Raw genomic sequence first — 129,345 nt, forward strand, 5'->3', positions numbered from 1 at the left:
TAGACGACTAATCGAGTGTACCTTATATTTATAGAGTATGACAGTTGCGCATCAAATATCAGGAGGTGTGGACGCCCTCTTACCTATGTTAGACCATTGACCTCCTTTTATTTGTAGAAACACATTTGGACTAAAAGTTCAACATGGATGTTTAAGGTTGTCAGATCCCTTATTGTTGTGGAGGAGGGTGGTATCTAAAGGGAGGCATTAGATTCTATATGCTAAGGGATAAAAAGTGGGACTTCAGTGTAAAAGCCGTAACGAGCTTGTCTCTTAATCTACATCTACATTTTGAGACAAAAACCATTCAATGGCTAGATTCCTTGCTGTGTAGAATCCATGTAGATGTAGATTTCATGCAGATATAGATTTCATCAAAAACAAAAAAAACACACTCCTTTTCATCATTTAGTTTTGTTGTGTTTCAATACGTTTGTCTTTAATCTTCGCCTTATTATAGCCATTAAATACAAGGAAAACTAGAGGGGAGCCTCCGCCCCCACTGTTTACGATTTACCCAATAATTTACAACGTTTACCGTATAATTTATCATTATTTTGCACCTTTAAGAGTTATACCTCTGCGAAAACCCACCCCTCCTGTAAAAAAATTCCTTTCAGCAGTCTTAGTTAAATATACTTGTCTTATGTGTCCCGTCACCTGTCTGATGTGCGGGGAGTCTGAAGATTTAGAATATTTTATATATTACTGTGGAGAACTGAAGGTACTTAGAAGGGAAATATTTGGGAGGGGTGTTATGGATAGAAGTTGTTTAGAAAATAAAATAGGAAGTAGTTGCAAAGTGGATATTAGAAATTTGGGAAATTTTGTGAGTCTGGGGATGAGATATAGGGAGAATTTTCTACCTTAGTGTTATTTTCAAAAGTGTTTGAACTTATTATGTTTTATGTGTTTTGTTGTATTTGTAATATCCATGGCCCATGAGGCTTTTGTGAGAAATATATCTACCTATCTATCTAAACAGACAAAGCATCCGCCGTTCAATATTTCTAAATTAACACACTGTATTCGAAGTCCCATTACAGAAACATTACTTTTCTTATCTATATGTCACATACAAATGACATTACTATGCATTTTTGGAAAAACTGTCATTTTGAGGATTTTTAAAGTAATCGTCTATCCTTCTTTTCATTTTAAAATATGAAATTAAAGTTTGGGCAAAGATCTGAGAATCTGATACTGTTGCGAATCCAAGTAAATTGATGTTTTAAGAAAATGATAAGCGGTTTAGACACGCACGCCAATTTTCATTGTTAGAACGTGCAGTTGCATGCCTGGCAAATTCACTGAAATTAATACTGTTGGGTTATCGACAACTTCGTCTTGATTCATCACAGCATCGATGGACTTAACCGTTGTCGCTTCTGAAATTGATGGTTTTGAATGCTAAAATTGATGGCATTCAAATCGTTCTTAGTCGCTGCCTATAGCACGCACACTGAATCATTGATTTTCTTTTTCTTCCACGTAATATTTTGGGAAATTTTTTGAAGCGATTTGTATTTACTTATATTGCGTCGATGTGTCGATTGCTATCTTCCCATTCCCAAAATCCAGCAATCGTTTTCCGAAGCGTTCGACTGATGCATCATTTTGTAGTTGTTTACACATATTGATTTTTAAAGCCGATTTCTTTACATGTCACCAATTAACTGAATATTTCAGATATAAATTAAGCTCAACAGTTGGTATTGCAATATGGCATAAATGGCAGGGTTTGTCAAAAATCACCAGACAATAAAATGAGGGCTCCCCCGAGGGGTGGTTAATTTCTCTCAAATTTTGCAGCGCATGACCAAGCACAGCCAAAACTTTTTTGGGAGCCATTGTTCAATGCCCTATATGATAAATTCACGTTTTGGAGAACCTTAACCACTCCGGGGTGATATTTAATGTTGAGGTCTCATTTTTGGATTATATCTTCCAGGTCCATAACGCCTATTTTAGACCCATACTCTCCTCCAGAATTTAATCGTTAAATTTTTCTGATACATCGGTATCTCCTAAGTAGACACTACTACTACTAACAACTCACCGCAGCATCAAGCTGCCTGAGGCAAACACAGCTACACACGCTCCTCCTTCATCCCAATCTATTCAAAGTCTCCCTTTTTACGCCCTCCCATGAAGTTCCCATTTCCTGTAAATCTTTCTTTACGACATCCTCCCATCCCAGACGAGGACAACCTGCTTTCCGTTTAGCACTAGACGGTTGGTTGAAAAGAACAATCTTCGGCAATCTGTCATTCTTCATCCGCACACCGTGCCCTAGCTATCTCAACCTTTCTTTCATTATCAAACAGTTCGTAGTAACGAACTGTAAGTAAGGAGCGACCCGGCTTAATGGTAACCGAAACTCTAGAAAACGGGTTTTTGATACCAATAGATACATCAAAAGAATCAGATTTCAATGCTGAATTCAAATATATAACTTTCATCAAGTTTAGTCCTACCCATCAAAAGTTAAGCGCCTGAGAAAATTTGGCTGATTTTGGAAAAAAGGGGGAAAGACCCCCTAAGAGTTATAGAATCTTAATGAAAATCACACCATCATATTCAGCGTATCAGAGAACCCTACTGTAGAGGTTTCAAGCTCCTATCTACAAAAATGTGGAATTTTGCATTTTTTGCCAGAAGAAAGATCACGGATGCGTGTTTATTTGTTTTTTTCCAGGGATGATCGTATCGACCCAGTGGTCCTAGAATATCGTGGGAGGACTCATTGGAACGGAAATTAAAACTTCTAGTGCCTTTTTAAGTGACCAAAAAAATGGAGGGCAACTAGGCCCCTTCCCACGCTCATTTTTTCCCAAAGTCACCTGACCAAAATATTGAGATAGCCATTTTGTTCAGCATGGTTGAAAATATGAGAACTATGTCCTTTGGGTTGATTAAACCCTCAAAAGTCCCGGGGGAGTGGCTGAAAGTTATAACCACATGTTATCATTTATCATTTGTGATTTGAAAATAGACATACATGTTCAGGGGGGATTGTGTATGGGCGGAGGGAGGTGGATGGGTCAGTGGTTATTTGGGAGGATCTTTATAAGAAGAACGTTTTAATGTGGGAAGGGACCTTGCTATGAAGGGGGCGTCGGATTATTTAAAAAAAAGATCAGAAATTAAATATTAAAAAAAAAACAAGTTTTCCAACTGAAAATAAGGAGTAACATCAAAACTTAAAACTAACAGAAAATATTACGTGTATGATTGGGTTCAACCCCTATTCAATACCTCGCTCTTTAAGCCAAATATTTTTTAGTACTTTCATAAGAGCTATTTATTCTAAATAACAGCCTTTGTGATTAAGGGGCCATTTTTTAAGAATTGGAACAAAATTCGAACTTCAGCTTAAAGAGCGAGGTATTGACTAGGGGGCGAGCCCCCTAATATACGTATTAAAATAAATGAATATAGAAGTTCGTTACGTAAGTTAATTCGTAAGTTGTATTTATTTATTAGTAATGAAAACGTTCGTAAATAAAATTAAACAAGTTTCGAGAAAGCCATTTAACCAAATAACAGTAAAATTAATATGCAAATTGTGTTTTAATTATTCATGCACGGTGAGCCAAAATCAAAACCTGCATTAATTCAAAAACGTTCAAAAATTAAATAAAAAAAAACTAGTTTTTTTTAACTGAAAGTAAGGAACGACGTTAAGACTTAAAACGAACAGAAATTATTCCGTATATGAAAGGGGCTTTCCCCTCCTCCACGCCGCGCTCTTTACGCTAAAGTTTGACTTTCTCACAAGTCTTATTTTTTTTAAAAAATAAAAAACTTTAGCGTCAAGAGTCAGGCGTTGAGGAGGGGACAGCCCCTTTCATATACGGAATAAGATAAGATAAGTTTTATTCTTCATTAGATACACATACAATATTACAAATGTTATTACTCCCCCAAAGGCTCATTGGCCTGTACAAAGGGAGAAGACATATGAATTGCTTACTCAGAGATGAAAAACAAAAGAAAATTTAAAATGATCACTTACTCACATATGAAGGAGAAGAAAAGAAAATATAAATAAAATAAAAACTATAGAAAAAACAGAATAAATAAACTAAATTAATTAATAAGATTAAATAGACTCAAAAAAAAAAAAAATCTACGCAGCCAAAGAATTTTTAACAATTTTTTTAAACAAACTGAATGAGTGGCAACCTCGAGCTGATTCAGGCAACTTATTCAATACAATATAACACGCCATTAGAGGATTAAAATCTGACCTAATGCAAGGAGTAAATGGAACTTGAACATGATTTGTCATATTGCGAAGATTACAATTATTTTGATCAGAGGTAAAAGATAGCAGAACGCTTAGGGGCTATGAGAGGTCACCATGAAGCTGAGTAAAAGTAAAACATGCACATGAAAGAATGTATAGTACTCCAAGATCATGTAATGGGATAACTAATGAACGATTGGTCTCCTGACTGAGGTTTCTAGCTTTATTGTAAACCTTAGAAAGTGGTTTTAACAGTGAAGGAAAAGTTGACATCCACACAATTGGACAGTAAGAAACGTAAGATTGGATCAAGCAGTGAAAAAGGCTTTTCAAAATCGATCCTGGAAAAGTATGTAAGTATTCTTAGAATACCAAAACTCCTGTATATTTTAATTTTAATAGACTCAATAGAACGTTTGTAAGACTGATTTTTGTAAACAAAAGTGCCCAAAAAACTAACATATTTGTCTTTAGATCTGTAAACTATTTCATTAGTTGGATGACTTTCAGGTGACTGTAGAGAAACCTGAAAAACATACGAACAAATAGAAAAACTGTAGGCCTAATTAGAAAAATTCAGAGTAAGATAATTAGCATCAAGCCGCAAAATCACCCTCTCAAACAAATTTTCCAAATTCAATCGAAAATCGGATTCGCAGTTTTCCTAAGTGCCAAGTGTGCTATCATCAGCAAAACAAACAAGGACATCAGAAGAAGGCGAACTATAGTTGCCACTATGGGCAAGGGAAGGCTTAGGATGACAAAGTCTTCAGCAATTCATAAGTTTCTGCTTTTTTACAACATAATAAAGATCATTTAAACAAATCAAAAATAGCACAGGCCCTAAAACTGATCCCTGGAGGACGCCAAAATTGACTTGTAAGGGTGACCGGAAAAGTGGATCAACAGAAATTAACCTATCCTTCAAATAAGACTGGAACCAAAAAAATACACTTCCCCTTATGCCAAAATGAGACATCTGTGATAGAAGAATTTCATGGGTTAAGGAATCGAAAGCCTTACGAATATCCAAGAATACAGCAGCCGTAATCAATCCCGATTCTAACGCAAAATTAATAAAATTCAAACGAGTCATGCAGGCCAGTTCAATGGAGTGTTTCATTTGGAAACCAGACTGAGAATCGAAAAGAAAATTTTTAGATTTACGAAAAGTATGAAAACGAGCAATTATTGTCTTTTCCAATATATTACTAAGTACTGACAAAACAGGAATTGATCGATAATTGGCTGGATCATTTCTTGGTCCACCTTTATACAAAACAATAATCCGAGCACGCTTGAGAGCATCCGGAAAAACACCACATTCAAATGAAAGATTAACAACTTTTGTTAGAGGCAATTCTATTGAAGGAAGAATAGATTTAACTACCTTAGTAGGGATAGAATCTGGCCCAAATGAAGACGAGTTTTTCAAGCCATTAACAATTTTAGTAATTTCACTTATTGTTACTGGCTCTAGAAACATAGACTTAACACAAGATGGCCCGAGGTAAGATCTAAAGTCCGGCTTAGGCCGAGACAAAGTAACTGTAGAAGTAATATTCTTACCAATATTAGCGAGGAATGACGTGAATGCCTCTTGGATATTAAGCTCACCCTCCACAGCTCCATCACCAATGACCAGACTCATAGGTAAAGAGCTAAATAGAGAACCGGGTTTAAGTACAGAATTTATTACCTTCCAAGTTTAACGAATATCATTGCCACAAGCAGCAAAATTATTTAGATAATACAGAGATTTGGCTTTCCTACACAAGCAATTATATATATTCCGGTAGATCTTGAATTGACAAAGACGAATAGCCCCTGCTGAAAGTGTAGCGCACTCTCATTCTTCCTTCACCAGCTCTTGAGAAGTCCGGATGTCATCCATGGGTTTAAAGGAACAATCCTTTTAGACCTGTGATTAGAAGATGGTACTTTACAAATGCTAAGAATAGCCTCTTTTATGGTCCCATAAAAGGACTCAAATAAACAAGAAACATCCTTATCATTATCAAACAAGCTGCAAGAATTTTCCGCCAATTTAGATCCAAGAAGAGATAACTCTTTCTCGCCTAACCTGATAGAATAGGAATCAAACACTTGAGCCCGGTTACTCTTCCCCTGTTTAAAGGTGAATCCAGAATATATTGGAAAATGATCGGAGATATCACTAACTAAAATTGAGTTTTCCTTGATATTGTCAATCAAAGAAGCTGTAACATTAGTTACTCGTGTGGGGATGGATGTAGATGGTAGAGTTCCAGCGGCAAGCATGGTTGAAAGAAAATCAACTGAAGCTGAAGAGTTTGAATCCATCAAATTTATATTAAAGTCACTCATTATGATTAACTGACACGGACGTTTCAGTATTATGTCAAGTATTTCCTCAAGATTCTGAAGAAACAACGGAACAGCACCACTAGGAGAACGATAAATATTTCCTATGATTAGATCTATACAATTAGATCTAATATCTACAAATTGTGACTTAAAAATACCTTCATAATTTCGAGATAAGCAATGACGAAAGAAATAATGCAAATTGCAAGATATGTAAATCAATAGATAACTTTTAACCGTCTTCCAGAAGTTTATACATTCAATTTCGTAACCATGGATATTCAATAGCATTTCATTGCTAGAATCCAAAAACGTCTCACACAAACCCACAACATCAGGTTGTCCATCCGAAACAATTTGTCTCAAATTATCTATTGACGAGGAGAGACCCTGAATGTTAAGCTGAAGTATCGTCAGAGAATTAATTCCTTTGGTAACCTCCTCCCCCCCCCATTGGGAGGTAAGTACGGGGGTCACCACTTATTGGTGCAAAAATGGCGCAAAAAGGTTGCTATGCCACTTACTCGAGGGGGAGAGCCCCTTGTCGGCCCAAAGGTTAGTGGGATTCCCGCGCTTACTCCAACGGTTCCATGTCTACTAGCGTGATCGAATGGTCCCAGGGGCCACTTTTAAGGCCAAGGGTTACCGGTAATATTTCTAACTATCTCTTTAGACTCGACCTAGGCTGAAAAGTCAAAGATTATATAGTATAAAAAATCTTACTGTAATCAATTCACGCTACAAAAAGGAACTGACTAAAAAAAGAACAAATTTTCCCCAGTCCACTCAGGCAGCCGCGTGTCTGCAACGGGGTGGTGGGATGGTAATAAATTTTTCCTGCCAATCCGAGGGCTTACTAAGTTAAAGGTCAAACATTCCCAACTGCGCACTTAACCTCGTGGTCTATGTAACCAACTACGCAATTAGGAGGACAAAAAATGGCTCCACCAAAATTAAAGGAAAAATAATAATTATTTCTAGGGAAATGAACATAATTAAGGGGCCAAAAGAAAAGAATCTGGGAAGGACATTTATCTGAACAAACTGGGACCAAGGGCTGCAACCCCCCCCCCCCCAATCTGGAACATATTTACTATTACAAATAGGATTTATATTAATCGGATTTTGATTGGCCTGATCCACAGAACTATTTACTATACTAATTACATCAAAAGGATTATTTTCAAGCTCGCAAAGGCGACTCTCATGGCTTAAAATATTCACAAAAGCAGGTTTTATATGGAGTCCATTCAAGTCACCAGAGGAACCAAAAAGAAATCATTACTTAAATTAATTACAAAAGAAAAATCTGTCAAAGGATTACAAACACATAAATAACTAATAGCACAGCAGGTATTATTGGAAGGAACCATTAGCACGGAAGGAGAAACAAAAATGAAAAAAAAATAAACAAATAAAAATAAAGTAAAAAAAATGAAAATTAAGGACCTGAGGAAGGCATTTACAAGTTAAGAAAATACTAACATCGAAAAACGACACAACCAAAGTAATAAAAAGAGAAAAAATACCGAAAAATGCACCCAAAAATAAATAGAAACAAACAATATTTTTGAGAAAAATAATATAAAAAAGTTAAAAAAATAAACAGAGAAGAAAAAATGAACCGAAAACTAGCGATTCTTTTAGCAGAGAAGAAAAAACAAGAAAAGGGAAAATAAACAAGTAATCCTTGAGAAAGTAAAAAAAAAAAAACAGACAGAAAGAAAAAAAATAACTAGATACAGTCAGCGAGAGACCTTATCTTTTTTATTGGAGTCCCGTCACAAGGCTTTGCCAATATTTGACCTCGATCAGACCAAGCATTCCCCTAACCGAATTTGTCTTTCGCCTCATTCAGAATATCTCGTCTCTGCAGGGTTAGAGACTCAACAACAAAAATACCACTAGAGGCTAACTTGGATTTGGCCTTGAACACAACGCTTTTGCTCGAAAACTTCACTATTATCGGAGTGACCCTTGGAGCAGATGGAACCGCCTGAGTTGAATCTGTTGTAGCAGCACTATTCAGTCTAAGTCTATACACGTTCACGACCTCATTTGTACTAATTTCAGGCAAAGACATATTGTAATCAAACAGTTCGTAGTAACGAACTGTAAGTAAGGAGCGACCCGGCTCAATGGTAACCGAAACTCTAGAAAACGGGATTTTGATACCAATAGATACATCAAAATAATCAGATTTTAATGCTGATTTCAAATATATAAGTTTCATCAAGTTTAGTCCTACCTATCAAAAGTTACGCGCCTGAGAAAATTTGGCTGATTTTCGAAAAAAGGGGGAAAGACCCACTAAAAGTTATAAAACCTTAATGAAAATCACACAATCATAATCAGCGTATCAGAGAACCCTACTGCAGAGTTTTCAAGCTCCTATCTACAAAAATGTGGAATTTTGCATTTTTTGCCAGAAGAAAGATCATGGATGCGTGTTTATTTGTTTGTTTGTATTTTTTTTTCCCAGGGGTGATCGTATCGACCCAGTGGTCCTAGAATATCGTGGGAGGGCTCATTCGAACGGAAATTAAAAGTTCTAGAGCTCTTTTTAAGTGACCAAAAAAAAGAGGGCAACTAGGCCCCCTCCCACGCTCATTTTTTCTCAAAATCACCCGATCAAAATTTTGAGATAGCCATTTTGTTCAGAATGGTCGAAAATATGATAAATATGTCTTTTAGGATGACTTAATCCCCCGAGGTCCCCGGGGGGAGGGCTGAAAGTTATGAACTTTACCCAAAGTTAACATACAGTATTGGTTATTGGGAAGTATACAGACGCTTTCAGAGGGGATTTTTCTGGTATTGGGGGGAGTGGGTCGGGGGTTATGTGGGAGGATCTTACCATGAAGGAAGTTTTAATGGGAGAAGAGACATTGCTATGAAAGGGGCGCCGGATTTCCCTGCATCATTTAAATAAAGATCAGAAATTATATATAAAAAAAAACAAGTTTTCCAACTGAAAATAAGGAGTAGCATCAAAACTTAAAACGAACAGACAATATTACGTGTATGATTGGGTTCACCCCCTAGTCAATACTTCGCTCTTTAAGCCAAAGATTTTTTAGTACTTTTATAAGAGCTATTTAATCTAAATAATTCAAACCCCCCTAGTCAATACCTCGCTTTTTAAGCCAAAGATTTTTTAGTACTTTCATAAGAGCTATTTATTCTAAATAATTCAAAATTCAAACTTTAGCTTAAAGAGCGAGGTATTGACTAGGGGGCAAGCCCCCTAATAAACATTTTAAAAATATATGCATATAGAAGTTCGTTACATAAGTTAATTCGTAATTACGTATATTTATTAATAATAAAAACATTCGTAAATAAAATTAAACAAGTTTCGAGAAAGCCATTTAACCAAATAAAAGTAAAATTAATATGCAAATTTTGTTTTAATTATTCTTGTACGGGGAGCAAAAATCAAAACCTGCATTAATTCAAAAACGTTCAAAAATTAAATTAAAAAAAACAAGTTTTTTTAACTGATAGTAAGGAACGACGTTAAAACTTAAAACGAACAGAAATTATTCAGTATATGAAAGGGGTTGTCCCCTCCTCAACGCCTCGCTCTTTACGCTAAAGTTTGACTTTCTCACAGCTCTTATTTTTTTAAACAATAAAAAACTTTAGCGTAAAGAGTGAGGCGTTGAGGAGGGGACAGCCCCTTTCATACACGGAATAATTTCCGTTCGTTTTAAGTTTTAACGTCGTTCCTTACTATCAGTTAAAAAAACTTGTTTTTTTTATTTAATTAATAGTAAGCAACACAGCAGAACAAGTGTCAACACCAGTTTTCTGCCTAACACCGTGAAAAACCAGGCTGTCTAGTAGTGATTCTTGTTCATAACTATCCAACTTATTCTCAAGCCTATTCAGCCTGTCTTCTAAATTTTCAAGTTCATTACTCAGTCCCTTTAGCAACTTTTGGATTCGCTGAAATTTGGGGTTAAATTCAGTAGCGAGAACATCATAAATAGGACTAGCAATAAGCTCAGTCGATTCCTTAAGAGAGTTTGAGCTAGCCAGTTTTTCCGAAACTTTTCGAGTTATACTGTCCATCAGGTCATTTTTGGTTTTATCCAGTTCAGCTGGGGCAGCTAAAAGTTTCTGTTGTATCGGGCTAATACTGCTAGGTAATGTTACTGCTGGGCCATTTGCTTTGCTTTTATCATTACCTCTCAGTGCATATGTTTTTGACAGTCACATCTAAATATCAGGCGTAGTAGCAAGCTCTTCAAAAGCTCTTTTTGAAGCAGGAGCAGACAAATTAACAGTGGTAGGATAATAAACTTGGAGATTTGCATCCACGAGGCGAAATTCATCATGCGATCCACAGCAAAATGCCGTATAAACTGGCTTGCCTCGTGTATCTTTACCAGCTTTGATTATTCTTACTGGGCAGAGAGGATAAACCTTGAACTTCGCAAGAACAAGATCAAACTGTTTAAAAGCCATGATTATCAGTAGCAAGATAAAAAAAAGAAGCAAAAGACTTATCTTTGTGAGGCCAAACAAAATATTCCAAAAAAATATTAAAAAAGTCCAGCGCCAGCCAGCTAATTTATAAACCAAAACAGGTATTCACTCGATTATTACGTCATAACACGGGTGAAATGAAAATAGGTCTTGCCTCGGGAGTATTTTCCACGGAGGCCGGGGGTTAAACACCAGCCACCATTCACAATTGAGTGTTGGATGTAAAAATTATCCAAAATCTAAATGAATATCCTGAATCTAGGTCACTTTAACCCACAGCAAAATGTTACGAAATAACAGTCACTCAAATTTCTCTCAAACTCTAATTTCTGTTCGTTTTAAGTTTTAACGTCGTTCCTTACTTTCAGTTAAAAAAAACTTGTTTTTTTTATTTAATAGCCCTAGAGAGCGGTATCGAACCACATTTTCGTACAGCCTATTGTTTGAAATACGATCAGTCAGCCAGGTACACAGAACAATCCTTAAGCAATTTCTCTGGAATACATCTCGCAAATCTTCATCCACTTTTCGAAGCGCCTATGCTTCAGAGCCATATTTTAGTACTGTCATCACTGTAGCTTCTAATATTCTAATCTTGGTTTGCAGACATATCTTCCTATTCTTCCAAACTATTTTTAATTGAGAAAAAACACCCTGAGCCTTGGCTATTCTACTTTTAACAACTTCACAGCTCCCATCATCTTTACTAATGATACTACCAAGGTAAGTGAAGCTGCCCACTTGACCAATCTTTTCATTACCCAACTTCACCTTCTCATCGTCACTTATTCCTAGCCATAGTGACTTAGTCTTCTGAACATTAATTTTCAAACCTATTCTAGCACCTGAACTCGCAAAATCTCTAAAAGCTCATTCATTTTGCTCACACTTTCCTCTAGGATGCTTAAATCATCAGCATAATCTAAGTCCAGGAGACTTTTTCCTCCCCATTTGATTCCAAGGTCTCCCATTGCCTTCCCTGTGCTCCTTAATACAAAATCCATCAAAATAATCCACATTAAGGGAGTTAGAACACAACCCTGCTTAACTCCTGATTTAATACATAACCAGCTGCTAACCTCATTTCCTACCTTAACCGCAGCAGTGTTATTCTTGGACATAGCACTAACCACTTTAATGTATTTGTCTGGTATACTATACAAGGATAAAACCTTTGCTAAAGCTCTTCTATCAACAGAATCGAATGCTTGTTCATAATGTATAAAACTAAGGACCAAAGGTGTTTGACAACTCAGGCACTTCTCAATTATTAACCTAAGAGTGAAAATTTGGTAGACGCATACCTTTTCTAAAACCGCACTGTTCTTCTCTTAAAACTTTGTCTATGGCATCTCTCAGTCTAAAAACAATCATATTACTAAATAATTTGCTACCTAAAGAGACCAGACTAATGCCTCGATAATTACCACACTCACTTTTATTACCTTTCTCATAAAATGGCTTAATTAAGATTTTCCTAAAATCATTTGGTACTTCCCCTTTTTCAAAAATCATATTCATAATCTTCAGTAACTTATTTCTAACGTCAGAGCCACCATATTTAAGAAACTCATTTACTACCCTATCATCACCTGGGGCCTCGTTATTTCTTGATCCATTTAGTACTGTCGTAAATTCTTCCTCGCAAAACAGATCTTCCTTCACATCCAAGGTATCACAAACTTTTTCATTTTCCTCTATATCTTTACCTGCAACTCTATCTCGGTTTAGCAAATTCTCAAAATGTTCTGCCCATCTCTCTTTAATTCTTTTCTTATTGCTAATTGTGGCCCCGTTCCTATCTTTAACTGGGCCAAGTCCAGATTGACTACTCCCTCTCAATTTATTTACATGCCAGTACAATGTTTTACTATTATGCCGTCGAGCTGCATCTCCCAGATCCTCGGCAATTTTATCCATGGCCTCCAATTCACACCTCCTTAGTTCATATTTTAATGCTTTCTCCACTTTCTTTACATTTCTTTTGTTTTCATATGATCTGTCACTCAGATAAATCTTGTACAAGTAGACACTACAATCTATTAAAAAAAATTTCTCGCTTGAAGGAAAAAAAATCCCAAACATTACATCCCTTCCCCAAACTTCCCTCACCACACATATTCATATTTCTCATGAACCAAGGAACAACAACCAAAAGATTGAAGTCGACAAGCCCCACCAATGCAGAGACCACTCTTGCACATAAATTATTTTGACTGTGGATAACAAAATGAATAATATGTCCATGTTATTTAGAATATTCTGTAGAATATATATTCCTAAATTTACGAGGCTTGATACATTACTGTCCTCTTTTTTTAACTTATTCATTCAGATTTATAGCCTATTTTGGCCAATCACTCCCCCATCAACTCTGTTTTTTTCTGCACATTGATAGAGTACATCTTCGTGGTAGAGAGTGATCTTCTTGGTAGAGAACATTCTCTATCCTGACAAGGGTAAATCCTTAAAATCCCTCTACAAAACATTTCCCATAGACAAAATCGATGTTCCCACGACCTGACAAACATATCCTCAAAAGATTCAAGTTGATCAGCTAAGTCGCTGCGAAATACCTCCCCCTCCCTATCCTTAGCCAAAAGTTATGTCTTGAAGCTGGGCAGCAGTATGCTAAACAGGAGACTTAAGTTCCATAAGCATGTACATGAAGATTCTGATCTGAATGTATTGGAAGCTAATAAAAGGCATAACAATCAGCAGAAGTCCATAGCTCTTTGGGTTACAAGTTACCCTCCATGACAGAGAAAAATCCTGGACCAATAAACTTTTAAGCACCCTGGGCTCTCTAGGTCAACTATCTATAATTTTTGCGGCTTTCAAGGTCAATTATCTATAATTCCTTGATAAAGATATCTTTAGTTATAGGTACCTGTTAGAGATTACAGGCTCACTTTAGTCCTCCAGCCATACTGAAAGTAAATCCTTATGTAACTCTTTTTCGTGTAAGGACGCAATATACCATTATTTTATGTTAAAAAGTTGGTATTCAGGGGTTGCTGGAGGGGCCATTTGCCGAGTTGGCCATTGACCGAATTCTCTTTCATATTTTACAGTCAACCTGACTTGTTTTTTGTCCTAAGTGATTTTCTGTTTCTGATGTGGATAAGAAGAATAAAAGTTGACAGACCCTTAAAATTACCAAAATGCATCCCACAAATAACTTTTGGTAAAAAATACTGATGTATTATACCTCCCCTCAGCCCTTCAAGGATTATTGATTATAGTAAGCAAAAAGCAATACATCTCTTATTTGTTAAGCTGGTACTCTTGCCTTGGACTAAATTACTAGCATCTATACTAAGAGAGTAGAAAATATAAGCTCCAACTTTTTTTTAGCAATGAGAGAACTATCAAAGTTTCAAAAACACATGCGATAGCATTCCTCTAATCCAGTCCCAAAACAGAAAATACATAACAACAAACTCAACCAAAATAAAAAAAAAAACAAATAGCCTATAACAGTAGACGGCAGCACTTTAACACCAGTGGCAGACTCTTTTGGATGTCTAAAAATTTTTATTCTGTATTCTAAGAGAATATGTTGTTGACAGGGCAAGGGAGCCAACATATGCTTGAAGCATTTTCAGTTTTAGTTTAATTTAAATTTGAAACTGGTTTCAGTTATCCCCTGTTTGTAAAGCTTTAGAGCTATTAAATTTAAAAAAAACAGGTTTTTTTTACTGAAAGTAAGGAGCGACATTAAAACTTAAAACGAACAGAAATTATTCCATATATGAAAGGGGCTGTCCCCTCCTCAATACCTCGCTCTTTACGCTAAAGTTTCTTATTGTTTTAAAAAATAAAGTTGTGTGACAGATTCAAACTTTAGCGTAGAGAGGTATTGAGGAGGGGACAGCCCCTTTCATATACGGAATAATTTCTGTTCGTTTTAAATTTTAATGTTGCTCCTTACTTTGAGTGAAAAAAACTAGCTTTTTTATTTAATTTCTGAACTTTTTTGAATTAATGCAGCTTTGATTTTGGCTCACCGTAAATGAAATCGACTAGGGATTTGCCCCCTAGTCGGTACCTTGCTCTTTACACTAAAGTTCGAATTTTGTTCGAATCACAAACCACTGAATCACAAAGGCCGGTTAATTAGAATAGATAGCTCTTTTGAAAGTACTAATAAAAACTTTAGCGAAAAGGGCGAGGTATTGACTAGGGGGAGAACCCCTCATATACATAATAATTTCTGTTCGTTCTTAAGTTTTAATGCTGCGCCTTACTTTCAGTTGAAAAACTTTTTTTTTTATTTAATTTCTGATCGTTTTTTAAATAATGCTGGGAAATCTGGCACCCCCTTCATAGAAATGTCCCTTCCCCCAAGGAAACATACTCCATGGAAGGATCCTCCCCCGTAAGCCCCACCTCTGACACCCCCCCCCTCCAACCATCAGAAAAAATCCCTCCTGAAACATTTTTATACTTCCCATTAACCAATACTATATGTAAACAATGGGCAAAGTTCATAACTTCCAGCCCTTCCCCCGGGAACTGTGGGGAATTAAGTCATCCTCAACAAAATGGCCATCTCAAAACTTTGATTGGGTGACTTTGGGAAAAAAATTAGTGTGGGAGGGGGCCAAGTTGCCCTCTAATTTTTTTGGTCACTTAAAAAGGCAACTAGAACTTTCAATTTCCGTTCAAATGAGCCCTCTTACGATATTCTAGGACTACTGGATCGGTACGATCACCCCTGAAAAAAACAAAAACAAAAAACAAATAAACACACATCCATGATCTTTCTTCTGACAAAAAATACAGAATTCCACATTTTTGCAGATAGGAGCTGGAAACTTCCGCAATAGGGTTTCACTGAATCCCAAGGTGTGATTTTCATTTAAGTTCTATGACTTTTTGGGGGTGTTTCCCCCTTTCTTCGAAAATAAGGCAAATTTTCTCAAGCGCGTAACTTTTGATGGGTAAAACTAAACTTAAAGAAACTTATATATTTGAAATCAGCATAAAAATATGATTCTGTTGATGTATCTATGGGTATCAAATACCCGGTTTTTAGAGTTTCGGTTACTATTGAGCTGGGTCACTCCTTACTTACAGTTTGTTACTACGAACTGTTTGATTCTGCTTGAATAGAGCTTTCCTCTTAAAGCAGAACATGGTTCAAGGACAAAAGCTTGACAGAACAACTTCAAATAGTACCCTCTGACAAAGACAAAGCTCCTCTTCAGCTCACACAAATTAGGCTCTAGCTCAATAGTTCAAGCTCAAGCTCTCGCTCTAGCTCAAGCTCTAGCTCAAGCTCTAGCTCAAGAAAAAGAGAAAATCGTTCTTTTTGGCTCTAGACAAGTATTACACACAGCTTTTTAAGATGTGATACCACATTCATCAATCTGGTCTGAGATTGAAACTTTCTGTAAAAGCTAGCCATTTTCCTACAATAAACTGAAATCACAAACACAGGAAAAAAACAGTACAAAACCAAACTATTAGTCCTACAACAAAATACATGACCTAAGTAACATAAAATTTAGAGGAAATAAGAGACTTACATATTCTCTGACATCTTTGGTTCTGATTGCCTTGTAGGAGGCATATGCTGGATAAAGTGTGCCCAAGGCCAACCTGCAATGAATACGAAATCTGGCTTAACCTTGTTTCAAATTCATCTATTGAGTCTAAAATAAACAAACATATACTGAACTTTGAGTCTATTCATTGATTAAGGTATCAGTGGTGTAGCATGCTTAACTTGCGCCCTGAGCACTGTACCTTTTTAGCCCCCCCCCCCCCCACACACACACATTCAAAAGCCACACAATATTATATGTAAAATATACTCTCAAATTAGCAAATAAAGAAAGTGGCATAACTAAAGAAATAGGCTCAAAATAGGCTTTAAATTTGAGACAAAAATGTAGATCAAGCAGTTCATGGTAATGAACTGTAAGTAAGGAGCAACCCGGCTCAATAGTAACCAACACTCTAAGAAACAAAATTTTGATAAGAATAGATATATCAAAAGAACTGGATTTTTATGCTGATTTCAAATATATAAGTTTCATTAAGTTTAGCCTTACCCATCAAAGGTTACAAGCCTGAGAAGATTTGCCTTATTTTTGAAAAAAGGGGAACACCCCCTAAAAGTCATAGAATCTGAATGAAAATGACACCATCAGATTCAACATATCAGAGAACCCTATTGAAAAGATTTCAAGGTCCTATTTGTAAAAATGTGGAATTTTGCATTTTTTGCCAAAAGAAAGATCACAGATGCATGTTTATTTGTTTTTTTCTCAGGCGTGATTGTATTTACCCAGTGGTCCAAGAATATCGTGAGAGGGTTCATTTGAACATGAATAAAAATTTCTAGTGCCCTTTTTAAGTGACCAAAAAGATTGGAGGGCACCTAGGCCCCCTCCCCATCCCTTTTTTCTCAAGTTTGTCTGATTAAAATTTTGAGATAGCCCTTCTGTTCATCATAGTCGAAAGGCACAATAACCATGCCTTTGGATAGCCAATAACATGACCCCCACAACCCCAGGGGAAAGGTCTTGAAGTTAAAAAAATTGCCCATTGTTTACACATAGTAGGCTATTTGTTATTGGGATGCATGCATACATTTTAGGGTGGGAAGACGAATTTACTGTGGGTTTTTTTTCACAGGGGAACTTTTCATGGGGAGGGAAGTTTCCGGGGGGTGAACTTGTCAAAGGAAATTATACACCAGGGGAATCTGCCAGAATTCCTATACAAAACACCTTTTATTTCTTGCTTTCTCTTTCCCATTTCAATGTTACGTGTGGAGTTGTTAAGGGCCCTGGGTAAATTTTCACTGGGATTGAGTTGTCTAGCGGGTATATCCATGGTGAGAATATTTCTCTGTGGAGGTGGGCCGGATTTCAGTTTATTTCCAAAACATCAGAAATTATATAAAAAAAAGTTTTTTTGCAACTGAAAGTAAGAAGCAACATTAAAACTTAAAACAAGTAGAAATTATTATGTATATGAAGGGGGTTGCCTCCTCCTTAACACCTTGCTCTTTATGCTAAAGTTTTAATTTTGTCCCAATTCTTAAAGAACGCCTTCTAAAACACTATATTCATTTAATTGGAACAATAAGAAGCTTTTTCAGAGTACTAAAAACTTTAGCATAAAAAGCAAGATGTTGAGGATGAGGTAACCCCTTTTACATTTGTAATAATTTCTGTTCGCTTCAAGTTTTAATGTTACTCCTTACTTACAGTTAAAAAAAAACTTTTTTTTTTATTTAATGACAAAACAAGACTGGATTTTAAATGTATGTGCCTATCTAAAATTAGTTCAAAAGATACCTATTATTTATTATGCATTTTTATAACAATAGGCTATATTTTAAGGACACACTGTTTTAAAGCAATAAAAAATAGTAAATATTTAGTATCCCTAAGGAGATATATATATTTAATAATAATATGATTATAAGACATTATTAAAGCTAATTGTTGTGCATACATTTTCCTTGCTTTTAATAGAGCAAATTTATTAATAAAACCATCAAAGTTGATCATTTCAATCTGTTGTCTTCCCACACTTAAAAATACTGTGTCACTTAGGCAATCATGTCCCATCATTTATTTTAGATATGTCAAAATTAATTTTAATTTGATGAATGAATGCTCACAGCTAGCAACTGATACTGAGTAAGACAGGAGCTTTTGGAGTTTTTTCGCCACTCTCAGGTCTGGAAAAACATCTTCTCCATACGAGGAAGTATAAGAAATTCTAATAGAGTTGTAGGTTCAATTTCTTTTCAACTGCGGAGTAATATTTTGCAGTCGCATATTTTGATAAAGAATTCTATTCCATTGAACTCTGTATTATAAAGTGCACCCAAATTTTTACAATTTGTTCCAAGGTTTCTATTAGCACCATTCTTGTTTAAGAAATGTTGAATGTCTAGTAGAAATACAAATTTGAAATTAAAGGCCACTTAATCATGTTTATTTCTTGCTTGACATGATCAAGAACAATTTTCATAATGCAAGAAATTTCTTTTTTTAATGCAGGCTTCACAGCTCTGTCACAAGTGATGACATGCTGTTAGTCCTGTTAATTACCATGCCATAAGGTGTTTACTATACCTTCTTTTGTATGCCTCAAGAGAATGATTTTCTAGGATTACTCCTATTGGGAGATAATTCCATATGGTGATGCAAAATTTCAAGCTAAATTTATCTTCAAGTATTCTTGGCAGGTTGTGCCCTGCACAGGGTAGTCCTGTCAAGCTTTACTTTGGCGAGTTGATTGCAAAGCCTTTCTTCTTTGGAAAAAGTCTTGATACCTCCTCAGATTGGAGGGCAATGCATGTATATGTAGAACACCTACATTGAAACCATTTAAAATAATCCTGGATTGACTGCAGGGGTTTGGCTTCAGAGTTGCTAGAAATTGCTGCACAAACTGCTCAGTTTTGGACACATTGAAGAGGAGCAATGTGGCTAGTTATACACCAGCAAAAAGACAACTTATGTATTCCATGACTGGTCTGATACATGACGGAAATAGTATAAAAATGGACTTGTCAGGGAGGAGACTCTTCTGAGATCTTCATCTTTTGTGATGGAGATCATTGTTGTTGTGTCATCAGCAAAGTGGTGAGGCTTTTCCACAAGGCTATCCCCTAGATTCTGCAGAAAGAACACTATTACCTTAAATTACCTTAAATCGCACAAGCCAGCGATAAGGACAAATCCTGTAGACGTCGGTCAATGATGATGGTGGCTCAGTTCATTGGGCACATCCCAAACTGTGCGCCATGGCTTGCTGCACCAATCTCTGTCAACAGCTGACTTGAAGGCTTCAGTATTAGGGGACATGACTGCATTTTGGCTAAGGGAATTCCATAAGCCAACCACACGGTTGGAGAAAAATTTGTTTCACAGCCTGGTATTAGCGCGCTTCCGGTAGAGCTTTAGGGGGTGCCCTCTTGTTCTTGACGAGCTATCTAACTGGAATAAGTCAGGGGTGATATCGTGGTTGCAGATCAATTTGAATGTCATCTATACATCTCCTCGCTTACGTCGGTATGTGAGAGAAGGTATTTTGAGCCTCTGGAGTCTGGTAGAATATGGCAAATTTTGAAAACCCCTTATGCATGTCGTTGCTCTCTGCTGCACCAATTCCAGACTCGATTGGTCAAGCTTGTTAACTGGCGTGGCAATGGACATCCCAAATTCTAATTTTGGTCGGATCAGGCCCTTTAGGAGCTTAGTAATCACTGCTGGAGATCTACTGCAGAATGTTCTCTTTATTATACCGAGAGTTTGGTTGGCTCTGGCTCCTGCAGACTGCGTGTGTAAGTTGAATTTGAGCTTGTTATCAACCAAGACTCCCAGATCTTTTTTGCAGTGACTGGTTGTAAGTGGCTGTTTAGAACCACAATTGGATTCCATAAAATACTGGCTGAGAGGGTTGTTTGCTCCAAAGTGTATGACCTTGCATTTCTGGATATTAAATTCTAGTCGCCAGGTTTTTGTCCACATTGAGAGTGCATTAAGATCTGTTTGGATGTCTTTGGTACTTTGGGGGTCATAAATTGGACCAATTATTTTGGAATCATCAGCATATAAGCAAATCTTATTCTTTATGATTGAGGATGCATAATTAATATAGATGTTGAATAGAGTTGGGCCCAAAACCGTGCCTTGGGGTACTCCGCTTTCTACATCTGCTGATTCTGAGAAGAAAATTGATCCACCATCCCCAAATACTCTTACCATCTGCTTCCTGTTGGTAAGAAATTGCATCGTCCAATTTATGACTTCATCGTGGAGGCCTATTGCGTGGAGTTTAGAATTTAGCCTCCTATGACATACTTTATCAAATGCTTTCGCTAAGTCTAATAATATCATATCAACTGGGGATCCCGTGTCCATAAGTTCTGTGACATGCTCGTAAGCATCAATGAGGTTAGTATCAACTGATTGACTGGGGCGGAAGCCATGCTGGCTAGGAGATAGTAGCTTGTTCGCATTTAGGTGTTCAATAATGGCTGAATTAACTATGCCTTCAAGAAGTTTTCCCACTCCCGAGGTGAGACTAATTGGTCGATAGTTGCTGGATTCATCTCTGCTGCTTCCTTTATGAACAGGTGTAATGTAAGCTTCCTTCCAGTCTTGTGGAATAGATTTAGTATTTAGGGACTTTTGGAATAGTAGGGTGAGAGGATGTGATAGTACTGCATACGTCTCCTTTAAGAGCTGAGGGGGCACTCCGTCAGGTCCTGTTGATTTATTTGGGTTACTCTTCTTTAGTCGAGTCTCTACATCTACCTTAGTAATATTAATGGGCGGCATACTTTTTTGAATTTCGTACTGCGGGGGATCTGGAAGTGGGGCATTATCTGCAGCTGTGAATACTGAAATAAACTGCTTATTTAATGTATTAGCTATCTCCCTTGGGTCGCAGATTTTAGATCCATCTTGTACAAGTTGAGTGACAGAATGCCTTCCGGGCTTACCCGATGACACATATCTCCAAAATTTCTTAGGGTTAGTTTTTGTTGCAGCTGCCACTGATTCCTCATACTTCTCGGTGATATTTCTGGAGAGACTTCTAGGCTTGTTACGCGCCTGCTTATATTTTGTGTAATAGTCAGCCTAGTTTTGATTCTTTGTGTACAGCTTCCAGTATTTCTTTTTTCTGTTCCTAGCCATTTTTATTTCTTTTGTAATATACGGGAGGGTTATTGGTTTCCTTTTCCATTTTGTAGAAGAGTGATTTTCAATACCCTTCAGTAATATTCTTTTCGTAGTTGTCCATGACTCTTCCACATCTGTATTGTCAATGAAAGACCAATCACATTGAGTCAGTTCCTGACGAATTAGACTGTAATCAGTGTACACGTGTTTTGTAAATTCTAGTCTTTGGGGATACAGTCTAAAACTGCAACTTATGACAATGTGGTAACTAGCTCCAAATGGTGGTAGGGGCTCGATGCTTATTATAGACTCTTGGTCTTTTGCTAGTAGTAGATCAAGTAGCAAAGGGTTCTGACCATTTCTATATCTTGTTAGGACGTTAACTGCCTGGTACAAAGAATGATTAAATAGGCACTCCAGGAATGGTCTTATGGAAGTATTTTAAGAAAAACCGAATCTGTTGACCCATTGAATATTTGGGAGATTGAAATCACCAACAATAATTATGTTTCCTTGTAGCTTCATTTTAATATCAATTGAATTACTCATAGCAAGTAGAGAGGATTCAAGGCTAGGGGAACTGGGGCTTCTATACATGCAACCAATGTAAAATGGCCCACAAGGCAGGAGGACAGATATCCACACTTGTTCAATATATGGTTCATAATCTGAATTAATATCAATGCTTCCTACCTTCAGAGAGCTTCGGATGTACACGGCTATTCCTCTTCCTCCTTCTCTAGATAAGTTGGTGACCAAGGTATAATCGGGTATCTGGATCTGGGTATCTCCAAGAGGAGTGTTGGTCCATTTAGGTTAAATCTCGCAGAAAGCATAAACGTCTGCTTTTTCCGTCGAAACGGCATATTTTATCTCATGGAGCTTTGACGTTAAACAATCTACGTTACTGAAAACAACTTTCAGACCATTGTTCATCCAATGCGTACAACTTTTATTTAGGCTATTATCCAGATCATTACATTCCCCAGACTCTATGCTGCTGTGGTTTAAAACATCACTCATGAAAACAGTCTGCTCGGAAAGAATACAGCTTACTGATCTCGGACTGTAAAAAGATTCACTTGATTCATCAATAGTACTTATTTCAACATTATAAGACACAGGGCTATTTACACTATTATCTATATTTCTTTGAGAATCATCTAGTTCGTGTCCATTGCAGCTGGTGCTGCAGAGGTGGGCACGTTTTTTGGAACAATTCTGTTGCCTCGAATGACTAGGTTTTCTTCACCATTAGCTTGTCGCACATGAAGTACTTCACACAGCTTTGTCCTCTTTATACGGTCGGCTTTTGAAACATCATTTCTAAACTGAATTTGGCCTGTTCCTTTTCTCTCATATGACTTTTGCAGGATCACTTTCTTAATTTTTAATTCATCAACCGAAAAATAATGAGGCTCACCTTATGCAAATTATTTTCGTTCCTGGAGTTATTGGGACTGACGAGGCGGCGAACATTTTTTACAGCTATCCGTTGTAGGCCGTATTCGTTACATAAGAAGTCACGAATGAATGTCTCATCATTGGGTTGCGGCAATACTCTGAATGCTAGAATATTTAATTTGCGTCTTTGTTTGTCTCTATCTTCAGCGATCAATTTTCTCACGTGGCTCTCGAGTTGCTGGTTCATTTCATCTTTAAGAGATTCTACTTGAGATTGGATTAGCTTTTGTAACAGATCAGGATTACTAGCAGCCCCCGGGGCTTCTTCAAGCGAAGTAATACAAGTCTCAACATCCTTGAACTTGGCATCAATGTCTTTCTTGAACTCTTTTTTAAATTTACTAAATGACTGTTTAACTGCATTCTTGATTTTAATATCTAGGTCCTGTACAGCAGTTATTGCAGGTTCAAGTGGTTTAAGGATTTTGTTAACTATTGCTTGTATTTCAGCTGCACTAGCGCCACTATGGGCGTTACCTTTACAAACAGGACACTTCCATTCGCAACCTAATCTCCATGTCATTTTTGTCAGAAGATTATACTCGGTTTGCTAATTTCAAGGCAATTGATGCAAAGCCATTGTTTACAAATGTCGCAGTTCATTGCACTAGATTCTTCATCCAGACTCTCATCACAAGCAGCGCAAATGTCTTTCCCTTTTCTTGGCCTTTCTCGATGCCTTTTTGGTGGCATTCTGCAACTTTGCAACTTTCAGGCACTGATATCAAGGCGACACCAAATAAAACGCAACTCAGGTAACAGGTAATAGAACGCAACTTGGATAACAGAACAACAACTTGGATAGAACACAACCTTGACAATTTTCGAGGTAGACAGAATGTGGGAAGTGCAATACTCAAATCACCTATTCCCAGCAGTTTAAGGATTAAAATCCCGCTGGTACCAATTCGGCCTCTTGTTTGTTTGCTATTGCTCCCTTCTGCACAAATTATCCACCAAAAATACGCAAAAACGGACGAGCCAACGTAATCAATGGTGTTTTTACTATCTAGCGTTTGGCAACTGTGCTTTATTGCTGGCTGCAAATTCGGAAGAAGGAGAAGGACACTGAATTCAGATTGGCCTTATTTACAAACAAACAAACAGCTGTTTATTAGTAGACAAAGGACAAGTCCCTTGGGAATAGAAAATAAAAAATTTCTAACATCTCTTAGATATTTTCTAATATCTCTAGCTCATTTCCTATACATTTTGTGGCATCTTCTTATATGTATTGTTTTATCAATATCCCATTTTTCACAAAGCAACTTTACTTTTTCTATTGCCTCTTCACAGAGCTTGTCTCAAATTTTGGCTAATTCAGTTGCTAATTATTCTAGATCGTGGAAGGCTTCTCTACAATTCATCCTAGGATCTTGTATTCTGAGCAGCATACAATCAATTGTCCTCAAAATTTCATACCAGAAATGAACTAAAGTAAAAATTTACAAAAGAATTGTAGCTTCAATTCTGGTGTCACTTGAAGTGGTAGTGCTATCTGCTAATTTTTCTAAGTTATACTATATTCTCTATCCTATTGACAGGAATGCTAACTGCTTGTATTCTGACACTCCATTGTGTTTCAGATTTACATTTCATACTTCTTGTGAAAGCATTTTTAATGATTCCCATCATAATGTTGAACATGAGAAAAAGAGATAGGCTATATGTTTTCAATTATTCCTAAACATGTCACATTAATTGTGTCTTGTTTAGCAGCAGTAACTCCTACTAAACTCAATGAATGGTTATCACAATTTACAAACAATATGATTTTTCTATCAATATGATGATACTTCATGATTTTTCTGTTATTCTTTGTTGAATGCCAGATGTAGGACCTACCATCATAGCAGCATTCTTGTAACATTGTGATCTGCAGTATGTTAATGAATTTTAATTGGAATGTAATTTGTCTTAAATTATATTTTTGATTGATGCTGCATCTTTAGCATGTATTTCAATAAGACCCCAAGAAGATTCTTTGATGGAAATTTTTTACTGATAAAAGCAACATCAACATACCTAATGAGTGCAGACATTTTTAACAGACTTGGGGCATTTTTTCTTGATGAGAGATATCAGGAGTTGAATCAAACAAAAGTCCATAATATTTATTTCTTTGATATGGTTTATTAGTTGATTTAGAACTGTAGATGCAAGAAAATGAATGAATTCATTTTGAATCTGTGTTGACAAATATGAGACAGTTCTTTGAGTTTTTATGCCAAGTTCAAGATGAATAATCAAACTGATCAATTCAAATCAAACTGAGCTACAAGTCAGATCAAACTGAGCTACAAGTCTAAATAAAGATAATAGATTCCCTACATTCTTACCATCTTAAAGTGCTAGTTTTTCAACACAGCCATGTAGAGGAAGAATTTGCATAATTAAATACTTCATAGAAACTAATATTGTTTTCAATGTATTTTGCCCCTTTTCTTTTTCAGATTGAATTTGTTTGTTTTTTTAAGATACATCAATTCCTGTTCTACTCATTAATCATTATTCTGTTTAGACTTTTCTTGAACATACAAATAGCAAGCCAAACTATGGAATCCTATTTTTTTAATTTTTTTTTTCATAGAAAAGAATATGTCAATAAAAAACAAACAGAAATTAATTTAAAAAACCTCTCCCACAAAACAGGGTTTTGAAAGAAAACCAAAGAACTCCATTAACAAAAAATGAGCAGAAATTAAGTCAAATAATTTTCCAAGCATAAAACCACCACAAATCTCAATAAATAAATAAATAAAACCTGAAACAAATGGAAATTACAATAAGTAACCAAGTCAAACTCAAAACCAGCAGAAATTAACATGAGTAGGGCTAACAATCCCCATGCCTTCTCAAGACCAGAACACAATTTCCACTTTACTAAAAACAAAATACATTTTAATTGTTTTCACTATTTTAACTTAAATAAATAAAAGTTATTCACAGTTTAAGAAATAAATATCAATCTATTGTCATTTGTTTTTTATTTTCTTTTTTTTTAGTAAAGTGTAAATACTTTGTTCTTGAGAAGGCCTAGGGGTTGTCAGCCTTACTCATGTACATTTCTGCTCATTTTAAGTTTGACTTGGTTACTTATTGTAATTTCTGTTTGTTTTGGGTTTCATTTATTTATTGATGGTATTTTGTGTTAGTTTTATGCTTGGAAGATTATTTGACTTCATACCTGCTCATTTTTGTTTGAAAACTTATTTTGTGGAAAGGTTTTTTTTTAGTTAATTCTCTACAAAGGAAACACTATAAAATTCTCAAAACTACTTTAAAACATTCTAAAAGACCTTTATGTTATTTCTAGATTCAGACCATTAATCTACTATTGCCCCCCCCCCCCCCCCCAAAAGAGAAAAAAATAGTTAAATTATATACTCAACAAAATTTCAACAGCACAGCTCTTTTCTTCTTATTAATTTATCAGAAAACAGTAAACAAGTAGGATGAAGAATGGAGTCACACTACTGAAAATTCATCAAGATTATATAATTGAGGCTATCTATTTGTCCACCTTGGTGGGGGTGAGGTAGAGTTTAATGGTTTGCATCTGGAAAAGATATAAGCAAGTATATTAAAGTGTTTTAGAGTGGTTCTCAGAGTTTTGTAGTTTTTCCTTATGGAGAGTAGAACCAATAAACTGATATCTTTACAAATTCTTTTGAACCCTTTACATCAGAAATTATTGGAGTTATAGAACATTTTAATTGTAAAATTAGGCTAAACCTTTAAATATGTGACCAAGATTAGGCTAAATTGATGTCTATTGGTATATTTGGAATTGTGAGTGTTTAGATTATTCAAGTGAATCATATGCATGTTAAAAAGATTTGACATGGTGAAACAATCAACTTTCTAGGTGGTATCACAGAGATAAACTGGTGAAGAGGTGATTTGCTTTCCAACTACTGTACTGGATATCTTAGTCTACCCTATTTTTATTTAATTAAGATGTTTACTTCAAAAGAGCCTCTCTCTCATTCTGTTACCAAGTTTATCACAGGCCAGTGCCCCCTTGAAAGGGGAAGAAAAAAGGTAAATGCTTCAAAAGACCTCCTCAGGGGATAGCTTATGCACTGGAAGCATTCCTGAAAGTTTCATTCAACTGTTTAAGCTGTTTCCAAAACAGTAAAGCTCTATCTAATTTTCTAGTCAAGACCTATTCAGGCTTCTGTAGGTTTAACCTGAGGGGGGGGGATAAATTTGGAGGAGTTTACATTAATGACCAACCAATAAGGTAAACATACCACTTGAAGCCTTTTTTATGCTCTTTCCAAATATAGGCTAATAGTTGATTTACTCAGAAATTCAGTTTTAAGCCTTTTATGGACCCTCAACGCTTATTACCTTTTCTCTTAGTTTCAACAACATAAGCTATAAGTCTAGGATTCCAGCCATACATAAGGAAACATGTTAAGAAAAGAATTCTTACTTCATAATATGCAGAATGATCCAAAAAAACATATTTTTGCAAGGGGAGAATCTTTATCTCCATTTCTTTCCTTTGTTTTCCAGTTTTGTAATAATTTTTTTTAAAGCCATGCTTTTGATAAGCATTTTGTCTGTTCTCAAATTTGTGTTGAGAGATATGATATCCTAAAAAATGTGTTTATAAATGGCATTGATCCTGGCCATTTGTAATAAATGCACAGTTTAATAAATGTTATTGAAATTAGCATAGCATTGCTATTGAAACCACCCCTGAGGTTTCAATAGTGATGCATATAAATTAGTTTTGTAGATTGTGTAGCATTTAACACATTTAGCCAGTTTTTCAAAATTGAAAAAATGTTATTGGGACAAATTATGATTTGTTTTAGAAAAACAAGGAAAGAAGTGAAGATGAAGGTTCTCCCCCTGCAAAATACACTAACTAGGATTATTCTGCATATTATGAAGTAAAAATTGTTTTCTTAACATGTTTCCTTACATATAGCTGGAATCTTAGGCTTATACCATGCATAAAAAGGTTAAATACAAAAATTTTTGCTTTATTATAGCCTAGCCTAGTCTATGCAGAATAATTTTAGTTTGGGTAAATTTTTTGTTATTCATATTATTGACTTATGAATAAATTAAACATACCACTTGATGACTTTTTTTATGCTCTTTCCAAATATAATAATCATTTTTGTCAGAAATGAATTTTAGCAGAGAAAAGCTAAGAGAAGGATTGTATATATCAGAGAAAAGCTAAAAATTTAACCTATACATCAATTATGGTTATTATTATTAAAATTATTTAAGATCAAACACTTGAAATTATTAGTTTATTGACTTGCCAACAAGGACCTCTTTTTAGAAATACCAATTATCCTATTTTGATGCATACATCCTTTTAGTGTTTTAGTATATATTATTATATTTGTAATCAGCATAAAAAAGGCATCAAATGGTGTATTCACTTTAATCCTAACTCAATAATATGATTTGGTATATATTTACAAATTTTTCTTTTCAACTGCTTGTCAGAACAGAGACCACATTTTTAATTTAGGCTATGCTAACAACTTATTGGTGAAAACTTGGTAAAATTCTACTTTAGTTACTTTTACCTATCTTGGAAAGGGGTGAGGTTAGGAAAATGAAACTTTCAGGGATGGGTCTACAGGCAAAGGTATGTCATGGGAAGGTATTTTGAAGTACTTATCTCCTCTCATTCTCCCTCTAGAGGGTCCTGAAATTTTCCTACATGACAGGTCTATACCTAGTCCTTGTGTACCATTGAAATTTTGACAAAACAACATTTTACCTTAATTTTCAATTATCAGTTTCTTTTTCTCTGGCTTTTGTTCTGAAGATGTAATTCCTATTATTTGAGTAGAATTTTAAGACATATGAATGTTAATTTTTAAAATTTAGGAAATGTATTTGAATATCTTTAAAACTCTATAAATCAGGATTGAGCAAAGTTGTGAGGCTGAAAACAATTTTTTTGGACTTCATTTTAAGCAGAAGATCTATTTTTACAAGTTTTCACTTTTATAACACACAGATTTTTAAAGGTCAGGACCATCTAGAGGGAGGGAGTATACCCAGTGGATAATATCTAAAAATTTCTATAATATAGAATGTAAAAATAATATCCAACCATACTTAGTTATTGCCAAAATTATCAAACTAGTTAGCTATCTGAAAAATCCTTTTAAGCAAATAAGGAATTATCCAACTTGGAAAATAATTAAAGTTTAAAAGAAAAATACTTTTACCTTTCTAGCCAAATCTAATAAAGCATTAGGCCAACTTAGTATCTCTAACTAGGTTGATAATACTTTAACTTAATGCTTCTGATATATATCTAACTAGACAGAAAAGTAAATTCTTTATGCAAACTAGTGATAATATCCAACTAGTCAGACAATTTTTCTCTTAGACATAGCATGAACATCTAACTTGGTGGATAACACTTTGTCTTAGCCCTTGTGATATTAATCATACTAGGTAGCTTAGTAACTTCTTGCCTAGTTAAATATATATCAGAAGATCTAAGACTCAGCATTATCTACTTAGTTAGATATTCTTGCTGTGTCTAAGAGAAACAATTTATCTGGCTAATTAGATATTATCTCAAAACTGCATAGCCTAATGGAAATTATTTATCCTCCTAGTTGGATATATATCAGGAGTGTTAAGACTTGGTATTATCCACCTAGTTAGATGTTCATGCTGGGACTAAGAGAAATGAATTATCTGGCTAGTTAGATATTAACTCAAAACTGCTTAGAGAATCTTCTTATCTGCCTAGTTGCATAAATATCAGAAACACTAAGCAACATTGTTATCCAACTAGGTAGATATTCTCTCTGCCCAAGAGAAACAATTTATCTGGCTAGTTGGATATTAACCCAAAACTGCTTAGAGAATCTTCTTATCTGCCTAGTTGGATATATATCAGAAACACCAAGCTAAATTATTATCCAACTATGTAGATATTCTCTCTGCCTAAGAGAAACAATTTATCTGGCTAGTTGGATATTAACCCAAAACTGCTTAGAGAATCTTCTTATCTGCCTAGTTGGATATATATCAGAAACACTAAGCAACATTATTATCTGGCAAGTTGGATATTAACCCAAAACTGCTTAGAGAATTGTCTTATCTGCCTAGTTGGATATATATCAGAAACATTAAGCAACACTTATTATCCAACTAGGTAGATATTCTCTCTGCCTAAGAGAAACAACTTATCTGGCTAGTTGGATATTAACCCGAAACTGCTTAGAGAATCTTCTTATCTGCCTAGTTGGATATATATCAGAAACACTAAGCAACATTATTATCCAACTAGGCAGATATTCCCTCTGCCTAAGAGAAACAATTTATCTGGCTAGTTGGATATTAACCCAAAACTGCTTAGAGAATCTTCTTATCTGCCTAGTTGGATATACATCATAAACACTAAGAAACATTATTATCCAACTAGGTAGATATTCTCTCTGCCTAAGAGAAACAATTTATCTGGCTAGTTGGATATATACCCCAAACTGCTTAGAGAATCTTCTTATCTGCCTAGTCGGATATATATCAGAAATACTAAGCTACATTATTATCCAACTAGTCTAGGTGGATATTCTGTATAGGCCTATTGAATAGACAGTCAAATATTCAGCTAGGTAGGTAAAGGTGTAAGAGTCTTAAAAATGTTATTATCTTTCTAGCATGATATCTTATCTTGATACTAAGTGCAGTTGGATATTATTTTTACATTCTATAGAATGTAATTTTTTTAAGAATATCCATTGGGCACCTTCCCTCTAGAGGGAGAAGAGTGGTGGTAGGTACTTCAAAATACCTTCCTGAGACATACTTTGGTAAAGTTCTATGAAATCATATTATTGAGTTAGGACAAAAGTGAATGCACCATTCAATGCCTTTTTTTATGCTGATTACAAATATAATAAGCATTTCTATTGGAAATGAGTTTCAGCCCCCGCCCCTATATAGGCCAATTCAGGGTTAGGTTAGGTATAGCCTAGGTCAATATATACAAAATCATATTATTGAGTTAGGACTAAAGTGCTATATATGTCAATTAAGTGCTAGGTGAGGTAGAGCCTATATAGGGGGGGGGGCTGAAAATCATTTCCGGCATAAATACTTACTATATTTATTCTAAGGATAAAAAAAAGGCATTGAATAGTGCGTTCACTTTAGTCCTTACACAATAAAATGATTTCGTATATATTGACCATAGCCTATATAGGGTGGGGGGGGCTGAAATTCATTTCTGATGGAAAGGCTTATTATACTCGTAATCAGCATAAAAAAAGGCATCAAATGGTGTATTCACTTAATTCCTAACTCAATAATATGATTTCGTAGAACTTTACCTATACTTTAGCCTGTAGATATATCCCTGAAAGTTTCATTTTCCAAACCAAATTCCTTAACAAGATAGCCAGAAGCAGCTAAAGTAGAATTTTACCAAATTTCAATTTAAAACAACTATTATATTTGGAAAGATTATAAAAAAGGAGATCAAGTGGTAAGTTCACCTTATTAAGTGATGTAATGCAAGCTCCTCCAAATTTACCTAATAGGGTAGCTTATCCTATGGCTAGGCTACGTGACTGCAAAAGAAAATAGTCTAGGCTACTTACACAATGATCCTGGATAGAAGAGCAGCGACCATAATAAATGAACCAGTTCTTTGTTTCTAGGTAGAAATAGTTCATAAGGTTCTTCAATTCTTCTTCTTCTTCTATTTAACAGCAGTTCTATTAACAGAAGTTCTATTTAACTTCTTCAATTATTTCATCCAGAATAAGCTTATTTTTGTTTCTTCCTTAAGGTTCTCTAATGACAGGGTTGCCACCTACATTTAATGCTCGAAGGTTCCTGAAATAAAGTCGCGTCTAAATTCGGACCAGTGTTTGGGGTTTGATGCGTTCAACCAATAGGTCATATGCGATCGTATCATTGGATAATTCTGTGCCTTCTGTAATCACTAGCCTACTTGACTGTCACTTCAGTCAATATTCATTGAACGTAATCACGTATCATATATCTTGCTATTGGTAAGGGGTTATTCACCTGCAGTAAAAGCCTGCGTTGAAAAGCGGGAATCAAAATAATGCAGCTATGCTTTGTCATATACCAAGTAAAGATAAGTATACAACTCAATTACAACAAATAATACAATTTTATATTATAATCTGCCACATACTTCGAGACATAAAAATCTAAACATATTCTTATATCTGGAAGTATGAGATAGGTTATAAATGTAAAATTGTATATTTTATTATAATAGTGTTGTAAATGTTTTCTAATTGCTATATGACAAAGCATAGGCACATTATTTTGATTCCCGTTTTTCTGAATTTTTAGAAAACCGGGAAGGAAAGCTTGTAATGCAAGTAAAGACCGCTATTGCTGTTTCAGTTTCTCTTTTTCGGTTACGGCAAAAAAATACGCCGACAAATGAGCCGACATGCCAAAAACTAGGATGCTAAGATAGGCTATTCATATTTCTGGGAAATTTATCCCAGATAAAGCTCCATTTTTATGTTTGAAAGAGAAGCCATGATTCTTACCAAGCCTTTGTCACAAATTAAATTATGCGAGGACAACTTGAAGGTCAGAAAAATGGACGGAAATCGAAGAACAGAAAGCTGGGAGACATGTGGCAGTATGCATTAGTAGTATAGACTGCTATTTGTCTCCAAAGTTTTCTAGAAAACGCCAAACGTGGACGCGCTTTTAATGATAATCATCATAACCTGCGTTTATCAAATCAATTTGTCTCTTGTTTCCGTAGATACGGAAAAAAGGTGCCAGATCATGTGAAAATTTGTAGTAGCATTTCACGTTAAATAAAGGAGTGACGCTCAGAAACCAAATACACATAATAGAGATGTTCAACTGAGTGAATTTTGATAACCAGTAGATTTGGTGCTTTTACTCTGTGCTGATTTATCTTCAATTTCTTCCATTTTTTTTTTTTTATTAACAAATGGGTGACAAAAAGACAACATACAAATCTCCATATAATGCTAACAAAACAAAACTGCATATAAAACCAACAATACCAAAATAGGTCCCGACGCATATTAGCGTGTTTGGGATGACCCAAAAAAAGGAACACTTCAACTGCTTATGCACTAATACACTTCCTTGTGGAAATAAAACTCTCTGACTCCTCCTCCCCTCCCCAACCCCTACTAAACAATTAATCAACATTCTAAGGATAATAATTTTTTTACAGGGAACTTAAGGGAATCCCACACTCATATTCTATGATTCTTCATGCTTCCTTTCATTTACCGACAATCACCTCAATCAACACACAAAAAAAATTATCTTTTGACATTCACAAGCATATACTCACTCCCAGATCAATCACCTAATCCGTGTCTACAATACTAGTTTAAACAAATACATCGCAAAGAAGCACGAAATTACTCAAGAACCTTCTTACCCTTTACTTCCGCCGGAAGCCTGTTCCATACTTCAGGACCAATATACCTAATAGAAAATTTAGATATGGTAGTAACTAGAACCGGCGTTCCAACTAATTCAAAATTTCTAGTTTCATAACTATGTTCCCTTTCATTATAAAGTTCCGAAAAAACATGCAGGTAATAAATTAGAAAAAAATCTATACATAAACAAATTTATATAAAATTTAAGCAAACCAAAGAATGGTAAAATTTTTAATTGGTAAGATAAGATATTTATTTTAAAAAAATCGCTATCACAAGCCCCAAAGGGCCGAATTCGGACTTTGGAGTCGACAATATAAATGGTTACACTAAAAATGCAAAGAACAACAACAAAATAAATGAAAACCATAATGAACAATCATTTAAAAGTCAATAATTAAAACTGTAAAAAGTCAATTAAAAAATTAAAAAAGATAAAAACTAGTCAAACTAAAACTTAGAGCAAGACATAAATGCATTAAAAACTGGTCAAACTAAACTTAGAGCGAGACATAAATGCATTTAAATTAAAAAGGATACTAAGAAAATGTCAATAATTCAACTACAGTAAATCAATAAAAGAGTTAAAAAAAATAAAAACTGGTCAAAAAAAGGGGGGGCAAGCAAATGAGTGCAAGAACCTGGGCAGTACCATCAGCTAATAAACAAAAAATAGTGAAGGGGGGGGAAGAAGCTATTGAGACAGTTTATTTATTTTTTCTGTAATGAAGGGGATAAAAGTTCTTTCGTATCTGGAAGTAACGCAGCGAATGGGGGACAAAACAGGGATTGGCTCAGAAACAGCTCGAGGTGGCCGTAATCTGGATGGGGAGTGACGTTTGGGGAAAATACTTGCCGTTCGAGGGTTTGTTATGGCATTTTTTTGCAAAACGGAGGCACAACGAAACCCTCCTTTGCTCCAGGGTTTTCAGAATAGCTTTTTTTAGGAGCAGAGAGTATGGCACCTTGCCTTCTTCGAAAATTATTCGCAAGGCCCTTTTTTGAATTGATTTGATTTTTTCCGATTCTTCGCAAGAGATACTAGGGTGCCAAACTGGACAAGCATATTCTAGATGCGGGCGGACAAAAGACGTGTAAATTCGTAAGGAGTGGGAAGGGGGGACGCCTAATTTGTTTAGGAGCTTAAAGAGGGCGATAGACACATTAGCTCTACGGATGATGTCTTTAAAGTGGATATTCCACTTTAAATTTGAAGAAATTGTGACGTCAAGTAGTTTAAATGAGGACACAGAAATTTCAGGAGGGATAGGATTAAGAAAAAAGGGTGAGGATTTGAGAAAACAAATCGGCATAATCACGGACTTAGAGGCGTTTACTGTCCTGTCTAAGTCTAAGGCCTCGTCTCCAATTTCATTGAGGATACTCATGGGGTCACTTATTAAATTTCTGAAGCAAGTTTCAACAACCGTTAGGTCATCAACAAATTTCCATCGGTCAGGAAATTCCTTTGCGAGGCTGTTGATCATTATTGAAAAAAGGAAGGGACCTAGGAGAGTACCTTGGGGTATGTCGTTGTGAACAGGGAGAGGAATTGAATTATGGTTTTGCTATTTGACAACTTGCGATCTATTTGTTAAGAAGGAGGCAACTAATTTCACCAGTAAGAGATCAATATTGAACTCGTTAACAAGTTTCTCAATTAAAACATTGTGGTTAACAAGGTCGAATGCTTTCTGAAGGTCAATGGAAATTAAATTTAGCCAGGAATTAGGCTTTTCAAGGGGTTTCCCGATGCGATAAATAAGAGAAACGAGGTAATGGGAAGTAGAGGTGGATTTTAGGTTCCCAAATTGTTTCAAGTCAGTAAGAGGTAGAACTTTTACCTTTAGCCAATCTGCAAGTAATCCTTCATAAAGCTTGGAAAAAATGCGAGTAACAGTTATTGGCCGAACGCCTTCAAAACTAGGCTTTCAGTTTTTTTTTTCAAAGGGGTTATGAAACCCTGTTTCCAAATTGTAGGAATTTGCCCAGACTCGGTAATTTTGTTAAACAGGAAAGACAAGGCCTTAGACAAGAAATCACCGAAGGCACTAATAAGAGAAAAGGGGTTATCCAAAGGACAAATACTTGTATTTCTTAGTTTTGAATTCTTCTTTCTATCTCAGACGGGGAAACAGTGGATAAAGAAGGGGAAAGGGCTCCTGATGGTAATTGGTCGGACAGTGGTGGAAGGCTCTAGACAATGAAAGCGAGGAATTTATTGAGATCATTGGCAGCAATATCAGGAGACTCGGGTGGATTTAAGTTAAGCTGTTCAAGCCTCCGGCCACATAACCTTTCAACCTCAGAATAATAGTTTTTTGGTTCATTAGTGATCAATACTTCGACCTTATTTTGGTAGCACGATCGTGCCAATTTGCGAATTTCTCTTTTAATTGATTTTCTTAGTTTATTGGCTTCATCTTGTTTACCATTTTTGAAAAGCTTCAATTTGGTTCTAATTAGTGTTTTTATAGTTTGGTTAATAAAGGGTTTATCACAGGAGCATTTTTTAAATTTTTTTTCAGGGAAATAAATTTGATATTTGTCAATTAGCTTTTTGTGGAACATAGTAATTTTCTCATCAAGATTTTTTAAACTATAAACATCGGACCAATCTTCAGTATTCAGCCACATACCAAAAGAAAGAAGACCAGAATTTTGAAGAGGGCGATAACTGCCATGAGTTATTGAGAAAGAATGCTTAAAATTTGAGGAGGGGGATAAAAGAATCAAAAGATGATAACTCCCACCTAATGGAGGCAAAGCTGAGGGAGGGTTGTAAAAATTATACATATTAGTTAAAATAACATCAAGAGAGGTATTTCCCCAAGTCGTTGGTATTTTAACAGTTCGCTTAACTTTAAGTGAGGAGTAAAAAGAATCCATCTTAAGGTCATTTGCATCACCAACTAAACATAGACCAGCATTAGGGTATTTATAAATAACAAAATCAGTACTTGTCTACAATTGTTGGATGAATTTACGTTTTGACTCGATATTTTGATTTGGGAAGTAATAGAAAACAGCTATTGCAATAATATTAAATCGACGAGGAAGAAATTTTGGTCTAATACTTAGCCAGAGGATTTCATCATACTCAGACAGACTAGGAACTCAAATAACCTTTGGGTAAAGGTTACTCTTAGTAAAGAACAAAACACCACCACCTTTTTTTCCAAGTGGGTAGTCTAAAGGACAGAGTTTAATAAACTCCGTATAATTTTTCAGGCGCAGAGACCCTGGGTCATGGGACTGTACTTCCGGAATAGCTATAATGTCGATTAGTTTTGATTTTGAAAGCACCTCGAGGTCTGTAAGCTTTTCAAAATCAAGACTTTCAGCATTCTTAACTAAAAATTTACGAAAAACAAACCAATTGGAGAATCTTGACGGGAATAATTGGTGTGTTTGAGAATTTCCTGGGTGGGGTTTCAATTTAATATTATGATGCTGCGGAGAAGTAGGGTAAGAGAAGGATTTACCTTGGGGATTTGGAGGTGGAAGGAAGGGCGAGGATAGAGACGAAGCATGATGAGGAAGGTGCGACCTGTTTTCAGTTGTCGGGAAGTGCGAACAATTGGGATTTAATACAAGACAACTATTAAATGCAAAAGGTCTCAGACCTGAGTCACACTGTTAGGGTGGGGACGTGGAGTAAAACAATTAGGTCAGAGGCGGGGTTTCGTAGATACAGGGTAAGAAGTAGTTGAATAGGGATGGTTTTTGGTAGGGAGGAAAGGGGAAGATGGGAAGGTAAGAAGGTGCTGGGAAATGGAAGTGGGATGGGAACTTTCTGGGAGGAGGGAGGTTGGATTTGCTTTGGCAAATGACGGATGGAGGCCAAAACCAGTCAACAGCATCTTGGGCACATGGAGCGGGTAGGATATGCAAGGGGGCTTGTGACTGGGAGGGATATGAGTAAGAGGGGATTGTGGGAGGGATTTGGTGCAGTAACGTCTGTGATGATGATTTGACTGGTCGTGAGTAAAATTTCGGGTTGGAGGGGCGTTTCGGATAGAGGATGCCTGGGGCATGTTGCTTTGTAACGGATAGGGAGGTAGGTAATGAGGGGTAATTAATGAGGGAGGAATGGAGTCCGTAATGCTGCCTAAAAAAAGGGGCTTTCCAGGGTTGAATCCTTGACTGGCAACAGCTGGGACTGCCCAAGTTTGTGCACCTTTTTTTTGCTTGCAGCTCGATTTATTTTGTAAAAAGGAAGGGGGGGGGGGCATAAATATGGAGGCTATCACACCCGAAACAACAACCACTTGATGCTAACTTACATAAAGAAACGTGGTCAAAATTACACTTTGTTTTAGTACAGTTGCCAGTGAGGTAAAAACGACATAAGTGCAATAACGAGCACTTCTTTTGGTCGCACTTGTTATATAAAAATCGAGAACAAACTCTTGGACTAGCTTCATTTTGTTTTTTGAAGTTACGGGTAATAGATCCATGATTATAGGGGCACTTTGGACCTAATTTACAATTTCCTTGCTTAAAAAACTTGCAATCTTTATAACACTATTATCAGGAATACTTTTTTCCTGCAGCTTGCTTGGAGCCCGATCATGTCCAAAATGACATTTATCCCCTAATTTGCAAATACCTGCCAAAATTATATTAGCACATTTGCGATTATTTGCAGAGAAGTCCTTATTATTAGTCAGAATCACTTCATTACTTTTAAAACAAATTCGGGCATCTCTGATTGAGTTCTCAAGGACAGGATTATAATTAGGTTGAATAGAGGTGATATTGGGGTCAGGTACAGTATCTGTACTTAGGTTTATGTCACTCGTAGTGGCTAAAGTTGATGAACTTAATCCTCTGCTTCCTTCATTAATATTCATTGAGCTTGGGGACAATGCACTGGTTTGATGATGACAATCTAAGGTGTTATTTACCTCGTTTGTGATGGAATAATTTGTAAATTGACTTCTTGAATCATTTTCATAAACTGACAAAAAATCTTTAATTAGCATTAACACATCCGTTACCTTTTCTTTTAAAATCAAATTTTTTGCAAAATCTGCTTGTGATGAGGGGGATGTCGTGACGCTGTCCGTTTGAACATATTTATCCATGCTGCATTCAGTGGTTTGGCATGATACATGCATTGGACCTTCGGGAAGAACTTCAAGAACTTGGCACTGGGGTGGGTCAAGGACAATTGTAGGACCAACTGAACTAGCCTCCTGGGGCTTGTTTGATTTTTCTGTTGAAACAGAAAGCTGGCTGTGTGGAGGGTCATGATAAGGAGTAGGACTGCTTAGGTCACTTAGGATGCTAAGAATTCTTTTTCTTTCAACTGGGGTACGGGGCGTTCGAGGGAAGCCAGAACGGGGTACAGAAAGACCCGGAGAAGAAGTAAGGTTTATCTTGGATTTAGTGGAGCAGTCAAGGCACATCCATGAGTTACTCCAATTAGTAATGTCTATCCTGGCACACTTTTCGACCCCTGCGTGGAACCAAGAGTCACAATTTGCACATTTGATTGAGTTAGAAGTAACTCGTAGTCTGCATTCTGGACAGTATTGTTTTGTTTTGCCATTTGGACAAAGGTCACATTCACTGTAGCTTTGAACTTAGAGAGGTGTTGACAGGTTGAACTCTAACAAGTAACTCAATTGGTTTCCACTTTGATTTGCCACTATTTAAAACGAAAGGATATTTTTGATGTTTTCATAATTTCGAAAAAAAGAAAAAGAAGCTTATGGTCATTTGTGTAAATACTTTTTTTTAGGAACAATATTTTTTTTGAAGGAAGTTAAATTAGAATATAATTAAAACTAAAAAGTATGATTAATTTATTTCGCTTCATTTGACATGTAGTACATTTTTTTTTTATTTACAAACGGGTTACAATAAATAAATAAACAAACATCACATTTAAAAAACACAATCCAATGCATTACTGCATGCCGGACAAAACCCCAAAAAAAAGAAAAACACTTAAAAAAAATATATAATATTTTCTTTTATTATCTTTTATTTCCTCGGACCCTAATATAACCAAAAAAGGGTCCAACCCAAAAACAAATAAATATCTTCTCTCGTCTCCCTCTCCCACCCCTCCCACAAAAAAGAGGGAACTTGAGAATCATCCACGCAAACAACCCAACACAACTCACAACATTTACAAAAAGAGAGGAGAAAAAAAAAGGAAATAAATCACTCATCCATTCAAAACCCAAACAATCATCTCACCAACAACATTCAACCAATCATTCTCTACACACAACCACTGAAATCTTGCACATTGAGAAAAACAGCTTACTCTGAGGGAATTTCGAAATTCATCCTGATCTGTCTTGTTTTTCACCTCCTCGGGAAGTTTGTTCCAGACAGCCGGGCCATAAAAACGGATAGAAAATGTAGACCTTGTTGTTACAGGGAACGGGGTTCGTATTGAATGGGCATTCCTTGTCTCATACCTGTGTTTTGAGCTTCAGTAAATCCAATCGGGAAACATGCAGGTAGCAGGTTATTAAAACTTTTAAACATGAATAATGCCGTGTAAAACTTAACTAGGCCGAACAGTGGCAGAAACTTGATACCGTCGTATTGCCTTCGAACCGAATCAGAACCTGGCATTCCATATAAAACACGAACAGCTTTATTTTGTAGAACCCTCAGTGGCAGTAGATAAGTAATAAATGTCGCTGACCAAACGCTTACACAATATAACAAATACGGATGAACTAGCGAGAAATACAGCATTCTCAAAATTTTCGGAGGGAAAAAATTCTTCGGTTTCCGCAGCATTCAAGATCCCTGAGGATTTTTGTACACAGTGGTTCAATATGAGGCTTAAACAAAAGGCGCTTGTCAATGTGGATACCAAGGAATTGGAAATAACTATGCCTCGAGAGATATCAACTTTCTAGCTGAATACCATGGATCCAAGGATAATAATTAGCACTTCTTCCATATAGAATAAATTTACTTTTACTATAATTCAAACATAATTTATCTACACTTATCCATCTTTCAATACAACTCATACCTATATTTTAAAGCAGAAATAAATCTGCCTCAGTCACAGCTGCCACTGAATACTGTGTGTCATCACCGAAGCTAGGCAATATCATCTTTGACCGTCTAGCTGCAGGTCCCACATGACTAAATATCCTTTTAAGACACGAATTCAAATCATTAATATAGATTAAAAACAACAAGGGTCCAAGCACAGAACCCTGTGGTACTCCACATCTCACATTCATATAATCAGAATGAACACTCCCAACCCGAACACAGTGTTTCCTTCCACTCAAAAAAGACAAAATCAAACTATGAAAATTACCACGAATACCGGCATGCTCTAATTTTGATAATAATACACTATGGTCAACAGAGTCGAATGCTTTCATAATGTCCAAAAATATAGACGCAACATTGAATTAGAAAGGTTTGAGCTACCAATAACTGACACAGGGAATTATTTATGCCATGTGTACGTTTGTTTTCATTTTCCTGGCCTTTATTTTGCCGTGTAACCCCTTGGTTTGGATAGAATTCAGGTTTGAAGAGGACTCAAGTTACATAGGACGGAGTTAAGGGTAACATTAACAATCTTCATTTAGGCAAAAATACTGGTCAAGGCCCTAAGAACGGACGTAAAACCAGATAAAAAATAAAAATGGAATCCTTGGTGGAGGGTTAAACACGAAGTTTATAGTTCAAAAAGTGGTGTTCAACTACAACATATTACATACACAGCTTATTTCGCTTATTATATCCAAAATTGCTTAAAAGGAAGGGTTTATTTTAAAAATAGGAGACTGAAGAAAAGGGTTTTGGTGCCATCATACCGGAAATCAATTTAAACACTGCATATGCGAGATCTCAAGGACTGTCGGCAATGCTTGTCTAGGGCAAAAGAATCAAGAATAAAACAGAACTGAAGACTCTTGACCGACGACTAATTGTGGGGCAATTGCTTTCCAACTCTATCCATTAGTTTTGGTGAACCTTTTTGCAAAAAAAAAGAATCTTATAAAAACATGGCCATACTTAGAATTACAATTCTGGAGAAAGTCTATTTTGAGACTGTCTCTGATTTAGAAAATACATAGCCAAAAAATAAACTGTTTTTATGAAGGGTTTACATTTTGGCCTGAATTTAAGTAAATCAAACCCTGGTACTTCCTCGTTACTCGTACTACAACTAACAACTCGCTGCAGCCCCAAACCACCTGAGGCCAACATATCTACTCACACTCCTCCTCCATCTAAATCTATTCAAAGCTTACCTCTTTACATCCTCCTAAGAAGTCCCAATTTTTTAAAATCATTTCTACAACCACTTCCTACTCCATTGGGGGAAGAGCTGCTATTCGCTTGACCCTAGACGGTTGGCCGAAAAGAGCCTTTGGCAATCTGTCACTCTTCATCCGCAGAACATGTCCAAGCCATTACAGACCATCTTTCATTGTTCCCCTAGAAAATGGGATGGAACCATATTTCTTTTACAACTTGAAATATGGTTGGTCAGACGAATACCTGAAACGATCCGTAGACAATTCCTCTGGAAAACATCTAAAACATCGTCCTCCTCTTCAGAAGCGTTCGCACATTTATCTTCCTACTCTTCCAAACTTTCTTCAAATGTAAAAAACACCCTGGGTCTTGGTAATTATACTTTTAAAATATTCACTACATCAACCATCTTTGTTAATAATGCTACCCAGGTAAGCGAAGTTATTCTCTTGTTCGATCTTGTTATTACCTAGCATCACTTCATTTATTGCCAGTCTAAGTGACTTGGTTTCCTTAACCGTAATTGTCAAACTTATCTAGTCTAGGAGTTTTACTTTCCCATTTGATTCCTTGATCTCCCACAGCCTTTGCCGCGTTTAATAGGACAAGGTCTATCAAAATAATCCATATGAATGGGGAAAGAAAACGACTCTGCTTAACTCCTGATTCAATACAAAAACAAGTACTAAGCTCATTTCCTGGCTCAGCTGCAGCAGTGTTATTCTGGTACATAGCACTAACCACTTAATTGTATTCATCTGGTATACTATTCAAGGATAAGACCCTTGCTAAATCTCATCTGTCGCAAAGTTTCACATAGCTCTGGATTCTCCTTCAAACTAACCCTTACTCAAATTTCTACAGCAATGTCATCAATATTGAAGCCTTGGCCAAAAAAAGAAACAGGCAAAAAACCACAAAACTTGTTTGGTACTATTCAATATTTTGTCTATTGATATGACATTGTGCCAATAAAAGTATTTTCTTTTTTGAATGTCAAATTTTCAGAGAAATTTGAGATCTGCTCAAACTGACTTATTGCAAAAAGAAATAAAATGAAGACGTCCAAGTCCAAAGGATCCAGTCACATGTTTTTGTTACGACGTTCTTGGGGATTTGTACCCTATGGAAAAATTGCGTAAACTAAATTCTTTTATTGTAAGAAATTTTCAACATTCGAATTTTGCTTTCGTTGGGCCTTTGAACTCAGAACATTTACACTATTCTCTTTAAAACAAACCCAATGCAACAAAAAGTCAAAATTTTTGTACAGTAGCGAAAAATTCTTAGAAATTAATAAATCATTTTTTATTATTTCTTAATTTATTGCTTAAATTATTAAATTATTATGGATTATTTTAACTTAATTATTTTAATTATATTATTTACTTCTCACTATTGAATCACTTTTTATTATATTGATTAATCGATATTTTATTAATTATTCCCCTAGGTCATAATGAGGTTAACATTGTTTTGACAGTACTCTCTCGAAGCCAGAATGAAGAAACAAGCAGCCAGAATGGTCAAAATATAAAGCACCTGATTTGCACTTCAATTCACTCATCATACAGAAATCCAAAATTAAAAGAAATATTTAGTTTTTCACATGTTAATATATTTTTGAAATCAATACCTTTGGAAAAATTATTCCCATGCATCTTTTAAACACCTTGATTCTAATTAAAGCTTAAACCCTTACACAAATTAAAATTTCAGATGCATACTTTCGTTTTGGATATTACGATCTAAGATGGACAATTGACTGGCCCATCATTGGTATCTGGATCAGTCATTAATGCAAAAATTGCATTAACCGGAGGAGGAATATATTTACATAAGAAAATTATATGTTTTTGGGACTAAATGATTTTTCCATGATTTATATTTTTTGTAAAACTAGGATTTGTCTATAAATCCATAAGGTAAAATAAATATGACGTTGATTGTTTTTTTTTATTCTAAGAGCCATACCCGAGTTACCTCGCTTATCAGTTTCTCATAGAAAACATAATCCAATTTGGATTGAACCGAAACTTATAGACATCTTCAGAATCAAATAAGATGCGACAAAATTAAGCAAGCCCATCGACATAGCTTGCTCTTTTTGAGGGGTTGCTCTGTAAATCCAGGTTCTAATAACAAGATGTCGCATAAAACATTTTGTGTTAACATATCTAACATTTCTGTCGAGAAAGAGGAAACATGATTTGTAAATAGAGGAAGAATTCTATTCTATTGAGTATGTAACTTTCTTCATTCCTTTTGAGTTAGAGTAGCTTTTTATTTACAAGACATAAACAATTTTAATAAATGAAAACGCAAATGCCTTATGGCATACTTAAGCGCATTACCTGTTCCAAAGAACAAGCTCTACTTGAACTGAAGTATTATTACTAGTACTATACCAGCAACAAACAGCAGTACTTAGCCACCTGAGGCCCAAATAGTTACGCATGGTCCCCCTCCGACACGATCTACTTAATGCTTTGCTCTTCACCCCTCCCATGATGTTCAATTTTGCCTTTAATCTTTCCTTGTGACCTCTTTCAACCCGTCTGGGGGTCCCCCCCAAAAGGATGGATGCCCAAGAAACACAATTTTTGGCAGTATGCAACCCTTCATCCGTAAAAAGCGCCCTATTCATCTTTACCCTTCTTTTATTATATCCCCAGAAAATGGGTCGAAACACATTTGTCGTACAGCAAATTATTTGATATATGATCGGTCAAATTTGTACCTAAGACCAAGGTCGTACCTGGGCTTTGGTCCCCCCCCCCTCCCCCGAAATGTTTGTCCGACTCACAAAAACGTAACAAAATTAATGTAAAGAAATTTTTAATGCGCTTTTTGTACCCCTCCCCCGAAAAAAAAATCTGGATACGACTCTGCGTAAGACTATCCTTCACCAATTCCTCTGAAAAACAATTAAAAAATCTACCCCAGCCTTTCGAGGCAACTATGTTCCAGAACCATACTTGACCACTGTCAATACTATGGCTTGCAATATTTTAATCTTAGTTTGCAGACTTATTCTTCCAAACAGTTGACTTCCACTCCAACAAAATAATTATTTGGAACAAATTTAGGTTTTATTTCTATCCATAAAAAAAGACTTTAAACATTTTATGTTATATATAACATAACATTATTATAATTCGCATCATTCATTGCTATTTTTTTAACCCTGTTAATGTTTATTGTACCTTTTGTGTTATAATTTATTTTTTTAACCCTGTTAATGTTTATTGTACCTTTTGTGTCATAATTTATTTTTAAGCACTATATTTGTTTTGCATTTTGTAGCAACATGCGGTTTGCTTCACACAGAAAGTACAAATATATCAATGATGTTTTAGACTTTTTTTTTCAACTCCCTCGATTTAATCTTACAATTAATTTCTTATCAAATTATAGACATACCATCTAGAAGAAACAAGAAAATGCCTGTTTATTAATACGCATGGAAACAAACAAAAACTAAACAAAAACAAAAATCCTCAATACTTCTAATTGACATATGAATTCTTTTGAGTAAAACGATCAATTTTTCTTAATTGTATTTCTCATAGCCATTCAAATTGCTAGATAAAATTATATATCTTCTACATCGTTGTTGATAATAACTGGAACAACATTATTATAAGGACCGAATTCAGCTTCTATTTCCACGCCTTGAAAAAGACGGTTAAAGCATTTGCTGTTCGCTGAATTGAAGTGAAGATACGGGTTCTTAGGATCTAAAAGCCGTGAACAGATCCAACAGAACGAAGACGAACACTTCCAACATATCATCTTATTGCAACCATCTGACTTCTGGAGAAAAGGATAATAATTACTGAAACATACTATTTCCTCCGGGTGGTTAGTTTATACATTATTAACCAAACCTGGCTCATTCAGTTCAGTAATTTAATAAAGCTAATTAATTTAACTCATGAAAATAAAATTAATTCTGATTAAATTGCTTAGTTCTGTTCCTTCAAGATGAAAAGCACTTCCACCATATCATCCTACTGCAGCCATCTGACTTGGAGAAAAAAGATAATAATTACTTACACAAATTATTTCCTCCAGGTGTTTATTATAGGCAATATAAATTAAAAATAGCTAATTCAATTCAGTAGTTGAGTTAAATTAATTCCAAAAAAATACTGTGGACATGGTTAGTCATAAATCTTTGAATTATTTTTTTGGGGTCACCAATTTCCTTCAAATGACACACTGAACTGATAGACTATTTGAATAACCCTTACTCCATACATATATATGCTCTATTCTCTATCTATATATCTATGCCTAAGTTTATTTCTTAGTTCTGCCCTAGGATGGATGATAGACCATCTATCAAAAAGTGAAATGAATAATTTTTATACTAAACTGAAAAAGTTATGACAGATTTGCATCTCATAGAGACTATCTGTCTTGGCTTTACCCTATATAGCCAAGGCTCTCAAGTTGATTTTACGTAAAAAATCAACGGACTTGGTCAGGGGGGGGTAGCCGAACTATTTTTTGTAGTGATTTTTGTTCGTTTTAAGCTTGACTTGCATATTCGATTTTAAGTAGAACCTGTTGTGTGTTTGTTTGCTACGATTGTTTATTTGATTTCTGTTCGTTTCGGGTTTCAATTATTCTTTAATAGTAATTTGTGGTCGTTTTAAGATTAAATTATTATAGCCATAAATAATATAGCCACAAATCAGCATCAATAAATAAATGAAACCCAATACGAACAGAAATTACAATAAATAACCAACTCAAACTCAAAACAAGCAGTACATTAGTACATTTATCACAGTAGTTTCGGTATAGTAGAAGTAGTTGCAGTGTTAGTGTTGTATTAGTAATAGCAGCAGTATTAATAGAGGTAGTAGAAAGTGCATATTGCCTTTTGGCCAATTGAACACCGCTTTCATGATGCCCCGGAGATTTCACCTTGAAACGTTAAGTCGTTCAAAAAATATTATTAATATTTTGGTTTGATATTTGGATAAGTATAGTTGATGTGTACTTTTGACACCCTTTTGAGGCTCTTTTCACCTTAATACTCTAAGCCTTACAAGTTGTCGCAATTGAAGTAATAGTTGGAGTACTTTAGTAGCAGTACTAGTAGTAGTATTAATAAAAGTAGCAGTGGCGTTAGTGTTAGTAGTGACATGCATATATTACCGTTTTGTGAATTGATCATTCCCTTTAAGTATTCTCCAAAAGTTTCAACTTAATACCCAAATCAATTCTTGAGCTACGCGCTTTTAACAATCTACATGCGCGTAGTGTGTTTTGATTCAGTTTAAATTCCCCCTCAATATTCTGTAAAATTTTTACTTTCATAGGTGTCACCTTAATTGTACTAGTGTCATAGTAGTAGTGGTAGTAGCAGGAACAGTAGTAGCAGTAATTGTGTATAATTGTTAGTAGTAACAGCAGTAGCACCAATATTAATATCAGTAGTAGCAGGTTCATTTTGCCTTTTGGTTAACTGAACATCCCACTCATGATGCCCCTGAAGTTTAAGCCGTTCCAAAAATATTGCTGATACGCCCGTGTAAGCAATCTGTATACAGATAGTATGTTTTGATTTAGTTCAACGTTCCCCTCAACATTTCCTCAGACATTTATTTCAATATCCTCAGCCTCAGTAGTACTCGCTACAGAAGTAGTAGTTTTAGTGATAGCAGTAATAGTACTTATGGTAGCAGTAGAAGCAGCAGTAGTTGTAGTAGTAGTAGCGTGCGAATATTGCGTTTTTGGTCAATTGATCATCTCCCTTATCATTTCCTGAAAATTCCAAATTAATATACTTAGTCATTCCTGAGTTGCACCCTTTTGACAAACCATATACATAACATGGTCTGATTGAGTTCAACACTCCCCTAAACATTCCTGAAAGACTCATCTTAGTGTCCTTCGTATTTTGGGAAAGTAGAAGTCAAAATGCATAACTTTTCTCGATTAGAGATACTATATGTATCTGTAATGAACAAATTGCATAACTTAGAACCCTTGCCCTGAGGCCTCGGAGGGGGAGGGGGTGACATCCCCAAACACACAATTACTGAGCCTTTCAAAAATGCTGAAATAAATTGATGTCTCAAAACTTTGTTTGAATATTTGTTTTGGGAAATGATGGGAGTGTGGGGGCGGGGGGGTGTTGGGGTGTTGACTGCCCTCAAATCACTTTGACTCTTAAAAGGGACACTATTACTTTCAATTTAAAATCAAATGAGACCCACCTGAATTTAATACAGCCACCCATTCTATAAATACCTTTTGTCCCAGGGCATAACTTAAAGTCCTTGCCCTGGGGCTCTGTAGAGGAGTTGTTTCAACCCTGGAGGAATTTTTCTATGTTCTTTAGACTATTTTAAACAAAAGTGTCATCGCAAAATTTTAATCACATGCGTTTGGTGAAAAGAGGGGTAGTTGGAGAGTGGGGGGCTAGTTGACCGCCATTACTTTTGACTCTTAAAAGGGAACTAAAACTTCTAATTTCAACCAAATGAACCACCTCGAAAGTTTATACAACCATTTCTTCCATAAGAACCTTAAATGCCCCAGGGCTATAACTTATAATCCTCGCCCTCGGGTTCTTGTGGTTTGAATCAACTCCAAAAGCCTCTTTATATGATATTTGGACTATTTTAAATAAAAGATTGTCTCAAAATTTCTATTGGATGCATCTCGGGAAAACAGGACGTGTGTGTGTGTGTGGGGGGAGGGGGGTAGCTACGCTCTGATCACTTAGACTCTTAAAAAGGGCACTAGAACTTCTGATTACCAATCCAATGAGTCACCTCCAAAGCATATACAACCACACTTTCTACAAGAACCTTATATGCCCCTAGGGCATAATTTGCACCCTTGCCCTGAGAGCCGTAGCGGGAGGGTTGTCTTCCTCAAATACATAATTTCTGGATCCTTCAACTACGATGGACAAAATTGCTATCTCCAAATTTTAACTGGAGATGTTAAGGGAAATGATGAGCGTGGAATTTCTCTCAAATCACTTTGACTCTTAAAAAGGGCACAATAACTTCCAATTTCAAATTAAATGAGCCCCATCTGAAGTTTATAAGACCTTCCATTCTATAAAACCCTAATATACCCTCATGGCATAACTCATAACCCTAGCCCCAGGGCACTGGGAGGTTATGTCAACCCTGGAGGCCTTATTATATGTTATTTGGACTATGTTGAACAAACTAGCTATCTCACAATTTCAATCAGATGCATTTGGTGAAAAAAAGATTGTGGGGGGGGGGTTTGAGGTAAAAATGCCCTCCATCACTTTTGACTCTTAAATAGAACCTAGAACATCTAATTTGCAACAAAATGAGCCTCTTTTAAAGTTAAACAACCATCCCCTCTATAAAAACTTTAAATGCCCCCGCGGCGTAACTTACAAACCTCACCCCCAGGCTTTGTTGGTTTGTATCAACCCCAAAAGCCTTGAACTGGGAAAGGTAAAAGGGAAGCCTTGAAAAGGGAACTAGAACTTCCAATTTCAAACAAATGAGCCACTTTTAAAGCTTATACAACCATCCCTTTCACAAGAACCTTAAATACCCCAGGGGCATAGCTTACAACCCCTGCCCTCCGGCTCTGGTGGTTTGTATCAACCTCAAAAGCCTTTTTATATGATATTTGAACTATTTTGAATAAACATAACTGTCTCCAAATTTCTATTGAATATATGACTAAGCATATTCGACCACCCTTTCTATAAAAAGCTTAAACGCCCCTAAGGCGTAGCTTACAACCCTTGCCCTGAAAGCTGTGGGGACAGGGGTGTTGTCCTCAAAGTTATAATTTCAGGACCCTTCAATTACAATGAACAAAATTTCTATTTCCAAATTTTGATTGGATGTCTTTGGGTGAATGATAACCGTGGGGGGGGGGGGGGGGCTGCTTTCAATTAATTTTTTATTCTTAAAAAGGACATTATGACTTCCAATTTCAAATCGAATGAGCCCCATCTAAACTTTATACGACCACCCATTCCATAAAAACCTTATATGCCCCCAGGGCATGACTTAAAAGCCTATCCCCAGGGCACTGAAGGGTTGTGTCAACCCTAGAGGTATTGTTATATGTTCTTTGGAATTATTTTGAGCCAAATTGCTATCTCACCATTTCAATTAGATTCGTTTCGTGAAAATAGGGGAGTCACGGGGGGGGGGGCAAGCTGCCCTCCATCACTTTTGACTCTTAAAAACTAGAACTTCTAGTTTTCAACCAAGTGAGCCTCCTCGAAAGTATATACAACCACCCCTTCCATAAAACCATAAATGCGCCCGGGGCATATTTTACAACCCTTTCCCCCATGCTATAGGGGTTGGTTTCAATCCCAAAAGCCTTGTTATACAATATTTGGACTATTATAAACAACATAGCCGTCTCAAAATTTCTATTAGATACATTTCGGGACAGTACGACGTAGGCGTGTGTGTGGGTTGGGTGGGGGTAACTGCCCTCTGATCAATTTGACTCTTAAAAAAAGGACTGGAGCTTCTTATTACCAATCAGGACAATACGACATATGCGCGAGTGTGGGGTGGGGGGGTAGCTGACCTCTAAACACTTTGACTCTTAAAAAGGGCACTAAGGCTTCTGATTACCAATCGAATGAGCCCCTTCGAAGTATATACGACCACCCTTTCTATAAAAACCTTGTATGCCCCCAAGACACAACTTACAACCCATGCCCTGAGGTCTGTGGGGGGGGGGTCGTCATCCTCAAAGACATAATTTCCAGAACTTTCAAATACATTGAACAAAATGGTCATCTCAAAATTATGATCGGAAGTGTTTGGGGATATGATGGGCGTAGGGGGGGTGGGTGCATTTACCCTCTTATCACTTTTGACCATAAAAAAGGGCACTAGCCCTATCAATTTCTAGTCAAACGAACCCTTTTTGAAGTTTCTACGACAACAGTTTTTATAAAAAAAACCTTATATACCCCAGGGCATAACTTACAACCCCTGTTCTGAGGGCTTTGGGGGGGGGGTCATCCTCAACGACATAATTCCCGGACCTTTCAACTACGTTGAACAAAATGGCCATATAAAAATTTTGATTGGATGTGTTTGAGTAAATTGTGGGCGTGGAAGGTAAGATTATTTCCCCTCCAATCACTTTCGACAATTAAAAAGGGCATTAACCTTTTCCAAACCTATCTCGAAGTTTCTATGACAGCTCATTTGGTACGAAGTGCCCTGGTCAAAGACCAAAAAAAAAATAATACATTGTGCCAACCGTTCTTTACTTAGGCAGTGCTATTGCCCTGCCTATGATGGAGTTCCTCCTAAAGTAGTGCTGATACTAGATCAATTTTACAAACTCTTGTATTAGGGTTAAATTGAAAAGTAATATTAGCAGTTTTAATTTCCGTTCAAGTATAATTTTTAGGCAAGGTAGCGTACTTTCACCTATTATTTTCAACGTTTCTATTGCGTATGCTTTTGATTCAATTAAATCATCTCTTATTTTTGGTCATTTATGTTCTTGATTGTGTATGCAGATGATCTTCTTTTGCTTAGTTGGTCCCGGTTTTCTCTTCAAAATAAAATGATATTTTGATTTTTTTTTTTTTCTTCAAGTTGTGTCTTAGATTTCGGTCACAAAAATGAAAAAAAAAAAAAACGGTCCTAAGCCTTCTAGTGTTATCAATAATAAGGTAAGATCAAAGCTCACGTCCTTCTAAAACTGACTGAGTCTTTACAAAGAGCAGATAGGGTTCTGTCAGGGTTCATGCCCCTACCCCCCCCCCCTTCCTGGATACGGCCTTGCCAGCACGTATGATGAAAACCGTCCGTTCTTGTATGTCTGAAAATTTGGGTAGGATAATTTTTTCTTCCGTCATTTTCCAACGAAAAAATCACAAATTTTGGCTGCAGCGGCTCGTTGTTTTTTATTTTGTAGCTACACATCAAGTTTTTCTATATTCAGCATGGCTACCGAATTTTCGCTATTCTAATCTTTCAGATATTAAGAAAAATAAATGTTAAGCTCTAAAGTCCATTTTACGTCAAGTGTTTTTTTTTTAGAATTTTACAAACATAGGGAAATATCACGGGCCAGTTTATTTGAAACAGTTTTCAAACAAAGAAAAACAGCAATTTCTGTTCGTTGGAGTTTCAACTTCACTCTTTAACTTCATCAGAAAAACTTTTTTTTAATCAATGACAAAACAATACACTATGAAAGATCCCATTTTAATGATGGTCCAAGAAACATGACAAATTTAATCCATCAGAGCTGTCGATTTTATAAGTGGATTTATTAGAAGAATTCTTATATTCTTCATACGCTAGAATTTTTCAAATTTGTAAATTATTGAACAGTAGTTTGTTTCTTATTTTTTTATTACAGTAGTTTTTCCTTTATTTGGGTGGTATATTTTTCATAATCTTTAATATTTTCCATATTGAGATATTGTTTTGGAATTTTTTCTTCTGTTCCATTTTTTTAGATTTATTTTTCCTGTTTTGTGATTAAAGAAATTGTAACAACGTATTATAAGGGTAACTTTGGGTAGTATTTACAATTGTATTTTGTGTTATGTTGTATATGGATTTTATTTTTACTTGATATTCTCCAATTTTGTAGGTCAATACAATGTTTGTGATCTTAAAAATTCAGTCATTTACCTCAATTTTGGCTTTACAATGTGGGCAAGCTTTGCTGAACTCCTCTATCCAATCTTCCGAAAGAACACGCTCAACTAAATTTTGGAGTTGTTTTTTTCCATAGCGCTTCTCCAAATCCAATTTTTCCTCTCCACAAGCATCACGGTACAATTTGAACATGTCTCTTTCTCCAACTAAAAATATCAACAAAATTAGCTTTATAGAGCCAAACATAGGTGCACCAAAACTGCTCTTTCAAAACAATATTTGTATTCTATGTAAACATTTATTATGTTCAATAAACAGCATTTCGAAACACTACTTTTATAAATTTTGAAATGTTTGAGTTTATCAGGACTTGGATTCGTTTTATAGTTTCCACATGTACGCTTTAGGATTTTCATATTTCAGAAGATTATAAATCAACCTTTGTTATAAGTCTATGACATAAAAAATACAGCTCATTTGGCTTCTTATTTGGCAACTGTTAAGCAATTCGAGTATTTTTATCGCCTCACGACCTCGTCTTGCGATTTTATCGTCTACAATCGCAGAGCCTGTGATGGATGATTTCATCTTAGTTTTCCTTATTATAAGTTAAAAATATTTCTATATATTTGGAAACAATATAATATATTTGGAAACAATCCAGATACAGGTTTTACGATTTGCCCCTAGTTATGACCATTACGGGGATAAAATTTTCAGAGCGTATTTTCCGAAGGAGAAGGGTGTTAAATCAACAAAGTTCACTTTCAGGCAAGTATTTTTCTATTTTCCAGGGAGGGAGGACGCTATAGACGTCAACTTCTTAAAACTTTTAAATGATATGTCCCAAAAAAATATTTTTGAAGAAAAATCACTGACCTTTTTTAAAGGCGGTCACAAAATACACTATTTCTGTTTTAAACCAACTTTATTCTCTGTTTCCTAAAGCTCCATTAACGCTGTCACTTAAAAAAAAGAACCAGACATACAAGCTGATGCTGTGATAATAGGCCCAAACACACCTAGCCTAACAGAAATTATGCTGCTATTTCTAAAAACACAATTATCAGGATTCAGATTCATCTTATACTGCTTTAAGAGTCAGCTTTTACGATTTGAATATTTCACGAAGCCCTGAGTCATCCATAAGCATCTAGGAGTGAAATTTTTCGAACATGGATCCAAACTAATTTGAAAATTCTTTTAAAATCACCAAAAAACTTACAAGGAGAAGCAATTATCTGATCATAAAAAAAAGCTACGTAATAAATATTCCCTAAGCAAATAGTTCTTCAACTTTTCCTCTTTGCAATAAACAAAAATCAGTTCCAATATTTTGCTTTCTCTTGTTAATATTAAAAAATGGCTTTATATAGCTAGATATATGTACACACAGATGGTTTATATGATAATATATTTTATAAAGTCAACTGAAAGCAAAAGAAAGAAAATAGAACGATCATAAATTAAAATTTGTGTGTCAACTATAACTTATTCTTTTTTTTTAATTCCTTCAATATCACAAGTTAGCCAATCTTTCAATAGTTTTGAGAATTTTATTGGAATTGTTTTTAGTCGTCTAAACATGACCTTTTTTATATTCCTAAATTTAGATGTTAAACTCTTTAAATTACGGTTTTAAAACTATTTGTTTAGATAAGGTTAGAGACAGCAAGACATTACTTCCTCAATCCTTTAGTCATGAAAAGATCAATCATCATACTCAACAAGGAATAAACAATTTCAAAACGTAAACTGTGTTTCTTTTAGCACGTGAATTCAGAGGACAATACTCCATCCTGACATGGGTCCTGTTTAATTTTGTGCGGCCTTTACTGACATTTTATAAGAATCTGCCAAGCCAAAAAAAGTAACCGAAATTCTTACCCTCCCTCCTTTTTAAAATTCCTGGATATACTCCTGGGTCTATTCTACAATAAAAGTAGAAGCTATAACCCTAATGCTGGTTCACCCCCAATGACTTACCATTCTTGTATTTGCAAGGTTCAACGCCATGAAATGTCATCTGACAATGAACACATGAATTAAACTGACAAGATGGACAGGAGGCCAAGTCAGAGTCTTCTTCCAATGATATTGGATACTGACAAGATTCCCTTGGACAGTAAATAGTGTTTGGAGTGGCTAACGTCGACGATAGAAGCAGCGTGTCATATCTTGTGAACATTTCACGGTCCAACACTCCTCGCACCTTAAAAAAATAGAAAATATTATTTTTTGCGTCTTGTATCTCCAATTTTAAGATTTCTGAGGTTATCTTCAGTTATGTATCTACGATTAGAAGAAACGGTAGGACTCGGCCTGAATTTTTAGCTACTTACTTTCGAATGCTTGAATGTTGATTACTTTTCTTTTCATACGGACTCGAAGAGCATAATTGGGGAGTTTTTTTTTTCTTTCTTATAGATATGAACTGCATTGCAGAATGCCTAACATGTTCACTTTTAGACCAAAGGACCAAAAAACCTCAAGTAACTGGGCCAAAGGAACGAGTCCTGGCTGATCAGAAAAATGATTTTGAATCCATTTTCATGTAAAACAATTTTCCCTGCATCTTTTCTTTGTGTATAAGAGTCCTCACCCATGAGCTCACGGATATAAAAGTTTCAAGCTTTTAAGAAAACCTTGTCAGCCCTTTTTGGACGAACGAGTGTTTATGAGACAAAAAATGTTTTAGCACTCTTATTACTTCCCCCAACTGTTTCGCACTGTTTGCACTGATGCACTGTTTCGATAGTCTTGGCGAATATACAATGTTTTGATTTTCCTCAATGTTTCATCATGAATAGATTTAAAGTTCTACCTAGGCTAATAGTACCAAACTTTTAGACGGATTGGAAACAAACATTCGTTGGTCTCCACACATCAAACACAAAATTTGGAGTGATCTCCCCTACACCCTTCCCCCACCCCGAAACTTCAAAATTTTCGGCTTGATACTCAAAAGTAGTTTTAAAAATTTGTGAATATACCATTTGGAAAACCTGGATACATGGCTTCTTTCAGTTTACCTCTGCTTCCACCAAGTAAAATGTGAGGTACGCTTAGCACACTCCCTGAAATTTTCAGCTCGATCTGCCAAACTAAGATCTAAAATAATTCAGACATGATGTTTTGATAGCCTAAGTACACGTCTCTTCTTTCGGTCTATACTGCTACTCCGCCTGGAATAGGTTTTGGCCCAACAGGGGCTTATAAGACCAAAAATTTGAAAGGACTGGATACGAAACTTTTAGTCCTCCTATCTCCATCAAGATTCGAGGTTCATTTGCCCCCCAACACGCCCTGAAAGTTTCGACTTGATCCCAAAAGCCGTCAACAGGATATGACAGATATGCTGAGTTGATCACCTCGGTACTTAACGAAGTTTATAGATCTCATAGGAGCTTAGTGTTCAAAATATTTAGGCGGATTGGCAAAAATAAAATTATTAGCTGATAAACCTCACTCTTGAGATATTGTAGATACCCCATTTTTGCAACCTGGGTACATTTAGTACATTTCGTTTAATATTATTGCTTCACCACGAATAGATAATAGTTCGACAGGGGGCTTAAAGGGTCAAAAGTTCTAAACAGATTTAAAAGAGAATAAGCTTAGCCCTTTTCTGCCCTCTTCTCGCGTTTAAAATCTATATCCATATGCCCCACAATCTTTAATCCTATTGGAGTTCATAGCACAAAAATATAGAGCTTGATTAAGACAAAACATATTTAGCTTTTCAACTCAACAAAAAATCGATACCTTACCTCTTCTTTCTCCAATACTGCATGAAAGTTTCAATCCCATCCCCCAAGCCGTTTCCGAAATATTAAAATAGTACCTTTTGATTTAGCTCTACTCTCTCCCCCCCAAGTCATAATTATCAGTCATCCACTTTCTGAAGACACTGCTTTCTCATGTCAGTCACCTGCTTTCTGAACAACCCTTTCTGAAAACCCTAACCTGGTATGCCAGCCATTCCTGAGATATTGCAGATACTCGAAACTGATAACCTGACCACACATAGTGTCTTTTGATTTATCTTGAAGCTTAACCATGCATAGCTTATAAGTTCCATAAGAGCTACGATGGAAGATTAGACATGAAACTTTTTAACACTTCCCCAAACATACAATTTGAATCCCTTTTGCCTCACCTTCCTCCTCCCCTTCCCAGATAGTACCTGTGTTTCAGCTCTATCCCCAAGCTGTTCTCGATACACTGCAGATATGATATTTCGGTAACTCAGATGGACAAAGCGTCTTTAGAATTACCTTTATCACCCACCCCTGGTCAAAATTTGTTATTGCACAATCTTGTTCTTCTTTTTTACTTACAAAACGAAACCGTTTGTTAAGCCCTCTATCAGCTTCTTATGACGATCGGTGTGATACACTCACCCCTTCTGAGACAAATGTTTCAGTTTCTACAAACCAGGGTTGGTCTATACTTACCATTCGTTGCCAAAATTGATTTATGGTCTTGGAAACTGTTGAATTGCGAAGAGATCATTAGTATAGACCTGTAGAAAAAGAGAAAACAAACCTCATACACTTATTTCATCAGTACAATTAAACTGGAAATGCCTTTTAAAGGGTTTACTCCACCCCCCCCCCAAAAAAAGTCTAGCCAAAAGCGTTTTTTACCTCCCTATATAACAAATTAGCAGAAAATTATTCTTTGTATGATTATTTAAGTATCCTCCTCCGTTTTACCTTATTTTTCTAATTTGGAAAGTCTTCTGATCCTGCCTGAATCTTGGTATATATTCACCTATCGCCAAAATAAATCAAGTAATTCAAAGTCACTTTTTGCCTATTAACCCTTCAAGCATGTACGCACAAATACAATTGTTAGGAACGATAAAGTGGAATGCCCTTGAGAGAAGAGGTTCCTTCACAAAAATATTTAGTTTCAGTGTTATCCATAGACTATCCTCAATATTCTTAATGGGGACAAATTCCCTTATCTTTACTGATTGGAGTATTGCTTACCTGTGTTGCAGTTGGTTGTGATTCACACTTTTCTTCTGGGCACTTTAAGGATCTAACTTCTCCATCTTGTATCTTCACTTCAAAATATGATTTAATACAACTATTACAATATACATGTAGACAATTAGGAAACTGAAAGCACAACCTTCCTGGTTTATCACTAAAACACACCTTGCATGTGTGATACTTGGCATTGAAGATTCGAATTTTTTCTACTGAATCATAGTCGGTCAATACAACGAGTATATTGTCACTTAAACAAAGTGTATTCACTGCTCTGTGATCGAGAGTTCTTAATGAAGAACAAGCAGTTCCTTCAATTTGAGAATTATGCATATGAGTTAGTGCCACATCAAGACTGAACCCGTCCATGCTCTTCTTAGCTCGAGTGCTCTTTTTTCTTCTACTCCGACTCCGTTGTTTATTTGCTATCCATGTCAGGTCACATGGGGATTGTAAATTTAACACACAGAAAGAATCTTCAGCGAGGAAATTGGCCCAAACAAAGAGAATTTGAAAACCTTGATTTTCACTCCATAGCTGATCCAAGTGGTAGCATAATTTAGATAGCTGGAAAAGAGAAGAACTATCAGTAATTTGAAGATCTTAGTTTAATTTCATAGCCTATCCAAGTGGTAGCATAATTTAGATAGCTGGAAAAGAAAAGAACCATCAGTAATTTGAAGATCTTAGTTTAATTCCATAGCCTATCCAAGTGGTAGCATAATTTAGATAGCTGGAAAAGAGAAGAACTATCAGTAGTTTGAAGATCTTAGCTTAATTTCATAGCCTATCCAAGTGGTAACATAATTTAGATTCTACTGCAACTCGTAATAGCTTTCTGTAGACCAAATTGCTGAAGGCCAACACAACTGCGGCCACTCTTCCTCCACTTCGATCTATTCGAAGCTTCACCACATCTATTCAAACAACATAGCACAATTTAGATAGCTAGAAACGAAAAAGATATATCAGCGGCCTAAAGACCTTGGTTTAATTTTATAGCCCATCGAAATGGTAACACAATTTAGACGCTACTACTACACAAAACTCACTACATACCAAGCTGCTTTAAGGCCGACACAGCTACGGACAGGCTTCCTCCAGCCTGATCTATTCAAAGCTAAACTAAATCTTTTCAAACAACACATTATAATCACCAGTTTAATATAAGAATATTAAACACCAGCAATTTGAGACCTTGCTTATAATAATAGGCAGCGCAATAGCAATGCCTAAGTATTGGAGGGTTATTGTGCGGGGGTCATCACTTTTAAAGGCAAAAATGGCGCAAAGAGTTGCTATGCCACTTACTGGAGGGGGAAGATCCCTCTTTGACCCCAAATTAGTGGGATTTCCGCGGTTACTCCAACGGTTCCGTATACTAACGTGATCGGATGGTCTATGGCCACATTTAAAGCCAAAGTTTACCGATAAGGTTTTCTAACTATCTCTTTAGTTTCGACCTAAGCTGAAAAGTTAAAAGAGTACATAAAAAACCTTACTGTATTCACAACACGTTGTATATAAAAACTGATTTCAAAAAGACTCTTTCTCCCAGCCCGCTCTGCTAGCCGCGTGCTGCGGCAGGGGTTACGAGGGTGGTAAATGAATCTTTCCAGCCAATCCTAGGACTTACTAATTTACTGGCCGACCTCCCTAACTGCGCAATTCTTTACCTCGTGGTCTATTAAGCACGTACGCAGTTAAGAGGACCCAAAATGGCGTCACAAAAATAAAAGGAAAATTAATATTTATTACTCGAGGAAGGAAAATAATTAAGGGGCCAAAAGAAATGAATCTGGGAGGGACATTTATCTGAAAAAACTGGGACCAAGGGTTCCAACACCTCCCTCCTAAGATAAATGGCCCGTATCTCCGGTGGATTGGCTGGATACTCAGACATAAAATATAATTAAAATAAACACTAAATTTTTCTTCATCTTGCTCCGGTCTTCCTGTTTATTTCTTTCTTATAGCTCCTGCCGTGCGAGGGTTTCTGCCTTGCCGAGTAGTGTGGGGTACTATGAAGTTTTCCTCGTTTTTCAGTAGCTTCTCTTCCTCCTCCGTTGGAAATAATTGCAGGATGTCGTCCTCGGGAGTCTCCTGACGGTCAACGAACATGTCGAGGAGAGCCCTATCAGTTAATCTTTCTGGGGGGATGAGGGGGGTTGACATAGGTAGCAGGGGTTTTATTTCCTCGGCCGGATATCGAATATCCGTGGCGGGATAAATAATCTCTGCTCTGCTTGTAGTTGCAGTAGCAGGATACCGAATATCCATAGCGGGGTAATGAATCTTTGGTGCGGCAGCATTAATAATTGCTCCTTTCGAAGGTTGCCTTTGCAAGGCCACTCCAGATGAGGATAGTGATGAGTTGGGATTGCGAGAGTTACGGGGATTGTGGTGGGGTTTTATTGGGGTGCGAATGGATATAGAATGCGGTTGGTAGTGACGATTTGGGGAGGGGTGTAAATAAGGAGTGGTGCTTGAGCGAATGTGTGGGGTGGGCGGACGGGTGTTACGATTTGGAGGGGGAAGAAGAGGGTTGACGTAAGGGCGCGCCTGCTCAGCCTGCGGCCTTCGGGGTATTTGATAGCTGAATATTGGTTGGTCGAGTCCTAATAACGATGGACGGTCAGGCACAGCCCCCCGTCCAGTCTGACGTGTCTTTATTTCTTGTGAATGCGGTGGAGGGTTTTGGGATCTGCTTGTTTCTGCTCTGGCGTGGGTCCCTACCTCTCTTTTCCCTTTGTGATGGGACGGCAGCTGGCATTTTCGAAGGGACTCTTCCTTCCATGCCGAACAGCCACACCCCTCCACCGATTCCTTTAAAATTCGATTGAGGCTTGGAATATGTACGTATTCCTTTATGCGGTGAAACATCTCCTTCACCGCTAGATGATTTCCGCTCCAGTGCAGGTGTTTCTCCAGTTCCACAAGCCTTCCCTCTGGAGGTGTAATTTTCCACGCGACAATGTCGGCTTTAAATATTGTGTACCCTACAATGGGTCCCTCCATTAGTACTCGGTCTGGCATTATTACTGGTTGCTTTTGTTTCATTTCTACCATTGGTATCATTTCTGGTTTCGTCCAATTTTTGAGACATCCAAAGTCCTGTGCCATAAATGCTTCTTTGACCTCCTTCTCCGTCGGCAGACGTTTACCCCAAAATATCGACATCTATTTAATGGAGAAAAAATACAATTATTATCTTTTTCATATATATACATGGTATTAGGTAGGCACAGCCCGCCTAATTTAACTTATATGATCTTTTTTCACAATCGGGACATGCCGTCAGCATTTCCGTTATCTGTCCCCGGTCTTGATTTTATTTCGAAATCATATTCTTGTAAGCATAGGGCCCACCGTGCTAATCGTCGGTTATCTGGCTTCATTATATTCAGCCATTTCAATGGGTTTTGATCCGTTATTATTTTAAATATTCGTCCAAATACATAGTAGTCCCGTTTTTTTACCGCCTAAATTATCGCAAGTGATACTTTTTCAAGTGTTCAATACGCTTAGTCTAATTTTGAGAGTGTTCGGGATATAAATGTGATTTGATGTTTCCAATATACAAAAATTTGGTATAGAAATGCCACTCATCATTCCTCTGAGACGTCAGTTTGTAGCAAAAATGTTAATTAAAAATCAAGATTTTTCAGTATTTTTTCGCCACAAAGAGCATCTTTCAGTGTATCAAATGCTTTTTACTCAATTTTTGACCACTTAACAGGGTCTACGGCCCCCTTCCTTATTGAATCTGTCAAAGTTGTAATAATCGTTGCAAAATTTGGTATGAATTTTTGATAATATCCTGCCAACCCCAAAAATTACCGAACTTTTTTCTTTGTGGTCGGAACTGCTGCGTTTCTAATTTTTTCAGTTTTTTCCCTTAATGGGGCTATTATACCGTTTCCTATTTCGTGTCCCAGGTATTCTGTCTGTGTCTGTACTAACTTACATTTTTCTACATTCAAAGTTAGTTAGGTTAGTTATCTCCTCAGCCTGGTTAATACTTGTTCCATATGGATTAGATGTTCATTGAACGAGTTCGAAAATACTATAATATCATCCAAGTAGGCTCTTGTATATGGTAAGGAGTTTAAAATATAATCTACTAGTCATTGGAATGTTGCTGGTGCCCCTTTTAGTCCGAATGGCATGTATCTAAATTGGTACAACCCAAATGGAGTAATAAAAGCAGTTTTGGGTGAATCATCTGGATCCATTTTTACTTGCCAATATCCCCTTCTCAAGTCTAAAATTGATATAAATTTTGGGGAGCCAACTGACTCTAGAATTTTGGGTACGCGTCTGATTCGGAAATATTATTCAGTTTTCTGTAGTCTACGCAAAATCTAATGGAGCCATCTTTCTTCGGGACTAATACGACTGGTGCTGCAAATTCTGAATTTGATGGTTCTATCACCCACTCGAGCATTCGGCCAATTTCTTTTTTCATTTCTTTCCTTTTTGCTTCCGGTATTCGATATGGGTATTATTTTATTGGTTTCTTGTCTTTTAATAGTATCTTATGTATTACATTTTCTGTTTTTCCGATTTGGTCTGTTAATACGTCTGCAAATTCCGTGAATAACTTATTTAATATGGGATTTCTGAGCCTGGCTCAGATATGTTTCTGCGAAACCCTTTCAATGGCGTTTATATGTGTTTCTGCCGGGTCTATTGTACCTAAAGGGGCACTTTCCTCGTCATGTTCTGAGGTCGAAATCATGAGACAGTGCTGTTGCGGATCCTTGAGGTTTTCTTTTTCAATTTCCTTGTTAAATTTCCTCAGTAAATTCACATGGTAAACTTCTTCCTTTTTCTTGCTCCATCTAAGTCTATCATATAATTTACATCATTCATTTTCTTTTTCACCTTAAACGGTCCCTTCCATCTTACTTCCAGTTTATTATTTCCGTCCGGTAATAAAATGAGGACTTCCTCCCCTTCCTTGAATTCGCGCATTCCGGCGGATTTATCGTACCATGTTTTCGTTTTATCTGCATATTTCCCCTGTGCTTGTTTTTCCATTTCAGGGTATTTATACAGTTTTTCTCGTAGTGATAGAAAGTGGTTTATCACTGTTTCCTCATTTTTCTCCTCATTCTCCCATGATTCTTTTACATTCTGTAACACCCCCCTTGGGTTTGTTCCATATAGTAATTCAAATGGCGAGAAACCTGTAGCTTGGTACGGAGTTTCTCTGTATGCAAAAAGGACATAAGGAAGCATCTTGTCCCATAGGTTTACATCGTCTTTTACAAAACGTCTCAACATGCTGATAAGGGTTCTGTTAAATCTCTCTGTCACTCCATTTGTCTGAGAATGGAATGGAGTAGTTAATACTTGTTTAATACCGAGAATTTCGTATAATTTTCGGATGTATGTCGATAGAACATTTGTCCCTTTATCTTCTAATATGTCTTGCGGGATTCCGTGACGCGAGATATAGTATGCTAATTATTTTGTGATTGTTAGTGATTGGATTGTTCATATTGGGAGATCTTATGTGTAGCTAGTGGACAGATCCTTAATAACTCAACTTACTCTGTGTTCAGTGAGAGACTTTTGTAATGGGCCCGAAATGTTCAGTGTCATTCTCTCTAAAGGTTTGCCAAAAATGAGCATTTTTTTCATTGGAACTTTTTTGATTGTTTTTCTTTATGCAAATAATTGACAGTCTTTGCATCTTTTACAAAAGTTGATAATATGTTTGTTTAATATTTTCCACCAAAAAATCTGCAAGACTCTATCTCTTGTTCTTTGGGATCCCATGTGTCCCCCGTTGGGCTTGAGTGAGCAAAGTTTATGACCGCTTTCCTTAATACCTGTGGTACCAAAAGTGGTAGTTTTTTAGCATTTTTCACAGTATCCATTATTTTGTAAAGTAGATTTCCATCGCTGGAAAACTGTTTAGATTACGGGTTATTGTGGATTATTTACTGCTTGTTTTATTTTTCTGCATTATTTATCATTTGTTTGTAGTTCTGCGAATTTTTCGGAAGTTATTCCGAGTTTTTCGGTTAGTTCCTCATTGGTCTTTTCTGGTTCTTTTTCTATGGTCAATAATTTTTCTTGTTTTTGGTTATATTCCTTTTTATCTGCCCTTTTTTGGCTTTTCGGTTTTCTTAGTTTTGCATTTTTTATGAACATCTCGTCGTTGAATTGAAATGGGTTTTGTATATTTTGATCATCATTTTCATTAGTGGGTGGCCCAGCCTCCCTTTTATTTTTTTTTCTTGACTTCGTGTCATACCTCATTTACTCTTTTTATCATGGAGGTTGCTTTTAGTGTAAGAAAGTTTTCGATATTGCCGAAATATCCCCCTAATAAAACGTCTACTGCAAGAGTAGGTACAACCCCTACTTTTAATTCCTTTTTAACCGTATTTCCCTTTTTATTGGCTAATTCTATTATGACCTTAGCTGTCGTACATTTACGTTATTCTACTTAGTAGCATAGCGATGCCACATTATTTTTGTAATTTATGTCGGTTTTCTTTATCAAGTCTTCCCGTACATAGGTTTGGTCGCTGCAGGAATCAATAGCTATTTCTACTGATTTACCATTTAGTTCGTCACATACTTTGTGTGATTCTGCAACTACGCAAGTTTTCATATTCTCCGGGCTTTTAACCCATGCGGTTCTCTTATACGTTTGAGACTTTTTCCAATTCTCTCGAGATCGATTAGTCCTAGGATTGTCTTGTCTTCTGTTTGCCCCTTCTTCCCTTGTTCTGTAATTATTGTCGTAATTTTTTTTCGCGCTACAGCAATCTGAAGCATAATGTCCTCGTTTATTACAGTTATAACAGGTAACGTCATACTGTTCCTGTTTTTGGCCTTATTTTCTATCTTCTTTATTCGGGTAATTGGTGCTATAGTGGCCACCTAAGTTAGAGTGGTAGCATGTTACTTCTCCGTGTTTTTCCCATATTTGGCTAGCATTATTTTTATTTTCTGTGTACGGGTATTCTTTTCTACCATTTCCTCCAAACCTTGGTTTTTGTGGGAATGACTCCCTTCTAATTTCAGTGTGCCTGTCTGCTAATTCGGACATTTCTTCAATTGTTTGTGGGTTTTTCTCTTTTAAGTACATCCTCATATTTGGATGGGTATTTTCTAAGAATTGTTCCATCGCTGTTTTATTCACTATTCCTGTTATCTTATCTTTTATTTCTTCCGGGTCTTCTAATATTGTATAGTTCTCTATATCTAGCCATTTTAAACACATATCTTTCAATGCGTATCCATGTTCTTTATAAGTTTCGTTGTTTTGCTTTCTTTCTCTTCTAAACCTTGTTTGAAAATGCTCGGGGGAAAATTGAAACTTTTCAAAAATAGCTTTTTTTGGCTTATCAAAATCTCTTGAGTACTTCATTGGTAGCCTAATGATTTATGTGGAAGTTGTGCTTTTTAGTTAAGGAGGGGCTGTATTCTTGTTACCCAATTTTCTCTCGGCAACAAGCTTAATTCCTCCGTTTTTTTCAAATTGTATATGTATAAATGTACAGCTTCATATTCTTTCATTGGTTGCAGGTTTACTGCCTGTATTATCTCTATTATAGACGATTTCTGAGGCTCTTGGTAATTTCTCCCTGCAATCATTTCCATTATGTATTTTCTTTCCTCTCTGTCTGCCTCCTCCTTTCTTTCTCTGGCTATTCTATCTCTTTCTCTTTGTTCTCTATCTTCTTCCTCTTTTCGTATTCTGTCTAATCTTTCCTTCTCTGTGAAATTTAAAAGTTGTTGTGTCATATCTATTTGAGTGCTTTTTCGTGAGCATTTGCTGGAAATTTGAACTTCTACTACTTCTGCCACTTGACCTTCTCCGAATTTCATTGCCTTTATATTCTCTTAATTCGTTGTCTGACTCTTTTCGTTGTATGATATTTTCTTCTCCCCGCAACTCCCCTACTTTTTGCACCTTCTTTGAAGGGTGAGTGTGTTTTCTTATACTCGTTATTTGCTGTAATGATTTTTCCTCATGTATTATCGCCACTGTTTCTTTTGTTTGGGTTTCTCTATCTGAGAGTAATTCTTTCTGCATTTGTTTTAGACTTTTCTTTTCTTCTCTGGTTCGTACCGGGGATCTCTCTATTACTGATTTTGGTTTGAAGATATCCTCTCCACATGTCTCAGAAATGTCTATTTCATCTGTTGAGTGATATATGGTTCTATCTGATAATGTTTTTCTTAGGGTATTTCCAGCGGGAGTCACATACAATTGTGTGTCTGAATCCGATTTTTGTTTTACCGCGGTAGATCTTGTCTGAATTCTTCGTTTGTCCGCCATTATTTCAAGGTTTATTTAACGTCTTTCGTTCAAATGAAAATCCTTTTATCAATGTTTCTTTTTATACTTTCGTGAAAAATGATTTCCTTTTAATTTGTCAATTATCTGTGGGTGGCGCAGTCTCCCTTGTCTCTCAAGTTAATTATTCGCGTGATTTATTGATTATTAAATTTTATTGCCTATTATTATCCGACTAGGCACAGCTCAGATAAAAATTTTCTCTTTACAATTTTTATATATTTACCCACCATAGGTTACTTTCTAGGCCAAATTAACCCGTCTCTTCGAAAGCGCGGAATTCTTTTATTATCAAATTTACTCATAGGACCTTAAATCGCTGCCACCACTTATTGGAGGGTTATTGTGCGGGGGTCACCACTTTTAAAGGCAAAAATGGCGCAAAGAGTTGCTATGCCACTTACTGGAGGGGGAAGATCCCTCTTTGGCCCCAAATTAGTGAGATTTCCGCGATTACTCCAACGGTTCCGTATACTAATGTGATCGGATGGTCTATGACCACATTTAAAGCCAAAGTTTACCGATAAGGTTTTCTAACTATCTCTTTAGTTTCGACCTAAGCTGAAAAGTTAAAAGAGTACATAAAAAAAAACTTATTGTATTCACAACACGTTGTATAAAAGAACTGATTTCAAAAAGACTCTTTCTCCCAGCCCGCTCTGCTAGCCGCGTGCTGCGGCAGGGGTTACGAGGGTGGTAAATGAATCTTTCCAGCCAATCCTAGGACTTACTAATTTACTGGCCGACCTCCCTAACTGCGCAATTCTTTACCTTGTGGTCTATTAAGCACGTACGCAGTTAAGAGGACCCAAAATAGCGTCACAAAAATAAAAGGAAAATTAATATTTATTACTCGAGTAAGGGGCCAAAAGAAATGAATCTGGGAGGGACATTTATCTGAAAAAACTGGGACCAAGGGTTCCAACACTAAGTAAAGAACGATGTTGGCACAATGTATTATCTTTTTTTTTGGTTTTAGACCAGCGCAATTCGTATCAAAGGAGTTGTCATAGAAATCTGGAAAAGGGCTTGTTCGATCGAAAACTGGAAGGGCCTCTGCCCTTTTTAAGAGTCGAAAGTGATTGGAATGCAACTAACACCCCTTCCACGCCCACCATTTCACCAAACATATCCAATCAAAATTTTGAGATTACCAATTTGTCCAACGTAGTTGAAAGATCAAGAAATTATGTCTTTGAGGAGGACACTCTCCCTATAGTCCCCAGGGCAAGGGTTGTAACTTATGCCCTGGGGGCATATAAGGTTTTTATAGAAAGCGTTGTCGTAAAAACTTCAAAAAGGGCTTATTCAATTGGAAATTCAAAGGGCTAGTGCCCTTTTTAATAGTCGAAATTATTAGAGGGAAAATAACCCCCCTCTCACGCCCACCATTTCCCCAAACATATCAAATCAAAATTTTTTGATAGCCATTTTGTTCAACGTAGTTGAACATTCTGGAAATTAGGTCTTTGAGGATCACAGACCCCCCACAGCCCTCAGGGCGAGGGTTGTATGTTATGCCCTGGGGGCATATAAGGTTTTTATAGAAAGCGTTGTCGTAAAAACTTCAAAAAGGGCTCATTCAATTGGAGATTAAAATGGCTAGTGCCCTTTTTAATAGTAGGAAATGATTGAAGGGCAACTAACCCCCCTCTTACGCCCATCATTTTCCAAAACACATGCAATCACAATTTTTAAATATCCATTTTGTTCAACGCAGTTGAAAGTTTTGGAAATTAGGTCATTGGGGATGAAAACCCCCTCAGAGCCCTCAGGGCAAGGGTTGTAAGTTATGCTCTGGGGCCATATAAAGTTTTTATAGAAAGTGTTTTCCTAGAAACTTCAAAAAGAACTCATTTGATTGGACATTGAAAGGGCTAGTGTCCTGTTTAATAGTCGAAAGCGATTGGAGGGCAACTAGCCCCCCTCTGAGGCCCACCATTTTCCTAAACACGAGCAATCAAAATTTTGAGATATCCATTTTGTTCAACGAAGATGAAAGTTTTGGAAATTAGGTGTTTGAGGATGATAACTCCCCTACACCCCTCAGAGCAAGGGTTGTAAGTTATGCCCTTGGGGCATATAAGGTTTTTACAGAAAAGGTTGTCGCAGAAACTTCAAAAAGGGCTAATTCGATTAGAAATTGAAAGGGCTAGTGCCCTTTTTAATAGTAGAAAATGATTGGAGGGCAACTAACCCTCCACTCACGGCCACCATTTCCCCAATCACATCAAATCAAAATTTTTAGATAGTTGAGAGTTAACGAAATTAGGTCTTTAAGGATGACACCCCCCCCACAGTCCTCAGGGTAAGGGTTGTAAATTATGCTCTGGGGCATATAAGGTTTTTACAGAAGCGGTGTTGTAGAAACTTAAAAAAGAGCTCATTCGATTGGGAATTGAGAGAGCTAGTGCTATTTGTAACAGTCGAAAGTGATTAAAGGGCAACAAACCCCCCTCTCACGCTCACCCTTTCCCCAAACACATCCAATCAAATTTTTGAGGTAACCATTTTGTTCAACGTAGTTTAAAGTTCTGGAAATTAGGTCTTAAAGAATGACAGCCCCCCCTCACAACCCTCAGGGCAAGGGTTGCAAGTTATGCCCTGGGGGCATGTAACTTTTAATAGAAGGTATTGTATCAGAAGGTATAGTAAAGTATTATATCAGATGGTAATTCAATCAAAATTTTGAGATAGCCATTTTGTTCAACGTAGTTCAAAGGTCCAGAAATTTAAGGATAAACTTCGAAAAGGGCTCATTCAATTGGGAATTAAGAGTGCTAGTTCCCTTATTAATAGTCAAAAGCGATTGGAGGGTAAACGCCCCCCCCCCTCACGTCCATTATTACCTCCAACTATTCCAATCCACATTTTTTTATAGCCATCTTGTTGGAGATACTTGAAAGGTCCGAAAATTATTTTCTGATTAGGAACCCCCCCCCCCTACAGCCCTCAGGGCTAAGGTTGTAAGTTATGCCCTGGCGCATATAAGGTTTTTATAGAATGCGTTGTCGTAGAAACTTCAAAAATTGCTCATTTAATTGGGAATTGAGAAGGCTAGTGCCCCTAATAATAGTCAAAAGTGATCGGAGCGTGAATTTCCTCCCACGCCCATCCTTTCCCCAAAGACTTCCGATCAACATTGTGATATAACCATTTTCTTGAACGTAGTTGAAGGGTCCGGAAACTATGTTTTTGAGTAAGAAAACCCCCATAGCCCTCAGGGATAAAATTATTATTTTATCTCTGATAAGTTATGCCCTGGGGGCATATAATGTTTTATAGAAAGTCTTGTCGTAAAAACTTAAAAAGGGGCCATTGGATTGGAAATTGAGAGGGCTATTGTCCTTTTTAATAGTCAAAAGTAATCGGAGGAAGAATCACCCCCGTCCCATACTCATCATTTCTCCAAACATTTCCGGTCAACATTTTGGTATGGCCATTATGTTCAAAGTAGTTGAAAGGTCTAGAAATTATGTCTTTGAGGATGACAACCGTCCCCACACAGCCCTCAGGACAAGGGTTCTAAGTTATACCCTTGAAGCATATAGGGTTTTTATAGAAAGTTTTGTCGTAGAAGCTTCAAAAAGGGCTCATTCGATTGGAAATTGGGAGGACTAGTGTCTTTTTTATTAGTCGAAAGCGATCAGAGGACAAATGCCCCCCCCCCATGCGCATCATTTCCCTAAACACTTACAATCAAAATTTTGAGATAGCCATTTTGTTCAGCATATCAGAAAAGTCTGGAAATTATGTCTTTGAGGATAAAAAATCCCCCCAGTCATCAGGGCAAGGGTTATATGTTATGCCCTGGGGACAAATATGTTTTTTTTTTAAAGAGTGGTCATATAAACTTTGGAGGGGGCTCATTGGATTGGTAATCAGATGCTCTAGTGCTCGTTTTAAAAGTCAAAGTGATCGGAAGGCAGTTACCCCCCCTCCCCCACACACGTCGTATTGTCCCGAAATGCATCTAATAGAAATTTTGAGATAGCAATTCTATTCAAAATAGTCTAAATATCATATAATTAGGCCTTTGAGGGTTGAAACAAACCCCAGAGATTATGGGCAAGGGTTGGAAAATATGCCCAGGGAATACTTAAGGTTTTTATGGAAAGGATGGTTGTTTAACTTTAGAAGAGGCTCAGTCTTTCTCCATGAAAAAGAATATGTCAATATAAAAACGAACAGAAATTAATTTAAAAAAATTTTTTTCCACAGAATAAGTTTTTCAAAAAAAGTAAAGAACTCCATTAAACCAAAAATGAACAAAAATAGAATCAAATAATCTACCAAGCAGACAACTACCAAAAATCAGTATCAAATAAATTAAACCCAAAACAAACAGAAATTCAAATAAGTCAAACTCAAAACGAGCAGAAATTAAACTGAGTAGGGTTTTAAACCCCATTCTTCCTAAAAGCCAGAATATAATTTGTACTTTACTGAAAAAAATTCTTTTAAATGTTTTCCCTTTTTTAACTTTAAGAAATCAAAAACTGATTAAGATTATTAAGGTTAAGGATTATTAATATAAGATATTATATGCCCTGGGGGCATATAAGGTTTTTATAGAAAGCGTGGTCATATAAACTTCGGAGGGGGTTCATTGGATTTGTAATCAGACGCTCTAATGCTCTTTTTAAGAGTCAAAGTGATCAGCAGGCAGCTACCCCCCTACATACGTTGTATTGTCCCGAAATGCATCTACTAGAAGTTTTGAGATACCCGTTCTATTCGAAATAGTCTAAATATCATATAACAAGGCTTTTGGGGTTGAAACAAACCACAGAGATTAGAGGCAAAGGTTGTAAGTTATGCCCAAAGGGTATTTAGGGTTTTTATTGAAGAGATGGTTGTTTAACTTTAGAAGAAGCTCAGTCTTTCTCCCTGAAAAAGACTATGTCAATATAAAACGAACAGAAATTATTTAAAAAAAACACAAAATCATTAAACCAAAAATGAATAAAAATAGAATAAAATAATCTACCAAGCATACAACTACCACAAATCAGTATCAATAAATAACTGAAAAAATTCTTTTAAATGTTTTCACTTTTATAGCCTTAAGAAATCAAAAACTGTGTAAGATATTAATGAATAAATATCAGCCTGTATATGTTAAACTGGAAGTGGGCATTTTTTCAGTAAATTTATTGGAATTTTTTCATTACAACACAAATTATATACTGTATGTTAGAAACAATAAGGCATAGAATCCTATTTATATTATTTTTGCTCGTTTTGAGTTTGACTCTATTATTTATTTTAATTTCTGTTTGTTTTAGGTTTAATTTATTTATTGATACTGATTTGTGGTAGTTGTATGCTTGGTAGATTATTTGATTCTATTTTTGTTAGTTTTTGGTTTAATGGAGTTCTTTGCTTTTTAAAAAAAACTTATTTTGTGGAAAAAGTTTTTTTTTAAATTAATTAACATACATAGTCTATCCATGTTCAATTAACCAAATAACTAAAATCTTAGGAAATGGAAACAAAAGCAATAGTTAATGTGCTTTAACACATAAAGAATGTGAGTTTGTCATATTTTTCAAGTGTTTCATTTCATTTTTTATTCGTTGAAAGATAGGTAAAAAGACGTTGAAAGACGTTGAAATTCGTTGAAAGACGTTGATTTCTTTTTTTAGAATTGAACAATCAAAAGCTATGATGGGTTGAGTTCACCTCTGAAGGTAGATGCACTATATATCCAAAACAGGCCAAAACCTTGAAAAGGTAAAAAGAAATAATTTAGATATACAAAAGGGTTTAAAACAAAAACTCCCTTATCTCCAGTAATTTTACAAATCACCAAGGCAAAAGGAGACCAAAGCGGATGTCAGAAGGCTCTTTGATGAAAGAAGAAAAACCTGGCAAAAAATACATTAATTATAAAACGTCAAAAAAACATAGACATATAACAAATAAATAAAACATTCGTTTGATATTTGAATTGATTCCTCAAAATTTCATTTGCACAGATCAACTACTGTTTTTGAAATATTAGAGAAATCTGGCCTGGCCTTGCTTACTAAAGGCTGCTATGTAATTACCTAGTAGCTTTTTTTGAATGGTGGAACGTATGGATACCGTGAGTGAACTAAGAAATTTAGTTTATCAAAACATTGTAGCTTATACATCACAAATGGTGCAAGGTAATTTCTCAGGGGGGGGGGGCAAGTGTTACCATGATCTTTGTTTTAATCGAAATCCAAACGGGAATAATTCTCAAAATCTGCATTTTTTATATCTCTATATTTCCAAAGGAGTGGAAGATTTCATACCTAGGCTTAGCAAGCATTTAGCAAGGGTAACCAACTCTCGGGATGATATGACATTGTTAGACTCCAGGATGAGAATTTGAGAGGACCTACCCAAAAACAGTTGAAAACGAAACTAGAGAGTTTACAATTAGAAAATGTAGAGGGAGGACGGAATAATTTTAGGAAAACTGATTACAAAGTAGCGGAAGGGAATATTAGCGAAAACGCTGTAAGCTTGGTAGAAAAGGGGAGAGGTTTGTACTATAAGTTTTTGAGTTATAGATCATACGAAAATAAGAGGAAAGTAAGAGAAGTCAAGGAGGCATTGAAGTATGAATTAAAGAGAGATGAAATGGAGGCAGTGGATAAAATTGCTGAGGATCTGGAAGATACGGCCAGACGGCATAAAAAAAATATTGAACTGGTATGTTTAGAAATTGAGAGGAAGTAGTCAGTCTGGATTTGTCCCAGTTAAATACAGGAATAGTGCCTCCATTAGTGATAAAGAAGGTGATAAGAAACATGGACAGAACATTTTGAGGATGTTCTAAACCTGCTAAAATTGTGGGAAATGATGTAGAAAATAATTCAAATTGTTTTGACAATTTGGAAGTGAAGGGAGATTCATTTTTCCAAGAAGAATTAGAGACAGTACTAAAAAGATTAAAAAATAATAACGCCTCAAGTGCTGGTAGTGTGGTAAATGAGTTTTTGAAAAATGGTGGTGGGGAAGTTAGAGATAAATTACTGAAGATGATGAATAATATTTCTTAAAAAGTGGAAATACTTAATGCTTTAGGAAGGCTTTAATTAAATCCCATTATGAGAAAGGTGACAAGAGTGTGCTAGTTGTGGAGGCATTAGTTTTGTTTTTGTAGGAAGGAAATTACTCAGCAAGATGATATTAATTAGACTAAGAGGTGCTATAGATCAAGCTTTAAGAGAAGAACGGTGCAGTTTTAGGAAGGAGAGAGGACATATTGACCAATTTTCACTCCTAGATTAATAATTTGACAAGTGTCTGAATTATAAGACCCCTTTAGTCTTCAGTTTTATAATATGGTTCTGAAACATGGGCGCTGCGAAAGGCACAGAAAGATTTGTTAAATGTTTCCCAAAGGAACTTTCTATGGATAGTTTTAAGTAGCTGTTTGACTGACAGTATATCAAACAACAACCGTACAAAAATGATTTCTATAAAACCTTTAAAGTTTGAGTTGGCTAAGACACGTTTTACATACAAAGGATGACAGATTGCCAAAGGTTGTTCTTTTTTGGTCATCCGTCTTGGAGCAAAACAAGGCGTAAGGTTTCGAATATGTTGGGATGGAGGAGAAGCGGGTGCAGCTGTGTTGGCATCAGGCGGCTTGGTACCGCTTTAAATCTTCTTCAGCCAGTCTTCAGCCAGAGTTCAACCTTCTTCTTCTTCTTCTATTTAACAGCAGGCGGGCTTTACAGTAATACTATTTAGCCCTTTTTCTTTTGCTTCACTCAGTGGGCTACAGAGCTACTGGCTTGATTGCCTCATAAATATTAGATATTTTCAGATATCTTTCAGTAGATCTTTCGACTCTAGGAGTTCAATTATGGGATGATAGATGTCGATTTCTACGCTCTGTGTGCAGGTATAGTTGGCTAGGCTCTTGGCTGATAGTGAGATTTTGTGGTGTTTGAAGCATTTTAACAATTTACAAAGCAATGTATGTTGTGCAGACGTCAGCATATTACATTCAAATAGGCAATGGTCAATTGTTTCATTATTCATATTACAATGCCTGCAAAGAGGGGACAGGGGAATTGAACCATTTGAATTAGAAAACTTATACGAGAATGCAAGAAAATTTAGTCCATTTGTTCCATAACGAATTCTATGATAAATTTCAGAAAAATACTTATTGGGAAAGGGGGAAGGGATAGGATTATTCTTGTTAAAATTAATATCTGATAGTCTCCATCGATAAATATCTATAATCGGGAATGGTCTCCCACTTGGCTGGTCAATATTTATAGCATTTTTTGCTATTTCATCAACCTGATGATTACCACTTATGCCAGAGGGGCTAGGAATATACTAAAAATAAGTTCTTACGCCACTTGAAGCAAGATTATCTATAATACTGAGACAATGATAGGTGTCAATGTCCAACTTATACTAAGGAGCTGAGGCCAGCAACTCAAGGCTTGATAAAGAGTCGGAATATATAATAATATTATTTGAATTTGCAATCAGAGGTTGGTTATCCTTAAGGTGTTCTAATACCATGATTATTGCATTTAAATCAGCAGACATTACAGATAAATTATTATATAATCTCTCGCCCATTGCAGTTATTTGGTGGGGAAAAAAAGCACCACTTGCTACCTTCTCATTCATTTTTGACCCATCAACAAATATTTGGAAGTGATTTTTATAGGTAATTATATTAAGTTCAGCAAATTTTTTCTGGACAAAAGCAAATGGGGTTTAAACCTTTATTCCACTTTGAGGAATCCGTATTTATTATGGGAATTGACCAATTCCATGGAGGTGATTTGGGGAAAGTGGGTGCAATAGACTTTGCCGGTACGGGGAACTTCTTCTGAATATTGGCATACTCATCTGCAATGCCTCTATACATGGCTGGATTTCTTAACCAATTATGTAGGGTGTATGAGCTATTTGATTCAATTTTTGTAAGATGTTTTGTCAAGAGAAAGCTAAGTCTCTCCCTTATTGTGGTTAATCCACTCTCCATAAGCAGAAATTTGGTGCTTGTGGGTTTCCTAAGACCAAATATGAGACATATTATATCATTTTGTGTTGTTTCAATTTTTTCGCATCTGGGTCTTTGCACATGCACCATAGACGATGAGCCCATGGTCAATATGGGGTCGTATATGTGATTTATAAAACTGGAGTAAGGTTTTCTCCTTAAAGCCCCTGGGTGTGGAAAGAAGTCTTTTTAGTATATTTGTTTTTCTATAGCATTTTTTTATTGTGTTTGAAATGTGGAGGTGGAAATTAAGTTTTTGGTCAAACATGAGACCTAGGTAATTAATATGAATATCTTCTGGAATAGTTGTTCCATTTAGAGTTAGTTTTGCATTAACATGGTTTCGCTTTCAGTGAAATTGAATTATTTTTGACTTGCTAGGTGCAATGGGTAAATCTGAATGTTGAGAGAATTTTTCAAATTGGAAAAGTGACTTTTGCAGATTTGACTGTGGTATCTCAAAGGTGTTGCCAGATGACCATAGCACCAGATCGTCAGCATATTGTAGATTCGTGTGAGGGAGGTTCATGTCCCAGAGATATAGGGCAAAGAGGAGGCAACTGAGGACTGTTCCTGAGGTAGGCCTTTGGTTGTTGTCTTTTGGGGTGAAGAGGCTGAACCAACACAAACAATGAAACTTCGCACTTCTATGAAGGATTTTAAAAAAGATACTAGCTTGGGGGATAGTCCAAGGTTTGCAAGTTTGTTTAGAAGGATTTGGTGGTTCACATTGTCATATGCCCCTTCAAAATCTAAGAAAGCTGCAACTAGGACATTATTTTTTGAGAATGATTCATTTATTGCATTTGTTAGCAAAATGAAAGCATATGTTGAGGATTTGTGTTTCCTTAATCCAGTTTGAGTGTGACGGATCATATTATTTTTTTCAACAAACCAGAGGAGATCATTTTCTCCATTAATTTAGCCATCACAGGAGTAATCATTATTGGCCTATAGGACTCAGGGTTATCTTTGGGTTTATTTTTCTTTAGGATTGGTAGGAGGGACGAACATTTCCGTATATTGGGGAACATAGAAGATGCTCAAGCGTGATTATAACAATTTAGCAGTTCCTGTTTGTATGAAGGGGTGAGATTCTTTACCCATGAAGGGTGTATATTGTCATAGCTGCCGCTAGTTTTGGTCCTAATATGATGTATTGCATTGTTCATTTCCTGGCTAGAAAATCGACTAGTTCTATAATCAGATCCTGGACGTGGTTGATAACTTGGGTTCATACGAATTGGGGACATTTTGCTTCGATTATCTGATGTTAGCTTATTAACAAAAAGAGTTGCAAATAGCTTAGCTTTTTCATTATCATTGTCATAATGGGTATTATTATGTATAAGCTCATAAAGGAGTGGGTTGGGGTAAGTCTTTTTCCCACAGATGGGGCTTATTACTTTATGTATAATTGGCTCATGTGTTTCTCTGGAGAGATTATTTGCAAAATTATTCCAGTATTTATATTTAGCATCTATTATAGTCCTTTTTAGATTAGAGTAGGTGATGGTTTTTTTATGAATGCTCTCCTAGCTGCCTTTTTTGTTCTCCATTTGTTTTGGCACTCATTTGTCCACCATGCTTTAGGAATGTGTTTAGGGAAGGTTTTCTTGGGTGTTATCCTGGGGATAGCATGATTAGCTGTATTTATTAGTAAAGATGCCAAGACTTCAGCATGTGTGTCAACTGTTGGGTTTGGAATGCATGAATTTTGGGTGAAACTTGTAATTTCATCATTTAGCTAATTTTGGAATATAAGCCAATTTACTCTAGTGTTAATACATTTGGAGATATATGATAGAGTTTCAACAGGTTCATTTAGGGAGTAAAGTATGGTAAAGTGGTCAGTACATAGACTATCAGTTTTATTTATATAAATTTTATTAAAAATGTTTAATGACAATTTGTAGGTCGATTGTGGAGAATCTGCCACTTTTGGGGTTGAAATATGTATTCAGGTTTGGAGGGGTAGCACCAGCTAATTCAGTATTATTTGAAGTCAATAATACTACAATCAATTTACCAGCTTTATTTGCTGGTTTATTCCCCCACAAAAGGCTGTGGGCATTGAAATCTCCACAAATAATGATATTTTTTAAAATATTAGAATTATTTATATATTTAAAGAAATCCATGGCATCTGTAGTTTGGCCATTAGCGTTATAAAAGCTTATTATGTAGGTTTTTGTATTATTCAGCCAAACACTGATACCAATTGCATCAACATCATTTGCAAAATCTAGAAAATTGATGCAACAGAATTTTAAATGATTCTTAATTAATAAAGCTACTCCACCTCCTTTTCTCTCTGATGATCTATCCTTTCTCTGGATAGTATATCCCAGAGACTTAATTTGTTGATTTTGGGTTAAATGAGCTTCCTGGAGGCAAGCAATATTAAAGTAATAATTATTCATCAAAGATATTAGTTCATTTAGCTTATTTTCTGTGAGTGATCTTACGTTCCACTGGAGTATTGATATGTGTTGTGTTGTTGATTTATTTTTCATATGACTGTGTATGAGTGTTCAGCTTTGTTAAAAGTAAAGTACGATTTTTTTTTGCTTGAACGAGCATATCATCAGGAATGTAGATTTTTGCCGATTCTGAGATTATTTTTGGTTTCTGTAATTGATGTTTGCTCATGGCCTGAACTGCATTATAGTTTAGATTAAAAAAGCATATATTTGGGAATTGCATGTTTGTTTGTGCATCCTGTTTGTCAGTTAAGGGATTAATTCCTGGTAGGGTTTCTGGTTTGTTTATTCTTGGGAGGGGGGGGGGGGCAGGCTGACTTCAACTCTCCGGACAAGGAGGCTTTTTAATTTGGTGATTCCTTCTGATAGGGATGTGAGGTAGGGGGCTTAGATGATGGTGTTTTATACGGGGTACTTGATGCATTGGGGGCATTTGACTTTGGGGTTTTGATTGGTTTCATTACGGGCTTTATTTCGTATTGTTGGGCAGCATTTGCTTCCATTGCTGCAAAGGGGTATGGAATGGCCTTCTCTGTTGCTATTTGGAGTGTTAGTGCTCTTTTCTTATATGCGGGGCATAGTGATTTATTGGTAGATTCATGTGGGCCTTTGCAATTGATACATAGGCTGAGTGCTGTTGCAAGTTGTCAACTGTTTATGATGGAATGCTTTACAATTACTCCACTCTAGAAGAATTTCGTTGCATTTGTTTGTTGTGTGTCCTAGTTTCAGACACTTCTGACACTGGATAGGCTTTGGTTTGTATTCCTTGTGTGGTTTCATTTGCCCAAATAGGAATAACTTTTCTGGGACGTTAATTTTTTCCTTCAGTGTAAATAAGAAGGATCTACTTGTTTTTAGGCCATTAGAGTTGGGTTTACCAAGTTGGGTAACATCTTCAACTGGGATTGTGTTTCCATCCCTATCTGAGAGCCCTTCTTTGAGCTCATGAATGGATATTTCTGGGGGACCATTATAAACTACTATTTTTGTTGGGGATTGTTTTGGGTTCCATTTAGATGCATTAATTGGGGTATTCAGAAGGGATTTTAGATTAATAATTGTGTCTGCTGATTTCTAATCTTTGACAGCTATTAGCAGAGATCCATCACGGTGAACATTAAGAGTGAACATTGATTTTATCAATTTGAAAATTGCAACTCTTATTGCAGTAATCTTTTTTATTTCAAAGGGGGTAATAGGAAAAATTTTAAGGTAAATTCCTAAGTTTTGGGAGGGAGGATCTTAGGCAGGGAGAGGGGAAATGCTTTTGATTGGGAAGATTTTTTCCCTTTTTTAGAGCTTCTAGAAAGGACCTCTTGAAACCCATTATCATCATTTATAGTGACATTAGCCCCTACACTGATCATCGGCCTATTCTCAGAATTGGAGCTATCATGTGAACTTTGTGATAGTGAGTTTGACCAGCCAGGATGGGTATCAGTTTCACTTGTATTTGGGGTGGGATCTGGGGGAATTTTTTTTTGGAGGACTTCTAATCATTGCCTATTGGAATAAGCTTTGACCAAAAACAAGAAAGGATATTACAATGATAACAAACCGTCTGCACTCTACTGTGGGGAAAGTTACAGGATCAAAATAAACACCACAGTATGGCCCTGAAGAGGATTTGAGCACAATTAGTTCGGTACAACTACTGATTGATTGAGATAATAATGCACAAGAAATTTATTTTAAATTTCTTAAAATGTTGCTGCTGTTGGTTCCAGCTGTTGGTGTTAACAGGTTGATTCCAGCAACCTGTTAACACCTATTTGGTTTATGCCTTTCTTCATTAAACTCAGTTAATTCAGTGACATAGTTGATTAACTGTAACCTTACTTCCGGATTTTGCCACCAGACATCAGGTGAATTGAACTTTTTAACCCTTTATATTAACCAACCAAATGACAAAAGGACAACGAATTCAGTGACAAAGTTGATTACCTGTGACCTAACTTCCGGATTTTGTCACCAGCCATCAGGTGAATTGAATTTCTTAACCCTTTATATTAATCAACCAAATGACTAAAGGACAACCAAAGAACTTTAAGAGAGTATGTCCTGGGTGTAGATTAAGGGCAACAATCAATTGCCTAGTATGTAGTACATGCAACTCTTCCATTCATGAGCAATGTGCGGGGATAGAACGTTCCCAGTGGAATAAGAACTGGTTATGTTTGGATTGTCCCTCGAAACAAAACATCACCAAAAATCAAGAATATACCACCCCTAATTCTTCGAAAGCTAATGATACCCCATGACGCCGATTGTCAGGAATAAATTCTTCAAAAGCTAGCGATACCCCACGACGCCGATTGTCAGAAATAAATTCTTCCTTAAAAGAAATTTTAGATGATATCAGGGTCCCCCTTTGCCCCGCCTTGTCAAAGGGGTGGTACAGCTTTCAATGCAGCCCAAAGCGAGTATCAGACTACTCCCTTACCAGTTTTAACCAGTGTTGCCAGTTGCCAGACTGATTTTCTGCTAGGAACTAAAGATGCCAGTACCCAGACAGATTTTGAATCTAATTGTGAGCCTTCTAATGATGCCTCCTGCCAGACTGAAAATTTTCCTTGTGGCAATTGTGATTCCAGCCCCCTATGTGACCCTTCCCTTTTAGTGCTGAAAAAAAAACTTGAGTTCATTACCAACGAAATTTCTACTTTCATTTATCTTAGGGGGAATATAATAAGAACACACTTCAGTCTGTGAATACAAATAAAAAAAAAATGCCAATTTGAAACCAACTGCAATTCAATCCACAAGCAACAACTCCCAACACATGCATATTAATGAAGCAAGTGTCAACTCAAATATGAATTTAATCGGTCACCTAGTTCCAGAGGTCAGTGACAACTTAAATGAGAACTCGATCAATATTCCAGATCCAAAGGTCAGTGACAATTTAAGTGTAAACTCAGCCAATATTCCAGATCCAGGGGTCAGTGACAACTTGAGTATTATTAGTAAATCGGTTCCTGAAGCCAAATCAGGGAAGAATACTAATGCCTACCGTTTTCAATTGGTCAACAAATGTATAAAAAAGACTGATTGTACCTTTGTTCACCCTTGTATGTCTTTTTTAACTACTGGTCACTTTAATGACAATTATTGCTCCCTTTCCCATTCTAAACCCTGCCATAAATTTCAAAGTGGCCTTTGTTTTGAAACTAAGTGCATGTTAATACATTTGAAAAACAGGGATTATCGTGCTATAGCTAGGCGCAGTAAAATTTTTAATAGTAAAACAGTTACAAGTTCTCAATCAACCGAAAAGCGGAGCTTCCTTCATTCAATTAGTAAAATTAGCTCACCAGCGCACGCTCTTCCTTTTTTTATCCCAAATCCACCCTGCTCACTCAAAAAACTTCCACCTTTACCACACAGAAAAAAAAACTCCATATTCCCAGCAAAATCCCTTCCCTCTTAACACTCCAGTTAACCCCTCCCAAGTTGAACCCCCTGAAAATACCACCATCTTATTCCCCTCCTATATTTTCCCGCCTCCGACCCATGCGTTCAATCCCTCGTGCCCACCCTACCAGGGTGAATCAGGTCAGAGACCTTTTGCATTTAATAATTGTCTTGTATTAAATCCTAATTGTTCGCACTTCCCGACAACTGAAAACGAGTCGCACCTTCCTCATCATGCTTCGTCTGTATCCTCGCCCTTCCCTCCACCTCCAAATCCCCAAGATAAATCCTTCTCTTACACTACTTCTCCGCAGCATCATAATATTAAATTGAAACCCCACCCAGGAAATTCTTAAACACACCAAGTATCCCTGTCGAAATTCCCCAATCGGTTTGTTTTTCCCAGACTTTTAGTTACTAATGCCGAAAGTCTTAATTTTGAAAAGCTTACTGAAATCGAGGTGCTTTCAGAATCAAATCTAATCGATATTATAGCTATTACGGAAGTACAGTCCCATGACCCAGTGTCTCTGAACCTGACAAATTATTCAAAGTTTATTAAACTCCGTCCTTTAGACCACCAACTCGGAAAAAAATGTGGCGGTGTTTTGTTCTTTACTAAGAGTATCCTTTATCCAAAGGCTCTTCGAGTCCCTAGTTTATCCGAGTACGATGAAATCCTCTGGCTAAGTATTAGACCATAAGTTCTCTCTCGTCCATTTAATATTATTGCAATAGCCGTTTTCTATTACTCCCCAAATCAAAATACCGAGTCAAAACGTAAATTCATCCAGCAATTGCAGACAAGTGCTGATTTTGTTATTTCTAAATACCCCAATAATGGTCTTTTTTTAGTTGGCGATGCAAACGACCTTAAAATGGATTCCTTTTACTCCTCACTTAAAGTTAAGCAAATTTTTAAAATGCACACGACTCGGGGAAATACCTCTCTTGATGTTATTTTAACTAATAAGTATAATTTTTACAACCGTCCCTCATCTCTGCCTCCATTAGGTGGGAGTTATCATCTTTCGATTCTTTTATCCTCAAATCCTCCTCAAATTTTAAGCATTCTTTCTCAATACCTTATGGCAGTTATCGCCCTCTTCAAAATTCTGGTCTTCTTTGCTTTGGTATGTGGCTGAATACTGAAGATTGGTCCGACGTTTATGGTTTAAAAAATTTGGATGAGAAAATGGCTTTGTTCCACAAAAAGCTAACTGACAAATATCAAATTTGCTTCCCGGAAAAAAAAATTAAAAAATTGCTCCAGTGATACACCCTTTATTAACCAACTATAAAAACACTAATTAGAACCAAATTGAAGCTTTTCAAAAATGGTAAACCAGATGAAGCCAATAAACTAAGAAAATCAATTAAAAGAGAAATTCGCAAATTGGCACGAACGTACTACAAAAATAAGGTCGATGTATTGTTTACTAATAAACCAAAAAACTGGTATTCTGAGGTTAAAAAGCTGAGTGGCAGGAGGCTTGAACAGCTTAACTTCAATCTACCCGAGTCCCCTGATATTACTGCCAAAAAACTCAATAAATTCCTCGCTTCCATTGTCCAGAGTCTTCCACCACTGTCCGACCAATTACCATCAGGAGCCCTTTCCCCTTCTTTACCCACTGTTTCTCCGTCTGAGATAGAAAGAAGAATTCAAAAACTAAGAAAGACAAGTATTTGTCCTTTGGATATCCCCTTTCCTCTTGTTAGTGCCTTCGGTGATTTCTTGTCTAAACCCTTGTCTTTCCTGTTAAACAAGATTACCGAGTCTGGGCAAATTCCTACAATTTGGAAACAGGGTTTCATAACCTCTTTGAAAAAGAAAAACGGAAAGCCTGGTTTTGAAGGCGTCCTGCCTATTACTCTTACTCCTATTTTCTCGAAACTTTATGAACGATTACTTGCAGATTGGCTAAAGGAAAAAATCCTAACTCTTACTGACTTGAAACAATTTGGGAACCTATAATTCACCTCTACTTCCCATTACCTCGTTCCTCTTATTGATCACATCGGGAAAACCCTTGAAAAGCCTAATTCCTGGCTAAATTTAATTTCCATCGACCTTCAGAAAGCATTCGACCTTGTTAACCACAATATTTTAATTGAGAAACTTGTCCACGAGTTCAATATTGATCCCTTACTGGTGCAATTAGTTGCCTCCTTCTTAACAAATAGATCGCAAGTTGTCAAATGCCAAAATCATTATTCAAATCCTCTCCCTGTCCACAATGGTATACCCCAAGGTACTCTCCTAGGTCCCCTCCTTTTTTCAGTAATGATCAACAGCCTCGCAAAGGAATTTTCTGACCGATGGAAATTTGTTGATGACCTAACGGTTGTTGAAACTTGCTTCAGAAATTTAATAAGTGACCCTATGAGTATCCTCAATGAAATTAGAGACGAGGCCTTAGACTTAGACATGACAGTAAACCCCTCTAAGTCCATGATAATGCCCATTGGTTTCCTCAAATCCTCGCCCTATTTTCTTAATCCTATCCCTCCTAAAATTCCTGTGTCCTCATTTAAACTACTTGGCGTCACAATTTCTTCAAATTTAAAGTGGGATATCCACGTTAAAGACATCATCCATAGAGCTAATGTGTCTATCGCCCTCTTTAAGCTCCTAAAAAAATTCAGCGCCCCCCTCCCACTCCTTACGAATTTACACGTCTTTTGTCCGCCAGCATCTAGAATATGCTTGTCCAGTTTGACGCCCTAGTATCTCTCGCGAAGAATCGGAAAAAATCGAATCAATTCAAAAAAGGGTCTTGCGAATAATTTTCAAAGAAGGCAAGGTGCCATACTCTCTGCTCCTAAAAAAAGCTAGTCTGAAAACCCTGGACCAAAGGAGGGTTTCGTTGTGCCTCCGTTTTGCAAACAATGCCATAACAAACCCTCGGACGGCAAGCATTTTCCCCAAACGTCACTCCCCATTCAGATTACGGCCGCCTCGAGCTGTTTCTGAGCCCATCCCTGCTTTGTCCCCCATTCGCTGCGTTACTTCAAGATACGAAAGAACTTTTATCCCCTTCATTACAGAAAAAATGAATAAAATGTCTCAATAGGTTATTTTTTCCCTCTTTTTTGTTTATTAGCTGATGGTACTGCCCAGGTTCTTGCACTCATTTGCTTGCCCCCCCCCCCACCCAGCATATAGACTACTGCTAGACTGTAAGTGTAACTAGATAGCCTAAATTCAGCATTTGTTATCTATTAGATCCGAACACACCAGAGCAAGTCCGGGTCCAAATACTTAAAAGCGTAAAAATCAAGATGACTTAAAAATTTGGAGATATAAGCTGCAAAAATTTGTCATATTAATCGTCAGCATTTTCAATGACTTTTCTTTTTATAGATACGCCCTTCTCTCAGCCTCCTCAAAAAAATTATTGTACAAGGGATTGCATAAATTATCACACTTATGCAGAAAAATGCTAGAAAAACTTGCCGTCTGTAGGAGTGGAAATAAAACCTTCGGTAATCAGCTAAAAGCTTCTACCTGTAGTAAAGAATAGTCACTAGCAGGGTTATTCATATGTTTGATATAATCTTTATCTTCAAGAAAAACAAATCAATAAATTGAATTGATCTTCGAGAGCACAGAATATTCACGACAACAAAAAATTTGTATAGAGAAATATAACAAGAACCAATCACTACACATTTGACAACCATGACCAAACCCAGCGTACTCGTATATAAGCCCCGAACAAATCCGACGACTGTGAGTTTTTACACTCCCAACATTTTTTTTCATATTCTCCCCCTCTTTATTTGATGGTCCTATGGCGAAGATGTTTTTTTCTAATGTATTATTTTTGGTGTAGGTATGTTGAATAGACAGTGCGTTACTTAACCGTTACTAAACTATTAAATTCAATTTATTTTAAATTAGCCCCTAGTTGGCTTTCACCTGTAAAACTTTTGACACATTCAAGAACCCCATTAACTTTTACCAGATTTCCAGGATACCCTATTGTTGTCATGATTATTTTTTCATATTTAAAATTTTACGGATTCCAAAATAGGTTTACGAAACATAAATGGAATCTCTTCAGCGTTGAAAGTTTTTTGCTTGGTGGTAAACTCCTTTCCTCATAAGATTTGAAAAGCTTTACAAAGCTAGTTTGGATTTATTAAAGAAATTTGCCCAAAATCGAGTTTTAGCTATTTAAGAGAAGCATTGAACCTTGGACAGATTGGCATAAGAGCTTCCAGATTAGAGTCGGATCAGACTCAAGTTATGGAATCTCAAGTTAAGGAATCTAGTCCACATAATGTAATTTTTCCAAATACACAGTAGACACCCTAAATACTTGTGAGAGTAGGTTCTCCTAAATGCCTTATACTAAATTCACTATTAAAGTATATATATATATATATATATATATATATATATATATATATATATATATATATATATATATATATATATATATATATATATATATATATATATATATATATATATAATATATATATATATATATATATATATATATATATATATATATATATATATATATATATATATATATATATATATATATATATATATATATATATAGAAAAATCGTCGTTTTAACTTCGATCTGTAAACACTGAACCAAATTTAACAAAACGTCCAAATTTAACATAGACGTTTGGTGTTACAAAATCAAACAAAGCAACAAAAACAAATAATAACAAAAAAAAAAAAAAATGAAAGGAACAAGTCTATGTGATGGGCTTTGCCTTTGTTCAGAAGGGGTGTAGTAACAGTTTGTTTTTATGTAGGAGCTCAGGCTAAATGTTATTCAGGACTTTAATATCAAATTCCACAGAATTTCATTCTTTTAGTAACCCCTCTCCTTGAAAGAAATTCCTGGATATAACAGAACACCCAGCCAAGCACAGAAGACAGAGAGAGAGAGAGAGAGGGTGGGAGGATGGACGGGGATAAAGTTACGAAATAAATGAAAAAAAAATGAAAAATACATCTATAAATTATCTTCTTAAAACTTTAGAGTAATTTCCTGTAAAAATGTTGAAACAGGAGGTTTCACTCTACAAAAATCAGAAGAGGTGTCATAGCCAAGGATAACCAAATATTTTACTAAGGAGCTATTATCCTGCTAGGTACTTGTGTATTATAGCAACCACACTGCTGCTCATAATCTGTTGTCAAACCTGTTTCTCTGTGTGTACTTGGAGATAATTAGCTTAGCCTGAGTGAGATAAACTACTATGGAGGTATATTTTAATTAAATATTTAATATACAGTTGGTTAGGTTAGATATTTAATAGGAATGAGTTCTGGGCGGCCTGATTTTTTATACATATATTTCATTATGATTAACCTAACTTCACTTTTTGAGTGTGGTCGCTACAATACACAAGTACCTCCTGCTATTTATTTAAATCATAAACTGGACACTGGCCTTCTACTGCCAACTAGAAGGCAATTTTATTTAAGTGTAAGGATAACAATGGTAGTTTGGGATAAGGCTAGGCCAGAATTCGTGGTTGTAAATAAAGGGTTAGTCAATGATTTATTTAGATAAAAAATGAAAACTACATCTGTTCCCCCTCCAGCTTCGACAAAATTAGATAGCATTACCTCTTTTCTTCCAAGCCAGTTGCAAGAAAGAACAAATCTGGGAGCATGCACAGATGGATAATCATGCGGAAGGACAAAGTGTAGATTTATTGGAGGCAAATGATTTACTGATGCAAGCCGCTTGTTCCAATCTGAAAGAAAAGCATTTTTTTAGATCTGCCATATATTGCATACATATTCAATTTTTTTAAATATAAATTCACGTGGACATTTAGAAACCAGAGAGATAAGCAGAGAATCCACAAGACTGACCCCTTGGAATTATTGTACCCCTATATCCTAAGAAGGTTTTTTCATTAAGTAAAGAAAATTGCTTGAAAAAATTTGGGTTTTCAAAGTTTTGTATCTTAACCCCAAATGTTAATTGGTGTTCACACATTTTTCCAAAAGTGGTGCTTTGACACTATATCATTCTACTATCAAAAGAGACAATAAAGTAATATTCTAACTTCTTTCAATGCCTCCTTCCATTAAAAAGTTCTTCATAAAAACACCAGGGTTACAAGAAGAATAATTAGGCCTGTGTGCATATAATTAATTTTGACATAACTAAAATTTTACTATAGCAATGATGAACTAGATATGTAGGTTCCAATTCAATTTTTCAGCCCAAAGCTCTTATCAGTAAATATGATTAATATTTCCAAGGTCTCCCAGTGGACATGGTTCTGCTAGAGTTTGCTAAAGTCTGTTGTCAAAGGTTCTAGTTGAAACTGAAGGCAATTATAATTGAAGAGGGTGTGGTGGACTGGATAATGTCTTTCCTGACGGGAAGAAAGCAGCAGGTCAGAAATAGCAGAGGTCTTAAGTGCAGTACCTCAAGGAACTATTTTGGGGCCTACACTCTTCAATGTCTACATTAACGACGCTCCAAGAAACGTTACACATAAACTTAGCCTGTATGCCGATGACTCGAAACTTATTGGTCCTATTAACAAACAACAGTATATGGCCTCAATACAGTCAGATCTAGACAGCTTTTTTCAAGTGGGCGTATATGGAAGCTCAAGTTAATGTTAAAAAGTGCAAGGTTCTCCATAATGGAAGATATAACCCCCCATGGCAATACTCACTGTCATCAAATGCTGGTGTGAGACAACCGATATCTGAGGGTACTCCAGAAAGAGATTTGGGGGTTGTTATGGATGAAGACGTTAAACTCAACTGCCACACCCGAGCTGCAATAACAGGGGTTAAACAGACCTTTGGTATCATCAAGCACACAATCAACAGTAGATACCCAGCAATAGTAACAACACTCTACAAGAGCTTAGTGAGATCAAGATTGGATTTTGGAATGTGCATCGCCATGCTGATCAATAAAACAGACCAGATAGCTCTTGAATCTGTCCAAAGACGGGCGACAAAACGCATAAAGAGCCTAAAAGATAAAGAGTATGTATGCTGACTGCATAGCCTTAAGTTACCAATTCTAACATACTGTTGATAAAGAGGTGGCATGATTACGACCTACAAAATGCTCCATCTGACAACAAAGACATGTTCGAACCTGCCCAGTCATCAATGACCAGAGGTCATCCAGAAAAGCTGTTCTGCAAGCGTGCCATGACAAGAAAAAGACGATTTCTTATACAACCACATTATAAGTCTGTGGAATGTTCTAAGCGAGATGACAGTGGGATCAACAACTGTCAACAGCTTCAAATCAAATTTCAACAAGGATCAGGCAACTAAACTATGGATCACACAATGGGATGCAGCAGATTTACCAAAGCCTTACCATCAGTGACTGGTGTACAATAGATTCGTCCATATTGCTAGCAAGTGCAATTTAAGGTAATTTTAAGCTAATTTCCTAAGTTAGATCAAGGTCAAAATTTTGGTTTTTGTGGTTTATGATGTGGTGAATAAGCATGTACCTTCATCTTTTGGACCAACATTTGTATTCTATGGTTTCTGAGCTTGGTCTCCAAGGCAATTCTTTTTTAAGTTCAGAATAGCTGTGGGAGACTAGCCTTAGACACAGTTCCCAAAAATTAGAGAGATTAGAACAAAGGATTAGAACTGTGTGAAGTGGGACTGTTGAGTCAGAAGATATTTAGAATATAAAACTATCCAAAAGGTAATCAAGGGATTAGTTAACAGGTTCCCTTATTTATTACTAAGTAGAAACTAAGAGTTTTTTTTTTATGAAAGCTGAGAAAGACATCAAATCTTAAGACTTGCAGAAATTATATTATATAATGAAATTATAATTCTTCTGAAGGAATTACAACCTCTTGCATATCTTCCTCAAGCTTTCAAACTTCACTGCCTACCTCAAAAATATATTCCAAAGTAAAGTAAAGAGCCATACAAAAACACAAGATGAGCTGAAATAAAGTTATATAATAATCTAAACTTAAAACAAACTGAAACTACTATCAATACATGAATAAAACCTAGAACAAAAAGAAATTATAATGAATAATCATATCATACATGAAGATAACCACTACTGCTATGAATGAATAGATGAATCTTAAAACAGATTGAATATATTATTTCAAATGAAAGTAAGGGATAACATTAAAATTTAATAGGAACATAAATTGTGCTGTATTTGAGGGGGATTACCCTACTCCTGAACTTCCAACTTTTTATGCTAAAGTTTTACAGTGGTTTTGAAAATACTTCTTATTCCAATTCAATGCATCTTGCAATTGAGCTGTTGTTCTAGAGAATCAGGGCAAAAAGTCAAACCACAGCATAAACAGTGAAATATTGAAAAAAAAAACAGCCTGAGAAGGCAGTATGGAATAATTTCTCTTTATTTTAAGTTTCAATATTGTTCCTTACTTTCATTTGAAAAAAAATTATGTTTTTATACTTAATTTCTCCTTCTTTTCCAAATCATGCCAAGCCTTATCCAAGATATGTTGGGGCTACCACCCCCATAGCCCCCAATGCCTGGTGTTAAATTGTAAGCGTGTAAATCGATTGGTTGTGTCCTAGATTGATAGCTCAAAGTTTCTGAGGCTTGTAACCTTTGCTGGGTGACTTGAAACCTAACATATTTTGTATCTTTGGAATTAACATAGAAATTGATTCTTTTAAGGTGTTTCAAAGCTATTTTTAGGTTCTGCTACTATGAGCAAAAGTTGTACCTTACTTACAAATGAAGCTGCCAAGCCTAAACTATAGAAGAAAAAGGGGGAGGGGACCTGATCCAGATTTTCAAATCGAGAAAGTATCTAGATAGAACCAAGTTTGATAAATTCTACTGTAGTCAGACTAATGTCTATACTAGGGGTCATTCTGCAAAAATCCAAAAACAAACAGAATCAACTAGACAGAGATCTTCTTTCTGGTCAGTTAGAGCAGTTAAAGACTGGAACTCTTTACCTGAAGAAGTACTGTCGGATTCAACTCTAAACAGCTTCAAAAACGATACTTGACAAACATCTACAGAAAGAAGTGTTTATTCATAATACATAACATACAAAAGTGATATGACTTTGTGCACTAGGCGCACTATGTTGAGCCAAAATTAGAGAGTGCCAAAACAGGATATGATATCCTAGTAAGAGGCACTGTTCCTGTAAGTTACTGTTTGTTGTTGCATAACTGAAGCTTTTGTAGAAGCTTCAAAACAAGTGTCTAAAATAACCATTTGTTTTATTTCCACTATGTGACTCTATAGGAACAAATCCACAACAATTTCTTTTATGCAGTCATATATATACAGAAAATACCTCACAAATGGATTTTACCTCCTATTCTCATCTTCCTGTTGCAGGAAATTAATGTTCTTTATTTCGGAATATGAGTAACTCTCTAAATCTAAGGAAGGAAGAGTATAAGTGGAATAAAAGGGACAGCCAATACTGTAGATTTTGCATAAAAAGCCAGACTTTGCAACACATAATTTTGAATGCTATAGCCCAGTTTACCTGGCAGCAAATATCAAAAGCACATTTGGAAGGTTAAAGATAAACAAAGATATTGAAGAGCTGTTTAAAACCAATTATAATGCAGGAGATGAAAGGTGCCTCTATAAAAGTATTTCTGATTTTCTCGTAATTACTGATTTTTATTAATGTTATGTAATTAATATCACTGATTTTTGTACTGATTTCGTGTAATTATATTGTTTGAGTTGGTTCACCCATAAGAGTTCTCCAGTACAGAAGAAAGCAAGAAGGAAGAGCATTATTGATACCAGCTGGTCTATAAGCCTTAAATTGTGGGGAACAGGTAGCTTGAGTACTTGCACTTCACACAAGCCATCCAATTTCCTTGTTTTTAATTTCCCTTTGTTTTGTGTTACTGTGTTTGTTATATGTTAACCGAGAGTATTATATCCATTCACAACTGTATGGCAGAAAAAATTTAAGTTAATTCAAGTTATAATTTAAGTTGATATAAGGTTTGTGTTGATTTTGAAGGAGAAAAAAACGCCTTTTTGAAAGAAGTCTTTTTGTTAATCTCATGATTGTCTTGGTATTTAAAATTTCAAATGAATATTCTGAAGAAACCTGCTAGAAACCAAAAAGAGTCCATTGTAGATTGCAGGTGCAGTTTTTCAGAAGAAGAAGTAAAATGTTGTGAAAAGAATCAAATATTGTGAAATGTTGTGAAATGAGTCAAATAAAATGTTGTGAAAAGAATCTACAATTTCTGGAAAAATTTCGAAGCACTTGGTGGGGCCTGTTATCAATTTCCACAAAAAACATACAGCAGCAACATTTTAAGAAATTTAAAATAAATTTCTGGTGAACTATTATCTCAACTAATCAGTAGTTGTACCGAACCAATCCTGCTCAAATCATCCTCAGGGCAATACTGTGGCGTTCCTTTTGATCCTGAAATTTTCACCATAGTACAGTGCAGACGGTTTGTTATCATTGTATTATCGTTTCTTGTTTTAGTTTTGTTTTAGTTTAAAGCTTTTTCCAGTAGGAAATGATTAGAAGTCCTCCAAAAAAAAGTCCCCCCACATCCCACCCCAAATACCAGTGATATTGATACCCATCCAGGCTGGTCAAGCAGACTATCTCAAAGTTCACATGATAGCTCCAATTCTGAGAATAGGACAATGATCACTGTAGGGGCCAATGTCACTATAAATGATGATAATGGGTTTCAAAAGGTCCTTTCTAGAAGCTCTAAAAAAAGAAAAAAAATCTCCCCAATCAAAAGCATTTCCCCTCTCCCTACCCATGATCCTCCCTCCCAAAACTTAGGAATTTACTTTAAAATTTTTCCTATTACCCCCTTTGAAAGAAAAAAGATTACTGCAATAAGAGTTGCAATTTTCAAATTGCTAAAATAAAGGTTCTCTCTTAATATTCACTATGATGGATCTCTGCTAATAGCTGTCCAAGATCAGAAACCAGCAGACACGATAATCAACCTAAAATCCCTTCTGAATACCCCAATTAATGCATCTCAATGGAACCCAAAACCATTCCCAACAAAAATGGTAATTTATAACGTTCCCCCAGAAATACCTACTCAGGAGTTAAAAGAAGGGCTCTCAGATAGGGGTGGAAACACAATCCCAGTTGAAGATGTTACCCAACTTGGTAAACCTAACTCTAATGGCCTAAAAACAAGTAGATGCTTCTTATTTACACTGAAGGAAAAAATTTATATCCCAGAAAAGTTGTTCCCATTTGGGTAAATGAAACCACACAAGGAATACAAACCAAAGCCTATCCAGTGTCAGAAGTGTCTCAAACTGGGACACGCAACAAACAAATGCAATGAATTTCTTCTAGAGTGTAGTAATTGTAAAGCATTCCATCCTAAAGAGTTGACAACTTGCAACAACACTCAGCCTACATGTATCAATTGCAAAGGCCCACATGAATCTACCAATAAATCACTATGCCCTGCATATGAGAAAAGAGCACTAACACTCCCAATAGCAACAGAGAAGGCCACTTCATACCCCTTTGCAGCAATGGAAGCAAATGCTGCCCAACAATACCAAATAAAGCCAGTAATGAAACCAACCAAAACCCCCACGTCAAACGCCCCCAATGCATCAAGTACCCCGTATAAAACACCATCCTCTAAGCCCCCGAGCTCACATCCCTCTCAGAAGAAATCACCAAGTCAACAAGCCTCCTTGTCCGTTGAGATGAGGTCAGCCTGCCCCCCCTCCCAAGAAGAAACAAACCAGAAACACTACCAGGAATTAATCCCTTAACTGACAAACAGGATGCACAATCAAATATGCAATCCCCAAATATATGCTTATTCATTCTAATATGTTATGCAGTTCAGGCCATTAACATACATCAACTACAGAAAACAAAAATCATTGCAGAATTGGCAAAAATTTACATCCCTGATGATATGCTCATTCAAGCAAGAAAAGATCTTGCTTTACTTTTAACAAAGCTGAACATTGATACATAGTCATATGAAAAATAAATCAACAACACAACACATATCAATACTCCAGTGGAACGTAAGATAACTCACAGAAAATAACATAAATGAACTAATATCTTTTATGAATAATAATTCCATTAATATTGCTTGCCTCCAGGACTCATTTAACCCAAAATCAACAAATTAAGTCTCTGGGATTTACTATCCTGAGAAAGGATAGATCATCAGAGAGAAAAGGAGGTGGAGTAGCTTTATTAATTAATAATAAAATACAATTCTGTGGCATCAACTTTCCTAATTTTGTAAATTATTTTGATGCAATTGGTATCAGTATTTTGCTGAATAATACAAAAACTTACATAATAAGCTTTTATAACCCTAATGGCCAAACTACAGATGCCATGGATTTCTTTAAATATATAAATAATTCTAATATGTTAAAAAATATCACGAATTGTGGAGATTTCAATGCCCACAGCCTTTTGTGGGGGAATAAACCAGCAAATAAAGCTGGTAAATTGATTGAGCATATGACTTCAAATAATAATGAATTAGCTGTTGCTACCCCCTCCAAATCTGAATACATATTTCAACCAAAAGTGGCAGATTCTCCACAATTGAACTACAAATTGTGTCATTAAATATTTTGAATAAAATTTACATAAATAAAATTTATAGTCTATGTAGGCCTACAGAACACATTGCTACAGTTTGCACCCTAGATGAACCTGCTGAAACTCTATTACACACCTCCAAATATATCAACACTAAAGCAAATTGGTCTATGTTCCAAAATAAGCTAAATGATGAAATTACAAGTTTCACCTGAAATTCATGCATTTCAAACACAACAGTTGACACACATGCTGAAGTATTGACATCTTTACTAATAAATACAGATAATCATGGTATCGCCAGAACAACACCCAAGAAAACCTTCCCTAAACACATTGCTAAAGCATGGTGGACAAATGAGTGCCAAAATAAATGGAGAATAAAAAAGGCAGCTAGGAAAGAATTCATAAAAAAACATCTTCTACTACATATATAAAAAAAATTACAAGCAGAATCTAATCTAAAAAGGACTATAATAAATGCTAAATATAATTACTGGAATAATTTTGCAAATAATCTCTCCAGAGAGACACATGAGCCAATTATACATAAAGTTATAAGCCATATCTGTGGGACAAAGACTCCCCCCAATTCACTCCTGTATGAGCTTATACATAATAATACCCATTATAATAATGATAATAAAAAGCTAAGCTATTTGCCACTCTTTTTGTTAATAAGCTAACATCACATAATCAAAGCAAAATGTCCCCGATTCCTATCAACCCAAGTTACCAACCACGCCCAGGATCCGAGTATATAAGTAGTCCATTTTCAATCCAGGAAATGAATAATGCAATACATCATATTAGGACCAAAACTAGCGGCAGCTATGACAATATACACCCTACATGGATAAAGAATCTGACCCCTTCATACAGACAAGAACTGCTAAATTGTTATAATCACGCTTGGGCATCTTTTATGTTCCCCAATATATGGAAATGTTCCTCCCTCCTACCAATCCTAAAGAAAAATAAACCCAAAGATAACCCTGAGTCCTATAGGCCCATAATGATTACTCCTGTGATGGGGAAAATAATGGAGAAAATGATCTATTACAGACTCCTCTGGTTTGTTGAAAAAAATAATATGATCCCTCACACTCAAACTGGATTCAGGAAACACCACTCCTCAACAGGTGCTTTCATTTTGTTAACAAATGCAATATATGAATCATTCTCAAAAAATAATGTCCTAGTTGCAGCTTTCTTAGATTTTGAAGGGGCATATGACAATGTGAACCACCAAATCCTTTTGAACAAACTTGCAAACCATGGACTACCCCCCAAGCTAGTATCTTTTATAAAATCGTTCATAGAATTGCGAAGTTTCATTGTTTGTGTTGGTTCAGCCTCTTCACCCCAAAAGACAATAACCAAAGGCCTACCTCAGGGAGCAGTCCTCAGTTTCCTCCTCTTTGCCCTATATCTCTGGGACATGAACCTCCCCCACACGAATCTACAATATGCTGACTATCTGGTGCTATGGTCATCTGGCAACACCTTTGAGATAGCACAGTCAAATCTGCAAAAGTCACTTTTCCAATTCGAAAAATTCTCTCAACATTCAGATTTAACCATTGCACCCACCAAGTCAAAAATAATCCAATTTCACCGAAAGCAAAACCATGTTAATGCAAAACTAACTCTAAATAAAACAACTATTCCAGAAGATAATCATATTAATTACCTAGGTCTCATGCAATCTCCACCTCCACATTTCAAACACAATAAAAAAATGCTATAGAAAAACAAATATACTAAAAGACTTCTTTCCACACCCTGGGGATGTAAGGAGAAAACCTTACTCCAGTTTTATAAATCACATTTAAGGCCCCATATTGACTATGGGCTCATTGTACATGGTGCATTTGCAAAGACCCAGATGCAAAAAATTGAAACAACACAATATGATATAATACGTCTCATATATGGTCTTGGGAAACCCACAAGCACCAAGTTTCTGCTTATGGAGAGTGGATTAATAACAATAAGGGTCAGACGTAGCTTTCTCTTGACAAAACATCTTACAAAAATTGAATCAAATAGCTCACACACCCTACATAATTGGTTAAGAAATCCAGCCATGTATAGAGGCATTGCAGATGAGTATGCCAACATTCAGAAGAAGTTCCCCGTACCAGCAAAGTCTATTGCACCCACTTTCCCCCAATCCCCTCCATGGAATTGGTCAAATCCCATAATAAATACTAATTTCTCAAAGTGGAATAAAGATTTAACCCCCATTGCTTTTGTCCAGAAAAAATTTGCTGAACTTAATACAATTACCTATAAAAATCACTTCCAAATATTGGTTGATGGGTCAAAAATGAATGAGAAGGTAGCAAGTGGTGCTTTCCTTCCTCACCTGAATATTGCAATGGGCGAGAGATTATATAAAAATTTATCTATAATGTCTGCTGAGTTAAATGCCATAATCATGGCATTAGAACACCTTAAGGAAAACCAACCTTTGATTGCAAATTCAAATAATATTATTGTATATTCCGACTCTTTATCAAGCCTTGAGTTGTTGGCCTCAGCTCCTCAGTATAAGTTGTACATTGACACTTATCATTGTCTCAGTATTATAGATAATCTTGCTTCAAGTGGCATAAAAACTTATTTTCAGTATATTCCTAGCCACTCTGGCATAAGTGGTGATCATCAGGTTGATGAAATAGCAAAAAATGCTATAAATATTGACCAGCCAAGTGGGAGACCAATCCCAATTAGAGATATTTACCGATGAGGGCATTCATATATTAATTTTTAATAAGTATAATCCTCTCTTTTCCTCCTTTACCAATAAGTATTTTTATAAAGTCTACCATAGAATTTGTTCTGGAACATTTGGACTAAACTTTCTTTAATTTTTGAATAAGTTTCCTGATTCAACGGGTTAGATTCACCTGTCCCCTCTTTGAAGGCATTGTAATATGAATAATGAAATAATTGACCATTGCCTATTTGAATGTAATATGCTGACGTCTGCACAACATACCTTGCTTTGTAAACTGTTAAAATGCTTCAAACACCACAAAATCTCAAAATCAGCCAAGAGCCTAGCCAACTATACCGGCACACAGAGCATAGAAATTGACATCTATCATCCTATAATTGAACTCCTAGAGTCGAAAGATCTACTGAAAGATATCTGAAAATATCTAATAATCATGAGGCAATCAGGCCAGTAGCTCTCTAGCCCACAGAGTGACGCAAAAGGAAAAGGGCTAAATAGTATCACTGAAAAGCCCGCCTGCTGTTAAATACAAGAAGAAGAAGAAGAATAAACTAAATGTATCTCCCTTACCCCCCAATAAACTCCTCTAAAATATATCATAGTTAGGCTCAAGTGGGCTAACTTTTCAGGCGTTTTTGCATCACTTTTCTAATTCAAGTGGCTCAATTCCTTCATCCCCTATTTGCAGACATTGCAATATAAAAAAATTAAAATATTGACCATTACCTATTTGAATGTAATATGCTGACATCTGCATAGTGTACTGTTAAAGTACTTCAAACACCACAAAATCACTATCAGCTAAGATTCTAGCTGCCCATACTTGCACAAAGAGAACGGAACTCAATGTATAGCCTATGATATTTCAACTCCTAAAATCAAAAAATTTGCTGCACAATATCTAAGCAGATTCAAGCTAAAACAAGCTAATTAAGGAGCTACTACTTGGAGTAGCTCATCCCAACTTATAGAGTGAATCAGAAGGAAAACGGCTGAATGGTCTCTACTGAAAACCCATGTTTTCTGAAATAGAAGAAGAACAAATCCATTAAACAACAAGGTATCACAGAATATTAGCTAAGAAATTTCAAACTGACGCTTATTTGCTAATGAAAGAAAATATGAAAGAAAAATTATATCAAAAAATATAAGCGCCATCTATAGTATATTCATTGCTATTGTGTCTGAGTTTGTATCTTTGCTGGTAACTTGGAAAAAGTTTCTGAATTATTTTGAGGTCTTTTCCTGTTGTTGTTCACCCTCCAAAGATAGATTTTTTGTCAAATAGTGTATGTTTGACCTTCTCCAATTGTTAGAATAAGCCCCTTTTCACTGGGTATTTTCACCAGCGCCATCTTTTTTCGCGGGTAGATTGGCACGCCATCTATAGTTTCAATTCTTTATAGTGCCATTTTTCGATTCCTTATGGTTAAGAAGCGTACTGGGAACTAGCAGAAGAGGAGAAGGAACCTCCCGCAAGCGACGTAGTACCCGCATGTATTAAGTTACCCGTAAATTGCGGGGGACAATTGAGGGGGTCCTTACACTTCCTTGTTCCTAGGTTCCTTCATTCTGCTTGTATTTATTCAGCGCTCGCGGATTGCGTAATAATCATTCCGTAGCAAAATTGCGAGCGTGAAGCTTGTGTTAAATGCTGTACTGAACTTTGTTGAGCGGGCAATGAAGGCTGGAAACCCGATAGACAGTACTGTCAAAAATGCGGTATCACATTTCTCCGATGCGGATATATTGGAAGCGAAAAAGGTGATTTGGGATGAAGCCGAATATGCGACGAGAGTGACTGCAAGAGACAAAAGTTTGGATAATGTCATGGACATAATGAAAGTTTTTAAGATGTGTGACGAAAAAAATATTTCGCTCCCGTGGTTCGTATCATACCAACCTGTTGACGTACCGATTATTCCAGGCGAGATAAGTGCAACTTTGACGAGAAAAGTGGGAGAGCTTTACCGAGAGTTTGACAGTTTCGTTGAGTCTGAGTACCAGCTGCGCGATTCCTATCAGTCACGCGAGAATAATGGAAAGCATAAACAGACTTCCGCCATAGTTCTCAAAAATTTGCCCCAAGGACTGATTGATCCCGAATCACGGAAAGACTATTTAAATGGACTTTGCGGACAGACGAGCTATGACATCGTCGAGCTGAGGCCTCGTAAGAGTGCTTGGAGCGTTCTCGTGAAAGACAAAGCGACCGCCGATTCCATTGCACAGGCTATTACCAGTACCGATAATTCCGTTGTCGCGAGAGTAAAAAGTCCCTCTTTCTTCGGGATAATTCACCACGTCCCTGCTAGTATTTCAGAAGAGGACTTACGCTGTTTAGTGTCGAAATGTGTCGAAGCTTCTGGAATAGGCAAAACCAGGTCATTCAAACTGAAGTTTGATTCGCGTGAAGACCTACAGAGTGCAATCAAGTCTCCCCCCGTGATTGGGCATGAGCGGCTGCCGATTCACGAATACAAATTTATGCCAATCCAGTGCTACAAGTGTCAATGCTTCGGCCACGCAGCAAAGGCATGTCCAAATCCGCCAAAGTGCTCCCGTTGCGCTGGGAAACACTCCAGCTCAAAGTACAATCCCTGCCAGAACCCCCTCAAATGTGCTCTATGTGGTTCGGCAAACCATCCCTGTTACAGTTTTAAATGCCCTGAAGCACAGAAAGCGTTAAAACAATGAATAATCTTGAACTCAAAGTTGTATCATGGAACATGAATGGTGGAGGTCTGGCTAAACTACCTCTGATTGAGCAATTAGTACAAGAATATGACGTAGTCTGTCTACAGGAGCACTTTCTTACAACAGAAGGACTACAGCTTCTTGAGGTCAATGACAGCTCCAGCGTATTAAGTGTTCCTGCAAAGCGTTCTGGCAGAGGTAGACCCTCTGGTGGTATTTCAATACTGGTACAAAGAAGTCTTAATCCTTCCTTGTAAAAACAGTCTAATTTCTTCGTCGGTTTCCGAATTACTGATACAGCTCTATTCTGTGTCTATATGCCCACGGATTATCGTGACGATGAATCTGATGCAAGATTCAATGTTGCTTGTGGACAGATTTGTGGAGCAGTTGACGGATGTGTTACGCAAAAACTGTCATGAATTGTAACCGGAGACATGAACTCTAACCTTTGTGACAACAGCCCAAGAGCTCAGGTTCTGATAACTGCCTGTGAAAGTCTTCGTGTACTGGAAAATGACCTAGACTACACGTAAGTACACAACTCTGGCTCTGTATCCTCCCTTGACTCAATGCTGGGCTCTGCAGATGTGAAGACAAACGGAAAATGTAGTGGTAAAATTAAGCATCTGTACTTCCGACCACTTACCCATCTCGAATTTGTTCTATGTCACTAATAAAACTACTCAGCCCGATGAATGTCACCGTAAATGGGTGGTAAAATCTGAGTGGGGAAAAGCCGACTCTGCGCTTTTCAAGTCCGTGTATGATAATGTACTTGAAAAGATAAAGGTCCCATTTCAACTCCTTCAACAAGGTTCGCCTGTTCCCGATAATGAGAAGCAGATACTCCTGAACAATTACTATGCAGAAATTACACATGCCCTACGATGTGCCGAAAAGGCTGCAGTTCCGACACGAAAAGTTCGAATCGGAAAGGAAAATCCACAGTGGTCTCAGAATGTCCAGTTGTCCGAGTCTTGTAGTCGATCTAAAATCTGGTATACACTATGGAACGAGTGCGGGCGCCCTCGTCAAGGTGTCTTGAATAATATCAGGCTATATACTAAGCGAAAGTTCGCCAAGACCCTTGCTAAACACCGAACCGACTTAATGGACCAGAATTGCAAAGTGCTTGAAGGTGACCCAAATGCAGTCTGGAAGTATATTAAAAAGAAAAGGAGTCCAAAATCTCGCAAAGAAGAAATTTTGCCAAGTGAAAGTGATTGGAATAAATATTTCACCACCGAGCAAGGCTCTCGAGAAAGAGTTAGAAAAAGAGCTCGACTCCCTCCTAGCGTCAAATGAACGAAGTGTCGGGTTCGTTGTTACTGTCTCTAGTATCCGTTATATGCTATCTAAACTGAAAAAAAGTATTCTCGAGGTGATGATAATATGTGTGGAATGCATCTGGCTATTGGGGGTGACAATGTGTTAAATCACCTTGCTCTTATGTACCAGATGATCTTTATCTGCGGTCTTGTCCCCGATGTTTTCTGTGTTGGCGTCGTTACACCAGTTCCCAAAAAAGGGAATGATCCCAGGAACTGTTCATCATACCGCCCGATAACTGTGTCGCCGGTATTCTACAAACTCATGGAAATGCTTGTTTTTGGTGACCTAAGTAAAGCTTGTTATACTCCCGATTCGCAATTCGGGTTTAAGAGTGGTACTAGTCGCGAGCATGTTCATTCGTTGATAGCCAATCTTTTGCTCAGTGCTCACGATAATAATGATACACTTGTTCTAGCAAGCCACGATGTGCGTAGAGCATTCGACTCCGGTATCCACGCACATATACTTAGTTCTGCTTGTAAACGCGGAGTTGACCGTTCGGTTGTCGTTGTATGGAGGAGCATGTATAGGAGACTGAGAGTGAAGATTAAAGTCCCCACTCATCGCGGTATGGTGGTATCCACCGTAGTTATACCTGTCCGTAAAGGTATCCGGCAAGGCTCCATTACTTCCCCTCCTCTATACGACAACAGTATTATCGTCCCTCAAGAATCTGCCGAAACGCGCTGCATGTATCTAGGTATAGACGCGTCGCTCATCAATTACGCTGATGATATACTTAACGCAAGTAGGTCTGTTTCAAGGGTTGAGGATAACTACAATATATTAAGTGATGAATATGCTAAGATTGGGCTAGCTTTTAATGCTGCCAAAAGTGAAGTAGTTGTTTTTCATCGCAACGCGAAAGATTCGACCCCGATTAGCGTGCTCCTAGGCGATACTGCGGTGAGCTCAAAGCCATCTCTCACTTACCTTGGACTGCCAATCGCTTCAGATCTGTGGTCTACTCGTGAAGCACAGGTTGAGCATTTTTCAGAAAAGGCACGCAAAGCATACGGACTACTTCCACCCTGCAAACGTATGTATAACCGCCGTATACTCGGAAGGCTCTATTCCGTGTTCGTTATCCCGCATGTTCTGTCACTCTCGCCGTTTTGGTCTCTTCTCACCGAAACAGATAAGCGCTCAGTCCGTCGGGTTTACTATAAGTATGCAAAGTATCTTTTAAGTGTTCCGCCATGGGAGAGAAACTCAAGAGTTTTAAAAAATTACAGCGTTGTGGACCCGACTACTGTAGCTACTGAGCGAATCGGTCGATTTCGGCGTTCGCTCAATCCTGATCATGATATATACCGAGATATCGTAGGCTAGTTTGAATAAGAGTTTAGTATGCTGTATATAGACTGTTATTGAAGTTTTGTTGTTTCTCTTATTGCGTTTTCTTTTTCTCTTTTTTTTCTTTTTTTTCAATACTCCGTCGTGTAACCTTGTGTTATTTATGATGGGAAATAAAAACCATTCATGCATTCATTGTTTCCAGAGTATTCCCCTTTTTTCATAAATTTGTTCAGGCTAATAGCTTGCATTGGATGACTTTAAATTTAATGTATTTTAAATTATTGGAATTACAATAAAGTACTGATTCTTTTAAGATACATTTCTATCAACACTTTTTTTCAAGTTTCAGACACTTTAAGCATGAGTTGCACCATACTTACAGATTGTTGCCACAAAAATGTTTAATATATAAAAAATAAGCTCAAAAACATTAATTCTAATTAAACATTGACGAAAATTCCTGGTAACAATAGCCCCCCTCCCCTGGCAAAATATTTGAAATCACTCAAGATGGCCATCTGCTTCTGTACCTTGCTTGCCAGTAAGCATATGAATGTAGTTACCTTAAATTGCAGCTTGGAGCAATCTAAGGATTTTTTCCCCTTAAAGCTCCAGAATTGATGATTGAAGTTTTTTTATTGTTATTTAGTGACCAGGTGCATTTGGATGATCAGAAGCTTCCAACTTGTTTACATTCCACTGAGGACCACTCAACATCCAACCATTGTTTGAAAATATCAACAGAGTCAACAGTAACTGTGTCTACAGAGAATTTATTCTAATTGTTGACAATTCTTGTGGAAAAGAAATGAGCATGGACTCTTAGGGTAGACTGCTTAACAAGTTTCATCTGGTCACCTCTAGTTCTTCAATTATGACCAACAATAGGAAATAATGCTGGGAGCCTGTTGGCCTTCATTGACTTGTGGGTTAAAACAGTACCACCTCTGTTTCTTCTCTATACAAGTGTTGAGAGTTTCAGCTTAGATCATCTTGCATGGTAATAAAGTCCCTCTATACTGGATATAATTTTGAAGGCATGTCTCAGTATGTCTTCCAAAGCTTTTTTATATTTTTGAATATGAGGGGGGGGGCAAGAGACATTCCAATGTTAAGCCTGGGTCAAACTAGTCCTTTATACATGGTACTAATGACTTTGGGGGAGGGGCAAGAGTAAAGGGTATACTTGATCAGCCCCAGAGTTGAACTAGCACCAACAGCAGACTTCTTAGGATGGGTACTGAATTTTAATTTGTCGTCAATGGCGACTCCAAGATCTTGAACAACATTTACAAAGGAGACTAAGTGGCATGACACAGAATAAGAGTGACAAGGATTCTTTTTGTTGAAGTGAATGACATGTCACTTTGCAACATTAAATTCAAGAAGCCAAGCCTCAGCACATTGACAAAATGGTTCAATATTTTTTTGTAGAACGACATGATCATTAAATGACAAGGCTGGTCCAAGAATCTTCAATGTCAGTGTATAGTGCTAATTCACTGCTGGAAGTAGAATGAGCATCAATGGTAAAGATATTAAATAGCGTAGGATCCAATTCACTTCTCTGGGGAACTCTGCTCAAAACTTGTTTAGAAGAAAAAAGAATGCGGTTACCTATATCAAATAGGTGAACTGAGATGACTGGGGAAGAAAATAAAGGCCCCAGAGCAGGTATTTCTTTTCAAGCTTGATTGCATGTAGCTTGATAGCAAGTTTCTTGTGACAAACCTTGTCAAAAGCTTTAAAAAATACAAGCAGAATTATGCCAGCAGTATATAATGAATATACTGACAAAATCATCCAGTCAGCCAGCAAATGTGGATACATAAGCCAAATTAAACGGAAAACATAAGCTAAATTCCAAGGTGTATATACTGTGCACCAACACCTCGGAATTTTGTGGGGGATTCCCCCTCTCTCCCCCTTAGCAGCACCCCTGGCAGACACCTAAGTGTCAAGTAACTTAGTGATGTGGTCATATGATTCAAGGAGATTGGTATCAACAGATCTTCCCAAGGAAAAGAACCTGAACAACTGCTGATGTCATGCTTATAGGTTGATAATTTTCAGCAAGGTCCTTTCTACCTTTCTTAAAGTAGAATGATATGGGCTTTTTTCTAATTCAGTGGTAGTCTGGAAAGATTCAATGATAAGTTGAATAGCAAGAAAAGTGGTTGAGACAATACTGTTTGACATTGATAGAGGATACAAGGATGAATAGTCAAGCCAAGCAGATTTGTTACTTTGAAGTGACATAACCCCCTTAGGAACTATTTTATCAATAGGTCCAATCAAAATTTGTTCCATCTCAAGCAATGTCATATACAGGAGGAACGTCATTTTTTTTACATAAATATTATTTGAAATTATTCTTAAAAGTGGATAACAGTGGAAAAAACTATAATACGCTAATTCAATTGATAAAACATCTGCATGTAATAACTAAGAATATCAATGTTTTCTTTTAGTTTTTTATACATCCTAAGTCTATATCTGGGATCATCAGGTAGTGGGTGTATTATGGTTATTACAAAAGTGACAATGATGTTAGTAAATACAGGCCTAGCATAAAATAAGGAAGTTAATACTATTAGGTTATTTTAATTTTCATAGCCCAAGTTAGTTTGGTAAATTTTGTCAGGTTATTTTATTGACTTACAAATAAAGTGAACATACAACTTGATGCCTTTTTTTAAGCTCTTTACAAAGATAATAATCACTTCTATTGAAAATTCAAATTTACCCACCCCCAACCCCCTAATGGGCAAATATATACCCTGAATTGGAATATACCATGAATTATCGATGGCAAGCGTTCAAATCACAAAATTTAGTGCTATTTTTGTTGAAAGCATTCAAAAAACTTGAAACAGTAGGAAAACACTTTATATTTGAGTTGGCGAATAAATGAGGTTTGAATTGTTATAAATAAGTATTTTTGGAATATGTTATTCTTGAACAACTTATTTATAAACTAGTTATATGTTTTTAACCACTTTTATATAAATTAACTAGTGTTGATAACTTCTTTGTGTGGTTACAATTCGAGTATATATTTGCACATTAGGGGGGGGGGGATAGGTAAATTTGAATCTATGATAGAAGCAATTTTTATATTCATAAAGAGGCATTTAGTGGTATGTGCACTTTATTCCTAAGTCAATAATATGAACTGCCAAAAATTTACTATTAGTTTCCTTCAGATGTGATGAACCACTAAACATTTACCTACAATTTAAGGTAAAAGTCTACTTTGCTACTTTTGGCTATCTTGGAAAGGGGTTACATTGGGAAAATGAAACTTTCATGGATGTGTCTAGAAGCTAAAGTATGTCCTGGGAATGTATTTTGAAGTACCTACCTTCACTCTTTCTCTCCCTATAGGGTCCTGAAATTTGTCTACATGACAGGTCTACATGACCTATTGAAATTTTGACAAAACAAAATTTTACCTTAATTTTCAGTTATCAGTTTATTTTTCTCTGGCTTCAGTTCTGAAAATACAATTCCTGATACTTGAGTTGAAGTTTAAGCCATATCAATGTTGTTGTTTTTTTAATTTAGGAAATGTATTTGCATATCTTTAAAACCCTATAAATTAAGATTGAGCAAAGTTGTGAAGCTGAAAACAATTTTGTTGTACTTCATTTAAGCAGAAGATCTAAATTGCAAGGTTTCACTTTTATAACACACAGATTTTTAAAGGTCATCAAAGGTCAAGACTTTCTAAAGAAAGAAGGAGCAGAGGTAGGTACTTTTAAAGAACTTCCTGGGACATGCTTTAGCCTTTAGACTCATCCCTGAAAGTTTCATCTTCTTAACATAACCCCTTTCCAAGATAGCCAAAAGTAGCTAAAGTAGAATTTTACCAAAATTTAATATAAAATTCTGAACTTCTAAGCTGAAACTTGAGTCCCCCTCAGATAAATAAGAAATCATGAACAACAGACAAATCAGGAACAGAAACCCACCTAACTACTACAGTCCATCTGGTTGGGGATATGGGCAAGGTGCAAAAAACCCAACTCCATCCAGTGGGGGATCTTGGCAAGGTGCAAAAAAAAAACAACTAGACTACCAACACTTCCGCCCCAACTTTGTCTCCAGAAATTCAAGTACTGTACAAGTTGATAGCAGGGGTTGACAGTTCTGTGAAGCAAACATCCTCTGAAATAGCACTCTTAAGATCAGAGCTTGCTCAGAAACCAAGTTTTGATAAGATGCACCACCATGTAGACAGTGGATTCTTAGACCTCAATTCAAGGCTTGAAAATCCAACAGAATTGCTCAAAGACAGTTGTCAACACAGTGGAAGTGAGAAAAATTGTGAGAGAAGAAGCTTTCTGCCTACAGGAGACAGAGCAACATAAAACAAACATCATTGTGAAAAACTTGCTGGAGAACAAAAATGCTGATGACCTGTCCAAGGTTAAGCAAATAATCGAAAATTAGCTTAAATTACTGGTGCCCACTATTGTGGAAAGTCACCAGGATCGGAAACAAGAACAAAAATGAAGCAAACATTAGGTCTAGAGGACAACCATTACTGATTCAACTCCCTGAATCAGAACTACAACTGAAGAGGGACATAGTCCTAAAATCATATGAGAAAAGGCAAAGCCTTCAGACCTTCTTCCAAAATGACGTACCTAGACAACTGAGAGCCTCTGAGAACAGTAACCAGACACCAACTGAAAACCCAAGGAATTCTAGAACTCTTGGAACTGCAGACCCACCAAAAAACAACAGACCTATCATGCTGTAACTGACTACATCTCCAATGACAAAGGGTCTAAAGACCCTGCTACCAAAGTGCTGACCAATAAGAAATGTGACAGTTTTCCTAGAAAGAAGATCTGGAAATCTGACAAAAAGCTCAAGGAGTTGTGTATCCTGAACTGAAGCTCCTTGTTCATGATGTGAAACCAGGCCTGATCTGCATAACTGAAGTCTAACCAAAGCAGAACATAGCTATCCACAATTCAGAAATACAGATCTCCTACTATGAAGTTGCAGCATCAAACCTACAGGAGTGTGGCAGAGGGTATATCATCTATGTCAAAACTGGGGGTGAATACCAGCAAATCTCTCCAGGAGCAGATAGTGCCAAGATCAAACTAGAGACACTCTTCATAAAGGTGTCCAATGCAGTTTTTGGTTTTGTCTATAGGTCACCATCACAAACAGTTGAAGAAAAAACAGAATCCCTACACCTCCTTAACACAGCTCTCACTAAGCTCATAGACATGAAACACCCAATATACATACTAGGCAACTTCAATTTCCTGGAAATCAAATTGACCAAACCAGATTCCGCCAAAACACAAAGGAAAACACCCTGGACTTAGTGCTAACCTTTAGTCCTGAGGCAGTATATCAACTAAGCTCACTCCCACCACTAGGAAAAAGCAACTTCATCACCCTACTTGTCAAGCTGAACCTGAATCAAATAAAACCACAGTACCACAACAGAAAGGAATTCAGAAAGCTGAATAAATCAAAGCTTAAAGAAACAGTTAGCCAAGTGGATTGGACTTGCTTGCAGATGGGAGAGACCTATGATCAGAAATTTGAACTATTCTGAGACATCGTGATTTGTAGTGCTGAAAGCTTAACCAAAACAAAGAAAAGCTGTCAGCCACAAACACAACCACATATTAACCCCAAGCTGAAACAGCTGATGAACATTAAGAGTCAAAAATTTAAGAAAATCAGAAAACTGGAATCTCTAAACTTGGACACACAAAGCATTAAGTTGCAGTACAACAGACCCAGAAACAAACTCTGCAATCAACAAGATATGCTGAAAGAGAACATGAGAAAAAGACTGCAAGTGAAGCAAAAAAATCTCCTAAAAAGTTCTGGAAACACATCAACTCCAGACTCACGTCAAGGAGACAAACACCAACCCTGGTCAACAAAGACAGATTGATGGCCACAACACAGTCAGAAAAGGCAAATGCCTTCAACTCTTTCTTCAGCTCAGTTTTTAAACCAAAACAAGACGACCCAGATGTCAGAAAGGAGAGAATAACCTACACTCACAAAATTACAGTCACCAAAGAGGAAGTAATAAACCAATTTAAGAAACTTCAGGCAGACAAGTAAAAAGGCCCAGATTGACTTGAGGGAGCATCGCTAAAGGACTGTTCTGGGTACATTGTTCAGCCACTGCTGAGATTTTCCAGATATCTATAGACGAAGGGGAGCTGCTAAACATCTGGTACGAAGCGATTGTTATGCCTATCTATAAGAAAGGGGAAAGGCAGAGAATTACAGACCATAATGTCTGTAAAACTGATGGAAAACCAGTATGTCTGTAAAACTAAAGTCACTGGTCTGTAAACTAATGGAAGGGTGTATCAGAGACGGCATACTGCACCATGTTGTAGAGAATGAACTGATAACCGGGAACGTTGGTGTAAACACGTGTTTAAATTAATGGGTGAAAGATATCCTCATAACTGTGGCAACAATACATCCTTTTGGACAATATTAGTATCAATGAAATAACAAAAATTCAGTGATTCAACTGGTATAACAAAAACTCTAACGAAGCTGATTCCAATCTCTTTTGAACTGTTAATTATCAATAAAATGGCGGAATGAATATCTCCTGTGCGCAGGGTTGCCGGCGACCATTTCTGTGCGTATCTTGTGTGACGCCAAAATTAGACGTGCAGTGTTGCTACGTGGGGTTTTACAAAGTTATCACACTATAGTCAAATCGGACCGAAATATTTTTTTTGCCCAAAAATGAGTGCTGCTTCAAAGAGACTTCGTCAGTTGCCCCAAAAAGGAGTCGATCTTTGTTCAGTCTGTGATGCTAGCCTGCAAGATGAAAGCTATGCACTTCTATGTGATGGTTGCAAAAGGTGGGTTTGCACTGAATGTTTGGATATGTCAGACCCTGAATACGAACTGTTTACGAAAATGAGTCGTCGCTTAGGATCAACCTGGTATTGTCCTATATGTAAGCAAAAAGGTACAGCTGCTTCGCCGGAAGTTATTCAGAGAATTGTTACTGACTCTTTTGCAAAATTCCAGTCAAACTTGAAGGAGGAATTGAACACTCAATTTCAGGCGCTTCTTAAACCTCTAAGTTAAAAAATTCAGGTCTTAGAAACTGAACTACAGGAAAAGTGTTTTCGGTCAGATCTGAAGAACGAGGTTACCTTAGCAGCATCACAAGTTATCCCTAAAGTGAATACTGACCTGTTCAATGTACTTTCTGGCCAGATTGGTTCGGTTTCGGACCAGCAGATTTCCCTATTTGCGAGTCAAGTAACTCAGCGTGGACTTGGTGACTTAGTGCAAAAAGAGAAAAACTTCATTTTGTTTGGCTTGAAGGAGACGAGTGCGATAAGCCAGAAAGCTCAGAACGAATGTCACCTTAAGTATGCCAATGAAGTTCTGCTGAATGAGTGTCCAGCTAAGTGTGCATTTACTGTACGCCTGGGACGAAAACAAGGGAGTAGAAGTACACCAGCAAAGGTGATTTTGAAGTCCCACCTTGATTGTGATATAGCGGCTTTTTTCCTTGTGAGCAGGATTGAGAATATTAAGGCTAGCATACCAAACTTCCGTATTGCACATGATAGAAGCAATGCAGAATTGGCTGAGAAGAAGAAGTATGATGGACTTAGAAAAGAGCTCACTGGGAAAGTAGCTGCAAGTGAAACCAGTTAGAAAATCAAAACGCAGAAAAATGGGCCCGAACTAGTGCGCGAAGAAAGTCTTTTTCGTCCCCAAAACAAATCGGAGATGTCATAGTGAAGAGTTAGTTTTGGCATATACAAATTCAGATTGTTTATCGTCAAAGGGGGATGAATTTGTTGCACTTGTTCAAAGCCGGAAACCCCACGTAATTGTTGTGACCAAAGTTTTGCTCAAGAATTGTGGTGACACCTTTGTCCATTTTTGGCAACTAAGTGGATACAATTGTTCATAATATTAACTATGAACAAGGAGTTTGTGTTTATGTTTGTTCTTCCCTGAGTTTGAAATATTATTGTACATGAGGTAGTATACATAATATTATACATGTGGTAGTTAGTTTTGAGCTGAGACATCCAAGTTGGTCCCAAAGTGTGCATATAGTAGCGGTTTACCAGAGCCCGTCTAAGAGTATTGATAGTACTTTTAAAGACAAGGGCCTACTCAGCTACCTTACTTACCTTTCGTCAGTTTCGTCTAAAATTGTGATTGTTGGTGACTTTAATGCTCCTGGTATAGATTGGTTATCACACAGTACAATGTAATCTGATTTGAGTTTTGGGCATAAACTAGTACAGACACTTGGTGATAGTTTTCTCCATCAGCATGTTACTGAGCCCACTAGGTTTGAACTGGAATGAATCCATCTACCTTAGACCTTATTACCCAGCTGACCTAGAGAATTTAGAATTTCTGCCTCCTCTAGGTAAAAGTGATCACATGGTATTGTCTTTCTGTGTTAATGTGAGCATTCTGTTAAATCCTAAGTCGAAATTGTTATATGATTATTCTACAGGTAGTTATGATGAATTTAGAGATTTTGTATGTTATGTTGATATTGTTAATGAGCTTCAGCATAGTTCTGTAGATGTAGATATAGCTTTTGAGTTTATCTGTGAAGTAGTAGTAGAAGGATGTGAGAAGTTTATTCCAAGGTATACTATTAGAGAGGATATGAAAAAACATATCAATCTGCCAAAATTTGTCCTTGAGGCAATATCTGCAAAAAATAGACACTGGAGAGCTTATTTATCAGCTGGGGATGATGAATCTTGGTGTGCTTACAAGAGGGTGAGAAATAGGGCAACAATGATCCTGCTGTCACACACTGAGTCAGTGAAATCATTGATAATTAGTTGCATGCAAAGTTGTCCAAAAAGGTACTGAAAGTATGTGAATAGGAGCAAAAAAGAGCAGTCGCCATCTCCACAGTCTTCAATGACCCAGTCACTGGTGAAACTGTTGACGATTATAAAAGAAAAGCAGCTATTTTTAACAAAACCTTTTCATCTGTTTTCATTAATCCTGCTACCCATATGATATCTGATTTATCACTGGCACCAGAAGCTTCTGTGTTACAGAATGAGTTACAATATGATGACTCTGATGTAGCGCCTGAGCTTGTCCAAAAAATTATCTGCAAGCTTTCTGTTGATAAATCCCCTGATATAGATGGTATCTCAAATGTTATTATACAAGAGCTAGCTTCTTCTTTAGCGGCTTCACTCGCATTTCTTTTTAATCTTGGTTTAGAGTCTGGTAAGTGCCCAGGTGCATAGAAAAGGGCAGTCATAAAACCACTTCATAAGGGTGGACCAAGGTTGGATTTTACAAATTATTGCCCTATCTTGAACACGTTGATTTTTTCAAGAATTATGGAAAAAGTAATTGTGTATTGGATCCAAAATTATTTTGAAAAAAATAAATTGTGGAAAACAGCACAGCATGGTTTTCAAAAACATTGATTGTGTAACACACAGTTCATGGAAGTAATCAAAGATTTTCAAAAGATGGCTAATTCTGGCCTAAAGTTTGATTGTATTTATATTGATTTTTGCAAGGCATTCAACAAAGGTTTTGATATCCTTGCTGGTGGAAAAATGTCAAAAGTGTGGGATTGGATGTAGAAGCATGACTTTGATTAAGGATTACCTAACTAATCAGACACAGAAAGTGAAGGTTGGTGAGGCACTATCTGAAAGGTGTGGAGTACTAAGCAGGGCCCCTTAGGGTAGCTGCCTGGGACCAGTTTTATTCTGTTAATTTATAAATGATTTACTTCAGGTAATCTGACACAGCACCATCAAAATGTTTGCAGATGATGTAAAGCTATACACAGGTATCACCTCCCCAGTTGTTGTGACACTTCTACAGGGAGATTTGGAAGTATTGTTCAAATGGTGTAATTTAAATTCTATGTTTGTTAACCAGAAAAAATGTCATGTGATGCATTACTTTGCGAAATATGTGGCATACTGGTACTTCATTGGTGATGTGTTGGTGTGCCCTGTTAACTCTATTAGGGATCTTGGTATTATTTTTGATGATCAGCTGAGGTTTGATAAGCAAGCATAAGCTGTTTCACATAAATCAAACTATGGTTTGCTTTGTGTCAAAAGAGCTTTCAGAAGGTTTAATCTGCAAAGTTTTACCACATTGTATACAACAATGGTGCACCCTGTTGTTGAATATTGCTCATCTGTGTGGTATCCAACTAGGAAATCTGATTCACTGTTGATTGAAAAGGTGCAAAGACAAGCGTCTAAATCTGTCCCCTATCTGAAATACCTACCTTATGAGCGGAGATTGAGTACCTGAGCTTACCCTCTCTGCAATCCAGATGGGACAGAATGAACCTTGTCAACACTTTCCGCATCATAAAGGGTATTAATTATCCATCTACATGGCATAACTCTTTAAAATTGTACCAGCCAAGGGTATCAAGGAAAGTTGGACAGAGTTCCTTTGTAAATTGGTCAGTAAAATCATGGAACATATTATCCAACCATGTAGTTCTGGTGAATGATGTTGCAGCTTTCAAAACAGCATTAGTTGAGACCTCTTTTTATGAAAGGCAGTACCTAGGACTGTGAAGTGCATATTTGTTGTAGGGTATCTTCGTTTTTGTTTTTTTATTAGGAAGTTTATAGTTTTTTTTGTTGTTTATAAGTGTTGCTCATGGTATGTAATTTGTGCTGTATGAGACAAGCCTATGGCTTATTACATTTCCAATTAATATATAAACCCAGATCAGTATGGGTTCCTTCCAAACAAAAGTTGTACCAAACAACTATTAGACATGCTGAACAACTGGACCCAAGCTTTGGAAGAAGGCAACAGTATCCTGACAGTATTGTTTGATGTTGAAAAAGCATTTGAGAGCATCTCCCATCCAAGTCTTGTTGAACAGCTATAGGATTTTGGTCTCCAGCCACAACTACTAAACTGGGTTGAGTCTTTACTGAAAAACCAAATGCAAAGAGTCAGGGTCAGTGAGACCCTTTTGTAACCAGCCAGGGTGACAAGTGGAGTCATTCAAGGTAGTCTTCTTGGGCCCCTCCTGTTCATACTATTTATCAACAAAATTAACAGCAGTATCTCAAGCTCTACCAAAACTTGTGCAGATGACACTAAACTCTACAGAAAAATGGTCTCACACACAGACAAAGTCATCATTCAACAAGACATTGACAAACTAACAGAAAACCTGAAAAACCTTGGGGTAAACTTCAACACAAGCAAAACCAAAGTCATACAGATCAGCAAGAGAAAATAAACAGCCCCACAGTTGACTATAAAAAGTAGAACAGGTGCAAGGGTACCATTAGAGACAGTGGAATCAGAAAGAGACCTCAGAATTATTATTCACTCTCAGCTTAAGTTTCATAAACACACAAATAAAATAGCTTCAAAGGCTTCTCAACTCACTGGTCTCATTAGGCAGAGCTTCCAGCATCTCAACCAGCAGACCTTTGGAAAGCTGTACAAAGGGTTAGTAAGACCTACTATTGAGTATGGTAATGTCATAGTTGGGCCTCACTATAAAACAGACTCAGCTGAGATAGAAAAAGTTCAAAGACAAGCCACAAAGCTTCTTCCAGGCTTCAAAGAGATGATTTATGAAGAGAGGTTACAGAAACTACAACTTCCAATACTCAAGTACAGAAGAAAAAGAGGAGACCAAATCCAGATGTACATAATTGCTTAAACTTTTCTGCTAATAGAGTTCTTCAACCTTTTAAGAAAATCGAAATATATTTTCTTGTGATTATTATCTATTCTAATCAGCAGTTGTACCAAACCAATTCAGCTCAAGACATCCTCAGGGCTATACTGTGGTGTTTATCCTCCCCCATAGTATAGTGCAGACGGTTTGATATAATCTATTTTCCCTTCTTGTTTTAGTTTTATTTCTGTGTTTAAAGCTTTTTCCAATAGGCAATGATTAGAAGTCCTCCAAAAAAAAAAGTCCACCCAGATCCCAAATCAAATTCCAGTGAAAGTGTCATAGTGAAAGATACCCATCCTGGCTGGTCAAGCACCCTATCTCAAAGTTCTAATGATAGCTCCAATTCGGAGAATAGGACAATGATAAGTGTAGGGGCTAATGTAACCATAGATGATAATGGGTTTCAAGAGGTCCTCTCTAGAAGTTCTAAAAAAGGAAAAAAATATCCCCAATTAAAAGCATTTCCCTCTCCCTGCCCAAGATCCTCCCTCCAAAAACTTAGGAATTTACCTTAAAATTACTCCCACTACCCCCTTTGAAATAAAAATGATCACTGCAATAAGAGTTGCAATTTTTAAATTGCTAAAATCAATGTTCTCTCTTAACATTAACCGTGATGGATCTCTGCTAATAGCTGTAGAAGATCAGAAATCAGCAGATACAATAATTAACCTTAAATCCCTTCTGAATAACCCAATTATTGCATCTAATTGGAACCCAAAACAATCACCAACAAAAATAGTAGTTTATAATGTTCTGCCAGAGATATCTACTCAGGAGTTAAAAGAAGGCCTTTCAGATAGGGCTGGAAACACAATCCCAGTTGAGGATGTTACCCAACTTGGAAAACCCAACTCTAATGGCCTAAAAACTAGTAGATCCTTCTTATTCACACTGAAGGATAAAATTGATATCCCAGAAAAATTATTCCTATTTGGGAAAATCAAACCAAACAAGGAATACAAACCTAAGCCTATTCAGTGTCAGAAGTGTTTCAAACTGGGACACACAACAAACAAATGCAATGAAATTCTCCAAGAGTGTAGTAATTGTAAATCTTTCCATCCTAAAGAGCTGACAACTTGCAACAACACTCAGCCTAGATGCATCAATTGCAAAGGCCCACATGAATTTACAAATAAATCATTATGCCCTGCATACAAGAAAAGAGCTCTAACACTCCAAATATCAACAGAGAAGGCCATCCCATACCCCTTTGCAGCAATGGAAGCAAATGCTGCCCAACAATACCAAATAAAGCCTGTAATGAAACCAACCAAAACCCCCAAGTCAAATGCCCCCAATGCATCAAGAACCCCATATAAAACACCATCTTCTTAGCCCCCTAGCTCAAATCCCTATCAGAAGGAATCACCAAGCCAACAAGCTTCATTGTCCGGTGAGATGAGGCCAGCCTGGCCCTCCCTCCCAAGAAGAAACAAACCAGAAACACTACCAGGAATCAATCCCTTAACCAACAAACAGGATGCACTACCAAAAATGCAATCCCCAAATATTTGCTTATTCATTCTAAACTGTAATGCAGTTCAGGCCATGAACATACATCCACTACAGAAAACAAAAATTATTGCAGAATTGGCAAAAATCTACATCCCAGATGACATGCTCATTCAAGCAAAAAAAGATCTTGCTTTACTGTTAACAAAGCTGAACATTGATACACAGTCACATGAAGAATAAATCAACAACACAACATTTATCAATACTCCAATGGAATGTAAGATCACTCACAGAAAATAAGCTAAATGAACTAATATCATTCATGAATAATAATTCCATTAATATTGCTTGCCTCCAGGAAACTCATTTAACCCAAAATCAACAGATTAAGTCTCTGGGATATACTATCCTGAGAAAGGATAGATCTTCAGAGAGAAAAGGAGGTGGTGTAGCTTTATTAGATAATAATAATATAAAATTTTGTGGCATCAATTTTCCAGATTTTGAAAATGATGTTGATGTAATTGGTATAAGTGTTTGGCTGAATAATTTAAAAACCTACATAATAAGCTTTTATAACCCTAATGGCCAAACTACAGATGCCAAGGATTTCTTTAATTATATAAATAATTCTAATATGTTAAAAAATATCATTATTTGTGGTGATTTCAATGCCCACAGCCTTTTGTGGGGGAATAAACCAGCAAATAAAGCTGGTAAATTTATTGAGCATATGACTTCAAATAATAATGAATTAGTTGTTGCTACCCCTCCAAACCTGAATACCTATTTCAACCCCAAAAGTGGCAATTTCTCCACAATTGACCTACAAATTGTGTCTTTAAATTTTTTGAACAAAATTTACATAAATAAAATTGATAGTCTATGTACAGACCACTTTGCTATAGTTTGCTTCCTAAATGAACCTGCTGAAACTGTATCTCATACATCCAAATATATCAACACTAAAGCAAATTGGTCTATTTTCCAAAATAAGCTAAATGATGAAATTACAAGTTTCACCCAAAGTTCATGCATTTCCAACACAACAGTTGACACACATGCTGAAGCGTTGACATCTTTACTAATAAATACAGCTAATCATGCTATCCCCAGGACAACACCTAAGAAAACATTCCCTAAACAAATTCCTAAAACATGGTGGACAAATGAGTGCCTAAATAAATGGAGGATAAAAAAGGCAGCTAGGACAGAATTCATAAAAAAACCAACACCTACTACATATTTAAAAAAATTACAAGCAGAATCTAATCTAAAAAGGACTATAATAGATGCTAAATATAAATACTGGAATAATTTTGCAAATAATCTCTCCAGAGAAACAAATGAGCCAATTATACATAAACTCATAAGCCACATATGTGGGAAAAAGACTTCTCCCAACCCACTCCTGTATGAGCTTATACATAATAATACCCATTATGACAATGATAATGAAAAGGATAACCTATTTGCAACTCTGTTTGTTAATAAGCTAACATCAAATAATCAAAGCAAACTGTCCACAATTCCTATGAACCCTTGCTACCAACCACGCCCAGGATCCGAGTACATAACTAATCCATTTTCAATCCAGGAATTGAATAATGCAATACATCATATTAGGTCCAAAACTAGCAGTAGCTATGACAATATACACCCTACATGGATAAAGAATCTCACACCTTCATACAAACAAGAACTGCTAAATTGTTATAATCACGCTTGGGCATCTTCTAGGTTCCCCAATATATGGAAATGTTCGTCCCTCCTACCAATCCTAAAAAAAAATAAACCAAAAGATAACCCTGAGTCTTATAGGCCCATAATGATTACACCTGTGATGGAGAAAATAATGGAGAAAATGATTTATCACAGACTCCTCTGGTTTGTTGAGAAAAATAACTTAATCCCACACACTCAAACTGGATTCAGGAAATACCACTCCTCAACAGATGCTCTCATTTTGCTAACAAATGCAATAAATGAATCTTTCTCAAAAAATAATATCCTAGTGGCAGCTTTCCTAGATTTTGAAGGAGCTTATGACAATGTGAACCACCAAATCCTTTTAAATAAACTTGCAAACCTTGGAGTACCTCCTAAGCTAGTATCCTTTATTAAATCCTTCATAGAAGTGCGAAGTTTCATTGTTTGTGTTGGTTCAGCCTCTTCACCCCAAAAGACAATTTCCAAAGGCCTACCTCAGGGAGCAGTCCCCAGTTGCCTCCTTTTTGCCCTATATCTCTGGGACATGAACCTACCACACACAAATCTACAATATGCTGATGATCTGGTGCTATGGTCATCTGGCAACACCTTTCAGATAGCAAAGTCAAATCTGCAAAAGTCACTTTTCCAGTTTGAAAAATTCTCTCAACATTCAGATTTAACCATTGCACCCACCAAGTCAAAAATAATCCAATTTCACCAGAAGCGAAACCATGTTAATACAAAACTAACTCTAAATAAAACAACTATTCCAGAAGATAATAATATTAATTACCTAGGTCTCATGCTTGACCAAAAACTTAATTTGCACCTCCACATTTCAAACACAATAAAAAAATGTTATAGAAAAGCAAATATACTAAAAAGACTTCTTTCCACACCCTGGGGTTGTAAGGAGAAAACCTTACTCCAGTTTTATAAATCACATATAAGACCCCATATTGACTATGGGCTCATTGTCTATGGTGCATGTGCAAAGACCCAGATGCAAAAAATTGAAACAACACAAAATGATATAATACGTCTCATATTTGGTCTTAGGAAACCCACAAGCACCAAGTTTCTGCTCATGGAGAGTGGATTAACAACAATAAGGGAGAGACGTAGCTTTCTCTAGATAAAACATCTTACAAAAATTGAATCAAATAGCTCACACACATTACATAATTGGTTAAGAAATCCAGCCATGTATAGAGGTATTGCAGATGAGTATTCCAATATTCAAAAGAAGTTCCCTGTACCAGCAAAGTCTATTGCACCTACTTTCCCCCAATCCCCTCCATGGAATTGGTCATTTCCCATAATAAATACTGAATTTTCAAAATGGAATAAAGATTTAACCCCCATTGCTTTTGTCCAGAAAAAATTTGCAGAACTTAATACAATTACCTATAAAAATCACTTCCAAATATTTGTTGATGGGTCAAAAATGGATGAGAAAGTTGCAAGTGGTGTTTTCCTTCCTCACCTGAAAATTGCAATGGGAGAGAGATTATTTAATAATTTATCTATAATGTCTCCTGAGTTAAATGCCATAATCATGGCAAAACTACCTTAAGCAAAACCAACCTTTGATTAAAAATTCGAATAATATTATCATCTATTCCGACTCTTTATCAAGCCTTGAGTTGCTGGCCTCAGCTCCTCAATATAATTTGGACATTGACACTTATCATTGTCTCAGTATTATTGATAATCTTGCTTCAAGTGGCATAAAAACTTACTTTCAGTACATACCTAGCCACTCTGGCATAAGTGGTAATCATCAGGTTGATGAAATAGCAAAAAATGCTATAAATATTGACCAGCCAAGTGGGAGACCAATCCCAATTAGAGATATTTACCGATGGAGGCTATCAGATATTAATTTTAATAAGATTAATCCTATCCTTTCCCCCTTCCTCAATAAGTATCTTTCTAAAATTTATCATAGAATTCGTTCTGGAACAAATGGACTAAATTTCCTTGCATTCTCATATAAGCTTTCTAATTCAAGTGGTTCAATTCCCCTGTCCCCTCTTTGCAGGCATTGTAATATGAATAATGAAACAATTGACCATTGCCTATTTGAATGTCTGCACAACATACCTTGCTTTGTAAACTGTTAAAATACTTCAAACACCACAAAATCCCACTATCAGCCAAGAGCCTAGCCAACTGTACCTGCACACAGAGCATAGAAATCAACATCTATCATCTTATATTTGAACTCCTAGAGTCGAAAGATCTGCTGAAAGATATATGAATATATCTAATAAATATGAGGCAATCAAGCCAGTAGCTCTGTAGCCCACAGAGTGAAGCAAAAAGAAAAGGGCTAAATAGTTCTACTGAAAAGCCCGCCTGCTGTTAAATAGAAGAAGAAGAAGAAATGAAAAACAAGTTTGAAAAACTCAGCTTTGAAAATTACTTTCAGCTCCCCAAAACCCAGACTACATGAGGTCACTTGGAAAAAGTGTTCAAACCCCAAGCCCTAAATAAATCAAGAGCCAATTTCTGGAGTGTAAAAGCTGTGGACAACTGGAGCAGTCTCCCAGAAAGTGTTGCAAAAGCAGACACCCTAAACACATTCAAAAATGGACTTGACCAATTCTGTCAAGAACACACATATACACACAACTCTTAAACAGCTGACTCTATTGACTTAAAACTGTTAACATTACCATCTGTGCACACTCTTCTGAAGCTGATGTTGTGCAAGGGCTCCACTGGCCATACACTCTGGGGAGACCCTTACCCATGGTTTAAACTGCAAAATTTCAAATAGCCAAGTATCAGAAAAACAAGACTTGATGAACAAACTGACAGCCATTTAGAGAGTGCCATAGCAGGGATGTTTCCCTAAAGGTACTGAGGATCCTGTAAGTAAAATAGGCATTCTAGATTAGGCATATGCTAGCCTACAGAGAGTTTCAGTCCATGTTCAGTGCTTTTGGTTTTAGGGCCATAGGTACAAGATAAAAACATCAAACTTTTAGCTTAGTGGTGTCTTACCTACTTTAACTACCAAAATTAGAGCATGGGAGAGCATTAGGTTACAAAGTATTCAGTAAAGCATCAGCAACCTACCTTGATCTCTATCAAAGTAAAATTCAAATGTATCTCCAGGTTTTTGGACTTTAACTGCAATCCTACCAATGATAGGTTGATTTTCACTACCTTCTTGAACTACCAGGGATTCATCTGGAAAAATACTTCTTAAAACTTCAATCTCTTCTTTCTGAGACTCCAAGTCTTGTTCCATTTTTCCAGTAATAAAAAGCATTTGTTAAGTCCAAAATTCTTGCGTTTATACATAAGACAATGTCAAACCAACAGATTTCAAAATTTAATCACAAAGCCCAAATTATAAATAAGCCAAATTATAAGGCTCGCCTTGTACAGTTTTATATGAAAAAGTTTTAGAAATTTCATTGAAACTTTATTTTCACCCACATACAACATAAAATTCCACCTTTTTTTTATTCGTAGGTCAATTTTGTCACAGATTTCAAATTATCTCCATTTCAGGCTCACAGAGCAGAGATATTTAGTTTGTGCCACATACATCATTTTTTTTTTTTTTTATTCTGTCGCAGGACAGCAAACTGCAATTTGGTTTATTTAAAACATAAAGTGAACCACATTTTATATAAAAAAAAATTTCCCAAGGATCTTTTAATTTCATTATTACTATATGGAATTCTACAAATACTATTATTGTCATTTCTATTTTGTTGCAGTTGTACAGATTGTGTAGGCCGATAGCTTAGATGAACGAACCAATTTTCAAATTGTTTTTGTTCAATGGAAATAATCTACAACTTAAAAATGGTTGCGAAAACTTAAATTCATCTGAAATAGAAGAGTACAAATGGAGGTGTGTCTTTTTTTAAAATTGAATGGTGGCTCTGAGAAGCTTTATTTTATTTCATTCAACGGGGGGACTAGATTAATACAAAAAAAAAACTTAAAAAAAGAATCTGAGTCACATTAAGATATGTGTTCGCTTGTTTAGACAAACTCTTCCGTGCTTGTAAACTTTTTCTTGTAACTCATGTCTCCATTAATGCTTTTAAGCTTCAAAAGACAAAACGTACATAATTGAAGTGTTATTTTTTTCAGAAAAATTAATTCCTGTGTTTTGACTTAATCGACATAAATATAAAAGCCACGATGAGGACGAAGCTTAAATTGGATTTCTACCGAAAAAAAAAATCTTAATCTTACCTTATAATACCTTAAACTTATACAAGCTAGCGATAGGACAAAAATTGTTTCCGCCTGATTCAATGATGGCGATTGGCATTACGGAGAATATTGTATTTTAGTTTATAAACAGTTGGATAAAGAAATTTCAATTGAAATCCAAAATTGTTTATAAAAAAACATACCAAACATTACCGCTTTTAGTCATGTAATACAAAACTTTCATAAGTGGTGCGTTCCACAGTAAATCAATGAAATTTTTACTTGTTAACGTTATGTATATGAAAGGGATATTGTTTTAGTAATTTTTTATTTCCTGTAGAAATCACGCACAAATCCGTTTATTGACGAAGTTTAACCATTATAATAATTAATGTGAATAGAAAGATCATTTAAGTCTGTTAGTTCTTAATGTCTCAGCAATGTTTAATTTTTAACCCTATGTTTATTAGAGATAAAAATGTTAAAAATAAATTTTGCTTTCACAAATAGTGAAATGGACTTAGTAAGGCTTTGGGGCGGTAATCTTACTTTTCTGCAGGGTTTACTGTTCTTTGGAAGTTTGAATTTATTATTCATTTTAATTTTGTTCATTTTAGGAATTATCTTTAACACCCTCCGTTTTCTTTCATGTTTGTTATGATAATTCATTTTAGTTGTTGGTCATTTTTGGCCTGTTTTAGTCATTGGTGAATATTAATGGTCGTGCTAACTTGTAGTTATTATTGTACGTTATTTCTTCATGTTTTAAATTCTATTATGGTTGTTTACTTATTTTTGGAAAATTCCCCCATTCGAATTTTTTTTTCTCGGAAAGTGAACCAAAAAGGAAAAAAATGAACATTATTGATGAGCTGAACTAAGAGATTTTTGAATAATCTTTATCCAAATCTTTTAAATGGTTAGGGTAATGTTTAAAAATTAACTCCGGAAACAGTCTCTTCATCAATGGATTTGGTACTAAACTTTTATTTTTAGGAATAAGATCAGCTTGACAATATAGCGGGCGTATTTAGCAAGGAGAGGCTTTAGTAGATGGATTAGCATAAGATTTTATATATACCAATGCCAAACCTCTAATAGAAATAGATTTCGAGATGAGTTGCTGTAATGGCAAACTAACATCATTGTAACTATATGTCCACATACCACCTGCTTGCTCCCACATACCTCAATTCCATTGAATTATTATTTATTTGACAGGAGACTCTTTTAAAACAAAATCAAGACGTCGCTCTCAACTTCAACAAAAGTGTGGGCTTGTGCAGCCCCGTATCTAATTAAATGGCAAAGTTTGGAAGGACGTAAACGCTAAAATTTGATAAGGGACAACTGGAGAAAAATTGTATCTCAAGTTCTAATTTGGATTGAAGATAGAGTTTATCAGACTACATTGCGGTTGCTGGTTGGAACCCCATTTAATCTCAGCTAGTTTTCTTAGTATATAGGGTCTCTGAATAAAAATATAATTTACGGAATTGATTTGTTCAGTCTCTAATAAGTTGATGTCGATTCTCTAACTAAGCAGTTTCACTAAGTTACAGAGGGGAGGGTGTCACTAAAGAGCATTTTAATTGGTATTCGTAAACCTTTTCTACAGTTAGTAAATGTATTGGCATTCGATTTACTGAATGTAATTAAAGACCAAATGGGGAAAAATTTTGAGTTAAACTTTCATACTGGTAAATAAGTCTTTGAAGAAAATCAATATCCCGCCCAGACTTTCAAATGGTTAGATCATGACCATAATGGCCAAACGGTAAATGTCATACTTCAAGTTCTGATACGGTTTGAATAATAGAGTTATCAAAACAGCCCTTTGAAGAATGTTTCTTGTAATGGAAATGCCTACACCCCTATTTTATTTGATTTACTTCACCATAAATACTTTGTCCAGACATATAGGACTTCGTAAAACCCAATAAAGTGTAAACCCTAGTTTAATTAGAATTTCAGGCTGTTTTCATGGATTATGTTGCCATAGGCAACTGACCAATGAAACAGGAAGGCTAGTGTGAAATGGACACTTTTAAAAGTGGAGCTAGCATAAGTTCCCAGGTTGGTAATGCTATTCGTGGAACCATGACCTTTTCTGAATTCCGTTCGCATTTTGGAAGAATATTATAGATTCAAGCAAATTCAAATATGGGTAGGATAAGTCTTTCAATGACTTTACTGAGGGCAGATAGGAAGGGAATGGGTAAACAAGACTTAGGGTCATTTTATAGCTTAGAGGGAATTAAGATAAAAAAAAACACAAGAACAATCTTCCAGGAATATGGAAACTTTAAAATTTTCCAAATCAAACAATTCGTGGTAACGAACTGTAAGTAAGGAGCGACCCGGCTCAATGGTAACCAAAACTCTAGAAAACGGGTTTTTGATACCAATAGATACATCAAAAGAATGAGATTTCAATGCTGATTTCAAATATATAATTTTTATCAATTTTAGTGCTACCCATCAAAAGTTCCGCGCCTGAAAAAAATTTGGCTGATTTTCAAAAAAAGGGGGAAAGACCCCCTAAAAGCTATAGAACGTGAATGAAAATCAAACCATCATATTCAGCGTATCAGAGAACCCTACTGTAGAGGTTTCAAGCTCCTATCTACAAAAATGTGAATTTTGCATTTTTTGCCAGAAGAAAGATCACGGATACGTGTTTATTTGTTTTTTTCCCTAGGGGTGATCGTATCGACCCAGTGGTCCTAGAATATTGCGTGAGGGCTCATTCGAACAGAAATTAAAAGTTTTAGTGCCCTTTTGAAGTGACCAAAAAAATTGGAGGGCAACTAGGCCCCCTCCCACGCTCATTTTTTTCCCAAAGGCACCCGATCAAAATTTTGAGATAGCCATTTTGTTCAAATTGGTCGAAAATATGATAACTATGTCTTTTAGGATGACTTAATCCCCCGAAGTCCCCGGGGGGAGGGCTAAAAGTTATGAACTTTACCCAATGTTAACATATAGTATTGGTTATTGTATACAGAAGTATACAGAAGTTTTCAAGAGGGTTTTTTCTGGTAGTGGGGGGGGGGGGTCGGGGGTTATGTTGGAGGCTCTGTCCATGAAGGAAGTTTGCATGGGGGAAGGGAAATTGCCATGAAGGGGGCGCCGGACTTGCCAGCATTATTTATTGCTTATTGGGAAGTATACAGACATTTTCAGGAAGGATATTTTTCTGGAGGGGGGGGGCTGGAGGAGGGGGTTACTCGGCAGAATCTTTCCCTGGAGGATGTTTCTTTGGGGTAAGGGACATTTATATGAAGGGGGCGCCGGATTTCCAAGCATTATTTAAAAAACGATCAATCATCAATCAATCATCAATCATTTTATTAATACTAAACTATATTACAAACGTAAAGAAAAATTATTTAGCCCATGAAGCTTGGCTTGTTGTGGGCCTTACAATACAATAATAAAGTACTAAGACAACCATAAATATTACTCTAAATCAAACAATATAAATGAAATAAAGATTAAAGAGAATAAACAATACCATACAATAAAAAAAAAAAAAAAAAAAAAAAAAAAAAAAAAAAAAAAAAAGAATAACGATATATAAGGGAAAAATACAAAAGGAGAAACACTAGGAAAAGAGAAAACAGGGAAAATAAACGAAGGAGAGAGAAATTACTAAACTGGAAATACACGACGAATAACTGCCTTTGCAGACAGAAATAATGGGACATCCGGTGAGATTGAATTCCATAATTGAATTGAATTATAAACAGGAGACCTCTGGGCTGCTGTAGATGAACGTTTGGGCAAAATAAATCTACTAGAAGAACTACGTAGAAAAGTAGAGTACCTACCTGAGCCTGTCCGTGAAAAAAATTGCTGTAGAGGCGGTGGAAGTGTACCTAGAAAAGCAGAATGCACTAAATAAAGATTACTTTTACTCACAATACGATCCAGCGGAGCTATTCCATTATCATTATAAAGATCAGAGGAAGGGTAAAGCCGAGGGAGAAGAAAAGTAGCCTTCACTGCCCTATTTTGGGCTCTTTGAAGTAAGCAGAGAAGAGACTTATTAGTATTACCCCAGACAGAGCAGCAATAAGAAAGGTAAGGATATATAAAAGCATAATAAAGAGAAAGCATAACATCTGGGGGAAGAAATGAGTTAACCCGGTGCAACATTGAAGACTGGCGGAAGATGAGGGAACGGGTGTGAGTTATATGAGGCTTAAAAGAGAGAAAACAGTTAAGATACACACAAAGAAATTTCACCATAGCAGCTTCCGGTATAACATCATTCCCATAAGTAAGGATGATTGGCTCCCTTACGTCTTTCATACGATAAGGGGTCCTGAAGTGTACAATGGCACTTTTTTGGCTGTTGAGAGTCATACCATTTGACCAGCACCAATCTTTTACTTTATCAAGAAGACCTTGAGCTAGGGAAGTGGCAGATGGCAAGTCCACTGCAGCAATGAAAAACTTACTGTCATCAGCAAAAAGAATAGGGTGCACAAGGGGATGAAGACCATCAACGAGATCATTAATATAAATTAAAAACAAAAGTGGTCCAAGCACAGAGCCCTGTGGGACACCCTTCAATATAGGCAAAGTAGTGGAAGAATTACCATTAACTGAAACATACTGAGATCTTCCCGACAAATAAGACCTTAAACATTCTAGTGGGACTCCATGCACTCCAAATGAAGATAGTTTAGACAAAAGAACAGAGTGGTCAACCATATCAAAGTCCTTTAAAAAGTCAAGAAATAAACCCAAACGACACAAGCCCTTGTCCAGATTAACACGCACAAACTCTGTTGCATCTGAAAGTGCATACAAGGCAGAGAAAGTGGGACAAAAACCATACTGACGGTTAGTTATGAGAGAAGTTCCTGCAGTCGCATTAGCACTAAAAACAAATGAAGAGAGTCTACAATACACTACTCTTTCAACAACCTTAGAAATGACAGGAAGAAGAGAAATGGGTCTATAATTTGAAATTAGAGATGAGTCACCTTTTTTATGTAAAGGTAAAACATTTGCAACTTTAAATAAATGAGGGAAAACACCAGAAGAAAGAGAGAGGTTAGTTATGTGTGAGATGGGGTTAGAAACAAACTGACCAATTTTTTTAAGAACATTATTGCTCAAACCAAAACCATCAACTGAACGGCTACTTGGAAGCTGGGAAATAATACTATAAATCTCACTATCACTGCATGGGGAAAGGAAAAATGACTTTTCTGCTATGGGAAAACTACTTACTCTATTCTTGGGTTGAATGGGAACTGAGGGAAGAGTGGTGAAATACAAATTGAAGGCATTTGCTGAAGAATTTTTATCCACAATAGATCCATCAGCATTCCTGTAATGACATGGGGGGGACTGTTTGAGTTTCTTGCGAGAAATAGCTTCATTAACTACATTCCAAACCTTACGCAAGTTCCCCTTACACTCATCAATTCGACGCGAAAAATAGAGCTTTTTGGCTGCACGTACTGAAGTCGTAAGTACATTTTTGTAATGTTTATACTTCAAAAGATCATCCTGTTTTTTACTTTTACATGCAACCTTGAACAGAGACGCCTTCATATGCGTAGCATTAATCAGACCTTTGGACATCCATGGGCATTTGGGTGTAGAATTCCTTGGTGTCTTCCTAAGAGGAAAATGCTTATCCAATAGAGCTCCCATACGACACACAAATAAACTTGTTGCACATTCAACATCATTAGCTTCAAGAACACTAGACCAATCATTACTCTGAAGACTATGAATTAAATTAGAAATTTCTTTATCTGTAAAAGTTCTAAAAGAAAATTCACCTTGCTTATTCACTGCAATCTCAGTATTAGGTACAAAAAGTGATAGATAAATAGGGAAGTGATCAGACAGATCAGTGAAAACAAGACCAGAAGTAAACTTCAATTTTGGAGGATGAGAAATGAAAATATTATCTATCAAAGTGGCAGAATTTCTTGTAGGATCAACACGAGAAGGAAAAAAAATTGAAGGAAGTAGCCCAGAAGAAGAAAGCACATCAAACAGATGGTCAAATTCATCACTTGATCCAACATTTAACATATTACAATTAAAATCTCCCAAAACACAAATACGTTTTTTTAGAGAAAGTCACTGCACCAGAAAGCTGATCAAGCAAATCACAGAACAGATGTGTTGGAAAAGGAGGGGGCTTATAAAACAAACAAACAGTATCACATGCAAACTGGCTTTTCAGATCAATGACAAGAGAATAAACAGTACTACTATTGGACACTACTGAAGTAAACAAGGATTCAAGGTCATACCGTCTACTGAATTTAATATCAGATTTTATAAATAAAGAAATGCCCCCTGAGCACTTTGTTACCACTCTAGGGACATGAATAGCAATATAACCATGCATATCATAAGCTGTTAAATTTTCACTATCAGATAACCATGTTTCTGTTAATCCAATTGCATCAAAAGGGCAAGAATTATCAGACCACAAATATGATTTCAGACTATCCCACTTATCTCGTACCCCACGTACATTCAAACAAAATACATTAAAGCAACTATTTGAAGAGAGAGAAGGCATGATTTTATCACAAAAATCAATAGTAGTTTGATAATTGCAACTAGAATTAACCATAGATCCAAGAAGAGGGTCAAGTGTGTGGGCCTCTTGTTTGCCAGCACTACTTGGTTGCTCAAAGATAACTGATTTAAGAATAGAAGAATTCAAAAGAAAATAAAAATCAGCCAGATTTACCACACATAACAAATGCACACAATATCTTCACAAATGAACAAAATATCAAACAAACCGGCTGAAATAGCAGAGGGTAAATTGAAACTAAAAAGGTGAAACTTGTAGGCAACATAAAAAAGAAAGAGAAGAAAAAAAAGCCTACAAGACAAAGAACAATAACAAGCTACTAAGCTCAAAAAGATTAAAAAATAACAAAAAATTACAAGGATAAAGGAAAAAACAAAGTAAAGAAAAAGGCAAAACAATAAACAAGCAACCAGAGGAAAGATTTATCAATGGTTTATGGATATCATTTAAAAAAATAATATAAAACAAAATAAATGAAAGCATAAGTAAAACAATTAGATCATAAAGGGCTAAATACAAAAAACTCCCCACCCACAAAAAAAAACACGACAACAAACAAACAGAGCTAAAAGGGGAAAAGTTGTTTATTTCAGTCCTGGGAGGGGCTTGGATGGGCTGTAGTTGACTGATGGAGAACATCAACTTGAGATGCCTCTTTAACAGTAATCACTCTACCATCAGAAAGCTTGGTGAGTATTTCTCCTCCACTGGACCATGTAGACCTCTTCCCAAGCTTTGATTTAGCATAGTTGAGTAGCTGAAGTCTAGGCTTTGTCAGTGACTCAGAAATAAAGACACCAATACTTTGAAAACTTTTCTTTTCTCTAAGAATAAGATGCTGCATTCTTGGACTACAAAATTCCACAACAAGTGGGCGAGATTTCAAACCTGAGCCTTGTTTTCCAATTCTTCTAACAGAAACTATGTCATTCTTAGTCAGAGGAATACCAGGAAACCTAGTACTGCTAAATCCAAGAAATTTGCTTTCAGAAGCTTCTGGATAAGGTTCTAAATAACAAGGTTTATAAACTGAAATACAGGTTTAAAATACAGGATAAAAAAACAAGGTTTTTTCAACTGAAAGTGAGAAGCAACATTAGAGCTTAAAACGAACAGAAATTATAACGTATATGAGGGGGTTCTCCCCCAAGTCAATACCTCGCTCTTTGTGCTACAGTTTTTTTAGTGCTTTCAAAAGAGCTTTTCTAATTAACTTTTCTGTTTTGTTCAGGGGTTTTGTAATTAAATTTGGTTTTGACTCTTAACGTGAATGGCATCGTATTGACTTAGGGGAGAGCACCCTCATATACTTATTAACATATAAGTAATAAAAAAAAACAATAAAAAAAACAAGCGATACGGTTCAATAGTAATCGAAACTTTTAAAAACGGAATTTTGATGTCAATAAATATATCAAAAGAATGGGTTTATAATGATGATTCTAAATATATAAATTTTATTAAGTTTAGTATTACTCATCAAATGCTACGAGCCTGAGAAAATTTACCCGATTTTTTAAAGAGGGGGGAAACATCCCCTACAAGTGAAAGAATTTTAATGAAAATCACACCGTCAGATTCAGCGTATCAGAAAAGCCCATTACATAGGTTTCAAGCTCATATCTGCAAAAATCTGCAACTTTGTATTTTTTGCCAGAAGAAAAATATACGAATATAGAAGTTAGTTACGTAAGTTAATTTGTAAATTACGTCATAACCAAATTTTGAGACATCCATTTAGCAAAAGAAAATTAGAATTTCTATGCAAATTTTGTTTACTTATTCAATGACGGTGAGCCAAAATAAAAGCTGCATTAACTAAAAAACGATCAGAAACTAACTAAAAAAAAAACAAGTTTTTTAAACTGAAAGTAAGGAGTAACATTAAAACTTAAAACGAACAGAAATTATTCAGTATATGAAAGGGGCTGTCCCCTCCTCAACGCCTTGCTCTTTACGCTAAAGTTTGACTCTGTCTCAGATCTCTATTTTTTAAAACAATAAAAAACTTTAGCGTAAAGAGCAAGGCGTTGAGGAGGGGACAGCCCCTTTCATATACGGAATAATTTCTGTTCGTTTTAAGTTTTAATGTCGCTCCTTACTTTCAGTATAAAAAACTTGTTTTTTTTATTTAATAAGAGTTAAAGAGGAAATTATGCTTGTCATCAGGTGACTCATATATCCTCTTAATATGAGCATTATCATGTTCAGGGGTAAACTCAATATTAAGTGAACGAAGT

The 129,345-nt window shown here is 36.3% G+C and overlaps 2 protein-coding genes across 3 annotated transcripts in view; both read right to left on the reverse strand.

Moving 5' to 3' along the window:
• The window catches only part of ReepA (Receptor expression enhancing protein A), a 129,001-nt gene extending 97,002 nt beyond the window's left edge, over positions 1-31,999 (reverse strand). The window contains exons 1-3 of one of the 2 annotated variants that reach the window (XM_089088521.1): positions 31,971-31,994; positions 31,830-31,908; positions 16,627-16,699 (exon numbers count right to left, since the gene is read on the reverse strand). In XM_089088521.1, the coding sequence (XP_088944647.1) occupies positions 16,627-16,699; positions 31,830-31,861 (105 nt within the window). In that variant the 5' untranslated portion in view covers positions 31,862-31,908; positions 31,971-31,994. Of the gene's footprint in view, positions 1-16,626; positions 16,700-31,829 lie in introns of both variants that reach the window. The other variant, XM_089088522.1, reaches the window with a different exon arrangement.
• A 13,357-nt stretch (positions 32,000-45,356) lies between these two features.
• On the reverse strand, positions 45,357-119,634 carry LOC148953397 (E3 ubiquitin-protein ligase RNF14-like). Its single transcript, XM_089087654.1, has 6 exons — positions 119,419-119,634; positions 86,394-86,524; positions 57,538-58,107; positions 54,527-54,752; positions 52,574-52,746; positions 45,357-45,734 (listed from the first exon to the last, which is right to left on the reverse strand). The coding sequence occupies exons 1-6, from the start codon at positions 119,612-119,614 to the stop codon at positions 45,513-45,515; spliced, it is 1,518 nt and encodes a 505-aa protein (XP_088943780.1). The 5' UTR covers positions 119,615-119,634; the 3' UTR covers positions 45,357-45,512.
• Positions 119,635-129,345: the final 9,711 nt, after the last annotated feature.

This window comes from Artemia sp. Qi Xiang Cuo, chromosome 4 (assembly GCF_049724085.1).
Source record: "Artemia sp. Qi Xiang Cuo chromosome 4, ASM4972408v1, whole genome shotgun sequence".
Taxonomy (NCBI): domain Eukaryota; kingdom Metazoa; phylum Arthropoda; class Branchiopoda; order Anostraca; family Artemiidae; genus Artemia; species Artemia sp. Qi Xiang Cuo.

Excerpts from the sequence above, each read along its gene's own strand:
- LOC148953397 (XM_089087654.1), bottom strand. The coding sequence starts at position 119,614 with ATGCTTTTTATTACTGGAAAAATGGAACAAGACTTGGAGTCTCAGAAA. Across the intron at positions 86,525-119,418 it reads TTACTTTGATAGAGATCAAG|ATTGGAACAAGCGGCTTGCA; the intron begins GTAGGTTGCTGA and ends CTTTTCTTTCAG. Across the intron at positions 52,747-54,526 it reads ACCTTGCAAATACAAGAATG|TTGGAGAAAGAGACATGTTC; the intron begins GTAAGTCATTGG and ends TGATATTTTTAG.